At 38.7% G+C, this 123,336-nt stretch overlaps 2 protein-coding genes across 6 annotated transcripts; one reads left to right on the top strand and one right to left on the bottom strand.

Moving 5' to 3' along the window:
* The first annotated feature begins 1,145 nt into the window (after positions 1-1,145).
* Positions 1,146-107,912, top strand: si:dkey-172j4.3 (diacylglycerol kinase eta). 5 transcript variants are annotated; one of them, XM_036596110.1, is made up of 30 exons: positions 1,147-1,297; positions 2,227-2,436; positions 77,500-77,610; positions 78,882-78,962; positions 79,095-79,199; positions 79,555-79,687; positions 81,019-81,125; positions 81,240-81,365; positions 82,985-83,087; positions 83,910-84,069; positions 84,348-84,456; positions 84,571-84,710; positions 86,390-86,474; positions 86,616-86,701; positions 89,377-89,476; positions 92,091-92,316; positions 92,626-92,724; positions 93,110-93,203; positions 93,490-93,597; positions 94,059-94,155; positions 95,359-95,466; positions 97,252-97,365; positions 97,472-97,606; positions 98,324-98,487; positions 99,007-99,121; positions 100,410-100,499; positions 100,781-100,897; positions 102,853-102,961; positions 104,384-104,514; positions 105,948-107,911. In XM_036596110.1, the coding sequence occupies exons 2-30, from the start codon at positions 2,269-2,271 to the stop codon at positions 106,020-106,022; spliced, it is 3,396 nt and encodes a 1,131-aa protein (XP_036452003.1). In that variant the 5' UTR covers positions 1,147-1,297; positions 2,227-2,268; the 3' UTR covers positions 106,023-107,911. The 5 variants fall into 5 exon arrangements, with proteins under 5 accessions (XP_036452005.1, XP_036452003.1, XP_036452002.1 ...); XM_036596109.1 differs by having other exon boundaries at positions 1,147-1,291; XM_036596112.1 differs by lacking the exon at positions 104,384-104,514 and having other exon boundaries at positions 1,146-1,291; positions 105,948-107,912.
* An 83-nt stretch (positions 107,913-107,995) lies between these two features.
* Positions 107,996-121,132, bottom strand: zgc:92429 (uncharacterized protein LOC445063 homolog). Its single transcript, XM_036596113.1, has 11 exons — positions 120,868-121,132; positions 120,065-120,114; positions 119,743-119,799; positions 119,406-119,560; positions 118,015-118,118; positions 116,723-116,775; positions 113,816-113,886; positions 112,178-112,280; positions 111,587-111,706; positions 110,632-110,694; positions 107,996-109,285 (listed from the first exon to the last, which is right to left on the bottom strand). The coding sequence occupies exons 1-11, from the start codon at positions 120,929-120,931 to the stop codon at positions 108,956-108,958; spliced, it is 1,170 nt and encodes a 389-aa protein (XP_036452006.1). The 5' UTR covers positions 120,932-121,132; the 3' UTR covers positions 107,996-108,955.
* Between the last annotated feature and the right edge of the window lie 2,204 nt (positions 121,133-123,336).

The following is a 123,336-nucleotide window of genomic DNA, read 5'->3' on the forward strand; positions in this document are numbered from 1 at the left end:
GCAGAAAACAAATAAAATTTTGCTATCTTAAAAAATGCAGCTTAATAAATATCCTTTCCCTGTTTGATTAAGTGGGCCTGTGATCAATCATCGCAGTGTCACAGTGGTCCTTGCAGCTGTGAAGATGATCAGGCTGCAATAAACTCACATGTACTGAAGCAGTGCTGTAACTGACTCAAAGTGGGAGCAGTTGGTACTTTCACTGTTTAGTTCTGACCTTTGTTGTTGTCTTTCAGAAGGAATAAGATGTGATCCATGTTTAAATGGCTCACCAAAAAAAAAAAGTTTTCTGTGAGAGTCTCACAATAGCAGTGAATATATATTTAGTGACTAACTGAAGATCAAAGTTTTAATTAAGAGTACTCTAAAATGACCAATCCTGTATCAGCACTCTACTGTGCACTCGTAGTTAATGTGTGTACCTCGTACACAAATTAATTATGCACATATCTTGTGGGAGGTAGAAAAGATTTATGAACTGGTACTCAAATTAGATGCAAAATACATACAAAATAAATTTGTATTTTAAAAAAGGCCAAAAGGACATTTTCAAGGGGTGCTAATGGGGTGCTAAATGATTTTAAGTGGGTGCTTAAGCAGTCTGAAGTTATAGAGTGATGGTACTCAAAATATTCTGAAGTTATAGAGTGGTGATACTACAAAATATTCTGAAGTTCCAGAGTGGTGGTGCTACAAGATATCCTGTAGTGATAGGGGTAATGTACCACTAAATGTATAGTTATATATAGTTTTATATAGATGTTTATTAGTGTACCCCAGAGTAATCTGCAGCCTAGGTGCAGAGTGAAGTTTAATCTACCAGCTGTGCTCAATATATTGCAAATATTGTGGAGTTACACATTTTGTTTACTCAAAATATTCATCATTCTGGTGTTAATTCTTATAGTTAAATAGGTGATGCATGTAAAAGAGTAGGGTTATTTCACGCTATACCATGTTATATATAGCATATATGTAAATATTACTCAGTGTAACATAAATATGCTGCTAACTAAATACTCTCTCTCTCTCCCTCTCTCTCTCTTTACCCCTCCCATTAGTTTCAAATCCGATCCGACGCTATGCGTGTGAGTGTGTGTGCACCGTGTGTGTGTGTGTAAGAGAGTGAGAGAGATAGAGAGAGAGAGAGAGAGAGAGGGAGAGAGAGAGAGAGAGAGAGAGAGAGAGCGCCTCTCAGCTTTTCCTCCCGTCCAGCCGTGCAGGAGCTCAGCGCGCGAGCGGCGGATAAACAAGCGCGGTCAGCACGAGCGAGACACGGCGCCGTACAGAGGTAAAGGTAACCTGACCTCCCTCCGCCTTCAGCTTCAGCCTCAGCCTCTCAGCGGCGCTCCGCTGTTTTGGCCGGACACAGCGCGCGCGCTCGCTGCTGTGAATCCGCGGGCGAAAGCAAAAGCACGGGCGCGAGGGCTTGATGGGCTGAACGTGAGCTGCATGTGTGAGGGCTTTCTTAGCCGTCATATCTGCACGCTCACTAGCCCGTGCCGCGCGCGATAACTCGCAGTATGTGTTGTAGGATAGCGCTGGGTATGAAACGAACAGTGTGTGTGTGTGTGTTTTGTGTGTGTATGCTGCTTGACCGGCTGCTGAGTCAGAGATGCTTTAGCAAAATAATCCGGACTCCCAAACCAAAAAAAGGCTCGCGGGCTTCACCGGGCGAGGTGCATTTCTGGACATGAACGCTTTGCAAAAAAAGCACGCGCGTTTAATACAAGCACCGTGCAGGTCATTAACAGGTAGTTACTGAACATTTCTAACCGCGTGCATTAGGATTCTTTCACAGCCTCGTGCGTCCAGTATTTGTCAGTGTGCAGTCGCCATGCTGTGAGAGATGTTATTATAATAGCGACTACAAAGCAGAGCGGCAGTGAGCGCGTGCTTGTGGCTCGAGCCTGTCTGTGTCCGCGCGCAGCCCCGCTCTGTGTGCAGACTGGAGCTGCCGGCGCTGAAGGACAGACAGCAGAGCAACGCGAGCGCTCGGATCACACCGCCGCTGTAAAGCCTGTTGCTGTATTAGCTTCACAACAGGGCCGCCGTCTCTGTAACTGCACGCGCCCCACGGTGGATACTAAAGCGAGCCCATAGCTACAAAATAGAGGAACAAACTGAGTCAGCAGCACGAGACCAACTCAGCGAGCAGTAAAGCGAAAGCTGGTCCGCGTGTGTGTCTCTGCTGGGCTTGTAAGCGGGTGTGTTTATTTTCTGCAGAAGGCTCGTGCCCGTGAGGAGGAGACGGCGCTGAAGCCCTCCATGGCCTCCAAGCTGAACCCCAACGTGCTGTACGTGCGCGAACCCCAAGGCGGCGGCGGCGGCGGTGGGGACGCGGGAGATGAGTCCTCAGACAGCGACGGCGAGCAGGAGGAGACCTGCCACAAACTCATCAGGAAGGTGTCCACTTCCGGTCAGATCCGCGCCAAGGTGAGGAGGAGAGAGGTTGGGAGGGGGGGCACAGGGGAGGTCTTAAACTCTAAACTGATGGTTCTCAGCTCTGGTCTTAGAGTAGCCCTGCCATGCCTGTGTTTTACAGCGAACAACATAGACCAGCCTATGTTGTGTTTTGGACGCTGTTGTGCTGGTCAGCAGCATGACCACGCTGGGAGACCAGCTAAACCATTCAAATCTCTGTCTACTGCACCTGTATTGTGCTACAGTACGAAGTAAAAGAACATATTCAAAACCCACTTGTAACAGAAGACAGTAGTTGCAGGTGGTTGACTGTATGCTGCACATCCAGCAGATAGAAATCAGGTTTAAACACACTAGAATGTTCCTTGAAGACCAACAAAACCTAAAAGTGTTCACTTGGACATGTTTCTGTTTTTAACTGTAACTTGTAGGGGTGTCACGATTCACAAAATGATTCAGTTCGATATGGTTCAGTGGTGCCTCTATTCTCTACGTTGTTTAATACTAGGGATGGACTGATATGGGAATTGTGGGCAAATTTTATGTGCAAACCTCTAAATACTGATACATAAACATTTATATAATGTTAAAACTGGGACTAGATCCACCTGGATTCGTATTATAGAGAAACATTACATTTGCTTATGTGTAATTCTAATACAGTTTACAAATGCAGTAAAGTAAACAAGAAATATATATTTTAGCATAGCGACTCAGTAAAAAGTCTTGCTTTTCTGGAGTACAATAATATGTCGTAATTTAATATCGGTTTGAAGTATTGGTTAAACCTAAACATCTGTGCGATGCTGATATTTAAAGCAAATATCTGCAGTTTCTGAAATGATTTGTCACTTTTTAATAAAGCAAATTAAGGTGTGCCTGAAAATAGGCCTTATGTTCATATATTGTGATTTAGTTTATTAGTATTCAGCATTACTTAAGTATAATTTTTGAGGCTTTATAATGGCATAGTGGAGTTCTGCTTGATCCAGTTAGACTGCTTTCTTATAAACAGGGCAGCATAGAAGCTATACTCTACAGTGCCCCAATATAATGTGTGTGCCATGAGCTAATATGGTAGCCCCGAGCTAACATACTAGCCACAAGCTAATGTGCTAATCACAATACAACCATACAATACAATACGCTACAATTAAGCCTGTTAATAAAAGCACTTATAGCATGTTAACGTGAGGAATTGTTAACGTCACACATTTTCTTTAAAGCTGTTAACACATTTTCCTAGTTTGATCTTTCTAACTAGCCATAGTAGTGCAAGCTGAAGCTCAGCTGCTCACTCACTGTATGTTGCCATGGCAGAATCTGCAATTGTTGCCCACAAAGTTGAAATACACCCTTTAAATGGCTTTTAATGCAGTGCCTTTAGCTTTTTGCACAGACTATGCTGGACAGTGCTTTCAGTAAAGTAACAAAAGCAACAGCAACCGTTGCTACAGTTACATTCGAGGAGATTTATTCTTAATTATATACATAAAATAATAATCATTTCACAGCCCTAATAACGATAAGTTGTATTTGTACACCCTATAAACTAGGTAATGTATTTTACTGTCATCAAGTGGTTCATGATTCTGCACAAACTCTGCACAAGGAGGCTAACACTCAATGCTTTGATAAGATTTACTGGATGGTATATATTTAATACTCTGATTAGCTGCTTAGCATTGACAGCATTAAAAAAGATGTGGAAAGAATGTCATCTAATGGTTTATCTGACATGTAGACAATACAAATGACTGTAGTGTAGATACTGTGCTGTAGTGTAGGGGCTGTGTTTTCACAGCATATCGTCAGAAAGCTCAATTTCTCTTGTTTAACATGATCACAAAGGGTTAAGCTCTTCTGCTAATTAAGCCTTTCCTGAGTTGGACTGGGTATGTTAGAACTCATACAAAATACATGCGAGGCAGTGATACTCCAGAACCAGGACTGAATTGAAAACCATTGCTCTAAACTTTAGCTTTTTCACGTCGGCTTATGTGCCATTGTTGCAACACTCCTATCATAAAGTCCTGTGTTTCGAGAGCAGGCCTGCACTTGCAAAACTGACTTGTGTAAGACTCCTTGCAACACTGAGTTTGAGGAAAAGAGGCACTGCAACTGAACACAGTGCAGTCTTCTCTGAACACAACACAGTCCACAGATACATTACAGAGGAAGCATCCACATCGTAGTGATGGCTGCAATGTGATACGTATTGATCTAAGCAAAGCTGGCTTACATGCCCGTCAATATCTGGCATGGCGATAGCAGCAGTTTGTGTGCACTGTGCTGTTATCACTGCGGGGTCGATGTTTGCTTGGGAAAGGGCAGTGCGTATAAATGGGTCATTAGATGAGCTGTTAAGCTACACATGACATCAAATATGAAGTGAGGTTAGTGCAGATTGTAAACATTAGTGTCATGTTCATCAAGGAGGTGGTCCACATGCAGCTCTGATAGAGTTCTTTCGGTCATTTCCTCTTCGGGATGTGTTTTACAGTGAAGGTGACCAGGTGTTTCTGACAAGCTGAGGGCCAAAACCACCTGGTGATAACCTTTAAAGCTTGTAGGGATATGAAAATTCTGTCCTGTTACCGATAAGCAGCATTTTCATCTTTGTGTTTCCAGCACAGATACTAATATGATGTTTAAGATTTATTGTGTTTGAGTATAAATTATCAAATTAAATAAGTTTAATGTGTGAAAATCCCCATTATTTGTGCAGCTACATGGCTTTGTCTCAGTGAAAATGCCTGACAATTAATATTAATTAATATTAATTAATAGTGGTACTAAACTAGCAAAGCTAGTCTCTATTAAATATGCCTTCCAAACATTGCATCCCTGTCAATATGCTGAATAAATTATCTGTCAATATCAGGGGTGCTCATATTGACAGTTTTTTTTTTATTATTATTATGCATTTCAGATAGCTTGTGCTACATACTGTAAGATCCATCATGTGTTACAAACTTCCGTTTATATTAAATCTGATAGTATGTCTAAGTATGTATGACTTTACAGTCTATTACAGCACTGTGTTAATTCTATGTATTTCTACCTATGACCCTTTCCTAATATTTGCTATTAAAAATATTGGTACTAGGCATGTCACAGTATTTTAGATGACAATTAATTGCTATGTATTAACTATATTTAATTAACTATAATTAACTATAATCAATGCATTTGTCTCTTGTTGAATTGGCTGATCAGCTATTTTGCTTCCTAGCTGCCAATACTTAATAGCTCTGGTGACAGACACAGCTCGAGCTCAAATAAGCAAACATTACTCACTGATGCTCTCTATAGGTGTTATATTTATACATTTCTAACCAATGTTGAAAATGTGAGATGCTCCACACATAATAACAGATTCCATTGATTTTTTGTCTTATGTCATCCTGCAGTCATCAAAGCTCCCACACTACTGGATGTTGCGCTGTAAATATTGAACATGTTTAATATTTACATTTTAAAATAGGGGTGGTCACGACTGGGCTGTGAGTAGATTGGAGGGGTAAAGATTGGATCATACACCCCACGCTGCAGGATAATCTTGGAAGAGTATCAATTAAGAGCTGCCTGAAATCAGGACGCCTTTTGCAGCTGTCAGGAGGAGCGAATCCGCCTCAAAATCGTCCTGATTATCCTGTAGTGCAAGGCCAGGCCTATTTGATGCGACAGACCTAGTTGATGCTAAATATTGGTCACATTGATATATTAAGTCCACCACAGCATGGTAATTTTAAGCACTTGACTATAAGCAGTTGTATTTAAGCGTCTAGATGGTGTTACTATTATTGTTCCAGATAGCTCGGCTGTATACAGTTATGTGTTACACACTTCTGTTTACTTTGAATGTGATAGTATAGCTGGCCTCATGGTGTCAGTTCTACTGCTACATATTTCCTGTTGTGACTCAGATATTTCCTATTGAAATGTTGTAAAAGGTGAGAGTTAGCCTGGTTGCATGATCTAGGACTGGATCACCCACTCCAGATCCTACACATACTGATATACACAGCAAAACTGGCCTCAGATCAGCATAAAGAACGAACCTCTTTCAACACATATACTGCAGTTCAGCACTTACTTAACTACATCTGTTCCATGTTTAGCCAACACAAAGCTGGAAAAGAAGGGTAAACACACGGAACAGACCTCTGTATTGAGGACAGCGTGTCTATCTTTAGTTTTCCTTTTATCTGTTCTGGCATTCCTCTCCTATATGTCATCTGACCTTTCACCTTTGACCCTTGAGAGAGCCTGAGGATGGAGGGCTGCTGCGAAACTGCATGAATTCCATTGCTGAGTTCTGTAATGTATGATGCGTTCAATACGCCGAATGTTAAGGAAGGAATTTGTAGGATATTCAACATTAATATGTACACTGAAAAAAAGCAATGGATTTAATTAATTCAGTGTGTGCCTCATTCATACATATATCCTGCCTTTCAGTTTACTTATTTTTTACCAAGAATAGTGTTGATTGTAAAATCATTTTATTTGTAAATGATTTACACATTTGAAGCGAGTAAATTCAAGGCATCATTCTTCATCAGTGTAATAGCGGAGTGGAGGATTGCATGGAATTTTGATGCGAAATGGTGCATAGTAGTTGTTTACTCTTGACTTTTTTAATAATGAAGAAATTAAAAAAATGGAATTCTCTTTAATACAGTCAGTCAAGCTGGGAACAGCTTGCATGTTACTGTCCACGTGTTCCTTCTGGTTACAGCAGTGTATGGTGAACCATGCAACATGCTTAGAACCGGTAAAGTGTGGCTATGGAATGACTGACATTTCTGGAGTGGCTGGCCTTTCATTTGCATAAGAGAGCACTGTGTCGTATTAGTACAGAGTAAAGGTTTATAGCCATGTAGAAATATACATCATATTCTGTTGTACTTTTGTTGACATACTCATATCCAAATGTCTGGCAGGTCAGGCAGGTCAGTTTTGTTTTGATCTCGGGCCTTAGCGATAGAAGTGCTAGTAGAGGAATGCTGACCTGTACATGCCTCACAGTGCTTTTACTTTCTCTTTTGCTAAAATCTTTTATAGCAGATCTCAAACCAGCCTGTGCCACCTGTCTGTAATGACTGTTAGTAAATGGTGGTCATATTGTAACACTGACCCGTCTCTGTATTCAGTGTGATGAGATTAGCTGGATATTAATCAGTATCAGCAGACTAATGAAGCTGAACTTATTAAATCAGACCATTACACAGATGGCAATTACATGAACACTTTGGTCCCTGACAAGCACGCTTCCATCACATTCATTAACACTTCAGAGCGTTTAGTGACGGTAAAGCAGTTGGAGGTTTTTTGCTCTTCTAAGAAGCAGCAGCTGAAAGTGGAGAGTAATTTACAGAATGACTGTAGTGGGGCTGAGGAGCCTCAGAGAAAAAGTGGTAGCTTCTACTAAGTAACAGTACTGCTAGCGTAGAGATCATTCATACGAGTACAAGTAAATTAACATGAAGTGAAGTGTGTGTAACATATTTTTTGAGTAAATACATTTTGTATTGAAAGACTGCTGGTTTTCTTGGGACAACAACATATAATCAGCAAGAGTCACCAGGACCACATGATTACTTTGATGTAACTGTATTCTACTGTGCACTTACAGTAACAAGCTGTAAGTAAAACATAGGAATCTCCTGTATTTTTACGTAACTACTGTAAAAGTAGTGCAACTCAGTAGCCATTAATTTACTATAAATGACCATATTTACAAGAGCTTTGAATATCAATAAACACATTTATTCACCACTTTTATCCACTGTATATGCACAGGATATCTCAAATATGCACTTCAAAAATGCAAATAAACGTTTAACAGACATTTGATATGACTTTTTATTTAGTTGTTTGTTTGTTTACTTATTTATTTATTTAAGGCTTATAATTTGCACAAACATGACCATTAGCTTATTTCTTGCAATACTAATAAACAGTTTGTTGTCAACACCTTAGTGTTTCAGCATTAAAACATTTAAAACAAATCTTTACACTTTTGGTGGTTTATAGACTTCTGTGTAAGTGTAAAGATTTGTTTTAAATGTTTTAATATCCCATAATGCTGTGTGGCACAGCTCAATGTCAACCTCACTGGGTTATTTCAGAAAACTATCTTAAGATGAGTTGATCTCAGAATAAAACGATGAATACAGTATTTTACTTTAAAAAATTAATGCTTAATATTGTGAAATCCTGTCAGTAATTAACAGTGTAAGTTTATTTAGCCAGATGGCTGATTGCTTCCTTAGCTTGGAGGGTGAATTTTGAAAAGTGGTGTATTTTTGTTCTCTGTTATGGTTGTTGGAAATGAAAAACAGCCAAGTTGAATGCTACAAGTTAACTCAGGTAGCTATGATTTAAACTCCAAAGGGAAGAATGCATTCAAGGTCTGTACAAACAGTGATTGTAATTCACTGTTCCCCACTTAACAGACAGCACGGGGTTAGCTCAGCACACATACAGTGGCTCTCTGTCATAATGTCTGCTTACTCATAAACTTCAGAAAAACTGAATCTTGAGCAAGCGCATGATGTTTTGTAGATGTGAAGTTTGTAACGCTTCTTGATGTTAATGTGTGCTGTCTGTAGTGGAGATGCATCCTTTTCTGTGTGTGTTTGTGTGCACAGATCTGTATGACAACAAACACACATTTGCACCTACTGCTCATTAGTGATTTCCCCTTCATTAGCATTCTCGTTAAGACCGTGCTAAATGTTATCAAGCGTGACATGTTGCCGAAGCGTGATTTCATTAATTCATTCATTATTTAATTAATTAGAATTGCACAGGGTAGTCGCATTTCTGTTCCACACACAAACACACACACACACACGGACAGGCAGGTCTCTGAAGACTGTATAAGTGCATGTCAGATGGTGCTGTATGGTGACAGGATTGGTCCGTGTGGTTTATAGCTTACTGGGAAGAGATGGTGCACATGAAGACGTATGTTATGTGTTTATGTACATATGTGCTTTAGAACATGCTTTATCCGTGATGTGAATGTTGTGCGTTTTTATTAGGCCCTGAACAATATATTAGCCAATATTAAATATATAAATTACTGATAATGTTCCTTTTAAGTCAGCTTGAAATTAAAGGTGACCTTTAATGTTGTCTTCATGTCTCTGGTCAAATTAAGTATGATTCATCATATCATTCCCAAATCATATCAATATTTGATCTTGTTTTCCCATCTTTGAAGTGTAGTGACTTTACGCCCCCTCGAAAATGATTTTTGATGACATCCCCATGCACCAGTGAAAACGCTGATGTTTCAGTTGGAAATGCGTCACAGTATGAAAGGAAAGTGTGTTTTGATTTCTGATTCATTGACTTTAAAAATTATGAAAGACAAACACATAAAGGAAGACTTCCTGCTGATTGAGTTTTAAGTAATTTGACATTCTCACAATCTAAAACATACATATCATCATTGATATATATCTATATATGTTGGAAACATACAGTCGTATGCAAATTTTGAACACCACTAAACAATTTACATGTTTTGTTGATTTTCTAAGTGAAAAAAAAGTTATCATGTCCTCTGCAGAGAACATACTCAAATACTATTTTTTCTGTAAATTTTAGCACAGGATTTCTATTTTCTTGCTTAGTTTAAAGAATTGGAAAAAATTAAACTTAAAATAAAACATGTGCCATAACTTTTGCACAGGCCACATTTAATTTTTTTTTCAGTGTGTTAAATTCAGCAAATAAACAGTATTTTTGTTCAGCAACTAAACAGTGTTCTCTCCAGAGGGTGTATTAACTTATTTTCATTTCATATTTACAGCAGAAACATTACAGTAATTTACTGCATTCCAGACTGTCAAAGAAGTTGAAATGTTGAATTGTACAGTAATTAGCTGTTATTTTTAAAAAATATTACAAAAGTGACTTTAATTTGTGCAGTCTTTAGCAGCTTGTCCCTCAGTTTTGTTCCCAGTATTCCTTACAGTTTTCTTAGTTTCTGTTAATAAGCTTGTTAATTTCTTCATCTACAATTCATTTCACAAGTTTTTTTTTATTATTCCTACCGCAAACATCCATTTGAAAGTATTTTGCATATTTTGTTATTCTAACTTAAAGACGGGCATAAGTGCTTGTAACTGCTTTAATGTCTTGTGTATAAGGTGCACTTGATAAGCAGATTAACACTGTTGCAATTAATAGCACGATCATGCTGTTGTCTTTGAAGAGCTATAATTAACTGCACTTCATATAATCAACAGCATTAGGTGTAATAAAGAGCTGTCCTGCTTATTATTCCAAAATGACAAAAGTAACAAGAAAACAGTAAAATAACTTTGTTTACTTAACCAGCCTGCTAATTACATTGTCTGGTTGGAAGGAGTGGCTATAAGTACAGTTATGAAATATTACGCTTATATGTGATATTTCACTAAAACCTGATTCAGTAGTGAGGTATCTACAGTAGACAACTGGATTATGTAATTACAGTATAATTCTGTAAATAGGAATTACAGTACAGTGCAGTAATAAAATACCTTACTGTAAAAACTGCGCAGCTAACTTGTATAAAGTACAAAAAACATAGTAATAAATAGGACGGGGTATCGTTTGAAACTTTATGATATGGATAACAATCTGATATCTTAAATTCACTGTCAATACCAAAATGATACTTTTTGTGATACTTTTTCTTCCTAAATTGTGACAATAAATGAGATTTCAAAAGAAGACTAACTTATGAGGAAAATTTATTTAACAAACGTAAGTAGTCACAGTCTACTCACATGTCTTGTGGCCACCTTCAGAGCCTACAACCTTATTATTTGGAATTGACTGGGCCAAACAAACAGTGTGTGTGTTACTGCAGCTTCACGAACAATCAAGGCTATTTTAGCATTTTGTGTTTGAATTATAGCAGCTGTTTTGCAGTCCTTTAACGATACTTGGCAACCGCAGTAGCTCGAGAAGAAGAACTGGCTCTAGCGCTGTCACACCTCTCACTAATGACATGAAAGTGAAACATAGTAGTCATCAAGTCTCGCTTATGAAATGTGCAGAGAATAAATTAGTCTAACTTGTCTGGCTTAAAACAGCTACTGAATGATGAAGCAGAAATAGGTTTCTTGTAGTTGTAACTGCAGCACCATTTAAAGTACAAAGGAAAATTTGAATAAGCTGCAAGCCAAATTTAACCTTGTGGCTGAACAGAGTCATTCAGTTAGCATGTACTAGCTTTCTATTAAGTGCTAGTTTTGATGCTAGCAGAATCCTTATAGCCTATTAGCTACATAACAGCCAACTTTCTCTCACAAAAGTAAGAAGGCTGCTTGATACACTGTTAACTTATCTGCTGATATGTCCATACTTTTGATGTGTGTTGCATCTGTTGCTGTGTTTGGTTGTGGTGTGCTTCAGCCAGGTTTTCCCATCTGCAGTGGCAGCAGAGTAACGTAGTGCTGTTCTTCATGCATTGAAAATTCTGTGGTTTTCTTGAAGGAGATTAATTCCATGTTTAACCAAATGTTTCTTCAGATTTGACCTGTTGACGATTTTAGCAACTGTTTTTGGCATTTAATGCAATGTGAACTGTTCTCATGAATTTCACTAAGTATAGCCAGACTCGGGACGTCTGTGACATCTTTACATGCTCTTTGTGGTCTCCATGCAGGAGAGCCAGTCAGACGTGGCTGCCATGGTCTTAGTTTTCTTGTTTTAATAGTTTTGATGATTCTTCATCTGGTTTTGTTCAAAGTATTGAAAACAGGCACCAAATATTTTTTGACTTTTCAATACTCAGTAGTACTGAACTACTTTGGTTGGTGCCTTTTGGGTAGTGATTTTCGGGACCCAGCCCTAGTAATAACCCCTATATTAGGACTGAAGCAATGCTCTGTAATTGCAAATTACAGCATAAAACAGCGCTGTAAAAACAGCTGTATACTGGAGAAACTACTGCAGCAATTTTTTACAATGTGTTTTGTTTTAGAGATTGAGGAAGGAATGTATGTGTATGTGTGTGTGTGTGTGTGTGTGTGTGTGTGTGTGTGTGTGTCCTCAGTGTATCCAGTAACAGGTTTTCTCTGAGGGCGCCATTCATTAGTGTGTGTATCAACGCTCTCTCTTTGTTCCGCGACCTTTTTTGTGTCCTATCTTAGGGGAAAAGTTGTATAAGGTCAGTGTGCTCTCTCTCTCTCTCTCTCTCTCTCTCTCTCTCTGTGTCACGTACCCTCATTCATTTACGCTGTGGAAATAAGGAACAGGGTTGAAGTGGAAGTAAAGAGGGAGAGGCCATGTTTGTACATTTAGACCGAAAGTGAACCTTTTCTCCGTCAGCATGGGCACGAGGAGGAGGAGAGGAAGAGAAAAGGCAGAGGAACTCCTGAAGCCTAATTAGCCACCTCTCAGCCAAGAACAGCGAGAATGAGAAAGTAACCCTGCTAACAGTTGTGACAGGAAGCAAGAAAAGCTGCATATTCCTGCTATCAACACCTTGGCAAAATGAGCATCACGCAGGAAGAGAGGAACAAGTAGGCCTGGCAACAGCTGCCTGCTGATGATAGCCACCTATAAACAACAGCGTGGCAAAGAATACTACTAAGAGATTTCATAATAATGACCATCCCACCTCAGATGAGTTTATATGTAATATGTATGCCATCCTCCAACTCTAGTTCCAATTTTTTTACAAATAAATTGGCGGATGGCAGATTTTTTGGCAGAACATTTTATTGCCCAAAGTTCTCTCTTTAATGGGCATAACTGACATTTCAAGTTCAATCAAAAATCAAAAAATCAGTTGCCTATTTAATTAACATGAATCAATATATAACTTTTACGATATAATCTTTTCAATATAGAACTATTAGATTGGTCCAGTGGGCCAAAGATTTAACACATTGGCTCATGCATAATTATTATAGTTGCATAATGTGCATGATGTGGTGCATAAAATGCACCATGCATTTGCATAGCTTAGGTAGGTCACATAGCTTACGTCATAAAATTGCAACACAGATACGCCAAGTTGCATATTTGATGCAAAAATTGTCCAATTCCGCACAGGCACCCTTAATGTGTATATATATAGAAATAGATAGATAGATAGACAAACAAAGTATTATATTAGATGATAATTATAAATAATACCAGGTTTCATCGAGGGAGGACAGGTTTGGAAATGGTTAAACAAATTCATTAATATATATATATATATATAGTCATTTTGTCATTTTGGGCCATTTCTTTTGGTCAGTTCATCATGAAATTTACATACAATGTAAAGAGCAACAGGCATTTTCACATTATGACAAAAACTGAAAAACGACAAAAATGGAGATGGTTTTTTCCCGACAACAGCGATATGCTTACTGACGAGGCAAACAACTTCTTAAATATATTTTCTTTTTTTATTTTTTCAGAATGACTACTTAATGTAGGGTTAAACGATTGGAGTTGAACAAGATCGGAAAGACCAAAATACTCCCAACGTGTGATTGGAAATTGACCAATTTATTTTTGGGGGTTTTAGCCAGTCATGCATGATTAATTGTGCAAACTCCAGTTGCCTCTTTTGATATAGCACTTTATTTTATTCATATTATTTAAATATGCAACTAATTTTTCATATAACAATTTAAAATGCCGGTTTGGTACATTAAAGAGAAAATTGTGTCATTTATATCGAACCTTTGCTTAGTAGAAAGTGCAATAAAAAATGCTAATGTGTTTCATGTGCCCACACAGTGTAAGTTCAAAAAAGGCTAATAAAAAAAAATAACACAAATTTGGTGTATTGGAGAATTTAACTCTAAAACAAGTGAGTGATAAGTGCATCCATAATTTTGCACATGTAAAGAGTGTGTAATTCATTTAGCTATTGAGCTTATGCCTAAAATATTTTTGCCACCTAGATGTTAATTACCATCATGGAATTTTATACGTAACTATTTAATATAAATCAGTTGTATAAATGCATTCTAGGGTTGTGTAGTGAGAACAATCCTCTGTAATATCAGTAAGTAAAGAATAACATAAGTAGAAACAGCCTCTCAGAAAGGGAAGCACGCCGTAACATAGACATAAAAAAAGAGAAGTCGAGGGAAGAAAGGTGCAATAGAGGGACATGTTAAAACAGCTTCCCTGAGATTTATGGCTGATTTGGTTTCACATGAGAATACATTCAGCAGCTTCGGAGGTTCAGGTTCATTTCACACTCTGTTTTATAATGTACTGAACATGATTCTTATTAAGACAGACATATTACGACAGGTTCCTAGAGAGGGGTCTACCCCGTAATAGTACAAATTTACATTGGAAATGAGATGATAATGCTCGTTTTGCCATGCCGCAGCAGATTAAATACGGGCTGTGCTAATTGAGGATCCAGTGGGAGCAGTCAGAAGAAGTGTTATGGTGTAGATTATTTGTAGAGAGAGATAGTGAAGTAGATTAGTGTTGCTAAAGAGACTTCATCAGTGTGGTCCAGAAGAAGAGGTCAAAGGTCAAGGGAACTGCTTGTTTGTTGTGATTGATAACAAAAGCTTAACAGCAGAACTACAGGTCAGCTTAGATCAGCATGGAAGAGAGAGAGCGAGAGAGAGAGTGGAGGGTGGTTAACTCGCTGATTTATGCTTAGAGATGAAAGTCGTCCTCCCTCAGAAACATTGCATCCCCAGTTTTCCTGTTTTACATACTGTCAAAGCCCTTATCTGTCTCTGCTCCAGATCAGCATTTAAAAGACTGGATATAATTAATAGCATTTGGTCATATGCATGTAAAGCAGTATGTGGTCTTTCTCATTTCCATCAAAATAAAAAGGGAAGTACATTTTAAATTAAATTGCATGTTTATATTTTGCAAAAGTTGTCCCAAACACCAGTAATAAACTGTAGGAAAATATACATTTACATATACGTTTCAATTTAATTATACATTTCTCTGCGTAATTCTAAGTGATAAATGAAAATGCATAAAAGATTTTTTGCACTTTTGCTGCCCAGCAGCTTGTTTCCAACAGACTGGCTATTAGCAACAAAGATGCTTTATTTAATGATGTCATTTCCTGCAAAAGACTGTTGTCGCATACGTTTTGGTTTGTTGATTAAAAATGGTATTCGACATGTTACTTCTGTGTGTACATTTGGCTTTTTTATAATCTACTGATAATGAAAATTTATTTTTATTCTTTATTTTATTATTATTAACATTGGTTTTTCTCTGCTAAGTAGAGCTTTGTGAGCTCTTTACATTTAAAAAGGTTGTAGCCTGAACATCTCTGTATTCCTTGTGTTTGTTGTAAGAAGCACATGTGGGACTTCTGTCACATGACTCAATATATATAAACGTGTATCCGCCCAAAATATTTATATTATATATGCACAGAATATTTCCATTTCCATAAATAATTTTGCATGGAAACACAGCTACTGATATTTCCAAATGAGTACTCAAACACTCATCTTCAAAACTCCCCCTTTAGAAACAACATTTGAAGCATGTTTTCTGTCTAGTATTACAGATAAGCTTTTGTTTTAATGAATGTTTCAGTCCACAGCAGCTGTGCTACGAGGGCTGCCACTAACAACTATATTTCTATCGATTAATCTATCGACTGTTTTACGGATTAGTCAATTAATCTAAGCAATTAATTTCCCTCCAAAAATATCAAATTGTGGCATTCGCTACACAAAGAAATGTGCTTACAATAATGACAGAAATGAAACAGATAAAGTACATGTCCCATCAAGCTCAGTGTGCATGATCACACATACTGCATCTGTCAGTCAGCATAGAATAAGCCCAGATTCCAGCCTAAACATGTGCTCAAACAATTTTATTCAATAGACGTTCTCAGGTAGCAGGCAGACGACTTCATGACTTTAATAATGAGTGTATTTAGCAGCTTCAAGGACGACAGATTTTAAAAAGCTGTCCCTACTAATGGTAATTTAAAAAACATGAATAGACAAACACTTCTGGTGGTTTTGCTGGTCCGTCATCCAGAATAGCGCCTATGTGTTTTCTTTTCGGGTGCTCCTGCATCACACTTCCTATTCGCCAGCTTCTTGTTCGAATTTTCCTGTTCCACCCAAAACGGTGCAGTACTTCTTATAACACCTCAGACGCCAGAATGTAACTGCTGCACCATTTAAGGTGGAGTGGTAAAATTCAAACAAGAAGCAGGTGAATAAGAAGCTGACTTAGCTACATGCCATCGAAACTTTGCACAGTGTACAAAGCAACTATTTGTTTTGTGCTAATTTGAAATACTCGGACACTTTCTACGCCTTGGACTTTTGGAAACTATTTGAAACCTCTTTGGCAACCCAGTGAGACTCTGCTGCAGCATGAGTTTTTCTAAAGAGCCAAAAACAATTGAATTGGTGAAGTGAATGTGAATGTCATTATCTTGGTGTGGTATCCTGTGCTGTACTAACAACATATGGAGGACCTGCTTCTCTGACACAGCAGTAAAATGATTTGCTTTGTGCTGTCAACCCCCTAAATAACTGTGCTCTTGTAGCTTCAGTGGTCATGTAGATAGTAATGCAGTTTGATGCGCTCTGAGGTGAGCTGACATAGATGACTGTGTTTCCTCCCACTTCCTCTTCAGTTTATTTTAGGTTACTATTTTCATGGTTTAAAAAAGAGACGGTCTTATGAATACTAAGCATAGAAACCAATACTAATATAATAAACAGATACTGAAGTGTTCAAATTATTGGGGCCAGCCTTGTATTTGTGTTATATAACACACTGCATTAGTGTGTAAAAGGGTAAACACCCCCATTAGCTTACATGTTTTTTTACTTTCTAAGTAAAAGTAAGTTCAATCATCCTCTACAGGAAACTTAAACATGGAATTTTTCTGCAAATATTGGTGCATAATTTATGTTTATCTGCTAAGTTACATATTGGAAGAAAATAAAACATAAACTGTAAAATATCCCATAACTTTTGCATGTGCTACATTTAATGTTTTGTTTTTTTCCCAATATTTTAAACTCAGCAGATAAACAGTAATTGTGTATTAAAATGTGCAGAAGTGTGTCTCAGTAGAGGATCTGTTGATGTATTTTCACTTGCTTTATTTGCATATGACTGTATGTAGGACTAAATGCTCATATTTCCAACTAAATTTGGGGAAAAAAAATCAATACAAGAACTTGTGCTATCAATACACAAAATCTATGGCTGTGTACTTATTTATTTATTTATTGTCTGTTTGTCTGTCTGTCTGCCAGTAGAATATAGTTGTCTTTGTAAAGCTCCAGCTGGGGACTTCAACCACAATTGTACAGTTTCTTTAGTCTGTAGTTTCTCTGTAGTCTATTTCTGTCTCTCTCTCTCTCTCTCTCTCTCTCTCTCTCTCTCTCTCTCTCTCTCTCTCTAACCTGGTTTCTATTGACCTGGTTGTGTGTGAGTGGAGTCTGCTCGAATGTAGCTGAGCTGTTCTGACACACTGCAGAGCAATCAGGGTGCTGATGGATAAAGAGGGGCTGGGGGCTGATCTTGGTCCTTTCCATGCATTTCATGGTAAATTAGTAAAATTAGTACACCACTGTTTTTCTGAACTTTTGAGCTGGGATGAACTCTCAGGGTCTTCTAGGCCTTCAGAGAAAGCCTAATGATTTCTAGGAACTAAAAAATACATGTCTGTAATTTTTAGATCATTTTTATTCAGTAGAATCATGCTTGTATTTAAATTCAAGTATTACAGTACTACTCATTTCATTGTTAGGTTTTGATGGAAATAAAGGGCTTAAATTATTTATTTTTTTTTGTTTTTCCCTCTGGTATCTAGGCAGATATAGCTAAGCAAGCTCTCCTGTTGGTTAAGACTTCAGGAACTGAAGAGAAGGTCTAACATGTTAATCATCAGCATAATCATCAGCATAAGTACAAAGAGGCAGAGGAATCCACCAGTCACATTTTTGATTTAGAATGGGTGGGACCAATTTCATGAAAAACATCACTCTAGGTCTACTGGAAGCTCACTACTGAAATAGTCACTGTGAAGCTGCTACAAGGTAAAGTATGTGCTAAAATATTTGTTAAACTTTAAGTAAAGCATGGAATGTTGTTAGAAGCTTGAAATTTCTGGGTTTTAACTAGAACTGCAGGAAAATGTTAATGCAAATTGTCGTTAGATTAGCGCTAACAAACTACTAAAATCCCATAGGGAGGCTAGCAGATGTTAGCATTATCATAGAGGTGATAACGTTTTCCTTGTTTTTTAACGAAGTTTTGACATTTATGGCCCAAATTGAAGGCCTAGCTCCAATAGTCATGGATTGCCACTGGTTTTGAACACACACAGAGGGACCTCTTTTCATCGCTGTGGAAAAAAAACTTCAGATAACTATAAAAGAATTATAACTATATAACTATAAAAGTATAGAAGGCATCTATATAAGAGAAAGAAATAACATTTTTAACTTTTAATATAAGCTAATATAATGAGATTTTGGATCACGTATGTCTGTGCTTCATGACACTTTCAAACAATGTTGAGAGAAGCTGGCAAATTGTGTAAAAAATAAAAAGCAACAGAAATAGTGATACAAAGTTCCAACAGCGACACATTGTTTGATGTTCTTTGAATGCAATTTTCTTTCTTTCATTGTTTTCTTTGGTCATTTAGCTGGTCTTGGTCTTTTTCATGGTTAATGAGTACATCACTGTTTTACATGATTATTCTTCTATACTCAGTTTTACTCTTCTCCACTGCCCTCTTTTCTCTCTCCTTCTGCTTCTCCTTCACCCCCAGCTCCTCTCTCACCTCATTTCTCTCTCATTCTTTCTCTTTTCCTCTCCCTCTTATCCCTCACTTTCTTTCTCTCTCTCTTGGGCTGAACTTGAAAACCTAATTAGAGGAGCATCGTCCATCATTGCAGTGGCAGTCCATTAAGGCAATGGAGTGTAGCGCAGAAGAAGCGGGAGGGAGAGGAGAGAGGGATGAGTTTGCGGACGTGTGTCAGGCTGTCACCCTCGTGCGAGTGGACGGTCTGGTCAGTGGCCGCTGAGCCTTAGGGTGGCTCAGACAAAGCTGTGGGCGACAAAGAGAGGCATTTAAAGAACAGGATAAACTGTCAGGATCATTCTTAATCACTGAGCAAGAGGCAGGAGATAGTGCTGTCAGGGATGGTGCGATTAGGGCTTTAATGATGTACCACAGTACAAAATCCAGTGATAATCATACTGTAGCAAAAGCGAATAGTCCTACTAGTCATGCATGATTAGCGATACATAAATGCCATTCATATTCCATACATAGCGCCGCTGTCATATCAAGACTGTGTAATTAATTTTTTTCTGTTTTATTTATTTGCTTATTTACTTACCTTTTTGCACCATATTACAACAGTAGCTTCTCTTTACATAATAGAAATGGCCCAGAATTGCTTAAAATAAAGTCTCATTACATCAACTTTACACATTTTTTTGTAAAGGTACCATTTCGGAGAAACAAGGTTTTGTTACAACAGTGCCAATATATTGTGGACATTATTCCTCTATTTCGTGTTTATGCAGTTATAATATGAACAGTAAACAGTGGTGGTCCTGGGCCTCATGAAATATGTCAGTTTAGACAGGGTAGTCCACTTTTCACATGAACCAAACCAAAAAATACACAGTTGCTGTTACATTATTTTTGCAGTTAATAACTTTCTCTTTTAATCCAGGTTGAGATACTAAATTTCCATTCATTCCCATGTGAAAGCATGACGTTTACAACCGACAGTCAGTTGCTTGAAACATAAGAAGTCGAGTGCCTTATTTTTCTAAGAAGGAAAAAGAAAACCGTACCACGTAAACATGTAGAAAGCAGAATATTTATAACTGTAAAAAGCAACACCATCACCACTGCCGCCATTTTAGAGCTCATTGGAGCAAGAATTATTTGATATGTATAATTCCTGTGCTAAAACAGCATTTTTATGCCATTCATGCCACAGATGTCATGAAGAAAAAGGACTGGAGGAGTCTACTTCCGCAGGAAGGGCCCTGATTGGTCCAAGAGAGCTGTTTATGAGACATAGAGACATCCAGGGCTATCAGGGCAACTAAGGTTAAAGTTAGCTGGCTAAGCAGGAGACTGACCCCTGATGATTGCTTCATATTTACTTAAATTGTGCATAAATGATACTTTGTGTTTTTATACATTTTTATAACATCTTGTGTTTTTTATTTTATTTAAATAAGCCACGCACTACACACACACACACATATCATCTAAACCATCTTATCCTTCTGGGTTGCGTGAGCCATACACTAATACAGCTAATACAATATACCATGAAAGATAAAAAAAATGCTCAAGATTTGTAAACAGAAACAATAATAATAGTAAAAAAACAAAACAAGAAGATACATTAGAATAAGTACATTAAGCTTGAACACATGCAGCATTCCTTACAAAGGAATAGAGTCTTTCTGCCTCTAAAATTGGTCCTGTCTGTTCTTGTTCACTGGCTTTTGGGCCTGTAGCTTCACCTCCCCCTCATTACTAGAGCTACAGAGCAGATCAGTCCCATTAGAATCTCTCTCAGTGAACAGATTACCCTGAAAGACTGGGTGCTAGGACTCTTTTCTGCTATGTTTATGAGTCATATTGAAATGAACTGAGCCATATAGACACTGTAGCTATAAACCACATTGAGCAGAGATCAGCCTCAGCCTGACCTCAGTGAGCCTGCTATATTTCCATTCACTTGCTATTGAGCTTATGCTTAGCTCTTTCTGGAGTAACGTATTGCTTTCTTTAAGTGGTCTCTAGTAGAACTCGCTACATGACAGCACATGATATGACACACATTTGATCCTGCACACACCCTTCTGAGAATTTCCCCATTCTTTTTCCATTCAGCTGATTTTGCCAGCCTCAGTAGGTAGAGATAGAACAACCTCAGCCAACTATGTGCTCATAATAAAAAATGATAGAGGCCTATTCACAGTCTCACACACAAAAGCTGTAACAACTTGTTATGCACCAGAGACAAGCTTCCATTAGTAAGGATACAACCCAAGACCACCTGAGAAGAGAGAGATTAGCATGATTAGCATGATTCTGAACATTTAACATGTCTGATACACCTCAGTACTCCGCAACGAGCCTCAGATCATTGGTTAGACTAACTGAACTGCGAGGAGACATTTTGTATGAGTGTGTATGTGCGTGTAAGTGTGTACGGATGACAGAGAGAATCTTGGGTGTGTGCTAAGATATATGGCAGCGTGTGTAGGTCAGCCTCAGTCTCATCTCTTTGCTAATGGAGATAGATAGCACATGTCAAAGCACAGCATGCTTCACTATAGTGACGCATACACATACGTAGAACCCAGCTCTTTCTCTCTCTGTATCCGCTCTTGGTTTAACTCAGCAGTACTTCACTAACATTACTATTAAGAAAGAAATCAGCATTTCTCTTTTAGGGGAATAACTCCTGTAATGGGTAGTAAGTGTAAATTAAGAGTGCTATCACAATTACTTTATTTGATGCAGACCAATCACACTTTTTCTTTAGTTCAGTCCATTTTGACAGGTGTGAATACTCCCGTGTACTTGGTTGCGCACCAAACAACGGAGCCGTGAGATTCCAAGCAAACTGCAGTTCACTGCCCTGTTTGTAGGACATTTTAGAGGTGGTCCACGCCAAACAGAGGAATTCAACACCAGAACATGCTTTTCTCATTGCACACTAGTTATCTATCTATCACACTATCTGCATAATCTGCCTGGTGTGACTTTTTACGGATGGGCTGTGACAAAAAGTATAGGAAAGTATTTTTGGTAAGTTGGGTCACATATCAGCACATCACTAGAGGAAACTCACCTCTTTTAATTCTCAAGAAGTTCATCCACCTCAAGCAAGCATACAACGTTAATTTGCGTTTTCATCAAGCCTTTTTTATGCCAAGTATGTCAAAATGCGCATACATATTTGTAGACCTACACTCTCATAAAAGGTGGTTCTTTAGTAAAGACAGTAGTTCTATATAGTACCAAAAAATATTCTACTATTGTTATGATGTCAAGCTTATAACAATAGAAAAACCCTGTTTGGTGCTATGTAGAACCCTTTTCAGAAAGGTTCTGTGTAGAACCATGTACAGCACACTCTCCATCAGTCTGACGAACAGTTTCACCATACAAAGAACCATTTAAGCGTGCAAATGGTGGTTTGAGGGTTCAAAGACTGAGTGAATATCAAGAGGCTTTACCCCTTGAATTGAAAAGTACAAAAGTAACAAGTTGAATGTTCTTGATTCGAATCTGTACATCAATTCGACATTAATAAAATATATTACTTCAATACAGTTTTCCCTTTCAGTTTACTTCTGCCGTAATTGTGTTGTTGTGAGATATTTTATTCATGTAGACATGATGTACACATTTGAACCACGTAAATTCAATACTTTCAGTGTTGGTTTATTATGCAGGTTCTGTTATAAACTACTGGGTGAATACTGCTGAACTAATATGTAAGTGATGAGAGAAGGAGCGATGGAGAGTCAGTTTTCTCTGTAGAATGGAGAGATGTCAGCTCAGTAAGCCACAAACGGCTAAAGCAGCAGCCTGTGCAGCAGCAGGTGATGATCCTAAACAGCAGAACTTCAAAGAGCTCAACCAGGAGGGACTCTGAGTCCATAGATGTTCACTGTAGGAGAATGAACGTCACACACCCTGTGCTGCCTTTCTGCTCGCTCACTTGACGTTAGTAGACATCTAACCTCTACCTCTGCTATTTCTGTTTCTATTTCTCAGCCCAGTTTAAAAGAAGAAAACAGAAACAGGAAGCAGCTCTTGTTCTGAATTTCCTCTTTTTGCGCCTGCTTTATTTCTCAGTATATTGTGTGACACCAAAAATATCCCCTGTGGGTTTTTCTTTCTTTTTTTTCTTTTTCGTGACGCGCACCCACCCGCAAAACAGGAAGTCCCCGAGGTGCTGCTTCGGTGCATACCCAAGAAAAGCACAACACTGGTTAAGAGTGTCGTGTAGCTGCCGTGCCTGCCATGACAGCTAGACACAGCCCTTTGTATAATACAGTCCACTTTGTTTGTTTGTTTTTTGTTTTTTTTCTTCTTTATTCTCAACACTTTTTCTCCTTTTTTAATTTTTAAATACATAGATTTTCCTACAGTGACTCATATAAAAAGAGCAGCATTGATTCCGTTTCTGATATTGTGATATTAGTGCTGCTGTAAGTTGTACAGTGTGACACACCAGTCTTAATCTCTGTAGCCTGATATTAGTGGGGTCTGATTAACTGGTCTGATAAGGCGTTGGACATTTATTGGTTAATTAATCGTATACCACAGCCGTTTCGCAAGTTAGTTCTGACTATCTCCAACAGTTCACAGTGAGCAAGTTCTTGTTGCTGCAGAATTTAAATATGGGGAATCAACATGCTAAATTGCATGCAAACAAGGTCAGATGATGGATCCTGTGTTTTGATACAAAAAATGTCATTAACATTCTCCCCAGCCTAATTGATTTATTCACTCATTATAACATTATTACTGTATTTGAGGCTCCGTTTCTGCTTGTTGCTTCTCTCATTAAAAAAGGAGTTCATTAGCAACAGAAGCTAAAAGTTTACAGGTCTTCATGAGCATGAACAGACTAGGATGCACCAAAAGATAAACCAAAAAAAGGTCTTTATATAGTTGCTGTATTCTCATGGTCATTCTTCTGCCTTTCACCTATCGTCTGACACGTTTTCTTTAACCTCTGCATTTTTATAAACAGCATGTTGCTTGTCGTGTAAGCTTTTGTGCTCTGCTACAAGTGCTACTGTCACTGTTCTGCCAGCATATTTGTATGGGCCGTAACCATGTCAACAGAGCTCTGATCAATAATCAACCTAATTTTTAACATATCTGTGCTAGAGATGGAAGGATCGATCGCTATCGGTACCGGCCGATTTTCAGCCCTAATATGTGATCAGCTGATATTTCTCAATATTTCTCAGGCCAATAAGAGCTGATCAGTGACATAAAACATATAAGCCTTATTTCTCCTGAGGTGCCAGAATGTACCTGCTGCACTATTTAAGGTGAAATGGGAAAATTTGAACAAGACACTGGCAAATAGGAGGCCAACCTAAGCCTAATTAAATTTATTTCACTAATAAAAAACATTTTTCCTGAAGTATATTACGTTTTTGGCTCCTATTACACTTGCTGTGTGAACGTGTAGAGCTGTAATTAACATGGTTTGTTGTCAAAGCTTTGTGGATTCATTTCTGTTAGCATGCTAGCATCTGAGCACTAATCTTAGCTTAGCTTACACTGCATAGCTTCATGACCTACGGCTTTAGTAGGGACTGAAAATAAAAATAAGATGCAGAACTACATTGTGTGTCGGCCCTTTTAGGCTTCTCAGTACATTTAAAAACCGTCCATGAAGCAGGAGGGCTGTTTTGTCCTGTTAGCTGCGCTGGTTGTGTAGGCTCTGGTTATTTCAGTGGCTTGAGGCGCCAGAACGTAAGTGTTGAACCATTTAAGGTGGAACGGGAACATTTAAACAAGAAGCTGGCAAAAAAGAAGGTGACTGCAGCTTTCGAGAGTCGAAAGAAATGGAAAGCGATGAGTTTGATGCTCTTTTTCTGCTTGACGTGGGTAACTTATTTTTGCTGTTTCACAGAATCAGTAGGGCTGTATTGTTTTGCTAATGTTTATGGTGGCAACTGGTTAGCTTTGTCGCAGCAATTATATCAGCAGTTTGGTAACCCACACTGGCTAACATTAGTTACATTACTTACTGTGTTGTTCCTCTCTGTAGCATTATATCATGACATTTGTCCGTACAACTTGTGCGAAGGGTTTTATGGCCACGAAGATCTAAAAAAGTGCCGTTTGCCTTGGCAGTGCATGTCCATGATTTTGGGGACAGAGCTTCTCAAGGCGTCCAGCCCCACCCTTGATCGGTATCGGCTGTTGACACCAAAAACACTGGTTAGTCCAACATCTGTAATCCGTACAACACAGAAAACCAAGTAGAATCTGTTTAATTAAGAAATTTCCGAAGTGTTTCAGCCTGACTCGATGTGAAAGACAGCAGTAATATACCTTGTTCGTTTTTAAAACTAGACGTGTTTTTTTGTCCATATAAATGGACTCAGTGTGAATAGGCCTGTATACTTGATTTTAACCACCAAGTATGGGTGCATACACAGTGAGCAGCATTGTTTGTACTCGTCGCTGTTACCTTTTGCCCATCTAGTGGATTTAGAGCTCTGTTCACAAGGGGGCAGGTCAGAGCTAAAACACCTCCTGCCAGCACAAGAATACCTTCCTTGCTTACTTCTGATTTAGCAAAACAAGCCTGACCATGAGCATGATAGCTGCTGACCAGACGTGTTTGTTGCTTATCATGAAAATTCTGCAGAAACAGACAGCAGAAGTGGTTTTTGTCATGGTTTATGTCTGCTGCTCATAGCACATCACAATGTGGCTATACAAGTTGGTACTATGTGTTGCTGAAGTGTCACGCTAATTCCTGGGGTCGTGCACAACCTACGCTTCAAACAAATCTTCAAACAGTGAAGTATACCACAGCCTTAAGTGGTAATCATTAATATATATGTAAATTATAGTTGTTTTCAGTGCTGTATAGAAATACGACACTCAATAATGTAATTAATCTATCACTAAAATACATACGTTGAAATTATTTCACTGTGTGTTGATGCTTAAACATTTTCAGTATATCAATACAGTAATGCAGTGATGTCAAAAAATGTGATTATTTTGGTCACTCATATCAGGATAGGACATTTTCATGCCGTCCCCTCCCTAGATCTTATAATATGGGGAAAGTGGAGGATCTAGATAAGAAATTGATGCATAGTAGCTCAGTATGGAAAGGACTGTGGATGGTTTTAAAAACAAGTGGAGAAAGAGAGAGAGAGAGAGAGAGAGAGAGAGAGATGTCACATCTGTCAGTGACAGTTTGAGTGCAGTGAGAGAGGGAAAGGCGGGCAGAGAGAAAGAGAGAGTGACTCATGCTGCTTGACACATGTGTCTCCCCTTCATTCCACCAGCTTTAGAGGAGAGCGTTGAAAGAGTAGAAGGAAGGATAGATGCAGAAAGAAGGATAAATTCAGAAAGAGGCCTCCCTCTCATGAGAGTTTTTAATCAAAGCCTGTTGTTCTGTGTGCAGCTCCTTTGGAAGCAGGAAAAAGCCAATATCACACTTTACACAGGTTACCACTCACCTCAGCGTCATACATGCGCAAACCAACAGGCACACACGGCGTGTGTTTACTGGTAAGGCCGGGCATCAGTGCATCAGCCACCACACACATACCATGCAGAATCAGTGGTGGTTTTACAGTGCTTCATTGTTGTGTTTCATAGCAGTCACTCATTGCGGCATACATTCCTATCAAAAAGACACACAACGCAGACCAGCAGCCTGATTGCTCACATGCTTGCTTGCATGCCGCAGACGTCTCTTGAGATTTTCTGGCTTTCTGACTCAAAAAACACCTTCTGATGATGTAACTTGAAATTGGGAAGAACCACAATTGCTTCACTGAGGATTTTTGAGGACAGGCTGTCTTTTAATATTTTTTTTTTTTTACTGATAGGAAGTTGAACGTCTTATTAAAGCTCTATAACTTTAGTAACTACTCTTTAAAACATCATTACAATGGAGACAAGGATTACTCATATGATGGAAATTACTAGTCAGATGAAGGTAAAAGCTAAAGTTAGCAAAGTAGCTACATGGCTAACTAGATTTGTTTCCTCGCCTTACACTTATCTTTGGCTTCTTGCTTCTGGCTGACAGCACAAAAAATTGTCTCTGGCTTCCATTTTGTGTTGTGTGATTTTGTTTTGACTACCGAGGAAAGAGTCACAGTAGGTCACTGGCTAGGCTAGCAATGACGACTGGTTGACACCACTGGGATTCCCAATGGTTGTATGATGTATTTGCATAATGCATGCTGGATATTGTGGTGAGAGAACACTGACAAATGAGAACATGATAACAATATAAGACACTGGATTCTATCAAACTGATGAGGCTGATGGATATAACAGTGTGTAAAAGAATACTGCAAAATGCAACAACTAACAAAATTCTAGATTTAGGCTGAAATGCCCCTTTAAGAGTTTCTTTTTTATGGGACAAATGAGTAAGATAATAAATTCATGATCCACCATCCAAATAGTACCTGCTCTGTGAGGGTCCAGGGGGGTACTGACCACTAAAGGACATGGTAAAAGGGACAAAGTATGCAGAGAAACAGATGGACTACAGTCTGTAATTGTAGAACTACAAAGTGCACCTATATAGTAAGTGAAACTGCTAAAATGGACAATGAGCGTAGAAACAAGGAGGTGGTCATAATGTTATGCCTGATCGGTGTACATGGTATGTGTAAACGTATCCAGACACCCCTTCTAATTCATGAATTCAGCTACTTTAAGGTGAGCCCAACATCTAGTGTAAAGCCTTCCGGAAGAGTAGAGGCTGTTACTACAGCAAAAGAAGACAAAGTCCCTATTAATACCCTTGATTTCAGAAGAAATGCTGAGTGAGCAGGTTTCTACAAACTTTGGGCTGTACTCTGTTTTTGCACAGTAGGATTTTATACAGTGAAACGTCTTTGCCCCATATAAACAAAACAGGTCATGGCCAGGGTGGCTACCACCGCAGTCAGGGGACACATTCTCATGCAACAGGAGGCCCATTACTGCTGAATGAGTACTGTACTCCGTCCACATTATAGAATCTAATATTATGGGTTTTGAATTCTAATTGTAGGCCTGTTCAGATTAATGTGGTTATTTGTGTACTGAAGTGTAAACCAGTAGTCCAGAACTTGCACTCGTACATGCACAGACTCACACAGTACATGCAATATCAAATCAGTAATGGGGCTTTTCCTTGTAGCATCAACATCGTAGTTGATGCTATAAGCCAAAGTTTTAGTGAGTGAATGTGCCTGCATGATCAGTGGCGTATCTAAACTTTTAGGGGCTCTAAGCAATCCCCCTTGTTTGAAACACCCAACAAACATCCTCCTCTTCTCAGTGATGGATGTGTTTGATGCTTCCTGACAGAGGGGGCGTAGTCTACAGCAATAGCTGTAAGTCAGAGTGGACCTGTGAGTACAGGTGGCTAATGTTTATTCTGACTGACCTGCTGCTGCTTTGCTGAATATATCAGAACATTTTGAGCACTTTCACCATTTTCCCCAAGGGCTTATCCTTTTTCTCACAGCTCCACATTTTCTCCTCAAATCTTCATTGTGAAGGTGCTTGGATCGCTTTGGACTTGAGACCTCAAATGATTACTTGATTTGCATTCCTCTTTGTGTTTACCAGTTTCTGTTCACTTATGGTTATACAGTTGCAGTGTTAAAAATAAAGGTGCCAAAGTGTTCTTAGGTGTGACATACAAGAACCATTTATAGGTCCCTAATGAACCGCTTAGTGGAACCATTTTGTAAATGAGGTCTGCAAGTGTGAAAAAGCCTTGTAAAGTTTGAAAAACCTTAACATAAAGGTACTGGTTCTGTACCAGTAAAGGGTTTTCACAGAATCACAGGTGGATAGAGTAGCCTAAGCCCATACTCAAGTTTAAATTCCTACTTAAGTACTGAGTAGAACTGCAGTGGAACTTTTAGCATCCGTTAGCACACAGTGTAAAATGATGGTTGGTCAGTTCACTGTAATGTATGAACTGAAATGACACAAATGAACTGTTTTAGTTCAACTCAAATAAATACTGTGGTGTCAGCATAGAGTAAGACTCGGGAGACATTGAGCATGCGGGCAAGTGCTCTTTTATTATACATGCAGTACGGAGAAACCACCGCCCAGCACTACTCAAACGGCTGGGATAGCAGGCAGGTCACTTCTGGCCATGCAGTTTCCCTTTATGATGGACACACAGACCCGAACTAACCCATAGTCCAACACAATAAAGCACATTAACACATCTTAAACCCAGTAACAACAATAACATTAAATGTCTCTTTCTTACATGTCTCTTTCTAGCATGGCGGCTCCTAAGAGCATCTTCGCATGGCCACGCCTCCCGAGTTCCCAAGGCAGCCACAATACTTTAAATGAAACAATGCAAAGCAAAAATTTAGTTGATCAGTTCAAGCCTCAAAAACATGTTAAACATTTTACTGTGCAGGAACTGAAGGTTGTTAGGCTTTATCCTCTATTCTCTTAATGCACTTTTGGTCTAAAATAAAGTCAGAAGTGTGACCAAAGCAGTACATAACCCAAAGAAAATAAAAACATTAAGAATTAGTAAATAAAAAATAGACTGCTTTCCTCACAAATACACTTTATTAGGAATAAAAGTATTGCCATTTGAAAATACTCAGGATTACAAACCCATCTAAACTGCACTTGAATGCATGTAACTGAGTAAACATAACTAGTTGCTTCTGACTTCTGCTTAGCAAGTGAAATCAAGATCCACATCAATCATGAAAGATTTTGCATTAGAAATTGGTTTGGCTTAATTTAGAAACATCAAGATGAGATATAGTGAAAGACCTTAGCGTGCACTTCTGGTGGAAGTATTGAGGATCATTGTGTGAAATGAAACCGGAAAGGTCTTATAAGGACGGACCTCCTTCAGACCTTTCTCACTTCTCAAGCACGTCTTCATCGCCATGTTGACTAGTTAAGGAAGTGGCTTTTTAGTTCACTTTCAGATCAGTCTCCACCTCTCTCTCTCTCCCTCCCCTTGCAGTGTCGGTAAACCTCAGTGGCAGTTTGTCCATTTTTAGGTCACTGCAGTTCTATTTCTGGCTGTGGTTAGATGTACAGGAAGGTACTGATGTGTATATGAAAGCACTCACTATTTCCTGCTGCCTCTATGATGAGAAAAAAAAAAACAAATCAGCAGCGAGTGTAACATTATTGAATCCTGCCGTCCGTCACGCCGAGAGCGGCTCTAGAGAGACGGATTAAAAATAAATGACATTTGCTTGTCTGGCAGCGGTGGTGTTTGCCAAAGTGTGTCTTTATTGGGAAGTGCTACAAAGTGGCTTAGAGTTCTCAACCTGCAGGAGGGCTGGGGGGGAGAGAGAGAGACAGAAAACAGAGAGAGAGAGGGAGAGAGGAAAGTTTAGAGAGAGAGAGAGAGAGGTGGTAAGAAAGATGTGGGAAGAAAGGGAGAGAGAGACAGAGAGAAAGAGAGGGAGGAAAGGTCAGAGACAGAAGAAAAACAGAGAGAGATAGACAGAGAGGTGGGAAGTAAATGTGGAAGGAGAGTGAGAGAGAGACAGATAGTAAGAAAGAAGTAGAAAGAAAGTTGAACAGAGAGTGAGAGAGGGAGAAAGAACAGAGAAAGGGGGAGAGGGACAGAAGAGAGGGACAGACAGAAAACAGAGAGAGAGAGAAAGGGAAGTGTAGAGAGAGAGAGGTGGTAAGTAAGAAATATGTGAGAAGAGAGGGAGAGAGAGAAGGAGGGAAAATGAGTGAGGAAAGGTCAGAGAGGGAGAGAAAAAGACAGAAAAGAGAAAGGAAAGGTCAGAGAGAGACAGAAAAACAGATAAACAGAGAGGTGGGAAGTAAGAAATGTGGAAAGAGTGAGAGATAGAGAGTGAGAAGGATGGACAGGTAGAGACAGGGGTGGTAAGTAAGAAAGATGTGGAAAGAGAGCAAGAGAAAGACAGATAGTAAGAAAGAAGTAGAAAGAAAGAGTTGAACAGAGGGGGAGAAAGAGAATGAGAGAGAGGGAGAGAGGAAAGTTTAGAGAGAGAGAGGTGGTAAGTAAGAAAGATTTGGGAAGAGAGGGAGAGAGAGAGTGGGAGTGAAAATATGTGAGGAAAGGTCAGAGAGAGAGAGATAGAGAGAAAAAGACCGAAAAGAAAGTAAGGAAAGGTCAGAGAGAGACAGAAAAACAGAGAGATAGATAGAAAAAGAGGTGATACATAAATGTGGGAAGAGAGAGAGATATAGAGAGATGTGAGTGAGAAGGATGGACAAGTAGAGAGAGGGGGTGGTAAGTAAGAAAGATGTGGAAAGAGAGTGAGAGAGAGACAGAGATAGTAAGACAGAAGTAGAAAGAGAGAGTTGAACAGAGAGTGAGCGGTGATTAGTAATAAAGAGTGGAAAAAGAGAGAGATAGCTAATAAAGAAGTGGAGAGAGAGAGAGAGGGTGTGTGTGTGTGTATGTTCGTGTGATGGGGCGTTAGCTCCTTTGCTCGGCTCTCTCTCACACAGAGCAGACTCAGAGACGTTGCACAAACATACTGTGAGACCATCTGCCCTCTGTACATATATATTTACACACACACACACACAGTATTAGGCGAAAGTCTTTCAGGAAGACATAATAAAAATTCGATTTAAAAATCCATTTATCTGGACAGTAAGCATTAATTTGCTCAGAAGAAAACACTAATATTATAATAAATACAAATAATATTAATGACTTAGTGACTTCATGTATGCCAGTGTTTTTTAACCATTTACAAACCTTTTCTCAAGGCAGCTCAGTATTATTTGCAGTTTTCATCCAGTACCTGATTTGACAATGCTTACAAAGTAGGTGTGCTGCTGATGGATTTTACCAAATCTATGCGATATGTTGGGTTCACTGAGGAGAGATCTGTGACCAAACCTGTGTTCTTCTAACCAGATCTTACTTTTTCATGTATTAATGCTTGTTTGCATTCATTGCACTGGCTTCCCCTCACACTGTAACTAAACCCATATTAACTATATTGGCTCTCACAGGCCTGTACAACACTGGTAGGAATCCCAGTCCTCTCCAGGGCTGTGAAGAGGGATTAGCTTGTGCTCATTTTAATTGTGGATTTTGTTGCTTATGTTGGCCCACATTTATGAAGCATGTCAGAATAAGATCAGGTATATCAGTTGATGTAATGCTCTCTGGTGATATATAAATGGCATAACCCGATCCCAGATCTGCATTCTCGCTCTGAGAGGTTTGATAAATTGCTGTTGTTTTTATTGATTGTTGGGCTCGCATTGCAGTTGTTCCTGCATAGCTCAGTAGCTCCATCGTCTCCATAGCCATCATCCATTTGGAGTTCTGATTCATCAGCTTTCTCTGACACAGCAACACAAAGCAGAAAAGGGTGAGTAAGACGCAGCTGTCCTTAATGCACCAGCCAGAGAGAGAGAGACTCTATCATCAGTAGATGGAGTTGTACACAGTATGGGTAAGTAAACAGATTGCCTTGTCTTTCAGACAGTTTGGCACATGTGCAACATGAAGATGAAAGTAATCCAATCTCTTCTTTCAATCTTATTAGGACAAGATACACACACATACACCTACAACAATGCCACCATTCTCCCTCAAGCTTTCGCTCTTTCTTTTCTCCTTCTTCCCCTATGGTGCCTACTGTCAGCTGTAATGGAGACTAAAGCGAAGCCTCCAGAGCGATGCATCATATTTCAATTTTAAGCACTGGCAGGTATTCTATTAGAGAGAGCCACCTGAACCTCCACGTTTCATTGCCACTTATATAAGCTATGTTTGAGTGAAGTGCTCAGGATCTCTCTGTCTTTTTGTCTCTCCCTCCCTCTCCTCTTCCACCTCTTTCTCCCTCTACCACACACCCACACGCATGTATAAATACACAGTGTACAGTTGATAGCCAGGCATCATCATCATCCTGTGTCCAGCAACGTTCACATTACCAGCATGACTCACTCTGTTATTTAGATGGGCTTCCCCTGTTAAAAAAACAATACAGTTGCAGGTACACTGAAACTTGCATGTGAGTTTTTTTTACTGTCGTGACAAAATCTCAGCTCTCTTAAATGGGAATTTAATAGGAGAATATTTCTTTGTAATGTACAATAATGTAACAGGATTTTGTTCCAGTTGACCTGCCCACAGGCTGAGCACCAGAGCTAAATCATGAGAACGTCTGAAAACCATGAGGAGCCTGAGAGTGGGGTATAGCACATCCTAGCAGCAGAAAAAAAACAGTTAAGAAAAAAATATGGGGTGAGAAATCAGTTGATCTATATACACATTCAGGAGAACATCAACAGGAAAGCCACATTTGCAGCAGATCTCCAAAATCTGCTTATTTTCTCCCAGCATGCAGTGCATACCAACAAAGTGATGCAAAACTATTGTGTGCTTATCGATATAGCCTTTTATACTGGGCATGCGGCAAGTGTTTTTTGCCACTTGCTATCATAGAAGCATAATAAAAAGCAACAAAGTGGGTTTAGTGGGGCATGATGATTGGTTGCTATGGTTCCACTAAATGACCCCCTTGAGGCTGGGTCTGCCTTTCCATAGCCCATGCACAAGTTGTTCTTTTGAAACAAATGTTGCTGCGATGGACCAGCATCACAGAATGTTAGCAAAAGTTCATTTCAACCTAATGAATGTAGTATTTAGTTAATGTAACATTGAGTTTCCGGTTTAAAACACTACAATGCTGGACATCCAAACTAGGCAGGCTGAGAACAGCAACAATGAGTTTGTTACCATTTATAGGAAAAAATACAGTTCATTTCTAAAATGCAACCAATACAAATTAAAGCAAACCCCTTCTGTGTTAATCAGTGTAGTGTTTTTTATACCAGTTGCATGGCAAGTGGCAAATGTTAGATCATTTACAGGGCAAAAAAACTACACCTGATCTCACACACATATCAGATAAACCTTTGAAACAAATAATGAACTCCACATTGAAGGATTTTGCATATATGTGCAATATGCAGATATGTGCTGCAAATTCTCATTATGTTGAATGAGATTTTTGTGAGTGTTCTGAGAATTTCCCAGTTGTGGGACTAATAAAGGATTATCTTATCTAAAGTTTGTCCAACAGTTACTATGAAAGGTCGCACTTGTTGGGAGAGCATAGATGGTTCAGTTATTTTGGGCTGTTTTTATTGGTCCATTCATCGTTATATGTTCACGCAGTGAAGTACAGCTTGCATTTTCAACTAATGTAAAGAAAAGGAAAATAGAAGAAAGTAAATGCACATTCAAAACAGGACACGAAGATGAGTACTGACAGGATGTTTGACTGTACATGCTGTGTAATGCGACACTCTAGTGAGCTGTTTTTTTCTGCCATGGTCATCAGGTTTCACTACCCATGGTTAAGGGTCGTGTTCTGTTGCACATGACTATTGTTTCACTTGTGGCTCATCTTATGTAAACAGAAATTTGGTGGTTCGATAGGGAGAAATGCTGGGAGTTTTTACTTGGGGTGGAGGTGGGTAGGATCTGTCTGAGCTGAGAGATGTAGTAGTTTTCGTTAATTCGTTACTAAGGGCAACAGAAAGCTAAATGTGTGTGTGTGTGTGTGTGTGTGTGTGTGTGTGTGTGTGAGTGAGTGAGTGAGTGAAGGGGTAGCTCAGGTGTTGTAATCTGCTGAGTACACGGAGGTAGGTCTTTTTTTAGAACAGATAAGCGCTTGTTCCAAAACAATAGAGGTGTGGAATAACACTGTACATGGAGCTTGATGAGAGAGAAAGAGAAAGAGAGGGATTGAAGGAGATAGGAGGAACTTGCGGAGTGCAGTATTTCGTTGAGTCATTGGCCGTGTTGTAAGAAGTGTGTGTGTGTATGTGTGTGTGTGTTTTGTGTGTGTGTGTGTGTGTGTGTGTTTTGTGTGTTTTGTGTGTGTGTGTGTGTGTGTGTGTGTGTGTGTGTGTTTATTGGGCTGATGGGAGTTCAGTGAAATGGAAATAAAACACATTGTATCTTGTATGAGGATATGCGCCAGTGTTTTGTCATGTTGAACATGTTCCTCCACAGTTATAAGCCTCTTTCTAGTACACTAGATACAGATGCACTCAGGGCCCATTTTCAGAGCTTTAAAGGAATTAAGGAATTAGTTCAGTAAAACATCACATCAAGTGTACATGATTTTTCTCCTTGTCACAAATGTAGTCGGTTAGCCCAAGCATCTTTGGCTTGTTTAGTTCTGCACTGATCCCATGAGTCCAGTGTAGCTAACAAGTAATGAAATAAAGAAAACTTATACCTCATCATTTAGTATCAATGCAGAATGCAGGCCTTACCTCAGAAATTGTGTTGAGCTGTTACATAATCTCAGACTTGCTCGTGTGGTTTCTGACACTGTATATTATGTTATACTTTATTGATCCTACAAGAGAAAATTGTCGTTTTGCTGACTAGCAATGTCCAGTCTGCAGGGTCAAAAGCACAGCACATTTTAAAGTTTTTCTCACTCTAGCACATTTGATTAAGCTTACTCTTTAGTCCCTAAGTCAAATTAGATGTGGTAGAGCTGGGATGTATTGCAGTGTTTGGGTGTGGCTAAGATTTCGTTTTGAGATTGGTCCATTGCTTTTCCCACACTCTGTTTATAGCAGCTTGATTGGCCTGCTTGCTTCTTTGCATGTTGTGTTTTAGAGAGAATTACTTGTAGTGCACTGTTGTGTCAGGAACCTTCAGTTCTTTTATATAGTGCATATGAATTGAATTATTAGTTTAAACAAAGGTACTTTTCCCCACCAAAAAAATATTAGCTTATAGATCTTCAAGTCTGTTGGAAAGGCACCCTTGCTTAGAGAATGCCAAGCAACCCTCAGTGCTCTTTAGGCCTTTAGAGAATGATTTCTAGGAACCAAAAAATACATCTGAAATTTTTAGTTCACTTTTATTAAATGCAGCCATCATGCTTGTATTTAAATTCTGCATATATTATAGATATATTTCATTGTTCAGTTTTGGCTGGAAACAGAAGGGTTAAGATCTTGATGCCAATAGGAAAATTGTTTAGGATTTTTTTCCATGATATCTAACTGGATGCAGCCAAGAGAGCTCTTTTACTGCTTAGGCCTTCAGAAGCAGACAAGCTTCAGATATTCATGTTTAATTTAGAACAGCTAAATGATAACGTATTATTAGAAATCCCGTAGTGGTGCTAGCGTAAATTAGCATTATGATAGAAGTGTTTTTCCTGAAATTTGACATTTCAAGCCAAGAATGAAGGCTTAGCTCTAATAGGCACAGTGCACCACTGATTTTAAGAGTGTCCAAAGGCAATGTGAGGCTACTTTGTGTTATTTCATAGTTTTGGTGTTCTCACTATTATTAAAAAACATGGAAAATAGTAAGGAAAGACCTTCTATGAACTTCTGTACATTTTTGTCTCATTTTGTATGTATTGTTATTCTTGTAAGCTGCAGACATACTGTTATTAGTCCTCCATACTGCTTTGCTGGCAGGTGAAAGTTCAGCTGAACCAAAGTATTTGTGTTTGTGTTAGTTGTGTTTGTGTTATCTGTGTTTGTGTTATTTGTGTCTGTGTTTGTGGACATGTATGTATGTAGACTTTGAATGTGTATCAGCTTTGAATGCTGTCAGTGTGAATGGACAAATTTCGAGTTAAACCTCGTTTAGAGTGGAGAGAAGTAGTGATGTCTTTTCTTCAGCTGCTACCTCTCCTCTGAATGCTGAATGGTTTTCTCTATTGGTATCAGAAATGTAGTTCAAGGCCTCACTCGCCACACACTTCCGCCTCTCAACAGCAACAAAAAAGTGTGTCATGGTGAGCAAGAATTATCAGAGAACTGTTCATCTTAAGCACTATTCGAGCTGGATTCATATAACCTGGAGAGGTACCGTAATCTTGCTTTTTAATCCAGTATGAATCTAAATGTTTTCCAGTGTGAATGACCTTCTGTAAGTAGCTGAACATGGAGCTTCCTCAGTAAAATTACTTTGAATTGACCACACGCTAATAATAAAACCTGCTAATAGACGCAGCTGTGCGCTATTGTTATTGACACTGAGTAGGGCTGCGGCTCGAAATGTGTTGCTTTCATGATATTGATGACTTTCTTCAGTACCATTGAATATCGAAAAAATGTTTTCGTTCAAAACCAAATGTCAGAGTAGTCGGTCTTATCGGTGTCAGGGAGCCAATGAGCGTGTTGATGAACATGTTATAACATTAGCAATCTGATAAAAGTTCACGTACAAACAGCATCAACAGAAATGATCCAAAATAACCTACAATCTTTACATTAACATAACTAACTAACATTAACTAACATTAAAAGTTAAAAATGGTTTTGCTTTCTCTTAGAGTTAATATTTTGGAGTAACACAAATTGTTTTTGGACAGCGATGATACTCCACCATGTCCAGGCATATGTATGGTATTTCAGTCTTGGCTACTATTGGTTATTTGAAAAAAATACACTTATACATCATCCCATACAAACTGATGTGAATAAATTTGTAATGTAGTTTTGTAGTTTTTTAATTTTTACTTTTTTTAACTTAGTTATATGTTATGGCCTACCTTCCTGCATTTATAACATTGTACATTTTTATTATTTAAATTACTGTTATTATTGAGAAAAACAATGATATATTTCTTAGTAATGCTAAACCAGATAGATTTACTCTCAATTTCTACAGTTAATTAAATGTTGCAGTGACAGATATGCCTTAAAAAAATATCAGAAATGTATGACTTTCTGTATGTAAGAAATACATTATACCAGTTCAGGTACTGCTTACATGTTTCACTGAGTTCATCACAGAGCCTCCCCTGGTTAATCCAACTGGTGTAGTGCTTTACAGTGCCTCGAAGGCTTTGAGCTGGTTCATTAGAGAAGGCTCAGCAGGATTGGTGTTTGTTTGCCAGTGAACTGCAGGAGAGATCACGAACTTTTTCACTTTGCTTTTGGAGGAGAGCTCTGAGGGTGGAGAGAGCAGCCGGAGCCACGGTGGACCACCTCACGGACTGCTTTTTTTAGACACCTTTTGTACATTTCAAGAGGTTTGAGAGAGGGAGCCTACATACACACACATCACAAACACACAATTCACACAGTGCAGGTGCAGGTGCAGACAAGAGTGGGGTGGGATTTTGTGTCACCCTGAGATGAAAGGCCAAATCACCTTCTCCTCCCACACACACACACACATACACACACACACCACACACATATATTTATATATATCCATCTCCTAAGTCAGTGTGCGCGTGTGTGAGGATTGTGGAGGAAACAGAATAGAGACCATACAGAGATGACAAGAGAGATAGAGAAAGAAAAAGAAAGAAAGAAAGAGAAAAGAAAGAAAGACAGCAGAAGTGTTAACCCCACAGATGTGAGATAAGAGTTTTGTTTTTCAAAGTACGATTGTGTGTGTGTTGCCCTACATTGTCTAACCACATCCGTGCTTCCTTCTCTTAAATTACACACCTTGTTCTTTGTCTTTAAAGCAATCTGAGCTGGGTTAGTCTCATTTAAGTACTGTCTCTTAGATTACTCTAAGCTCAGGAAAAGTCATTTTATGCACATTTTTGTAGTTTATATATTGTGTTTTTAAAAAATAATATGCGCATATGTGATATATAAATGCTACACACACTTACTGAGCAATTTATGAGTATTATCTAACCAGCCAATCGTGTGGCAGCAGTGCAGTGCATAAAATGTCGCCCATCAGAATGGGGAAAAAATATGATCTCAGTGATTTTGACCGTGACATGATTGTTGGTGCCAGACAGCTTGGTTTGAGTATTTCTAAAACTGCTGATCTCCTGGGATTTTCACTCACCACAGTCTCTAGAGTTTACTCAGAATGGTGCAATAACGAAAACACATCCAGTGGGTGGCAGTTCTGCAGATGGAAATGCCTTGTTGATGTATGAGGTCAACGCAGAATGGCCAGACTGGTTTGAGCTGACAGAAAAGTTACAGTAGCTCAGATAACGACTCTACACAACTGGTGATCAGATCTTGTGGTGTTGTGCGTCTCAGAATGCTCAAAACCACAAGCCTTGAGTTGGATGAGCTACAACAGCAGAAGACCACATAAGGTTCCTCTTCTGTCAGTCAAGAACAGAAAACTGGGGCAGTAGTCAGCACAGGTTCACCAAAACTGGACAGTTGAAGACTGGAAAAATGTAGCCTGGTCTGATGAATCTTGATTTCTGCTGAGGCAGACTGATGGTAGGGTCAGAATTTGGCACCAACAGTATGAATCCCTGAAACCATCCAGCCTTGTGTCAACAGTCCAGGCTGGTGGAGGTGGTGTAATAGTGTGGGGAATGTTTTCTTGGCACACTTTGAACCTGTTAATTCCAATAAATTATCGCTTGAATGCCACAGCTTATGTGAGCATTGTTGCTGATGATGTGCATCCCCTCATGGCAGTGACCTTCCCCGTGACCGGATCCGAAGCCAATAGAACATCTTAGGGATGTGGTAGAAATGGAGATTTGCAGCAAATTCTGCAGGAATTGCGTGATGCAGTCATGTCAACATGGACCAGAATCTCAAAGGAATATTTTCAACATCTTGTAGGATCCGTGCCATGAAAATTGTGGCTTTGAGAGCAAAGAGAGGCCCTACCCAGTATTAGTATAGTGTTCCTAATAAAGTGCTCAGTGAGTGTATATATGCACAGAACGGCCACTTCATTAAGTACACCTACTTGTATCTACACTCATTGTCCATTTTATTAGCTCCACTTACCATATAGTTGCACTTTGTAGCTCTACAGTTGCGGACTGTAGTCCATCTGTTTCTCTGCATAATTTGTTACCCCCTTTTACCCTGTTCTTCACTGGTCTGGACCACCACAAGTCCAGCACAAAGAAGGCATTTTTTGGGTGGTGGATCATTCTCAGCACTGCAGTGACACACTAACACACCACCTTCTTGTCAGTGTGTCACTGCTGGGCTGAGAGTAGTCCACCAACCTAAAATGTCCAGCCAAAAGTGTCCTGTGGGCAGCCTTAGTGTCACTGCAGTGCTGAGAATAATCCACCATCATAATGGAATCATTTTATGCACATATCTACAAGAAATTGGTTTTATGTAAATAAAAACAGTGATTCCAAACTTTTAAACAGTAGTGTACATGCATATCTTTTTTGAAAGGCCATTTAGCCGTGTGCCTTCTTCAGTCCAGGCCTGATATTGCAGCCTCCCAAAACACACATGTTTGCTTAAAACATACTGCGTGAAACAGATTGCATTATGTCCATGGCCCATGGGGAACCTGTTGCAGCAAGTATTTCCCCACACTTCACTGAAGGACACTTCAGACTGTTCAGACTGTAAGTGCAGTTATTGACTTTTTCTCTCATTAAGGGGTGCTTTTCTTTAAAATTGCTATGCTGAAAAAAGTGCTGCATTTAATTTGTTTGTTACAGATGTGTACATCATGTTCATGTTCCACATAAAAAAATATGTATACAGTATCACAATTACTGCCAAATGATGTTGTGTGTTTGTGCAAAACTGTATTGATGTAATATATCTTATTGATGTGGAAAGGATATACACATTTGAATGAAGTAAAGTCAATTTAATTTTAGATTTAGGTTATAATTGTTATTCTTGTGGTTAACTTTATCCTGAATGTTCACTGACCTTATTCTTAATCTGACAGTGACATGTTCCTTACCTAATCGTATATTTTGTGTGTGTGTGTGTGTGTTGTGTATGTGAACTTGTTTTCATCTCTTGTAAATGCTCATTGTGTAGCATGCAACACACTGTTGTCACGGTAGCAGGTTCCTATGGTAACCTTGTGTGGTCACTAGGAAGTGGTCCTGAGGATTCTGATCGTCACAGGGATGGGTGGGGTTTTGCCTGGCTGATCCCGTTAATGGCCCTTTCACTGCTGTCTTAATCCTGTGTGTGTGTGTGTTTGACAGCAGACAGAGTGCTGTTTTAATTCTGATTCAAATGACTTATCAGGATGAATTCAGGGATGATTCTACGATTTTAGGTGGAGTGATAATGGGACCACAGTTTCTGCTCAGGGGCCAAAAATGCCTTCAAAATCAGTGAGCTACATAGTTATCTCATAATATCTTTAATACTCTTGCATATATTATTCACATTATACAAATACCTTATTTAGATTGATTTACATTCAGCACTAGACATGGTAAAATATCTAATCGCGGTGCCAATAATTTAATAACTACCACATATAGACATGCAGTTTTGTAAGCAGTGAAAAAACTAAAAAAGTTCAGGTCTAGAGGCTTGGACCCCCAGAGAATTGTGATTTAAAATGAAAATTAAGCATTATGGTGCACTTTGAGACTAAAATACAGGCAAACAACTATTTGCTATACAACAGGGGTGCACACATGGCTCTAGAATTCAGATGCCCTTTAAGGCCTTGAGGTACTGTTTGGACCCCAATGATTAATACACACATACACACACACACACACACACCATCTAAACTGCTCATCCTTCTGGGTCGCGGTGGGGTGCTGGAGCCTATCCCAGCTGTCATTGGGCAGAAGGCAGGATACACCCTGGACAGGTCGCCAGCCCATCGCAGGGCAGACAGACAGACATACACATTCACACCTAGGGGCAATTTTAGCATGTCCGATTGTCCTGACTGCATGTCTTTGGACTGTGGGAGGAAACCCACACAGACACGGGGAGAACATGCAGACTCCACACAGAGATGACCCTGGTCGCCCAGCCGGGAACCGAACCCAGGCCGTTCTTGCTGTGAAGCGACAGCGCTATCCACTGTGCCACTGTGCTGCCCAGTGGTTAACACATGATATATATATATCAATCACGTGTTAATCATTCATTCTTTTTTCCTCCAATATCCGATCCAGCATTTTCAGCCCATCAGTACTGATATGGCATGTCTAGTCTTTATGTGTTCACAGGCACTTACAAAAATATTTACATATTATTGACTAAATACAGTGTTTCCCAGCCCTGGTCCCGGAGGCCCCCTGCTCTGGACAGTGTTTTCCCTGCTCGCAACATGCCTGATACAGCAGATTAGCTGTTAACAGTGCTTTACTGAGTTAAGGTTAGTGTACTAAAGCGAGGAAAGCACTAAAATGTGCAGGGCAGGGAGCCTCCAGGATCAGGGTTAGGAAACACTGGCTTAGGATATTATTATTTTCTCTAAGAGTATGTAGTGAAAAAAAGTGATGTATTAAATTTAATTGAAATGTGTGCATCATTCTTAAACTCTAAAGGATATTACACCAATATAGTTCTTACCAACAGTAAGTCAATTACAAGACAAAGTTGTGTTAGTAACATATTTTGTTCATGTAATGTAAAGATGTACACGTTAAAACCAAATTCAGTGTCACTTTTTTCAGTGTACGTTTTGATGATAGTATCATATGCATATCACTGCTGTCAGAACAAAATCTCATATCTCCTAAAGAATAACTTTACTGGAGAAGGAAAAAACATTCTTAACTTTGAATGGGAGTTAATAATAAAACTGATGTTTTTTCCAAGCACTTTTGGAGCATTTCTGTTGGTCCTTTCATCATGAAATTTTGCCACATTGTAAATGTCAGGTGGAGTTTTTAAATTCCGGAAAGAAAGGACAAAATGACAAAAATGGAGATACATTTTTTTAAGACTGACAGGATGTCTATGTGTTATGTTTAGCACGTGACCTTGTATCTTTCTATTTAGTTGACAGTGTCAATAAAGTCTGATATAGTATGTAAACATTGTTTCAAGTTTCAAAACATAACATTCACTCCAAAGTTCATATGGTCCATATGTGTAAATTAAACTGCAAAACCAACCTGCTTTGAATTTACTACATTTTTTAGTGATGTCACAAAACAGCATATATGTTGCAGTGTATAGCAGTTTAGCCCTACCTATTCACAGTGAAGTTATAAGGAGTGTTTCACTGCTTTTAGATTGAGGTACAATACAGAGCAGCCAGAGCTCATTTCCGTCTATCAGTCTTACAGTAACAAAATCAGCCTGTTTAATTCTAAATAATAAAGAGAGGTCATGCAAAAATTATCTTGGCTGTTTTTTGTGTATTAACTTAAACAGACAACACGAGTGGACCTTGACCTTAAGAATAAATTAATTAAATGAACAAAATACGAGAAAAATTTTGGATATGGCCACTTTCTCTATTTTCTTCACTATATTGTTGTGTGCAGGCATAGGTTTCAAGCGGACTGCATTCAGCTCCAGTCTGCTGCTCAGTGGCTGATACACAGAGACATTAAACCACCCTCAGCAGCTCCTCTATCTGTTCTCCTCCTTCCCCCCCCCCTCTCTCTCTCCCTCTCTCTCTTAGGCTGTGTTCCACAGGAGGAACACAGGACCGGTTTGGTGTGGGAGGTAAACCAGTGCTGGATTTACACCCACCCAAACGCGCCCACCTGCCCAAACACAATCTTTTACAGCCCACAGATTGGATGCTCTGTGGTCAATGTGTGTGAGCGCTTGTGCATATATGCATACGCTTAAGTGAGTGTATTTGGTGTGTGTTGCTACAGTTTAGCGGTTACACAACAGTTAGGTCTGAGGGGGCGGCCAACAAGAGCATTACACACACAAGAGCCGCTCACACTGACCCCAGCAATCTGTGGAGGAGAGAATACACACACACATGCCGTGTGCTCTATCTGTTCTCCTCTCTGATTCTGTCTTGGCAGCGTGGCTGCAGGCTGCGTTTATTTTTACTCGCTTTCTAGAAAGATGCTCGCAGTGAGAGGACGCCTTTCCACTTCCCCGTCCACTTTCATCAGCGTTAATGTGGAAGTCTCTCCAGAACCGTAGTCCCTGTTCTCTCCAGAACTGTCTCAGTGTGCAGGGTGATCTATCATTTATACCAATATCCTGGTGTAGATGTTACACACCAGTACATCCAAACTGAATTTTAGGCCTCGTCCACATGTGTCTGGATATTTTTCCCTCCATTTTTTAAAAAACTTTGCCCATGCTGGCAGTGTTTTTGGAATTCTTTACATCCACACAAGAACGCAGAAACGATCCGAAGGCACTTGCATGAACATCCAAGTCCAATATGGGGAGATAAAACCCCGTAAAATTTGACATCATACACTTCAATAGGAGCATTTTGAGAATGTGCACTGCGCAAAATATAGGCCGCAAAGCTAAAGCACAGATTTACTAACACAGTGATGGCAGCACATTTCAGACACTGTAGACTTTGACCTGCAGGCCATCAGAATTTGTTTTTTTACATAGATTCAAGGTCCAATTTTTGCTCCAAAAATGCTTAAAAAGCAAAAGAAGACCTACCACTTGTTTACGTTGCCTTGGATACCCCACTATCTCTGAAATGCTTGCACAGTCCTAATCAGGCAGAGAGGCAGTGTTTTTTTCTAGCTTTTCAACTCATTTTAATTGTAGAGTTAGTGTTTATGTCAAATCTGACTTTGGTTAATGATCATCAAGTCAGATACCTTTCGAATCATCTGACTCCTCCACATGTTTAATGAAAAAGTAAAGCCTAATTCAATAAGAAATATGATTATAAGAATTCTGCATGCTAAATAAATGAAAAAAGCTATAGAAATGCGTAAATTAACAGCGTGATGTCAGTGTTTTAAGAAAGCTAATGAAAAACACTAAAGCTGAGCTTTCAAAAATCTGTGCCCTTGAGAGAGTGAAAGATACATTAGTCAAAATTACATTACAAACTAGATAAATAATATGTTTATGTGGGTTCTAACAAAACTGTCCTGTCAGCACAGAATAGACAACACTGTTTTTTTAAAATATGTTCAAGACGGGGAGGCACATGTTGTAAGGCAAAATATGACCGAAAGAAAATACACTTTTTTTTAGACTTGCTACTATTTTACAATCTTCAACAATGAACATAAAAAATTGGAAGGATTTAGGTTCACTGGTCATCTTAGAATAAAACTGTTATATTTGCGTTGTAAACATCACAACAGCTGGTTCCCATCACCACCACTGTAAAGAAATCAGATTCTGTGAATTTCTCTACAATGAACCATTTCAAATCAGACCACTCTGAATGACTTTGTTTACATCTCAATGATTGACTTTAATTTTGAAATTTAAAAAAATGGTGCAGACAGGTTTTTGCGCTGGACTTAAAGAGTTAAACGCTTCTGTTTTAACCCCTTGAACCCAGTGTTTTTTATTCAGTTATTAACCCTAAAGTGTCTAAAAACTACTGTTAATCTCTGACCTCAACCTTTGATTTACTTGAAATTCTCTAGGGGTACATCATGAAGTAACAAATTTTCACTCAAATATTTCGGTACAGTTTAGAATTATTTGTAAAAATATACTAAATACACAAATGTGAATGAAGAAATTATTTATACAGTAGTGAAATACAGACAAATATATTTCAAATATATTTGTTTTTTAGATAAATAGCTTGAAATTTTTGTTTTGACCAGAAGAATGAGTACATGTAATGAAATATTATTATAAATTAATGTAATTGATTGAATCATTACATTGCATTACGTTGAATGAACATTCCCAGATGAATGCATTTGAATCACCACATTCAGAACGATGCATCACGAAGCATCAGTGCATTTTTACATCCCTATAGTAATCCCTGCTATGATATGTAAATGATGTAGGCCTGCATACAGGCCCTCAGGGTTTAAGGGGTTAAACAGTGATTTTGAGTCGTAAATTTCTGCAGGAAAGTACAGAGTTTGAGGGAAGTTTTTATTTTTATTGTGAACTAACATGGACAGCGAGACAGTCTTTGTTGCACACTGTATGTCTCCTGTTGCACCTTGTGGCCCCTCCGCTGCCCCGGCTCTTCACTGAAAAATTTGACTTGCAAATGGTCCCCTTTTGCATGTGAAGATACGGCTGTAATAAACAAACAAAAGAAATTGCCTGCCATTTGACGTTATTACATCACACATGCAGATAGAGGGGTATATTTGGAAATCTGGCCTTTTTTTAGTCACACATCAGTGCGCACGAATATTCAAATGGGTCACACACAAGTTAAATAGCGCCAGGATTGATGATTGGAGCTTTGCGTTTGTTTAAAAGGCTGCGTTTGGACCACCCAACCAAGTGCCAAGTCAAAAACTGACAGAAAGGAGGGAAGAAGAAATGACCTACATGAAAATATCTGATGTTTAACAGTGCATGTCCTTATATTTGTCAGTGGTAAATATACAAATCCTATATTTTTACTTTCATGTGGGAGTTAATTACTTACATGTCTGAATGAACAGGAAAATACATATTCGTGATGCACACATGGAGATCCTATATTCTTATGTTAAACAATAGTAACATTGTTCAGGGGTCACAATGTCTACAATGCAAATACATCTGCATTTCATTTACTATGCAAAACAGCCACTGAATCTACACGTTTATATGTAATGTTGATGATGATAAAATAGTGGAATCTCTAAAAGGAAAACTTTTCTTTGGGTATTATTTTCAATAAATGTGTTTAAAAATATGTTTTAGGCCAACATCTTACCTCAAAACTTCTATAAAACAGTGTCTCAGCCATCAGGCAACATATTTGTTACGATTTTTAATGTAATAACTTTCTGTGAGGGAGTCTTTAGAGACATTTCACACTTCAGAGATTTTGGGCCGTATTATAGAAACTTCTAAAGTCTGAAATCTTATCTGTTTAATCACCATGACAACTTCAGTTAGGACTGAATTTAGGACAAAAGCTATTACAGAAAAACAGTTCTTCACTCCAGATAAAAACACAGTATTACAGAAACATCCTAACTAGACAAAATGTCCTAAATACTGGCCTAACATTAAAACAACTCCAGAAGTATCTCAACTTCTGTTTTAACTGTCTGTACCTATCATTTTAAGCAGTGTCAGGTGGCATAGTTCATTATAACTAGCATAATGATACTACATTTATCTGCATTGAAAACGGTGCTTTGACTTGTGAGATTTTTTTCGAACAGTGTTTTAAAATCCCAGACACTGCAGACACGATCTCTCCCCCTTAGCACCTTCGTGGGGTAATGTTGATAAAAACTAATCAGATAAAATATTACAGTGATGGTGAGTAATGAGGAGACAGAGCTGAATGTGTGTCTGTTTATTAGGAGGAATAACGTCAGTGCGGTTGACTAAAGCATTTGGAAAACAAACTGGAGAGTGGCACCACTGATAAACAGCACAAAGCACTATCACAATGTTCATAACTTCAAGTTTATCATGCGTTAGTTTTATCTGACCTTTTTTTACATCACTAGCAGTAGCTATTTCGCTAACTAACTTGATTATATTGATTATGTGTCTATGTTTCAGCTATACGCGTATGGTTAGTTGCTAGGTAACAGACATGACAGCCGATTGAAGATTTCCTAACTTGAGATAAAATGCTGTAAGATACGATTCCTAAATTGAGATAGAATTGAGACTTCCTTGTGTAATACGAATTTGTGAAAAAAATTATCTCGACCTTTCAGATCTTAACACAGGATTCTGTAACACAGCCCCTGGTTCCTATCACCACCGCTGTGAACCATTCTGAGTCTGTAAGAATGTTGCATTTCTCATCAGATCGCTCTGAAAGACTGTATTTACGTCTAAAAATGTAATTATACGTGCATTTTCAAAAATCAGAGGAATTCCACTTTAAGATATGGGTGATTCCCATGTATTCACTTCGGTATCTTATATGAAGAACCAATATATTGACATATGTCATTTTTCTGTTGGAAGAGGAGGAGAGAGAGAAAGAGGGGGTGAAGGAAAATTAGCAGATCACAATTCTGAGCACGTCACTTTCCTTTTCTGAGACACAATAACAACTATGCACACACACACACACACACACACACACACACACACACCCTGTGTATCGGATCCTTAATATATCACTTAGCGTGTGCATGGACCACTGAGTAGCCGTCTGAGTGAAGGAGGAGAAGATGCAGAAACGTTTCTCTGAGCTCCTCAGTGACTCTTCAGACCTAACTCTTACCTCATGTCATTGCTTTGTATCTCTCTCTTTCTTTCTCCCTTTCTCTCTGCACTTCTGCGCTCCACTGTTTAAAATGCATCTCAGTGGGCAGATGCTAAAGAGGAGTGCGCAGAGCAGAGCACAGTGGACTGGAAAGAAGAGGCAATGGAAAATGAGAAAAAGAGAGGGAGTAATAAAGACATGCACCTGAGCAGATGAAAAGAAAAGCACAATTAGACCTGCTATGTAGAACAGAATTGGATGGTATGCATATGCTGATGAGAGAACAGCAATGACGAGAGAGAGCATGAGGGAGAGAGAGGGAGAGAGAGGGAGAGTGGGAGGACAGTGAGACGGCAGAGAGGTGCTGTTGGAGTGTGTAGGGCCGTATGCGAGTGCTGTAGAGGGTTGTGCGTGTAGGACTGATTTGCATAGATGATGGGAGAGAACCTCTCACACCCACGCTGGAGCACCTCCTCACTGGGCAAAGAGGGCCGCCAACACCCCCCCCCTTCCACGGGACACAACTTCCATGCACTTTATTGCGACCACAAAACCACATACGTATTCTTTTACTGGGATTAAAGGTATATTGTTTATGGATTGTGTGCACACATGCTTTCAGTTAGAGCAGTAGACTGTAATAAAGGAAAGAAAAGGGAAACCATTATAACTTTTAGTTCTGTAATGTTACAAATGCAGTACAGTGAGTAAATTACAGATATTTTCGTACAGTAATTCAGCATCACCTAAATGTTCTGCACTTCCCTATTAAATAAATGTCATCAAATATTACATCCCAGCATCCATCCCATGCCGATTTATTATTTCAAGCAGATTTATGCCAATGCATGATTGTAATATCATTGTGTATCCCTAGTAATTACATAATCACATATTTAACTACACATTTACATTAGAAGTTCAGCTCATTTTACATTGACGGGCTTAAATCTGCACTTTGTTTCAATGTCAACAAGTGACAAAACATTGCACCAATCATGTTTTATAACGCTTTCAGCGGTATTAGGCTGTATGCATGACTCTAAATCATAGTAAAACATTTTTATTCCACTTATAAACACAATTGCGGCATCGATGCAAGGTTTAGAATCTGCATTTTTAAAAGCATTACTCTGTTTCAATGACTCTGATTCAATGTGATAGAAATAATTGATATAAAGGTAAACCTTGCTTTTGTTTTTGTTAGCTAGGCCTGTGCACAGACCTTTTGAAAGGGGCTCAAGAGGGAAAAAGGCCAACATGAATGTGAATTAAATTTTAATTAATCCACAGCATATTGCATGCACTCTTATGAGGAGAGACAGTGTAATCATGTAATCAGAGGTAACCATTATGTTTTTGCTAAGAAATACAAAAAATGTAGTGTTATTGTCTGACCAGAGACCTCGCATAATCCCTGTTTTTACAATAACAACAACTTGGTTTAGCAAGCTATTAGCACGCCTTACTGCCTATGTTTTGTTGGATGTGGATCAGAATTGACACATATTCTGTAATATACTTCTTTCTAAAAGAGACTATTAGCGTCTGTCACGTGGATCTGAGGTGTACATCAATGGCAGGTCAGAGTTGCTGAGGGGAAATCTTCATATTGTTGCTGTCAGAACAAAACCTTGTATCTCCAAAATGGTAACTTTACAGGAAAAGGAAAAACCCTTCCTGTAAACGGGAGTTAATGGAACAAGATTTTTTTCCAAGCATTTTTGGAGCATTTATAGTGGACCATTCATCATGAAATTTTATTTTACTACATAAAGGCACTCTGCTATGTACAAATGATGTCAAAAAATGACAAATGTCGATATGGCGATATGTGGCTGGTATTCGTGAAGCCCAAGCTGACCCACGAGCTCTGTACCTGGGGCGAGGCTGAGCTTCATCTTGCTGAAACAGATCTTGAGGAATGGCCACATAAAATACAAGTATTATACATATCAGCCAAAAGGGTACTTCTGAATCTGAGAGCAAAAGGGGCATCTGGGATCTGTCTGCCCACATGCCTGCCCCTGGCAATAATGGCAATTTGTACGAATTCAAGAGGTCATTTATAAACCATCAAGGGCAGCAGTGATGTTCCCTGATGCCTGTCCTGTTTTAGGACATACATTATTTTACACAAAGCAAGTTTTAGGTAGAAATATAAAAATTAGGCTGAGGAAACATCCACATATTGTGACAGTGTAATGTTACACTCTGGAACACTTTCAGTCTGTCATTAATTTACAGCAGTAAACTCAAACACACACATACACACACGTTTAGAACGCCCTTTGTTAAGAATGACACTCTCTCATTAGCAGCTATTAGCATGAATTTGACCTTGTGTGACCTGTGCATTCATGCAAATCAGGATGCAAATGTTGTCTATTTTGTGTGTGTGTGAGAGCCCCAGAGACTAAATTAAGACATCATGCCCTGTTTACTGCAGAGAAAATGCATACTATGCATTCTAATGCAAATTCAAAGAAGTTATGATACAGATGCATGGCTAATGCCTGCTTCCTGTTTAACATATGGGAGTTATTACCTATACACACTGTTTTAATGACCTTGAAAGCTTGGCTGCATGTATCTGTACTTAGACTCCATCTTTAGAATTCTCAACAAGGGTACAAGTTGTATGAGGTATTTTTCATGAGCGCTTCCATGCAACTTAACATCTAGACAGAAAAATTAAAAAGTAATCAAAGCCTCATGGAACACATTCGACTATTCTGCTAATAGGCCTGTCACAGTTAGTACAGAATCACCTGGTCACTGATATTCAAGCTGACCACTGTGGTAGCAAAGTACTTAAATTTAAGTCAATTGAAATAGAGAAGTTTCCTTCACTATTTAAATCTCATTATTTGCATAGGAGGCCTTCAGGGAGACCACCGGTGCTCTATCCAGAACATAAACATTCATAGGTCACCAAGGTCACACGTAATGGAGCACACAACATCAGCCTCACACGATACCAGTGGATACATACACCACACCACAGTTATTTTTCACAGTTCTTAGCTTTATGCATGTCATATTTTTACGTCTCAGTAAACACCTTTTTTGACGTGCGTCATGGGTTTTATGAAAACAACTAAATTTCTAAATTTCTAAAGTATGTCAAACTGGGGACCTTTCAGGCCAAAAAGCTGCAGAGATTAGTGTTTACCCTCATCTAACGCTCTTAATTCAGTTCATGATGACTATGCTAATAGCTGAGCTGAATCAGTTGTGTTTAATGAGGCAGTGTGCTAAGGTTTGCAGTGTTTTGGCCTGCGAGGACTGGAGCCTGACACATGTTCTACCTGGTGATACAACACCTTTAGAGGGCAGCAGTGAGTAAATGTTTGTTTACATGAGCTTGAGCTGTGTCTCTCTTCAGTAAATGGCTACTAAGTGTTGAGAGCTATGAACCAAGATAGCTTATTAGCCAGTTTAGCAACTTTAGCTTGCACTTTAATCCCATACAAACAATTAAATTATAATTGCACTTATATATAAGGCAATAAAGCATTCTCATAATTTTCAAAAATTAAGTAATTGTGACAGGCCTGTCCACTATTTTGCACGATTACTAGCTAGAATTTTTCATTTTTCTGGCAATATGAAATAATCTGTGACATGTTTACATTTATATTTTTGTTACATCTTCTATGATCGCAGGAATTTACACTCAGTGTAATATAAGGGGTATCAAAAGAGAAGGAAATGAATAACTAGATCTGAATGTAGGCGTTAACAGCAAAGTAACAAAGCAGAACAGATACTGGAAAAGCAAAAGTTCAAACAAATGTCATGCTAACAATAGTTAAGCTAACTTCTTATGAGCAAATAAGCAACATTATTTGTTAAACATGATGAGGCTTATGTTTGTCATCATGGCTCAGGTGATTAACACAATGAAACAACCCTTTCTAACCCTGTATGAAGTCACTGTGAAGTATTTCCTCAGCTGTCTAAGGGACGGTCCTCGGTTTTAAGTGTTTGATGTGATCATGTGTTGTGGTACAAAAATAGGAGTTAAGATTGTTGTAACTGATGTAGCTTCAAACAAGTTGAAATGCACATCTGAAGCGAAATTCATTTTTAAGCAGCTAAATTTGTTTGGCCAGCGCAAGTGGACCTACGTTATGGCACTATATTATTAACTATATTGATGTTATAATTACATTATAAATCAGGGTTTTGTCGCTGTCTGATAGGTATAGCAAATGGATGTAGTTATGAATTACCGTTCAACAGAACTTCGAAACTTGAAATGAAAAAAGTTTGGTGGTGCCTCAGGTCCAGCCCTTACTTATTATGGGCTGCCAGGGCAGGGGGCAGTGAGGGAACCACCCACTCTATCCATCACACTGTAAAAGCCACCGACGTGAAGAGACAGAGACGGTGGAGGAGGAATTCGATCGTTTTTCAGCGGGGAAGAAGCTCTAATGGCAGGACAAGCAGGTCCACCTTCATCATAATCGTTAGTTCTGATGGTACCTAAGACACAAACACAGGTTTGTTTTTATACAGTGCCAGGTTGTGAGGCCATGTAATGTCCCATACTCATTATATACACTTACTTACCACTTCAGCAGTTTATCTAAGCACATTTAGAAAAGTGCAGTGCTGTATCTGATGGCTGTAATAACTAGTATGTTACAGTCTGACAAATCAGTTTTAGGATCCATTATTGATTATATTCTCTCGTTCCTTAATTCTTTTGATAAATATTACATTTTCACACTTTGCCCTTTTGTAAAATTACTCAGTTGTATATGCATAGTGATATGGGCTGAAGTGTCTTTAAATAAGTTGACATTAATACTTCTTTACACAACACGACCAGCTTGTAGATCCTTTAATTATAGAGCTTACTGAGTTGGGGATACCCACCTATGCAGACACCACTACACCACTGGACACAGCCAAGTCCTACTGAAGTCAGAAGCAGTTGAATAGAAGGGTAGTGTAATTGGATTGGAGCAGGTTATATGAGCCTGCATGTCTACAGGTAGCTGATTATACTCAATAAAATAAAGCGGGGATGGGTTTCACTTCAGGGAGTCTAAAAAAGGATGGTGATGTAATGGATACTCAGCTGGTAACTCTGCATGTGGGTGTGGTATATAGGCATAGAGGGTCTCCATCTGCTCAGGAACACATGCATATGTAATACACTTCTGACTGCATACATTATCTGTCTCTGGCTCTATGCCTCTGTAACTGCAGTTAAATCTGGTATCAGAACCTGTTTATTACATCCGTGATGTAGTGAACTGCAGTCAAAACACTGTGCTCTATAACCACCAGCCATACAGTCACACAGGCCTTTAGGAAAATCCTTGAGGACAAAAAGAAGACAAGTTGCCAATGATAAAGCTACAAAACATAATTTGTCTTGCCCTCTTACAATGCAGAATGAACCTCAAGGTCCTGAGTTCTTTATTTTCAGCTTAAACATATAAGTGACCTCCAAAGTTCTCCTTTGATCATCACCAGTTTTCAGCGGCCGCTGTCGCTGTGACAATGTTTACGCGCCTGCACTCTGCCATCGGTTGCATAATATCACAGTTTTAAACCAACTGTGTAATAAGGCACAGAATAAGGCTTTTTTAATGACAACATGTAAACACAGCATTACCCTGACTGGCTGTGGCAGTTTAGCTGAACTATGCTCGATCCTAGTGTAGCCTCATACTCACCTGCTTACAACGGAAAGTAGTAAAGTTGACCAAAATTTAATAACACATAAAAAAGTGTTAAGAAAGCCACAGTCTTCAAGCATTTGCCCCACACATCTATGCGTCATGCTGTAAAATGGAGGTCTCTGGCTAATTAGCCTTTTTTTACTGGTATGCTTTCAGCTGTTATAGTAATGAGGCAGTTAATTATGATGTCAGCAATCATGTCTTTTGTTTAAAATTTCATTTGCAATGAGGTAGGCCAGTTGGTGATTGTCAGCCTCACTATCCGGATGTCCTAGCTGGCCGCTCAGCTGTAACCTTCTGAGAAAGGTGTCGATTTATAGTCTTTAAAAGGTGCATATTCAACATTTTCCTTGGATTTTATTTTTTTGCTTGAGGTCCACTTACATACTACTACTATATTTATATAAACTACTATATAAACTACACTATATTTGTGTAGTTTTATATACCAAAAATGATTGTAATTCATTTTTACCCGACTATTTTCCAGTCTCTCTTTATCACCAAGAATTAAACAGGCTGTTTTTGTTGCTGTGCCTTTTTGACTGATGTTTGTAAATGAGCTCAGTTTTGATTGGCTGTTCGGCATTGTGCGTGTATTGTGCCTCATTCAGTAAGCATGACTGATCATAAAACTTGAATGTTCTGTCTATGTTGGCAACAACCAATGAAGTTTTAAAAGATTTGGCCACTGGGGGCACTATTCATGAAAATCAAGTACATATTACATGTTATGCATATAATTTTTTTTGCATAACTGGTTTTAGATAATGTACCATGTACAGTGTTCCAAACAAATTTACAATTGTAAGTATATTTAAAAAAATGCACTTTTTTTTGCAATCGTTTTCTGTTTGGGAACCACACTTTTCAAACTAGTCTCTGGATTTTGATTCTAATCTTTTGGAATTGATATTGAAATACTCTGCAGCCTCAAAATGTTGACTTTCTCAGGTATGGTCTCCCTCTATCAAATTATCATTGCAGCCATGGCATTTATGACTTAAATTGCTGTAACTCGTCAGTACTGAACTGAAACACACTTTAGAACTTCTGTATAAATGGCCAGGGCTCAAATGCTGTAGACTGAATAGGGGAATATAAGTAAATAAATTCTTGCGACATCACAGAAACAATGAAATTATGAAACAAGAAGCTGTTTTTGCAACTATGTGGACTGAGTAGTGAATGGTACATTTTGAAACTTTAACAGTGTTTACATATTGCTTCAAATTCCTTTATTTAAAAAAAGTGAGAGAATATTCTTTCAGCTCTATGTGTGATATAAGGGAAGTTGTACAATAGGTCTTCTTTCTGGTCTTCTTTCTTTAGTGTAGGGGTGTAAACTAACCTCTTCCAGTCTGCTGGCCATTGAGCAGTTTTCCGGATGTTCAATATCTGGTTAAATAGAGAAAGAAAAAGACAAAAGACAAAAAAGAAAAGGTAAAGCAACACAATGAGGGTACAAATGTTTGTGAAATAAAGAGTGAAGTGAAAATATGTAAAGTGAGATGGTGTGTGTGTGTGTGTGTGTGTGAGGGAGAGAGTAAAGAACAGAAAAAAGTAAACCCTGATGTGTGTGTGTGTGTGTGTGTTTGTATCTAATTGGCATTGTGATCAATGACAGTGCTGTAGCCGGCTCTCTGTAATGAGGGGTCTGTAGTGTGAGCAGGCAGTGGGGGTCTCAGTGGACACTGATTGATCCTGCAGTCCAGAGGGTCACAGGAGGGCTTTTTCTGAAGCAAAGCGGCGTCCTGCAGCTCAGCGCAAACAGCGCACAGTAAATCAACACAGCTTTACCTGGCTTACAGCACACACCTCCACGCAGGGCAGCCTCCATTAACACTGTCCACTACACCACACTGCACTAAGCCCTGTCCACTGAGACACAGCGGAGGAGGATTCACACACGAGCCTGTCACTTCCAGCCAAGCGCACTTAAAACACCAGCCCAACAGCAGCTGACTCACTGTGCAGCACAAGACTGACACAGAATGTGTGACTTAGTGTCTCAGAGAAAGACAGAAGAGAAATATCTGAATTTCTCATTCCATAGAAAATGGACTTCTGAAGAATATCTCAGCTTCTCAGGAGAGGTATTTTGAGGAATATCTTGTCATCTCACAATAGACAATTTGAGGAACCTCTTAAGTTCTCAGAAAAGGAATTTTGAGAAATTTCTCAATCAAAAGGAAATAAATTTGAGGAGTTTTAACCGTTTCTCAAATAGTCCTCAAATGTCTTACTGTTACAGCATAATTAACATAATTAGGAAAAAACATGCATATGTCACAGTTTTTATTTTGTATAACTACAACAAATTAATTAAACTTTTAAACACGGTGAGTCACTAAATTGTCTGAAAATGTAGAAAAAAATTGGTGATTCTGAGGTGGAAGCAGAATGTGTGGGAGTGTGTGTATACACACTCTCACGCTTAGCAGCTGTTTCTGCTCTCTAATGGATCTTCTCTGTTAAAACCTGCAGAGAGAGAAAGAACTGACTGTCTGTCAGTCTTAGAGAGAGAGAGATGTTTCATGTGTTCTACAGGTTACAGCTTCTTCTGATGTGAGTCTGCTATTATTTTGCCAGCTGTTTCAGAGACAGTTATTCTGATGATGGGTGAGATCGCCTAAAGTTCAGGCATGTAAGTGTTCAGTGAGCGGAGATTGTTTGCTCTTCTTTTCTCTTATCTTTTCTTTTTATCTGCTTAATTCCTTTTTTTCCTTATCTTCTTTTTCCTTCTGTTCAGCTCTTCTTTTTTCTTCTGTTCGGTTCTCTACTGTTCTTTTATCTTCTCTTCTTCTTGGTTCTTTTATTTACTCTACTCTTTTTACTTTTGTTCAGCTCTGTTCTTTTCTTTTTTTCTTCTCTTCTGTTTGGTTCTCTACTGTTCTTTCCTCTTTTCCTCTACTTGGTTCTTTTATTTACTCTTCTTTTTCCTTCTGTTCAGCTCTGTTCTTTTCTCTTCTTTTTCTTTTTCTTCTGTTCGGTTCTGTTTTTCCCTTATCTTTTTTTTCCTGTTTAGTTCTGTTTGTTATTCTTTTATCTTTCCTTCTGTTTGGTTATCTAAACTCCCATTTGCATATTCACTCATTTTCATGCCTAATCAGGGTATGCACCAGTGCATACTTCTCTTGACCTTCTGTGTGAGTGTGGGTTAGGCGTGACCTCAGAGCTCTTCATTTCAATCTTAGGCCAAGTGTAGAAAAGGCAAAGAGACCATCAGTTGAAATCGCCACATATGTGTTCATTTATATATTTTCATGCATCAAGATCATCAGCTTTAGCTGATGTCGGTTTGTATCAGATTCATGCAAAAAACAGAATATTTAATGATCTTAAACTATGTGATTGGCCTGAAATTCTGGAAGGATCCCCTCATGTTCTAGTTCAGAAAGCACCTCAGCGACTGCACTACTACCTTCAAGGTCTTTCCTCTTCATGCCTGGCTGAATACATGCCGATGCCTCTGCGCCGTGATTTGATTTTCGGTCATTAGAAAAGGCCGACGTGGGCTAGTGGAGTGGTGATTTAGAGAGCGGGTCTCAGGTGAAGTTCAGGAAGAGGCTGCTGGGGCTTGTTCCCGTGGCGACAGCACGACTGACAGCTCACTCATGGTCGAGGAGGAAGTCGTGACTGAGCTTCATGCCAATGAGTGTACAAGCACGCGTGCGTGTCCCTGTACAAGACCCTTTTTGTTCAGACCAGACTTCTCTTACTCAGACAGGTGTTCAGAGTGTGTTTCATCGCTCAGCATTCATCCTGTGCCTCAGCGTCATGCTGTGCTCTGTCTGTCTTCTTTGTCCTCATTCTCTCTCTACTCTAAATAGGAGTGGTCAGTATGGCAGTATGTTGTAATGTTATCATGATAAATAGCTAAGGGAGTAATGAAATACAGTATGTAGTATAAAAAAAATCTGAAAAATGAACATTTGAAACATTAAAATGATCAAACTTTAAAAATTCCATTTTGATAATGTAACATTATGGAAATAAAATTTTTACATTATTGAAATTTTTAAAATACCAGTACAGGGTTTTCCATTGGTCTGTGTTCACCTGTCTATTTTTATAATGTTTATACCTCTAAAAGTGGAAGACGGCAGAAGTTGAATATTTTTTGAGGATTGAAATGATGCAAAATATAACCTTTTTCATCTACACTCATCTTTAATTTTACGTTATTTCAACCATAGTGTTTATTCCAACTTGTTTGCAAACCTCAGAAAAACTACACATTTCTATAAATATTCATGTATTATGAAACATTTTTTCAGTGAGCTATAGTGATGTTATATGTTTGCCTTGTCACAATCCTTTAATCCTGTATTTTGTCACAGTCAGAATCTCTATAGCTCTCTGTGCTGTGGATATTTCCGTTGATCATCTGTACAGAATACTGAAGATAGGACATTACACATTAGAGCTGATTTCGTAGATGAGCATCAATTTACATCTAATCAACCAATTTGGACAAATGTGGTCTCAGTGTAGCTGCACTCTCAGTGCTTACATTTCAGCTCACATAATTAAGAGGTTAGAACTGTTTAATGTAATTTGTGTGCGTGTGTGTGCGCGCGTGTGTGTGTGTGTGTGTGTGTGTGTGCGCGCGCAGATCCTCCGCTCCTGCTTCAATCACAGGCTGAGCTTTGAAAGGGCAGAGAGATCAACAGTCAGAATGTCATCTTCCCCCCTTCCATTCCTCTTTCTGCTCCTCTATTCATCTCTCCCTCCATCTCCTCTCTTCCCTCCATCTTTACTCTTCAGAGGAGTTGAAGTTATGAAATGTAAACCCTGGAGACCAACCCTACAGACTGGAGTCTCTCAGACTAGACTCTAGAGTCTCTCTCCCCTCTTCTCTCTCTCTCTCTCTCTCTCTCTCTCTCTCTCTCTTGCTCTCTCCCTCTTCTCCCCCCTCTCTCTTTCTCTCCCCTCTTCTCTCTCCCCACTTCTCTTTCCCTTCTTCTCTCTCTCTCACTTTTTCTCTCTCTCTCCCGTCTGCTCTCACTCTGTCTCTCTCTCTCCTTCTTCTTTATCTCTCCTCTCCTTTCTCTCTCACCTTCTTCTTTATCTCCCTCTCCCTTTTCTCTCTCTCCTCTCTCTCTTTCTCTCTGTCTCTTTCTCTCTCCCTCTTCTCTCTCTCCTCTCTCTCTCTCTCTCTCTCTCCTCTCTCTCTCTCTCTCTGTCTCTCTCTCTCTCCCTCTTCTCTCTCTCCTCTCTGCTCTCTCCCTCTCCCTCTTCTCTCTTTCCCCTCTGCTCTCTCTCTCTCTCTCTCTCAGTATGGCTGAGGGATTATGTGGAATCAGAGGCAGATTTGGGGACAGCTCTGCACAATGAGATTAGAAACCTCTGCTGTAGCAGCACTATCACTGCGACCACTGCATCTCTGTCTGTGTGTGTGTCTCTGTGTTTGTTTTTGTCTGTCTGCATTGATAAGGTGGATTATTTTTCTTCTTCCCATATTGTCATCACGCTTTACTTTCAGATCTTCTCTGTCAGACTCTTTTCAGACAGCCGTGATTAAACAATTTCCAGGGTTTTGTATTATTTTTCAAATTTTATAAATAAATAGACACAAGGACATGGAATACAGGCAAAGCTCAAACAGACTATTTTAGCATGAACATCTGGTTCACGTCTTGAAAGATTCCTTTGAGTTTCAAAAGAGCCCACAGTGACCGTTCCCAGCCCTGGTCCTGTGGTAGCCCCTGTCCTGCACATTTTAGTGTTTTCCCTGCTCTAAGAACTCAGCAGTGGCTTATTAGTTAGATCAGGTATTATTTAGACCAGGTAGGTGGGGAGCAGGTAGAGCACCATAATGTGCTGGGTAGACGGTATTTCAGAACCAGCGCTGGGAACAACTGCTGTAGAAACTGCAAATTAAGACTGTCCCCTGGGTTTTCTCATTTGACAAAAAGTATGATTTTCACTTAAAAGTTGAATAATAACCCCAACAATCACATGAGAGAAGACTAATAAATAACATAGTATTGCAAAATATTAGAATATTCCCTTTAGTCATCAATACCCAATGCGTTGCATGACTGTTGGACACTAGGGCTGCACAATAAATAATATTTTTATCAATATCACAATTTGAGTTTCCATGAAAATCCCATTGTTAAGGGCTGAGATAACAGAACAGATCAAATAACCTTGAATGCCCAGCACCAATTAGATTGGCATACTTAGATTGGTGGAGTGCAGTGTTAGCAGTCCAACAAGTGCTTCCCTGCACCAGAATGTGTAATTTAACCATTTGGCTAAATGTCCAGTTTCAAAATACACACATGAACAAATTAAAAACTACTCTATCCTGAACCAGTAGCCTGGTTAAATGCTTAAAATGTGATGAGTATTTTCACTCTCAGTGTAGTGTGTAAAATATACTAGACTGTAGCATAGACTGTATGGTGAAATATATGCAGTAATAATGACTGCTGTCTAAACCCCTTAAATGGCCAGGGCCCATTTTACTGCAGCCGTGAATAGAAAAGACTATTTTGAGAATTCTGACTGTTTTTAGATTGTAGCACCTCATGGAACTCTCTCACCTTTCGCAGGCTACAAATTCTCCACACGGGGTGTCGTTAGCAATCAAATATAACAGCGAATGGTGATTTTTCTAATTTTATATTTTTTACTATTTGTTTTTAAAGCAACATGATGTGAGAATTGATCACTTTGCTCTTGGGCTCCCCCTACAGTCACTACATTGTATAGCTAGCTGCGTGTTAAAGTGGTGCTGTAAAGCATTACGTAGTTCTTGTGAGAGGTATCGAGCCTGTTCCTCCAAAGTTACATAGCACTATAGAAGGCATTCCAGGCCCGGAGTGGCAGTGACAGAGATCCCATTCTCCCTATTGAAAGTCAGTGAACCATCAAAATGATGTTGAAGCTGTTATTTTAAGGTAAATTGTTACATAATGTTGCTTTAATGTTCTTAAAGGAAAGGTAAAAAAGTATGTACTTGCAGCACCTCCAGTCAGAGGAACACTATGTTAATAACAATTTATCGTTTCTCATAACGTCACCGTAATATCTACAGCTTTATTGAACATCATGTTCTGGTCATATTGTGCAGCTCTAATGGACCCAGTGTGTTAAGGAAAATAGAAGGGGGAGGAAGATATGAACACTCTTTAAGCTACACCAGAGAAATAAGAATAAACCTTGTGTGTCCTGTATATATAATAACATAAGACAGTAATGATAAAAAAACAGTACCGATTTAGTAATGATGCAGAATTTTCCACTTCTGGGTTAGAGAAGCTTGTAGTGCCGTGTAGAACTGATTGATTGTTCTTAATGGGTTGCCTTTGAAAGTGTCATACTTTGTACTTGTTTTGCGTTGTTTTTTGTTTTTTAACGGACCATTTAATTCACTACTCATATGGCTGATTTAGCTCACAGTGAGAGCATTCTGTAGATGTGCTGGAATGTGTTAGTGTGCTGGAACGGCTCCCTGCTGAAACTGTTTCTCTGAAAGAGGAGTTTCTCAGTGAGTTTTCGCACTCTGAGATGTGAATGTGGAGTTTTGCTTTATGAACGGCAGTGAGCTAGTCTGAGTCTGACCTGGCACACCTCCACTGAGGAGGTGACGATCACTGGCTTCTCTGGAATAAAGGAAATAGAGGTTTGCTTACACTTCATAAAATATATGGTTGCATTAACTTAATTAATTGTGCTACACATTCTATTGAGGGCATACAGACTTCGTTACCTCAGCACAAAAGACAGTTGATCCATGCTGCCAACATAAACGTCCTTTTGTGGTGAATGTTGCGTAACTGGACAACCTTTATAGAACATTGGTAAAGATTTAGCCTAATGGAATGAGAAGGTAACTTCGAAATGTTGAGCTGTACTGTACACTTGTGTATATGTAACATGACAATAAACCTGAATTACATTTTATTAAGCTAAAATGATACGCTAACAAGCTAGACTATGTTGTTGTAGCTAAATTAAATCAGGCTGGTTCTTAGTAAATGGTTGCAAACATTATCTTGATTACACAACAGAACAAGCTCAGAGTGTCCTAACAGTGAGACATACATACAAAATGATATGACATTTCTGATTGTAATTTTAATTAAGCCTTCTAAGCACACATTACAAATCTTCTGGATACAAAAGCAGTATTGTGCCGTTGGCATAGAAGAAGACATGGAAAACATTGCTCATACAGGCAAATACTATGTAATAAAACTTTGGGCCCACTGACAGGCCCTGGCCATGTAAGGGGTTAAACTAACAACAGCAATGTTATTAACATAGCAACAGCAGAAACAGTACCTTTTTAACTGGAAGAGAGGCGCACTCTGTGAGTTACTTTGCATGACCACCGGACGGAGCCCGTGGTGGATGCCACAATGTGGTGAACCTGAATAAGAGAATTCTGTTTTCATATCTTGGAATATAAGCCTTCACTGCTGCTGCTGCTGAACCTATCTTTTAAAACCAAGAGGGTTCCATCTAATAACAGATAGGAATTGTTCCATACTGACAGTAACCAGAGAGTCCACCCACTGCCTTCTCCGCTTTTACTCAGCATGGAACAAACAGTACTGCCTATTAAAACCTATTTAAATTCTTTCACCCTTGTTGTAGAACATTTACTTGCTGTTACAGATTGCAAAATGGGAAGTGGAGTTGTTAATCACTTAAATGTAAGGCTCAATGTTTTTAAAAATGTGACTTTTAGCTTAATCTGTTCATTCTCGACAAGCTAAAGATATGCAAAATTAGTAGGTGCAGCATGTGGGGACTCATGTTCTGTCTCCAAAGTGGTTGGTGTAGTGTAGTGAGTAACACTTCTGTCTTCTATGCTGTAGACTGGGGTTCAATCCCCCATCTGGGCAAGCGCTCTACACTATACCTGTAAGAGTCCTTGGGCAAGACTCCTAACACTACCTTTGCCTACCTGTGTAAAATGAGCAAACTGTAAGTCACTCTGGATAAGAGTGTCTGCCAAGTGTAAAATGCAAGGACATTTTTGGACTGGCTAACTGTTTTCAGCAGCTAATCAGTAAAGTCCTGAATCATAGCTGGCTTTACTTAACAGCCCCAAACTAAAAAACTTCTGTGCACTTTGTATTTTGTAAGGTCCTTAGTTTACAGAGGGTTCATTTAAGAGTGTTTGGACTACCTGAATGCAGTTAGAGCTTGACTATGCTGAGGCTGATTCCACATGCCATGGTGAGAATAGATCACAAACTGTATGATTGACTACAATTTACCAGGAGCACTAAGACTTAATTAAAAGTTTGAATATATATATGTACACTACACAAAGTTCTTTCGGACAGTCTTTTTTGAATTTGCAAAGGATTCATTTCTCCCAGCACCTGCGACACTCTTGTCATATTGTACAGCCTGTATAAAACCCACCAGAACTTTCATTTTAAACTCCATTTCCTCTTTGCTAATGCAAGCTATCTTTAGTTCTGAAGGATTTAGAGCAGATGGAGTGTGGACTTTTATCTGACACATTACAGCTCAAATAGGAATCCTATTGTTGGTAATAAGCGTGCTCAAGCTGTCACACTCTTTTGGGACACACAGTTGATGTGTACTGATTGTGAGTGTGTGTGTCCGTATGTGCAGACTCAGGGCTCTGTAGAAAGAGATTAACCCACTAAGCCCCATATGTTTCCGGGCGTTGCCATGTTGCCGCTGCTCTGAGTACACACATTTCACACTCTCTCAGGAAGTGACATGCCGCCTCGTTACCACCGGGCAGCTCTTTACCGCCGGGCAGCGTGCCCTGAGTGCACCATGCAAGAACTCTGTTTGTGTGAGAGGTGGCCTTATCTTCGTCAGTCTCAGTGCCCATTCAGGGGGCCAGTGTAGAACTTGGCCTGTTGCTATGACAACACTGCGTGCCATCAGGCTGTCATGGACCTTTTACGTGGTGTCAGTGGTGGCCGCGTGTAGATGTACATGCGTATGTGCGTGCGTGTGTGTGTGTCTGTGTGTGTTTGTGCATGTGTATGTGATCCATGGCCTCATATGCATGATTGTGTGTTTGTGTGTCTGTACGTGTGTGCATGTGTATCATGTATTTATGTGTGTGTGTGTGTGTGTGTGTGTGTGTAGCTTGTATTTACGTGGGCGTGTGTGTTCTGTATGTGTATGCATGAGTAGCAGAGCTGATACTGAGCAGGCAGTTATAAATGACTGCGGTATTCTCCGTCTCTCAGTGCCTGACACTGCTGCCCTCTAGTGTCTGACATGGACATTGCAACTTTAATTACCAACACTGTTTCACTGCTTCTGAGATGGAGAAATAGTGATGCGAAGTTCGATTCAGTCAACAGAATCAATTCCTTTTAACCGTTTGTCTCATTGAACTAGATATCCGATTCAATTCCTGTTTGGGTGATTGAGCGTTTATTGTTAATATGATACAATGTGGTATTAAGTGCTTCCAGTTGATGTGGTTCAATTTTAAAGATTCCTGTTTGAATTTTAGTCTATAGACCTCTGAAGCCATGCATCATGATGTCACACCCATGTTAGGAACTCAGGGTCTTAGCTGGTTTTCCCATTGTGAAAATCAAATGACATTTTCTACACTCACTGCTGTCACGTCCTGCTCCAAACCTGATACATTTTGTCTTATATATGTATTCCCCAGATGCCACTGGGTGCCCTGAATTACAAGGTCTTAACTCCTACACTCTGTAAAGCTTGCTGGTTTGTGTGGGGTATTTTGGTGAGGTTAATCCTATAATGTTATTTCGATGCTCAGCAGTGTTAGCCTGGATGTAGCAATGCACATATTTTGATTCTTTATTGACTTCATAATTCAGAGTATCCAGTGGCATTCTAAGTATAAATGTACCTACTGGAGATAACATATCGGGTTTGGAACATTTTTGTTCACCACAGGGCTCTAGCAGCTGTTTTGAAGAACGTCATTAATATTTCTCATAGAGAAAAACAGCTCAGATTGTGAGTTTATGGGCATAACTGCAACAACTGGTGACAGCACTTCAGAAGCCTATAACACAAACATAACTATTATTACAGCTTATTTAGATTATTTTTTCACTTAGACCAATTACAGAGAACTGATTCAAAGCAACAATTCGTTCATGGGTTGGACTACATGCGAGTGCATGCAGTGATTCTGAGAATGTATCAGCTTATTAGGTGAAAGAAAAGTGAAGCAAGGTATACTTTTTGAAGTATATAGTGGAAGCAGTAGGTTTTGTCAGTACTTCTAAAACAACAACAACCAGAGTAAAATAACTGCATAAATAGCATGGTAACAAGGAGGTGATTGGATTTCAGTCTAGTATGACATCATCTTAATTTATTAATTCATTGTACCAAATGTTTGATTTTCTCTGTTCTGTCTTAAGTAGTTTCTTTTTGCAAATATCAAATAAACAACATTGTATTCATAGTTCTTCATAGACTTTTTTAAATGTAGCACTGCTGTTTGTCAGTTCCAGCTTGCTCACAAACCGCAGGGTATTGTATTGTTATATGTGTTCAAGCTATGAAAACGTTTTTAAGTATTGTGGGGTTATAGTTTTGCTATATTGCCCAATCTTAGATGGATAGATTGTTTCTTTCTGTTTCTGAATTCAGTCAGAGATGAACATGGTGTTTCGTCTCATTAAACTCAGTCGTAGGCTGACGGGAGCAGACAAGACCAAACAGACAGCCGCCTCAGCACGCCTGCGTGTGTGTCTGTCTGGGTGAATTTGTGTTTGTGTGTGTGTGTGTGTGTGTGTGTGTGTGTGTGTATGTGTGTCCTTGAGCTCACTACTTTCTGATTTCTGATCTGTTTGCTGTCTCTTATTATTGCTGCCACATAACCTTTACAGAGCACATTCATGTTGCTTTCATAAGACTTCCATATCAAGCATCAGATTAATGAATATTCTTACTGTGTAAATGTTGAATAGTGTGCAAATGACAGCTGTTGTGTTTCAGTTGTGAACAGCAGCAGAGTCAAACAAAGGTACGAAGTAAATATTTCAGGTTGTGTCTGCGAAGTGCGGGTGTAATGATTCATTGATTCTAAAGGCTATGATTTTAATCTGAATCAGTCCGTTGCACATACATCAATCTATATCATGAAACTATTGTGTTGTTTTGTTTAAATGAGTTTAAATATGATCATCTTAGGGTTTTCATTTAAGCAGAACATAATAAATATCTACTATCAGTCTACTTCTTTTAGATTTTCTTTGTAAGGTGATATATAAATAATAAATTTGCTATCTTCATGTAGTCAAACTGGCAGTTTAATGACAGTCTTCAGCTACATGAAAGAGTACAGCTGATTCTACAATTGTATTGTAATTTTGAGATACAAGTGCAATCCTGCAGTTCTAAAATTCTGTTCAGTTAATTCCAAGATACTGAAACATGCTGTAATGCTGCAACAGTACTGTAATTCAGAAATACCAAAACAGTACTGTCATTCAGAGATTTTAGAACAGTACTGTCATTTAGAGATTCTAGAACAGTACTGTCATTCAGAGATTCTAGAACAGTACTGTCATTTAGAGATTCTAGAACAGTACTGTCATTTAGAGATTCTAGAACAGTACTGGAATTCCAAGATACAAGAACGGTACTGTAATTCAGAGATACTAGAATGGTATTGTAATTCAGAAATACCAAAATGGTACTGTAATTCAGAGATACTATAACAGTACTGGAATTTAGAGATACTAGAACAGTACTGTAATTCAGAAATACCTGAACTGTACTGTCATTCAGAGATGCTAAAACAATACTGTAATTCAGAGATACTGGAACAGTACTGCAATTCAGAGATACTGGAACAATAGTATCATTCAGAGATACTCGAACAGTATTGTAATTCACAGATTATGGAAGAGTACTGTAATTCAGAGATACTGGAACAGTAGTGTAATTCAGAGATAATGAAACGGTACTGTAATTCACAGATAATGGAACAGTACTGTAATTCAGAGATAATGAAACAGTACTGTAATTCAGAGATAATGAAACGGTACTGTAATTCACAGATAATGGAACGGTACTGTAATTCACAGATAATGGAACAGTACTGTAATTCAGAGATACTGAAATAATACTAAAATTTAGTACTAGAATGCTTGTTACATGCAACATGGCCTCAGAAATTAGCCAGAGTATAAATTTAATTGTGCATAATTGTGACGTGTGTGTAGAACCATGAAAAGTTTCTGAAGAGCCCTGGTAGTCTACACTTTTCCTTTCAGAATGGCTTATTGTCCTAACATCATTAGCATACCTATGCGCTCATTCTATCCTGCTTCATGGTCTTTTGATTGGCAGTTGTCATTGGCCAATCAGAGAGTCTCTCTCCTCCTATATCATTTTGTTCTCTGTGCTAAGAAGCTTGCTCAACCGGTTTACCCACATCTATTTATAGCCTTTCCTTTCGTGCACCTGTGTCTGAGTGAGTGTGTCTCAGTGGGCGGTCCCAGGTTTCAGGAAGATCCTTAATCTTACCTGCTTACCTGTAGGAGGGGAGGAAGTGCTGGTCTTAAGAGGGTGTGTGTTGTACGGAGGAGGAAGTCAGCGTGAAGTGTGTTCATGGTTAGCGCAGCTGGCTGGACGACTGTGTGTGTGCCATGGCCAGGCTATGTCCGGGCGGTGTGTGTTGTCTGCCGCTGCGTTTCGGCTGTGGCAAAGGGGTCCCAAGTGACCGGGGCAGGCTGAGTGAGGAGGACTTTTTGGAGCGCTGCTCTGGCAACACTGTTAACTTTACTACAGAAAGAGACGCTGGAGAGAGCACACAGGTTAGACTTGCACTTCACACACCGCAGCATGCCTTATCACGCTTTAAAGGTCTACCTCTTCATTCATGTTTATGTGTCCTGACTTTGTAGGAAAAGCAAAGGAAATCAGGGTTAACCTGTGGTATCGACACCAGCTACAAAATGCTTTTTTACAAAAGCTCCACATCTTATTGTTTAAAACTGAAAGGGTAAAACCATTTCTCTTTGGTTACTAAGGTTAATATTAGGTCTAGGTTTAGGATTAGAAAAGTTAGCTTAGAAAAGTCATATTACTTATATATTATGTATATGGGACATTGTTATTACACATAGGTACTTACAGGTATATAACATGTGGGACATATTGATATTACATATGGGTTACATATATATAATACAACTTGGACGCATTATTACACATAAATGCTTATATATGGTTGCTTCAGAACAAAAAACTTCCCAAAAAGTAACTTTACAGGAGAAGAAAACATTCTTAACTTTCAATGTAAGTTAATGTAGAGAGATTCTGTTTTCAAATTATGTCAAAAAAGGAAAACTGAAAAATGAAAAAAATGGACATACAAGATTTGCAATAGAATGCATAATACATATAGAACAGATTGTGCTTGCACATATATATATACACACACACACACACATATGAGACTGACAATGTGCTTTGTGAAGAATGGACATTCTGTTATTCATGCTAGTTAATACAGTTGCAAGTTTGAACACTAAAGTTTGCAAATGATTAGCGCCAAACAACATCTCACTACAACACTCCTCCTGCCTCCCAGATCTAGTGTTGTTGGCAATTTGTGCCACATGATTATAACCTCATTCCCCTTCTTCTAAATTTTTGTTCAAAACACTGTTAGCGTTTTAAGTCGTGAACTCATAATCGAGAACCTAATTGTGAGGAATTGCTACACCCATAATATGTAACACATAAAGAAAATATGCACATCTCAACACTGTCTGAAAACAAGTATGAAAGTGTGTGTAGAGGGGTTGTGTTCTGTAACAGTAAGTTTATCACTGCCTCTTCCTCATATAGTGTGCATAAAAGTATAAACTTATTTCAGTTTTTTTTCTTCTCTTCTGCTCTTGTGTGATATTTACAGTAGCTTGTGGGTGTGTTATTTGACTTGTGTGTGTCTGTGCTTGTGTTTAAGTGTTTATCTGAGTTGGCAGGACTCTCTCAGTGCTGATCTGATTACTGCAGCATTAATGAAAAGCCTGCAGAAACTGACCTCCCTCTCTCTCGCTCTCTCACTCTCTCTATCTAGCTCCTCTCTCTTTCTGACACACATTGCTTCATAAATGAACACACACATGCACAGTTTTTGTGAAAGTCTTGTCATAACCTTGTAATGAGAGTTTCTTTTTCAATTTTTGTAATGTACTGCTGCTGTGGTCAGCTGCTCTATACAGAGCCGCTTGTTCACTCGACTGGCAGCAGGTCAAGCATCCTGCAATCCTAATAAATAGTGTTTTAGTTAACAGCACTGTAGCATCACTCTGATTATGTGGCTACACAGTGATCTCAGTGGTGGCTTGCAGGAAGGAGAATTCACTGAGATGAGTGATCCCTGAGCTGGTTTCATTCACTGTTATTGACACATTGTCACATTCTGTGTTTTGTTTAGTGAGAGTAAGTTAACACACCAACTACAAAGAACACACTTCAGCACAGGTTAATGCACAATTACTGCTCATTTCATTTCATTGCTGAATTTGACATATTGGGGGAAAAATAAAACATGAAAGTTATGGCAAAATGTATAATTTGTTTTTTTTTTCATTGTGTTAAAAATGGAAAATATGCTCTACATTTGCAGAAAAAATATTTATGTTTGCTGTTAAGGGTGTGTTAGCATATTTTCACATAGAAGATCAACAAAATATGAAATTCGACTAGGGTTATGGGTTATGATATGGTGTGAATTGTTGTCGACTAGGGTTAAGGGTTATGATATGGTGTGAATTGTTGTTCGCTCTGCTGAATTTTACAGTGGATTAATGATCTAATAAATTCTCATTATTCACATTAAAAACCTTCCAATTGAGTCTCATGATGTGGTACAAATTAAGAAAGCTACGTTGAATTCCTCAGGAGTTTGTCTTGCATTGAAAGAAATTAATCAAAGGAGTTGTTTGACTGAACATTTTATTAAACTATTTATGTATTGTACCGTATCAATGTATATAAACAGGAAAAGTTAACAGACTTGTCTTTAAAAAGCAGAAAGCATGACTCTGACCAACTCTGACTGCTGGATTACTGGATTTGCATAGGATTAGGATTAACATTGATTAGTTATTGTTTCATCAGCTGGCCAAGTTATTGGGCTGTGAGAATTATAACTGCACTCCTAGCTGTGCATGTGTGTGTGGGAATGTGATTGATGTTTTAGGGCTCAAGAAATGTAAAAAGAAAAACAGTGCAGTCAACCGTGTTTAGATAAATGATATCAATTTTATAGCATTAAACGCAGTCATGTATCACACCTCAGCCAGACTGCACAAACCTGCGTGCTGGTGTGCAGGACAGCCCTCCAGGATGAGTTCAGCTGCTGGTGGCTCGTTTAGCTTTTCAAAGGCTTCACTGTCTTTTTTATCCTCTAGTCTCAAGAGCCCCCGGCTAGACCCCCGAACCCATTTACAACTTGAAAGCATTTCTCTCCCCTTTAGTTCACACACACACTTCTGTGTGAGTCAGATGTCCATCACATGGGGTTCTGGTATGAGGTTGTGAAGAGCACGTGATGGTTCTTGACTTGGAAGACAGGAAGCGCCTGCATCACTGTTACATCTGTTATATTGCTAGATAATCTACAGTCATATGCAAAATTCAGAACACCCTGTCAAATGACATGTTCATTTTCTAAATGAAAATAAGTTAATACATCCTCTACAAAGAACACACTTATATATGGCATTTTTCTGCAAATTGTAGTGCACAATTTCTATTTATTTGAAAACAATAAATATGTTAAATTCAACAAATAAACAGTAATTGTGCATTAAAATGTGCAGAAATGTGTTCTATGTTATGAGGTTAGCTATATGAGTGCATGAACGCATGGCTGTGTGCTTTTGTCTATGTGTATGTTTCAGTTATATACTGCTGTGTTGTGAAATTGTAGAGGTTGTTTTGGGTTGTTGCAGGATTCATATCCATGATAGTAAATTCTCTCACTCTCCAAACTAGCTCAGACATGTATCAGTATTCATCCCCTTTCAAGCCCCCTTTCTTCAACACACACACACACAAACACAGAGTTGCAGCTGGGGATGTAATCACTTCATTAGGTTAATTACTAGCTGAGGAAGAGAGTGTAGCTGTGGGCGCTGGGTCTAATTGCTCAGGCTAATTCAGATTAAGCTGCAAAAAATATACTCCACCAAAAAATACACATCCATCACAAAATATACTGCGTCTGAAAAGTACAATGCATTAAAAGTATACTGTATCAAGAAAGTATACAGCATTACAAGTGAATTGCATCAAAGCTATACTGTATCAAAACATACACTGCACTGAAAGTGTAGTGCGTCAAAGATGGACACAAATACGTAGCAGAATCTTTAAATGTTCTTACATAGTGATAAAATGTTCAGTATAACTGATAAGTTAAACTAGCCAAACAGAGCAAGAATAAACAGTTCAGGTGTGTGCTTTCTTCAGTGCTGCTCCAGTAAGGACTTTGTCCTTTTTTTGGCCCATGACCCACATTCATGCTCTGCTTTTATCCATTCTTATGCGTACACTAACAGGTGGAGTCCAAATCTAGTCCAGTTCCTTTGTGAATATTGACGTATGCAACTCTGTGACTTTCCAGGGCTGATATGGAATACATGGAATATAAAATTGAAAACAGTAATCTTTATTAATTAATTTGGCAGTGACTTTTTTTGTAATTTGACTGTGGTTTTGTGAAAGACCAAAAATACCAAAAGGCCAGAAATGTCAAAAACCTTTGCATTTTGTGGTGTTTTGATTTGTAGACTTGCGCATGCCTGAAATGCAGTGAATTTGTTGTAATCTGGGGCTTTATTATGGAAATGTAATTAGATTGTTTAAAATGTCCTTCGCCTGCATTCCCTCCCATACTTGCGCTGTATAATGTAGCCACACCTTTCCTTGGTACACTGATTAGATGACTGACAGCTGTGTTTGCAGACAGCTCATTGGTGTTTCCATGGTGACAGAAAGATAAGAGTGATTGGCTGACATTGGGCTATCAGAGAGAAATTGTCAGGTGATTGTTTTCTGCTGACCTGTGATCAGAACGGGTGTGACGACCCTGTCGGTCTTTTGTAATCACCAGCAGACAATGAGTGGTGTTTGCAAGTAGCGCTGTGCTGTGATTGGTTTGTTGGGTTGCATGAGGCCTGTGGTTAATGAGCCACTCCAGCCATTCTATAGGTGATGTACATATTCATCAGTTCTGTGAGGAGCAGACTTTTTGGAAGTCTGTGGAATGTATTGAAGAATACTTACAACTAGTTTGTGTACTATTAGTACTGTGATATTTAGGGTAAAAAGTGGTGTCAAAGTTATACAGTAATAACATGTAAATTCAATTTTAACACTATTTTTCTTTTTATTAAAACCATTAATGCATTTTTCTAGTGTAAACCTTTAAATCATTGGTAGTTCTCTCCTGAAGCCCATCTGTGTGCATGTTGTGTTGACTCTGTGACTGTAGTACTCTCGTTGCAATACAGCTTTTAAATAGCTCTCTTGGTAAAACCAGTGCCAACAATTCGGCAGACAGACAGACAGACAGACTGTGCTGGTCAGCGCTTGCCGGAGAACTATAGATAAAACAACAAGCAGCAGTTCCCTTCTATAAAAGACATAACACAACAGTACGGAATGTGCAGCTGTTGCTTTCACAGGACGTCAGTGATGAAAATCAGAAACTGCATTCACTCTAATTTCATGTTCATCCTGTGTTGACATGATAAAAACAATGTTAGTGGATTACTGAAAGTAATAAACACATTCTGATTAAGCTTATTTTCTCCACTCATATATCTGTAATAAAATGCTCAGGTTTTTAAATAAAAAATCTCTCTTTAGGGTCAAATTTCAGCAAAAAGACAAATCTGATTAATCACAATTTTAATCATTTCACAGTCAACATTGATGCATGAAGATTAGTGTATCAGTTTTAAAAAAAAAAATGAATTATTGTTTTTAATGTGTATTAAACCCATTGGTAGAATAATAGGATACCAAAATCCATTGATTTCTCCATCATGGCTGGGCCAATCAATGAAAAACAAAATGTACAAAATTTGTAGAAAAAATTGTCATATGATTTTATTTTCATAAAACTGTAGCGACGGAAATCTCATTTTTTTTTAATATAATTCTTTTTTTTTTAAAGTATTGCTCAAGAATAGGTATTGAAATCAGGGTATTAGTACTGGTATATGTATCGAAAAACCTTAAACAATACTATGAATGTGCAACTAATTTTTATGTTTAAGTATCAAAAAGAGTTAAAGAATGGAAGACTGGTTAACTGAAGAAGAAGAAAAAAAGCATGAAAAATGACCAACAAAAGGATCTTACCATAGGGCTGGAGCTGGAGGCGAGTCTTTTAGGTGATAGCACTGGTGTTGCACAAAAATTTAGCAGTAAGCAAAGGAAAATATCTGAAAACACATCTGAAGGGAATTGGTAGTGTATGTGTTGGATGGAATGGAGGCTGCCTCTGCAGATGTGACCTAAACCAAAAGCTAACTGGTACAACATTGGATGCTGAGGAGGATCTTACACAAGGTGTTTTCTCCTCAGTGGATGATGTGCCAACATGATAGTTTGGCAGTGAACTATATTTCCACTGTTTCTAGACCTTGCTAACATCAGCTAAAGTAATTAGCCTAATTAGCAGTAAAGTTGAGCTACATCTGCCTTCTCAGTCACATAAGTCGAATACTGACACATCAACGAGTTAATTCATCGCTGTCTGAACAAAAGCTTCTATCTCTAAAAAGGTAAGTTTTTAGGAGAAGATAAAAAAAACCTTCTTAACTTACAGTTTAGGTAAATGTAACAAGAACTGCCGACACTTTTGACAGTGTCAGTGGCAGCTGACACTGTCATAAAATGAAAAATGAAAAAAGTGGAGAATGTTTTCTGTAAAAAAATTGTAAAAATGTTCATAAAAAAGTAGAGATTTTGTTCCAACAGTATTGATATAGAATTGTTTTCTTTTTCGTGAGATTTTGTCTGGTGAGACTGGTAGAATCTAGCTAGCTGTGGCAAAACAAAAAAGAAAAATTAGAGATTCATTGGCCTCAACATTAAATTGCAATTTATCAGAATGTGTTATACCACAATTTAGAGCATATCACAGATCTTTAATTGCACTGTCCCTGTTGTGTCTCCTGTACTGTATCACATAACCTGGTCTCTCGCAACTACCTCTAGTAGCCTACTAGTGATCTAACTACGGGTTCTTTCCTCTTTTTATCTTCCTCTCAGTCCTGTTCCATCTGATGACGCATGTCTGCGAGAGGGTTTCCCAGGTGGATGCTAGATTGGGTTTTCTCTGTGTGTGATTAGTCCTGCCTGCAGTGGGGCTGTTATTGTGCTTTCATGTTATAATAATTTCTTACTGCTTGATTGCCTCAGAACCTCTTCTCTGTATGATCTCTGCTTAGGGAGCAAAATTACAGTTTTCTTCTTCGTTTTTTTCTCTCTCCCATTCTGTCAGCCTCTCTTACTCATTAACCTTCATGCCTCTTCCATTCCTCTGAATCTCATTTCTGAGGGATCTTTGCCTCAGGAACCATCAAAGGTGGATAAAGCATGTTTCACAGTCTCTTGCTCCTCAGTATAATTGGTCATGGTGATGCTGGAGCACCTTCCCATTGGCTTCTATTTTAAGAGATTCTGATGAACAGGTTTTCTGTTGTTTTCTAAGCGCAGGGAAATTTTTGTAGAGTGTATGATACAGATGCTGCACATAGATGTTAAAAAAGGAAAAAAAGACGCTGGAGTGTTCATTTAGAGGGCCCATATCATGGAAAAACAATTTTCAACAAGAACGTTTGATGGGGATATGTAGAAACTGTTAAAGTTTCAAAGCATAATATTTACTGCTTAGTCCACATGATCCATATATGTAAACAAAACTGCAAAAACAGTCTGTTTTGAAATCATTGTTTTGCCACGTCACGAAAAACCAACACATTTACATATATCTGCTTATTCAGCCTACAGCAGTTTAGTCAACCTGGAGTGATTCGACTTGGACTGCTTTTTGATTAAGGCATAATGCAGGAGAGACAATTAGAGCAGAGGTCATTTACATATATCAGTCTTAAGGAGTTATAATTGGTCATAGTAACAACAACAGCCTGTTTAATTCTGAGGGGTAAAGACAGGTTAGAAAGTGGTCATGTAAAAATGAATTATATGTTTTGGTACATAAATTCAAAAGTGGGCCTCTGTAGAAAAAAAACAAATAAAATACAAGAAAAGTGTAGGATAAGGGTCCACTGTTATGGTCACATTGCACCATGTTCACAGTGACAGCCTAAGATGACAGTCTTCACTTGCAGAGACTGGATTAAATTCTCAGACCAAATCATCAGTATGCACAGACTTGCATCACGACAACCCTTCATTACCCACAACTTCCCAAAGGAACGACAGATAAATAGGAACTAATCGGCTTTGGAGAATGGCATTGTGGGATTTGTAGTTTTAGCTCAGTGAAGGACACTGTGAATGCTGTACTTTGTCAGAGGAGATATGGAGGGCAAGGAGTATGAGGAGAGAAAGAGAGAGATGGAGGAAGCAAAGAGGGAAAGGGGAGAGGTAATGGAAGTTAGAAAAGGGGAGGAAGTGCAAAGATTAAAGGAGTTTAGTGCGTCATCCTTAAAACGAACTCTGAGTCATCATCTGACGTCATTTTGAGTGTCTGTGTGTGTGTGTGGGTGTGTGTGTTGCTACACTGCTAAGAATACAAAATGAGAGAGATCAAAGATTTCTGAGGGCCGGCTTTCATGGATTCTGTACAGGCTCTCCAAACCTATTACATTTGAGAGAGACAGCTCTGTCAGCTTATCTAGACCAACTCAGCCTTACAGTAGAATTTCTTCCTGTTGTTCTACCTTTAGTTTACTGATCATGCTGTTAATCCAGTTCCACATTTTCATTGCGTCACTGCTTAGTCATCCAGACAATGTACTGCATTTTGTGTTGCATACATTACTGTGCAAAAGTCAGAGACCACCCTTTTGTTTAATTTGCCCGTCAAAATGGCCATTAACTACAAGTTATTCATTTCTCAGCTTCAGGAAAAAAGGAGAAAACATTTAAGAGAAAATCACACATAGGCCTCAGCAACTGTAAAAGATCTGCAGGGATATTTTTCCACATCTTCAAAGTTCAGTCTTAGAAATTGGTTGTATTTTCTGTTTCTCATGATCCAATTAATCCTAAACACATTCAGTGATGTTGAGGTCTGGATTTGTGGTCAGTCTGTTGTTCTGAGAATGAGCAGCTTCTTTCTTAGATTTTCAAATGTTCTTCTTTTTTATCTGTTTCCTAATGGCTTATTGAGAACTACACATCATTGTAGACTCATAGAGTTGTCCTCTCACAGTGGAAGGATGGACAGGAACACCTGTGGATTTTTTTAGATCTGAAGCAAGAGTGGAGCTTGATTTTCTTCTCTATCAAAGATTAAAGCTTTGAGCACTGTTCATGTGACGGTGTCAGTTTTGGTGGTGTACCAGGTCTCGCACGGTTATTAGGAATCTCATTTTCTCTCTTTTAGTCATTTTTTTTAAACTTCAGTTTTGGAGAGTGCAGTTGAATTATATTTCAGAAATATCTCTTGAAAAATTAATAACTTGACTGACTTGAAGTAGTGATAAACACAATTATAAGCCGTAATAAGAGTACACACACACACACACACAGACACACACACACACACACACACACATCTTCTAAACCGCTTATGCTTCTGGGTCGTGGGGGGCACTGGAGCCTATCCCAGCAGTCACTGGGTGGAAGACAGGATACACCCCTGGACAGGTCACCAGTCCATTGCAGGGCCATAATAAGAATAATTATTTTTATTTGTATACTGTCATTTCACACTCAGTCATTTTTCAGAAAAGAGGCTAGGAGGAAAAAGGTAAACATATCGGGGAAAAAGATTTGAAGATTTATGTGACAGAGCCCAGTTGTGTTGCATGCTGTCTGTCGGTGTGCATCCTGGAGGAGGCCACAGTCAATCAAGATGGTCCAGATGTCAGTGTGGTATTACTAACCAAACAAGAAATCTGCTGGCACTGACAATCTGGCGCTTCACGGAAAAAGTTTGAAAAAATTTACAGTTGAAGGTGGTTTTAAGGAAGTTGTTGCGCCTTCCGGAAAAGTGAAAACTCTCAGTCTGAGGAATGTAGCTGGGTCACTCTGGACGGGTTTCTCCCCATCTCAGATATGTGAAACAGATGATAATGTGAAAGAAAGTGCACACAAGGAACTTCCTCTTTTGCCGCTTGGTGGAGGTCATGCTGAGGGTACTAGAAACTGTATTTCTCATCAAGAGCTTCTGTTTGACTTTGTGCTGCTGCCTGGCAGTTGAAGTTTACTTTCCATCCCATAACTAAGTGCTTTACTGGGGCTGGTGGAATAAATGACCTCTCCAGACAGAATATATTGACAAAACCAACATTTGAGCAGAAGAATCTAAAAACATGCTGTCGCTAAATGAAATGTTAGTTTATTGTGACTCATGCACTCACAATCATGTCCTATACCCACTTACAGATTAATCTAGCAGCACTAACTGTATCCTCTCTCTCTCTCCCTCTCTCTCTCTCTCCCTCTCTCTATCTTTGTCCCTCTCTCTGTAGAAGAGTGTAAAGGAGGGTCTCCTGTTGAAGCAGACCAGCTCCTTTCAGAGATGGAAGAGAAGATATTTCAAGTTAAGGGGCAGAACTCTCTACTATGCCAAAGATTCAAAGGTAAGACCCACTCTACTCTTATTGGCTAGCTGGAACTAGGAAACCACTAAGATTTGCATGTGCTGTTTTAAAGGCTGTTACACACTGAATACTGTGCCAATAGATGACATGAAAATCTGAAATGCAGACATGATTTTTTCACATTAAAGCTATACACACCATACACAGTGCTCTTTGTTTTGGAATGGGAGGTTGAGAGTCGGGAGATTTCACCATGCTGTTTGAGCCAGCAACAGGCAGAATGTCTTCAAGTACAAAAATATATCTTTGCACCTCACAAAAAGTGAAAACAGTGACATTTAGTGACACAACTGTCTAAGCGTTGGCCCCATCATCAGGAATCCCTGGTGATGCCACAGCCGTCCGTGACCGGGAGTCCAAGAGAGCACAATTGGCCTCGCGCTCTCTGGGTGGGTAGGATGGCGCCCCCTTCTCCCCCACCACTCAGCGTGATACTAGTCATCACAGCCGTCCGTTAGCTGATGTAACAGAACCGCCGGTTGGCGCTTTCCTCCGAGAGCGTTCGGCTGTCCAATGTCAGGTCTCGGAGGAAGGCTTTGCTAGCCTACACCCTCCTAGCGCTGGTGGTGTTGTGTGATTAGGGGGAGTCTAGTTGCTGGAACACATCAGATTGGTCAGCTTGGTTGTGGTCATGCTGTTGTGATATATCAACTGTGAAAGTTGGTAGACATTTTATGGGGAAATAAAATAATGCAATGTTTTCACCTACTGTAAAATCACATTTGGTGTGCATGATAACAGTTGCACAAGACCTGTAATTAATTCATTGTTGTCTGAATAAATCACACAAATAAATTGCACTTGTTTTGCAAAGGCCTGCAGAATGATATATTAGAGATTCTTACATATGTTTTTACAGAATGTGTTGCTGCAACTGTATGTGAAACCGAATGAATTAACACTAAAACCTAATTCATTTACTTAAATCTTGGCTGAGAAAATGCTCTTCCCCAAGGCTCCCACTCTGCTGCTACTGCCCTTAATAAATATTAATAGAAAATATAAAAACCTCCATGTAATAACACTATTTCTGTGACATTGCTGGGTATTTATGTGCTTACCTGAGTGATTTAATTATCTTGCTATGTGCTAGCAAGGCTAGTTATCCTAACCATAGGTCAGCAACTCACAGGATATCCACTACTTCAGCCTAGACCGCCACTACCTAGAACCCTTTCCAACACTCCAGCTGTGTGTGTGTGTGCGTGGGTTTGTAAGCGTATTGATTTTGATTTGTTGTGTTTTTACAGTCTCTTATATTCGACGAGGTGGACCTTTCAGATGCCAGTGTTGCAGAGACCAGCACCAAGAACATCAACAACAGCTTTACAGTGAGTACATACAGCCATTGCATTCGTACATCCATGGACTGCTACTAATACTATTTCACTCTTTAATTGACCACATTCTCACTCACTCTCATGTTCTTCCTCTCTCTTTGTGTCTCTCTCTCTTCCTCTCAGGTGATCACTCCATTCCGTAAGCTGATGCTATGTGCAGAGAGCAGAAAAGAGATGGAGGACTGGATCAGCGCTTTGAAGTCTGTACAGAAATGGGAGACGTATGAGGTCAGCTTTTGACCCTTGACCATTTATCCTGACAAATACACTGCAGGTAGCAGTGAACATTAGCCCAGTGCTTGTGGTTTACTACAGGCTAGAGTTCAGTCATTGAACTCAGCTCCTGTCCTTAAACCTCATTAACTTTTAATGACATAGTTTATTTGTTCTTTGTGGTGGTGAAGCTATAGTGATGTGTTTTATTGTGATGTATTTTGAGTCATTGAGTGTTGTAAGTATAGTGCTGTGTGTAAGAGCTGAGGCCAGCGTATATAGAGCGTATATAAATGTGGTTTGTGATTTTATTGAAGAGAATAATGATGTTACTGACAGCGAGTTTATACTGATGTGTTTCTGATCTCAGGCGAGTCAGTTTAACATGGAGCATTTCTCCGGGATGCATAATTGGTACGCCTGTTCCCACGCTCGCCCCGCCTTCTGTAACGTCTGCAGGGAGGCACTGCCCGGGGTCACTTCACACGGCCTGTCATGTGAAGGTAAACACTCACAAACAAATTTGTCAGTGCCCATTGGACGATCTTACAGTTTTATGCATTCCATTTTTAATGGTTGAAGAAAAAAGTCGATATGGGTGGCAAAAATTGATGCTTAAATATTGACATTTATTATTTAATTATTAACATTTAAATGTGTATTAATTAAAGCTTGACTGATATATATCAGCCAATATTCACAACTCATGGTTTTAACTACATATCCTATATGAAAATATTGGTGCCAGTAATGCACCAATAATTAGTGACCGTTTCGGTTTTGGTATCGCCAGGATATCAAGGCAAAGGCTTAGTTGATTGTGCCACTGGAGAGCCCAGTATGAATCCTGCTCTGATTAACTACATCACAACTGGGGAATTTCAGCATCATCATGGTTAAAATAACAAAAAACTATGCATCCACATGTCCCCTTAGCATGAAAATGACATGTTGTAATACAAAAAAATAAAACAAAAACAAAACTGCAATGAATTCTGGGTAGCTCTGCTCCCAGTGCTACAGTATTTATATTGTTTAAGTCATCATTATGAGTTTTTGCTGTTTATCTACATGAAAGAAACCTGACAGTTCTCAGTTCTCATCTATCAGTAAAGCACTTTTCAATTAAAACTGTTGGAGTATAAAATTAAAAGGCCTATTGATAGACTTGGACCGGGGTGATCCTGCTCCTGCTTGTTTGGAGTGAAAACCTGCAGCCACACCAGCCATATGTGGATAAGACTGGACATCCTGGACTAGAACATTTTTGGAATGTTGCTTTGACAATTGCTGTTTTTCTTCACTTAAACATGATGGAAATATTATACGCTTCTTTGGATACAACATCTGCATCATTTACATACATGAAACACATTCTAATATATCACAGTGTCATTTCATGATACTTAACGCAAATCTTATTTTTTTTTAAGGTAGAATCATATGGTGGCTTAAGTATGAGGATAATATGTGGTGGAGACTCTGTTGGTTCCCCCATTTTTTATTCTGGAACGTCTGTCTTCCTTCATCTGTTTCTGATTTTGAGATTGACCAAGTTAAAGTCGTTTCCTTGCCTCTATGATTTCTGTTTCTGTGTTGTCTTTTGCACATCGATCTCTTTTTCTATCTAACCTCTCTGTATTCCTCCATCATTCTCTCCCCATCATTTGCTCTCTATCAGCGTGTAACCCATCATTTTAAACTCTCAGACAGTCAGACATAATCAAGGAGAATTCTCCATTTGCTTGTTATAGCTGTGAATTGATGTGGCTGACAGATTGTAATCCTTCCCCATCTCTCTCTCTTTGTGTGTGTGTGTGTGTGTGTGTTACAGTGTGTAAATTTAAAGCTCATAAACGCTGTGCCGTCCGATCCACGAACAACTGTAAGTGGACCACTTTGGCATCCATAGGAAATGACATCATCGAGGATGAAGATGGGGTGAGTTTGTTTCATATTTGTTTTGTTTCCTTTTGTTATTGTGCAATATGAGCTCATTAGTGAATACGTTGCTTAACTATGTGTGTGTCTTAACTATGTTGTGCATGTGTGCAGGTGTCCATGCCTCATCAGTGGCTGGAGGGGAACCTCCCGGTCAGTGCGAAGTGTGTGGTGTGTGATCGGACCTGTGGCAGCGTGCGCAGACTGCAGGACTGGCGCTGTCTCTGGTGCAAAGCCATTGTAAGTGCTCAGGATTCAGCACCTTACACAGAGCAAAATAGTGAACACAAAAACTCTGTGAACTACACATTCAATTTGATGAACTCTTTCAGTGCTGCGTTATGGAACCTTTACATGAATCAAATTACCTCTATATTACTGTTTAAAAGTTTGAAATCACTGCTCATATTCATGATTGCTGATTAATGTATGGAGTCAATATAGAATGCTAATAGCTAAACACTAGAAGGTATTTTAGTACATTTTATGCAATATTTTAAGTTTTTGGGAACAGCAAAAAGTTATTAAATGATGAGTAATATCTTGTTATTGTATTTACTTTGTACTTATATGTAATTATATTTACATTATATCTGTGTCTAATATTATATGTAGAGTAGTTACTTGATACGGTTTCTGCCTGAGATTTCTTTTTAAACATTAGCTTTTCTAGATATTAACTTCATTCTTGATGTTATACAACTTTCAACAACAGCGATTCAAAACTTTTCAAAGATGTATAATTTCATGCAACTAGTTGCATGTTGTGAGTTGCATGCAACATAATTTGTTAACTTGTTAAGCCAGCTGCTTACAGAAACGTTAGCTTTGAGAAGCTCACTTGTTTGTCGTCATGGCCCAATCATTTGAAATTATTTCCTCTAACATGATCACTTGATGCATCCTTGGTGTTTAATTGGCTGTTTCACAAGCTGAGGCGGTTGCAGTTGAGTTTCGGCTGAGTTTCATAAGTTGCATGACACTTTACATTATGCAAATTAAGTTACCTTTGGTTTCATGTAGGTTTCAAGCAACTAAAGTTGCATGTACATTTCACTGTGTAAAGCCAGGATAGATACAGTATGTTTGTTGTGTAATCAGGGTTTTTAGGAGCAAATATTATTTATAGGCTAAAAAGGAAGTTCACTGACTTCTGCTGTTTTTGCTGGCCAGCTATGTTAACATCACAGCCTAGACCACTGCACTGTAGCATGGCTGAAGTTAACTGAAATATTCCCCTTCGTACTTGCTTATATTCCAACATTATGGCAAAAGCCCCACATTTGCCTCTAGCTAAATCAAGAAGGTCTATTGGTAAAATGTGTAGATCCAAATAAAACATGATTAGCCACCCAAAGTCTCTATATGATTAGATAAGATGGACGCTGCCTGAAGCTCTAGAACAGAGGTCACTAGCTGTTTCTGAAGATTTACTTTCCTGTAGAAACCACTGACTGACTCGAACACACCTGATACAAATAAGCAGATTGATGATCTGGATTAAACATGTTCAATCAGGGTTGGAAGTGAATTTTTCAGGGAGGCAGATATCCAGGAGCAGTGTTGTTGACCATTGATTTAAGCAAGATGAGATTACAAATAAGCCACTGTAAGTGTAGGTATACAAAAATGTGCTCTCTACAGTTTCTCATTAGGTTGAATGGTAGTTTTGCTGAAGTTCATTAAAGCTTGTCTAACCTAGCAACAGTAACTATGAAAGAATGCATTTGTAGGTGGAGCTTGAGGTCAGTTAAACAATTAGTCCTGAAAATATTCACTACAAAACATTAAGAAAATGTAGTTCATGTTTATCACAGTGTGGTGTGTGTGTGTGTGTGTGTGTGTGTGTGTGTGTGCAGGTGCACAGTAGCTGCAGGGAGCAGTTGGGGAAAACTTGTCCACTGGGTCAGTGTAAAGTGTCCATCATCCCTCCCACTGCTCTCAACAGCATTGACTCTGATGGTAAGGGTTGCCGAGGCAACCGCGTCAGCACCTCACGTGCTATCTAAGTGTCTCCAAGCAGATAAGAAATACCGAACGTGAATGCCATACATTCCAGCCACTAAAAGCAATACACTTTAATGGGAAGAAATATGAATAGACTCTGCTTCCTTTTCCTCTCATGCGTATGTTTTCTCGTATGTGACGTTGGACAATAACATTTACACTCAGATATTCATTCCTGAGCTATCTGACCAAACATACAGTGAAGTGACAAGACTGATTAGATTCCAGACGTGCCTGAAAGTAGTCCGTTATAGACACACAGCAAAAGAGTTCTGTAAACAATGGTCAGATTTTTGTGGGCCCAGTTCCTCTTCTGTGGCCTTTATGTAGTAAAATCATGTAGAATTGTGACATAACAATCTAAACCTTGACAAAACATCCACCATCCTTTTTTTACCGTTATTTTCACATTTGAGAATACCTTTTATATTGTGTGAACACTTTATGACCAAACCTAAAAAAAAGTATATTAATTTTTAAAAAGTGAACCTGAAAATTTTTTCTATGTAACTTATTTCTTTGTCACTTTTTTAATGTCTCTCTCTCTCACTCTGTGTTTCTCTCTCTGTGTCTTCTGTCTGTCTTTCTCTCTCTGTCGCTATCGCTCTCTTCTCTCTCTCTCTCCTCTCTCTCTCCTCTCTTTGTTGCTGTCTTTCCCTCTCTCTTCTCTCTTTCTCGCTCTTTCTTTGTCTGTCTGTCTTTCTGTCTCTCTCCCCTTTCTTTCTCTCTCTCTCTCTCTCTCTCTGTCCCTCTCTCTCTTACTCTCTATCTCTGCAGGTTTCTGGAAGGCTACTAGTCCGTCCTGTTCCAGTCCTCTGCTGGTGTTGGTGAACAGTAAGAGTGGAGATAATCAGGGAGTGAAATTTCTCCGCAAGTTCAAACAGCTACTCAACCCAGCGCAGGTCTTTGACCTCATGAACGGAGGACCGCAGCTGGGGTGAGACTGACATACACATTAGTTACATAGTAGTTACATAGTAACTACATAGTAGTTACTGAATAACAAGTCCTAATGCAGCATATTAGCTACTAACATAAATAAGAACTGACAGTGAAATTAACCAATCTTGTTTAGATGTACAGTTCACCACCGTATCCATATAATATATATCTATTATATATGTAGGAAAAGCTGAGTCTAATGTGTGTGTGTGTGTGTTTGTGTGTGTTTGTGTGTGTGTGTGTATGTGTGTGTTTGTGTGTGTGTGTGTGTAGACTGCGACTGTTCCAGAAGTTTGAGACGTTCCGTATCCTGGTGTGTGGGGGTGATGGCAGTGTGGGCTGGGTGCTGTCAGAACTGGATAAACTAGGACTGCACAAACAGGTCTGGAGTCACGCGTGAGATTAAGGAAACAGAGGATTGAGAAATAAATAAACAAGACTGAGCTGTGGATGAGAACTGCAAGCGTCTTTTTAACTGTGTTTGTGTGTGTTGCAGTGTCAGTTGGGCGTGTTGCCCCTCGGTACGGGTAATGACCTTGCGCGGGTGCTGGGCTGGGGTGGGCTGTGTGATGATGATGCTCAGCTGCTGCAGATCCTGGAGAAACTGGAGAGAGCTACCACCAAGATGCTGGACAGGTAAACAGAAACACTCACAGTTAAAGAAAGAAGCAGAATGAGTGTCTGAGGTTAGTCATTTTTGAGCTGGTGTTTCTGATCAGGATGTAAAAACGTGTACTTTGTGATTAGTGCTGAGTATTGAAATTCAATACTTTTTCGCCTACAGGCTGAAATATTTTAATACCACAGAGTATCAAAATATTCAGGGTCAATCAGTAACAGATTTCAAAACCTAAGTAGTCAGTTTCATCAGCAGCCAATAATCATGCTTGTTCCAAAATCTAGTTGAGTGATTGGCCATCTAGTTTACATTCTGCATTCTGTATTGAAAAAAAAATCAATTCAAAAATTCAAAAAAGATAGAGAGTACCCTCTGAATTACTTCAGTACTACTGTATATCTAAAAATGTTGTCATTCATACCCTATGACCAGAAGTATGTGGACACCTCAAAATTATGTGGACGTCACACCTATTTGAGCTTGTTGGACATCCTGTTCCAAAACCATGGGCATCAATATTGAGTTGTACCCAACCCACTCCCCCCAGGCCGCTCCTTTTGTGGCTATAACAGCCTTTACTTTTCTGGGAAACTTCTCATGAGATTTTGGAGTGTGTCTGTGGGAATTTGTGTCCAGTCAAAAGAGTGTTAGTGAGATCAGGTACTCATGTTAGACGAGAAGGCCTGACTTGCAATCAACATTCCAGTTCATCCCAAAGGTGTTCAGTGGAGTTGAGGTCAGGGCTCTGTGCAGGCCACTGGAGTTCCTCCACACCAAACTCATCAAACCATGTCTTTTTGGAGCTCACTTTGTACACAGGGGCCCAGTCTTGCTGGAAGAGGAAAAGGGTCTTTCCTAAACTGTTGCCACAAATTTGGAAGCATATAATTGTCTGTAATGTCTCTATATGCTGTAGCATTAACGTGACATCTTTGCTGGAACTGAGGGCCTGAGCCCAAACCATGAACAACAGCCACAGCCCATTATCCCTCCTCCACTAAACTTTACTGCTGGCTCTGACGCATGGCTATGTGCTTGATTTTATACACCTGTTATCAATGGATGTGGCTAAAACACCTAAACTCAATATTAGGAGGAGTGTCCACATACTTTTGACCATATGGTGTATGCTTTCTTATCAGCATTAGTGAGCCAATGTTTGCTCCAAAGTCAAAACTAATGATTGGTTGTGTAAATTATGTTATTAATTTCAGTGTTTCTTAATTCATATTTTAAAAGGTTTCAAAAAGTATTGTTTAAGAATCTGTATCAAAGTCTAAGTGTTGAATCAGTATTAAAAAAATACCCAGTCTTAACAATAGCCAGCCCTAAACTGCATACACCGATCTAAAGATGGCCAATCAACCAATCTTTTTTCTTCAGATTAGCTCACAAGATATCAACTACTTTTTTTGAAAATGAGAACTTCTTGATACTTTTTACTGTATTGTTGTTTATGTAAATTTATTCTACTGTGTTTTTCTTACTTTTTAAGTCATGTGCTCAGGTGCCTAAGACTTTGTGTGCTGTTATTATCCCCAAAAGCCTGAGATGTTATTTGTACCATCTGTATTTTACTGTGTAAATGGTTACGATCACATTTCTGTGTTCAAAATGTTTTTGAACCATTTAGTCATACCAAAGGAATCAATTTCTCACTCTTTATTCTCATGTGTATGTATTGTGTTGTGATTAGATGGAGTATAATGACATATGAAGTTCCCACAAAGAACACTCCTGCTATTGTTAAGGAGGATGATCCGCTAGATTCTCCACTCCAGGTACACTTCCTGTTCCTGAGGCTGCTCACATTAGCGTGTGGCTAGCTTTTAAAACCTGTTCCTTAGATTAAACATGAATTTCTTAAGTCAGTCCCATCTGGTTTAGCTTGGATGTGTTGTGTTATTCTGTCATTATTCCAGATTACTCACTATGCTGATTCTGTTGCCACCCATCTGACAAAAATCCTGGACTCAGACAAGCACAGTGATGTCATATCCTCTGCTAGGTGAGTATGGGAGTAAGCTCAGCGACATTACATCGTCTGTGTGTGTTTCACTCTGCTGGGTGCTGGTGTTTTAGTGAGTGGTGTGCTGGACTCTTAGCAGTGACTCCTTTTTAGGCATGTTTGGTCTCGTTTGACGGGAGTGTCACCAGCAGCTGTGACGTCTTTCAGATTTATTATGCAATTACAGACGTCTGTGGGATAATTTCTTAGTAATTGCTCAATTTTTGCTGAAACAAATTATATCAAAGAACGTTTTTTGGTATGATACTTCTTGCGCGATACCTGTTTTATTACATTGCAGGTGTGGACAGGTATTTACAGCTTTAGCAGTAATAAACTCACAAATGCTTGACTGGAGCTGTCCCAGCATGCATTGCTCTGAGGAGGTCTGGGTGACCATAAATAAGTATAAATAAGTAACACACCTCCAATACATGGCCTTTTAGCTAATGTCAGCCTGTTAAGCATTTAAGTTATTATTATTATTGTTATCTTTATCTCCATAATTAATTGCTGGTAAAAAAAGTAACAAAAACAAGTTTCTTTTTAGCTTCAAAGGATGAACAAGACTTATTCCTAAAATAAAATCCCAATTTCATCTTTAATTTCTTTACCAAATGCAAAATATGATGCTTAAATGTCAAAGAACTATATTATAGTACACCTAGATAATAGTATGACACCTTTTCAACCTCATTTTCCTTTAAAGTGGTGACAGACCGAAGGTTTGAATTTGTAAACAATACTGTTTTGGTTTTGTCAACATTTAAAACAAGTTTAAGACTATAAAATCTGTGTTGTACAGTATTGAAAGCATCTTGTGAGGTGCACAAAGCATGATTCTGAGTATGTGCTGAACATTATCATCAGCATAATAATGAAAATCTGCATTTGGCACACTATGAAAAAGACTGTTAATATATACAGTAAAAAGCAGAGGTCCCAGAATTGATCATTGAGGTACACCCTAGCATTGAAATTAAGTATAACCATCAGTGTCTCCCTATACTGTTGTTGTACTTGATTGATTTGTAAAGAACATTTTTGACCAAAGCCCAAACTTAATAGATGTCTTTTTTTGTTTGTACCACAAACTAGCATTTTGAGCACACCAACACCTGAAGAGGAGTATACTTTATACTTCAATCATCTTTCATTGTTATTGTGATTAAACAGCTCAGTAATAAGCATTAAGGCCGCTGCACACCACACATGCTGTGCCACGTTGTACAGCATCTAAAAATTCAAACTCATTGTTTTTAATGAAGGTACGTTTAATGAAGAGACATTTTGCCATTACTAAATTAAATTAAACCCAGAACCAGACCACGCAAAGCCTTAGTAAATCACATAAAGCCTGACATTTAAATCAAGAAAGACAGTCATTCTAAAATCTTTTAATAAACAGATGGGATGTGCATGGGTACTCGAGTATCCATTCGAGGTGGCAATATTCGAATATAGAAATCACTGTTTGGGCATTTGTTCCATTTCAGCACAGAAAGACAGTAAATATACAGACTAACAATTCAGTGAAACTCTAATGTTCTAACAGAACTGTAAAATGTAAGAGGTTTTGCTCATAATTGCAAGTAAGTATGTTATGCTATACATTGCTACCATGAAACACAAGTGCCTTAACGTGGGGGCGTTACCAAGAACGTGTTGTTAAGGACATGACTGAGAAGGCAGAGATAACTCAGTATTTATTGTTAAATAGACTAGGCTGATATCAGGTCCTAATGCAGTTAAAATATACTTCTCTGATCAACTAACCTGTTGACATCATCTACATCATCCAGTGTAGAGGGGAAATGACCACGTGTAGAAGACGACACCAGCAACTAGTGTTGTACTGGTTAGCTCATTAGCTCATCTGATGCCCCTTGGCTATGTTTGGATAATAAACCATGTTTTGAAATGTATACGTCCTCATGATGCTAATGTTGTTGTGCAAGACCAATGCAGTCACCTAAAAAAATAGCTTTACATTCATTTCAAATAAAAAATCAATTTTTTGCCTCTCTGCAGTAATCAGATATTCGTTCATGAACTCTTAAGGTTACTTGAACATAAAATTAGTCAGAATGTACGTACCTAAAACAAACTCATGTTAATGTTTCTCCTCAAAAACAGTAAGTATGTAAAGAGTAACTGAACGGAGAAGTTCATAAATCATGTAAATTTATTTTTTTGCGTGAAGTTTATACGAGTTGAGTGTAAATGCACTCCATGTAGTAGAGCTGTGCTGTACTGTATCTGCTACACAACTCTGCATGTCCAGTTTTATGATTTTAACTTCAACAATTCAACAGTGCATTCAACAATAAAGACAGTATGGAACTTCCTTTATATATTGATAGAAAACATGGTGGCACATGGAACACTCCAGTTCCTCATGCTGATCCATTTTACTACAATCAGCTATCCTGTGGTCAGATTTGACCAAGTCTGTGTAAATAACTGATGAGGTTTGGTAGCATTACATAATTAAATAATGCCTTGTCCTAAACTTTCAGGAATGGATATTTAATTGTTTCATTAAATATTACCTGTATTTTTCCACTTTTAACCCCTTAAACACTAAAGGACCTTAAATAGACACACACTTCAGTTCCTCATTGTCCCTCATCCTAATCTTTCTTACACCTCGCGCTCTCTCTCTCTCTCTGTAGGTTTCTGTGTGGGACAGTGAATGATTTTGTGGCTGAGGTTGGTAAAGCCTATGAGCGAGCCACAGAGAATAAGGAGGAGGCAGACACGATGGCTAAAAAGGTACAATTGTGTAAAGTGCGTGAGGGTGTGTGTGTGTGTCTGTGTGTGTGTGTGTGTGTGGGTTGCTTATAGAGGACTCGAGTGTGCATACACGTGTGTGTATGTGTGTAGGTTGTTTAAAGAGTGTGTGGTACGTATGCGTGTGGCATATTTGGAGTAAGGTTGTATAAGTGCTTGTGTAATAGGTATAGTGGGCATTAGTAGGCTGAAGCTCAATAGGCAGTATGATGCAGCCTACTGAGCACATTCAGATACTCTGTTTATTCCTCTATAATACCTGTACTTTGTAGTCTGTAATATTAAAACCACAGGCCAAGAAAGCTTTTTCTTTTTGATTAGAGGCCTGTTGTGTACATCCCTCTCAATACCATATACATCCAACCATAACCCTTTAGGCCAGTAACATACTTCACACCTACACATTTACTTTACAATCAAGCTACACAATCACAGTTTTGCACATTGTTGCATTCTAAAATACGCTGCGATGCAATTCATAATGCAATGCAAGTGCAAACTGCATTCTGAGCATTGCAGCAGGGGGCACTACAGTGGCAGCCTAGCCGGGGTCATGCCATCTTGTACCAACAGTGTTCTTTCCTCTGGTCAGCGAGTCTGACAAGTCTCTGTCAGAGCTGTTTGCATGGATAAACATATATATGATCTTCCCCTCATCATTCCATATAAATAAAACAAGCAGAACACCTCCTGTACTGCAGACATGTTTTGTCAGGGATGTGGGAAGTGAGGGTGATAAGGGGATTGCAGCATCCCTAGATTTCAGAATTGTTCAACCTCAACTGCTTAAAATTAAAAAAGGACTGAACATTAAATGGTTTGAGCCTAGTGCACAAGCAGATTTAGGGATCTGGGGTAACAGCGTACACAGCGTTGTATGATATTTCTGAGCCCTATTATATGTAATGCCAGAGAATGTGTAGTGAGGAGAACAGCCACTCAGTAATATCCTCTGGGTTTGTTAAACACCAAGGGCTGCTCCTGAGTCCAAAATGAATGTGCTGTTAATGAGATTCATGTGCAAAATAATAGTTTGTGAATGCTAAATCATTTTATATATATAAAATGCACTTATTTTCAGACGATAGAACAGCATAGAATATTACAATAATGCTGTCATATTCACATCAGCGGATCCAGTCCAAGTTTTGGGTGTTATTTTTTTGCACACTATATTTGTCTTTTTTTATTGATTATTTTTGCTCAGTAACTGACCTAACTGAAAAACTGAGTTATGTATCACAATATATCACAGAGTTAGAGTTGTAAGCTCAGGCCTTAATGGGTTAAAGCTTTTGCAGTAGGTCACATCTCACACAGTCTGTGTGGTCCTTATGACTCTGTAAACAACCATCTAATTCCTGAGAGGGATTATTGAGGGCGGTACTTGAATCCACTGCTGAAGTTGACATGGTAACCTTCTTCTCTCACATGTTGTGCTGTATAGAAAAGAAATACCAAGCCTGGCTCTTTCATAAACACAAATAGCTTTTTGAGAGTGCATCAGTGAAGGGAATGCATAACTGTGGTACACACTTACTGGTTGAACCCAGCTCTTGTCCATGAAACCCTCTCATCCTCCCCCATTAGTAAGGGTGGGCGATGTGGTCAAAATATGATATTATTTTTCACAATACACAGTATATATACACCGATCAGACATAACATTATGACCACCTCCTTGTTTCTACGCTCATTGTCCATTTTATCAGCTCCACTTACTATATAGGTGCACTTTGTAGTTCTACAATTACAGACTGTAGTCCATCTGTTTCTCTGAATACTTTGTTAGCCCCCTTTTACCCTGTTCTTCAGTGGTCAGGACCCCCATGGACCCTCACAGACCAGGTACTATTTGGGTGGTGGATCATTCTCAGCACTGCAGTAACACTGACGTGGTGGTGGTGTGTTAGTGTGCGTTGCACTGGTCTGAGTGAATCAGACACAGCAGTGCTACTGGAGTTTTTAAACACTGTGTCCACTCACTGTCCACTCTATTAGACACTCCTACCTTGTCAGTCCACCTTGTAGATGTAAAGTCAGAGACGAAAGCTCATCTGCTGCTACAGTTTGTGTTGGTCATCCTCTAGTCCTTCATCAGTGGTCACAGAACGCTGCCCACAGGACGCTGTTGGCTGGATATTTTTGGCTGGTGGACTATTCTCAGTCCAGCAGTGACACTGAGGTGTTTAAAAACTCCAGCAGCACTGCTGTGTCTGATCCACTCAGACCAGTGCAACACACACTAACACACCACCACCACATCAGTGTTACTGCAGTGCTGAGAATGATCCTACTAAATAAATAAATTAAGATAATGGCATAATGGGCTGACATACAGTAAGCTACTTGTTACTACGTGATATATGTTGTTACTGTGCACTGATTGTTGTTGTTTCCAGGCTCTCTATAATTGGTCTAAATCTGTTTTATGCTACGTGAAGTGGTTCAGTGTTCTATAAGTACTGGTGATACCAATGATATACTCAGAAAATCGTACTGTAATGTAATTTATCACAATAACGATAAAATATCATCATACTGCCCCCCCCTACCAGCTACATACCTTTTTTCTTACCCGTTTTGTCCTCTGCAGTGTGCAATGCTGAATGAAAAGCTGGACTCTTTGGTGCGGGCACTAAGTGAGGAGGCCGATGCTCAACTAGTGCCTGCCGGTTCCCAGTCGCCTGAGCAGGAGGGTGAGGGGAGCGGCTCGGACACTCCAGGGGTCCCCAGACCCTTCAGATCCAGAGAGCAGCTGATGCTGAGAGCAAACAGCCTGAAGAAAGCCCTCCGGCAGATCATAGAGCAAGCAGAGAAAGGTCAGAGAAAGCTCCGCTCACACTTAAAACAGGCCTGCATTATTTAAATGCATGACTAGCTTATTGATTGGGATTCTGAAGTGGAGCAGTTAGGATTATTCATTCAGCGCTGAACTGTGAATATATTAAGTTTATTGGGCAGAATTATTAAGATGGCCTGTATTACCAGTTCTCTTCATGTGCACTAGCATGTATAATGAATGAATGTATTAATTTAATCTTTAAAGTATCTTTAAAGTATCTTTAAAATGAATATATATTACAATAATGCTGATATTGATTCCTCCCTTTACCCCCCTGTCTCGTCAGTGGTGGATGAGCAGAACAGACACACACAGGTGCAGAGGATGTCTTCCTTGTCATCAATCAAAAGAGGCAGCAGCGAGGACCTCAAGGAGGCAGAGCCACGTGAGTGACAAACTACACTATGAACATGTTTAATGAGATTACATATATTTCTGAAAACATAATGTCTCTGAAACAGTAATATTATACAACATGGAAAAAAAACATTGAATACCTGTTGATCGAATTAAAATCAAAACTTCTATTCATCCATGTATCATGACATGTCCACTCAAAGCCATTTCATGATGCATGGATCACTAAGAACAGCAGCTATTCATATTTGCTGTTAAACAAATGAAGACTTTTTAACGACAGTGAGAATAATCTAAACAAATTCTGACTAGAAGTGTTCTTTTGAAAAACTGGTTAAAGTGGGTTCATAAGCATAAAGCCGTTTATATAAAGACATATTAGCATTTTTACAGATTTTCTCTGTCTTGTACAGGTCAAAGTGCAATCAGTCCCACCTCCACTGCCCCCATAGTGCTGGAGAAACCAGACAGCTGCAACAGCGCAATGCCTTTCACTGAGGAGTCTGTGTAAGAGCATACACACACGCAGTCGTTATGTGTGAGAGATTAGTGGTCTTACAGATGTTCAAAGTGGATAAGAGGAGATGAAACACGATGTTCTGCAACACAGATATAGCCCCCAGCTCAGCAGCAGGCCATAAAACTGTGTACTGAATCACACAGATTTATCCTATTCAGCTACACTATTCATATCCACAACATAAAACATTTAAATGTACATCTATCTGTCTGTCTGTCTTTTGTAATAACGATGTTAACCATTCTGTCTCTGTTTCTCTCTGCACACACACAGGCAGTGCACAGAGAAGTGTGTGATGAATAACTACTTTGGGATTGGCCTGGATGCCAAGATCTCTCTGGAGTTCAACAACAAGAGGGATGAACACCCTAAGAAGTGCAGGTGCAGTGGGATTATCTGCTAACTCAGCTGCACTCACACAACCCTGCCTGCTGCATGAGCTTTACAGCAGATTTTACATAACTATGTCATGCTCTTTCTGAGAGTATACAGTCTTACATGTGATTCTTTTGAATTCTAAGAGTTTGTGATCTTTGGTACTGACCAGTGCTTTAACATTCACATTGGGCTAACAGTGAGAAATTATTGGGCAGATTGTTGGTACCTTGGTACATAAACATCTGACCGATAAGTAGTGGTGTTGCTGCATGATCCAGTGGTCTGTACACCACTACGTGTGTGTTGCAGAGTTGATAGTAGTGTTCTGTGTGTAATACACAGTAAGTAATTGTGTGTTGTGCTTGTTTCCGGTATGAAAATATGTGATTTGAGTGTACTGTGTGGTGTGGTGTGTGTAATGTTGTGTACTGATAGTGTGATGTTGGTCTCTTTACTGTCTACAGCAGCCGCACGAAGAACATGATGTGGTACGGTGTACTGGGGACTAAAGAGCTGGTCCAGAAAACCTACAAGAACCTGGAGCAGAGAGTGCAACTAGAGGTGTGTTTCTGAGAGAGAAAGAGAAAGAGAGGTAGAGAGGCAGAGACAGAGAAAGAGCTCATTGGTCACTTTAATAGGTACATCTACCCTGTGTCTACACTATATTGCAGTTCTGCAATAAAAAAATTGTAGTTTATCTGTTTCTATGAATAATTTGTCAGGCCCCCCTACAACATTCATCAAACTGATATTGACTGATAAAATCATCAAATGCTGGAGTTTTTAAACACTGCATTTCTGTCCACTCACCATCTACTCTAGAACTTGTCGGTCCACCTCGTACAAGTCAGAGACAATAGCTTGTGTTTGTCATTCTCTAGTCCTTCGTCAGTGGTCAGTTTCTTGCTACAGGACCACTCTTAGCTGGATATTTTTGGTTGGTGGGCTGTTCTCAGTCCAGCAGTGACACTGGGGTGTTTAAAAACTCCAGCAGCACTGCTGTGTCTGATCCACTCGTACCAGCACAACACTAACACACCACCATGTCACTGCAGTGCTATGAATGATACACCACCCAAATAATACCTGCTCTGTGGTGGTCCTGTGGGGGCCCTGACCATTGTATGAATGATTAAAAGGAGGCTAACAGACTACAAAGTACACCTACAGTCACACACAAAAGTTTAGGCTCCCCTGGTCAAACCACATTTTGTTGTTTTTGGAAGTGAAAATAAGTTAACACGCCCTCCACAGAAAACACACTTATTTATGGCATTTTTCTGCTAATTGTAGTGCACAATTTATACTTTCCAAAAGTTCAAAATATTAAATGTGCCATAAGCTTTGCACTGGCCACATTTAATGTTTGTTTTATGTAAATTCAAAATATATATTTTGACCAGGGGCACCCAAACCTTTGCATGCAACTACATATGGTAAGTGGACCTGATAAAATGGACAATGAGTGTAGATACAAGGTGAATGTACCTGATAAAATGGCCAGTGAGTGTAAGTCTGGATATCCATGCAACCTTACTGAAGAATGAAGAAATGCATTATGGATAATTTACTCCACTTCCCAGATTAGACACCATGATCTGTTTATGTTTATCCATGATTGTTCATTTTGTTTTGTGGGAGTTGCTTGATTCTGCTCTCCTTGTTCACATAATTCTCCAGTTATTGTTCACGGCATAATGTCTCTTTCTCTTTCTTTCTCTCTCTCTCTCTCTCTCTCTCTCTCTCTCTCTCTCTCTCTCCCAGTGTGATGGAGTACCCATGTCATTGCCTAGTCTTCAGGGTCTGGCTGTGCTGAACATCCCCAGCTATGCAGGAGGCATCAACTTCTGGGGAGGAACCAAAGAGGATAATGTGAGTCTCTGGTCAAATTAAATGTTTTATTAATTTTCTAATTTAAAATAACACATCCTCTACACAGTTTGCACATCTTAATATACAATTACTGTTTATTTTCTGAATTTAACATATTGGAAAAAAATAAAACAGAAAATGTGTCCCGTGCAAAACTAATGGCACATTTTAGAATTTATGTTTCATTTTCTTCCAATATGTTAAATTTAACACATGAACAGAAATTTTGCAGAAATTTAAGTTTGTTTCCTGTGGAGGATGTGACCAACAATACACGTAATTTCAGGGGTGTACAAACTTTTGCATACAACTGCATGTATGTAGTCACTGTCAGAACAACTTTTAATGGAGGTTCACCCTTTAAATGGAGAGCTTTATTACAAACATATCTAGAACCTAAAAATAGCTCAAATAGCTTGCGTTGAAGTCCCTGTAGTTACTAAATAATAAGTCTAAGCATGTAATAAGTCTGGAGTTTTAAGGCGTTCCTTTAGTTAGTCCATATCCATAGTTCACATGAGCACTGTCGAGCGTAGTCTGCTGAATGTGCTGAATGCATTGCTTTAAAAACAGTTTAAAAGCTGTTTAAGAATTTAAATGCGAATTCGTTGAATGAGATTTGCAACATGAGCAGCTGAGCTTCAGCCTGCACTAATACAGATGTTTGGAAGGGTCAAACTAGGATAGTGCATTACCAGTCTTCATTTGTGGTGTTAATAATTTAGCGTGTTAATGCGTTTTTGACGTTTTTTTACATTATTAACATGTGAACTACACACGTGTACATACACATATAAAGTGAGTGTAGTGGGAGTAGCTGTGAGGATTAGTATAAATCTTGTGGAGGCTGGAATGTTTGACCTTTACTTTGTCTGTGCTGAACATGTGCTCCGGGCCATTTATCTCAGCGGATTTGTTGAGAAGAGATGCAGAAAGAAAGATTATGAAAAGTGCATGTGAGCAGAGCAGAACTGAGGAACATGATGCAGCTTTACTGTAACTGACAGTGTAGACTCACTGATCACACACTGATAAACACACTTTCACATAGATCCTAACAGCCGTATTCAGTTTGAAGGCTTAGATAAGACCTGTTCTCTTCCTCCTGCAGCTACAAATAGAAAGTCATTTGTCAGCTTACAGGAAGAGGGCAGAGTGGTATTTATTGCTTTGTAAAGACCTGAAGCCAGGAAGTATTTCTCTGAGTGACTGACAGCTGCGCTGAAAGACAAATTGAAAGGCAATATATGGCAGAGCTATAGAGAATTACACCAACAGCCTATATTAAATTGTGTGGTCAACTCATAACTGCACTTCAGTAACCGCTGGTGACTGCAGCAAATTATTGGTTCTTTCATTTATACTCAAATACGGAAACGCTGCAAAAACAGCTCATTTTCAATTCATTGTTTTCATGATGTCACAAAAACAAATGCATTTACATCTAACAGCCCATTCAGCCTATAGCAGTTTCGCCCTGCATAATCACATAGAAGTTATAAGGAGTGTTTTAGCCTGAACTGCTGTTAAAATGAGGGCATCCAATCAAAACAGAGATCATTTACATATATCAGTCTTAAAGGCACAATAACAAATACAGCCTGTTTAATTTTGAGGGATAGAGAAGTTGTAAAGTGGTCCGGTAAAAATTAATTGGCTGTTGTGGTACACTAAACACACAATAAGTGAAGATTTTGGAAGAAAATAAATGCAAGAAATGTAGAAATGAAGGATGTTAGAGAATCTTACATCACTTGTGTTTTTTCCTCCTTGTTGTTGGTGTAGAATTTTGGAGCTCCGTCGTTTGATGATAAGAAGCTGGAGGTGGTGGCGGTGTTTGGAAGCATGCAGATGGCCATGTCTCGCGTCATTAACCTACAACATCACCGCATCGCACAGGTGTGAACACACACACACTCGTTCATTACTAAAGCATCTGCACATGCACAAACACACACATAACTCAGACACTAAGCGGTGTGTGTGTGTGTGTGTGTGTGCGCAGTGTCGGCAGGTTAAGATTACCATTAAAGGTGATGAGGGAGTTCCTGTGCAGGTGGATGGAGAAGCCTGGATCCAACCACCCGGCATCGTCCAGATCATCCATAAAAACCGCGCCCAAATGCTGACCAGAGACCGGGTCAGTGATTCTGTGTGTTTAAGTGTGCGGGTCTTTTTTTTTTTTCATCATGGTTTTGTCCTCAACAGCGACAATGTTTATTGTCATTTTTATAGAAGTAGTTTGTAGATCAATTTGTTTCAGATCAGGGGTTCCCAGTCCCACTTCTGGAGACCCCATGCTCTGCACATTTTTGAGTTTTCTCTACCTAACACATCTGACTCAGCCCACAAAATGCTTGTTAAGTAGTCTAATCAGGCATGCTTGATGAAACAAACACAAGAATGGGCATAGTGTTGGGTTAGTAGGCTAGGACTGGGAAGGAAATCCTGTGCTAGATATTAGAGTCACTCAAGACGCTAGATATTCACCAGAACTGATGATCCCCCTAAAGCAGGAATAGTGTCAGTCACCGGCTCATTCCCTGAAGGTGCTAATTAGTATTAGGTGTATTTCTGTGTGTATAATGTCCCACATTCTTCAGCTACAGTTGCACCTAAATTTTCCCATGGGGATCAATAAAGTACTATGTACTATAATAAGTACTATCATTTCTGGTAAAACACCCATTCATTTTAAAGTTATCCCTTAATTAAAGGCTTTGTATGTGGGTCCTCACTCTCATAACTACTCATATTGTGTGAAGCCATAGTTATTTAGAAATGAAAGTGCTATCAGGTGAGGTAATCTGTCAGGTTCAGCACTGCCGTGTGCTCAGCGTGTGCGTGTATGTCGTAGGCGTTTGAGAGCACGCTGAAGTCGTGGGAGGATAAGAGGAAGTATGACAGCTGCCGCTCCACCCGGCCACGCCTCAACTCCCAGCAGTCCATGGAGTATCTGACTGAGGAGGAATGTGCTCAGGTCCAACAGCTCGGCCTGGTGGCCGATTCACTCATCAACAGGTACGGCCATCTGTGTGCTGTGTTTATATAACGTATAATGAAAAGCATATTTTACAGTTTTAAATATCTGTTTTTGTTTAGTGGCAAGTTGACTTTCTAGTTTTTGATTATTTTATAACAAGTACAGTAAGTACTTGAATACGATGTATTTGTCTGTTGCCAGTAATGTTTTGTTGAGATTTTGTTTCCAAGTGTGAGGCATTCTGAATAGTTTTATTGTAACTTCTTCAGTTTTCAAAGTTATACAGCTTCAGTGAGTCAGTTTAGAATTATCTCCAGCTCTGTTCATCATTCTGGACACATCCTGAATTTTTTAGCAGTGTCCTCTTGTTTATTTGAAACCTGTGCAATAGCTCAGCGCTGTCATATTAGTCAGTTTACACATTGATCTTAAATCAAATTGTTTTCACGTCATTAAAAATATTGATTGCAAACTTTTCAACAGCCTTTCTGATAACATCAGTAAAAGAATTACTGAATGATGCATGTGTGTGTGTGTGTGTGTGTGTGTGTGTACAGGATACGGGACGTCGCAAAGACACATAAGGTGGTGGAGCAGGAGTTGGCTCATGCAGTGAATGCGAGTGCTGCCGTCCTGTCTGAGGCGTTCCCCTCCAAACCCTCCAGCCCTGAGGTACCACACACTACCCTCTAACACACAGTGTGTGTGTGTGTGTGTGTGTGTGTGTGTTTCCCTCACAGCTACTGCTCTCAAAACCAGCCGTACTGTTGCTGAACTTGTGGAGGTTGTCCATTTATGTAGCGTCAGATTGTGCAGTAAAGTTTTAATGAGATTTTTCAGGCTCTCTCACTGCAGAGTGTGTATGTGTGTGTGTGTGTGTGTGTGTGTGTGCGCATGCGCAGGTGTACTGTAGATAACCTGCCACCCACACACACTCACATATGCAGCCCTTTTGAAATGGAAGCTGTTCTTGATGGCAGCAGGAAACAGAGGAGATGTTTTTGTCAATTTCTCGTCAAGAAAACATCTAAAATGCCATTTAGCATCTAGTTTATTGTATTTGAATCTAAGGCTAGAAGTCGTAATTGTACATAAAATAATAATGAAAAAGCTTTATCTGTTAATTTTGTAAATATATACATTTAATTTAAATTATTTTTTTTTTACTATTTACTATTTAATAACTTCAATAAAACATCTAAAAACACGTTTTGGTGCCTATTTTATAATATTAGAATCTACAGTATATATGTTATTTGTTTGTAAAATAAGCACTATTAAGCCTTTTTCTTTTTTAATTTGATTTGGTTCTTCTTCTTCTTTAATATTAGAATGTTTAAATGTACAGTGCATAAGTTATCATTGTTGGTGAAATAACATTAATTGAGCCTTTAGTTTTTACAATTATTGTTCTTCTATTTTATTATTTACCATTTTATATATTTGCCATTTATGTATCATCATTATTTACCATTACCATTATTTTATTATTCACTGTTTAATAACTTTTTAGTATTCCCAAAATAATGTACATTTTGAATAAAACATACAAACACACTTTAGTTCCTAGTTTATAATATTTAAACTTACAGTGAACACATTATTATTGTCAGTAAAAAAAAAATTAAGTTTTTACTTTTTATATTTATTTTTGTTTTTTATAATTTAACATTAACTTTTAATCATTAACTTTTGATATCAACAAAATAATTAAAACATGGAATAAAACACAAAACACAATTTGGTGTCTAGTTTGTTATGTTTAAATCTACAGTATGTAAGTTATTATTATTTTTTAAATAACAGATATTAAGCTGTTTTTGTCAGTTTCTGTGGCTTTATTCACGGAGAAAAGAGTGAAGATTTATCTGCTGTAATTACTGTGATATTCAGCAGTACGAGTTGTAAAGAGGGTCAAACTAAGTGTTTTTGACTGTGTGTGTGTGTTTTGTCCGTGCAGTGTCTGAGTCGCAGCACGGCTGTAGAGATTGTAAACAGCAGTAAAGTGCTGCAGCTGGAGACTCGGATGCTTTTAGAAGGAAAGCTGCTGGTGAGAGGCTTTTTTCACTTCTTCCTCATCTTGTCGAAACACATTCATACATTTACACACACTCCAGTGAAAGGAAATGTCAGACGTTTTGTGCCCGATCAGTTCATTTCTGTCTGACCTGCTGTCAGAACTGCTGTGTGAGTTGTACATCTTACTGGAATGTTTGTTTGTTGGCTGTTGGCTGTTTACTGTTTATTTTCTTCACTCATCTCACTGCAGCATGAATAATGCTGTTTTAGAATATCTGAAACGTACTGTGTGTCTGTGTGTGTGTTGTGTAGCAGTTGGAGGCTCCTCAGGAGGAAGAGCTGCTCTCCACACTCAACTCTCTCAGTGCTGAATTAATCAAACTGGAGGACATCCACTGGATCTGTCCCAGCATGCACTGCTCTGAGGAGGTTTGATATTAATAAGGAGCACATTAGCATAAATAAATAAACACACATTCAACACATGACCTTTTGATTTATGTCTTTTGAGTGGCGTACAGCTCAGGACAGGACTTCCCAAGCATTAAAATTCAGTCAGACATAATAAATTAACCCAATCATGTCCAGCAACTACATGTAGTCTGATAATGAAAAAAGTTGTTTTAATTGCGCTAAAGTGATGAAATTTCATATAATTATACCTGGGACAAACATCTTACAGTGCCTATTTGAATTTTTGGTAAGACTTCAGTATAGACAGATGTAACAGTGCCTTTGTAACACGCTTCTTAGGCCTAATCAAGCCAGTAGCTGATAAATAACTTGCCACTAATTGCCTCTTTATTATGCAACAACTAGGGTGAACTAGGGTAATAAGAGGCCTAGGATCAATGAAGCACTTTCCAGACCATGTGGTCAGCGGCGGAACAAACCCTCATATATACAAAATGGTAACTTTTCAGGAGAAGAAAAAAAACATCCCTAAAGGAGCTCTATATGATTCTGGAGGACGATTGTTGATATTTGAAGTCAGCAGCAAAACAAATACACCCTTCCCTTAGTGCTCCTTCAGAAACTCGGCCCCCCAGATTCATGGATGCGCACTGTCGGGGCCAACACGCCTTTTTAGATCTTTGTGGCCATAAAACCCTTTACAAACTTTATACACACAAATACCATGATATAACATTTGAGTGAACAACAACACAGCATGTAATGTAGCTAATGTTAGCTCGGTACTGGTTAACAATCTGTCACTACAGTTGCTGTTGTGAAGCCAACCAGTTGCTATCACAAACATTCGCAAACAAGACAAAACAGTACTGACCTATTGATTCTATGAAACAGCAAAAATGAGTTAATGTTACCCACCTATCAAGCAGGAGCAACCTCATCATCCCTTTCCATGCATTTCAACTGTCAATGATTCTTAATTCAGCTTCTTTTTTGCCAGCTTCTTTTTCAAATGTTCCCGTTCCACCTTAAAGGTGCAGCAGTTAAGATTACAATCCAGCGCCTCAGCTTCTTGTTTGAATTTTCCCGTTCCACCTTAAACTGTGCCCTTCATGCTATGTGGGCGGTCACTGTTTGGGGAGGGCAAAACAAAATGTGGAGAGGGCCAACGTATTTTTATTGATATGTTCATAATGAAATTTGAACACAATGTAAAGGGCAGCAGAAATACTACAGAAATGGAGATACAAGGTTTTTTTGACAATGTGTAACTGTTAATAAGTGCTAATTTACTTGGCTGTTCATTACTACTTTATTTTGCAATAACTGGGTTGAAATGGTGTAATAGGAAGTAAATTACTGACTGGTTGATAAGGCTTAATAAGAGCATAATAATGGACAACTAAACTATTGTGCAAAAGATTATGATGTATAATGCACGAAATAAAAGTGCTTTGAAAATGCAGTAATTGCTTAATAAAGTGGTAATGAGCAATGAGTTAATGAGCAGTTACTGGCTTGATAAGACTTAATATTTTCAAACTTTTATCCACAGTGAAATTTGCACTTCGATCGTTTGGTTAAACATCAATATTCCATGTGACCAGGACTGAATTGAACATAAATGCAGTGATAAAACTCACTTTTTAGCTGTGCAGGATGATCAATTTGAAGACGTTCTGCAGATTTTGTGCTCAGGCAAGCTTAGAGAACATACTGACCAAAATAAATGTAAAATTTCAGCTATGGACATGAATGGGTCAAACAGTGTGGTGTAATTGCTTCTAATATTGTAAGCTGTCATTTCATTACAATCACTGATAGTAGATTTTTTGTAATGTTTTATTGACAGTAGATTTTGTTGTTTGTTGTTTAACTAATGTGCAATACAGTAACACTATACACAAGTTCATATCTTCAGTCCTCGTTCCCTCGTTCCTTCATTCCCTCTCTCTCTGCGCTGTCTATAGGACTCATCCCGGACCAGTACTAAGAGCAGTATGAAGCTGAAGATCATGCCCAAAGTGAAGAAGGAGAGGGAGAAGCTGCATAAGCAGCGCTCCAACAGCTCTCTCTCAGGTCAGACTCACAGGACAGGCTGAAAAATGCTTGACTTGCATTGTACTTTGACCTTGTGGTATGTGTTAAGCTTCCCTTGTTTATTGCTGTGTTCTTCATGTGTTTAGCATCTCAGAGTAAGAGTGCTGTTTTAATTGTCCTCCATCCGTATTATTGTGTTCTTTAAAGGAATAATTCAGCATTTTTTACCAGTTTTCCCCTTCACACCATATACTGCAGAGTTCATCTGCTATGACATTGTTTCGTGTTTGCTTCTTTAGTTTTACACTGGAGCTACAAGGCTTATGTTGCTACAACTAATGGAAGCTTATAATCACCAATGAGCATCATGCAAACAGCATGGCTGTTTTTTGGAACATTGTCATATACTGTGAGAATAGTCTAATTTCTACATAATTCAATCTTTGAGATGTAAACAAAGTCATTTGGAGTGGTTTGTGAAATGGTTCATTGTAGAAAAAAGTACCAACTTAGATTAGTTTATAGTGGTGGTCATAGGAACCAGGGGTCGCTATGTCTACAGTGTAAAAATAGCCATTTAATTTACCAAAAATTATTCTTCCAAAATGACCAGTGAGTCTACATGTTTAAATTTAACATGATTATGGGAAAGTAAATAGTGGCACATGTTTTCTCTGGGCACTTTCTTGCGTTGTGTGTACCTCTGTCATGAATATATTTAAAAAAATATATGTTTTAGGCCAAAGAATAATTTACAAAACTCCTGTAAAACAATATTTCAGGCATCAGTCAACATATAGGCACTAAACACCTAAAAACAGACGTCTGGTTCTTGTCACCACCATGGTGAACATTTCTGAGTCAGACAATTTAATTATGCAAATACTTTGAAAAATCTGTGAAATTACCCTTCAACAGCTCAACACAATTTCGGGATGCAGCTTGCATAGTGCTGATTGGTCAACATAAGCTTCCATTGTTACTTAGCCGCTTAGCTTCATAGATCCAGTGCAAAACTAAAGAAGCAAACTTCAGACACGTGACTCAGCTGGTTATCTACAGACTGAGTAAGTGAATTAGTGCTTTAAGATCAGAGTGAAAAGTTGATTGTTGATCAGCAGTCTTACTCTGACAGACAGTCTCCCCTACAGTTCTCATGTTTGTTCTGTGGCTTGTTATGGTTTCTGTGACATTTGGTTGTACAGTTGTGCATCAGGCTGCCATTTAATGGAGTGAAGGCTGTTTTATGGTGAAATCCGGTCCAAAGATCAGTTTCTCTTTAGACTGAATGACTGAATAATAATTAAAGTTTTTCCCTCTAAATCTAAGTTAAACACTTAATGAAGCCTCAGCTTCACTCCAGAAAGTGCCAGTCAGTCTTTGTGGAAGCTTGTGTGCTATTGGGTCTATTTTATGTTTTTGTTGTGTATGTGTATGTATGTGTGTCTTCTCGGGGGCTAGTGGAGAGATGGGGTGTGGAGGAAGTGGGCACGTGGCTGGATTCGTTGGGGTTAGGGGAGTACAGGGAGAGGTTTGTGGCCCGAGACATCCAGGGCTGGCAGCTGACTCAGCTCCAGAGACACGACCTGAAGGTACAGCAGGACAGTGGCCACAGGGTGGTCATTTTCTGTTTGCTGCCCTTTCATCAACATGCATTCAAATACAGGAGAATCAGTTTCTTTATACACAAGGTTTGACATTATGAGAACTGTATTAAAAGAATAGTTTGCCCAAAAAAAATCGTCTTATCGTACATGTAGTTAACCAGCCAGTTTTTCAGTTTTTACAGTGGCTTCAGAGAGTATTTGGACATTTGTGCCAAACCTAAAAATGTATGAAGTTGTGCCAATAAACAACTCATCAAAGCAAGTTTATTAGCAAGTTATTTTAAACAGATAATTCCAAGACTGTCATTTTCTTCTTTCTGTTCTTTCAAAAGACAGCATATGCATTACTGATTATCAGTTAAGCAGTTTCTTTGCAGACATCTGCAGGTTTGCATCCTAAATGCTTTTTACACTTCTGAGTTCATGATCCCAGCAATGAAAACAAACTCAGCAACACCATTATAAAAAAACAGCCCCAGACTTTGATATTTCCACCTCCATGCAGTCTGACTGGAGTTCTTCTCCAGACTTTCTCCACACAAAGAATCTACCTTCTGACTTCATTTTATTGATCCAAAAAATATTTGTTGTTATTTTGGCTATCTACCACAGCGTTTTAGCATATTGTTGACATTAAATAATGAATATGGACTTTATACTGAGAATGAACTGCAACAGTATCCAAATGAAATCAACTCTAGACCTTTTATCTGCTTACTTGTAAGTGAAATAATGTGGGACCAACACACATCTGGTCATGGCTGCTCAAAAACTTGAGCAGCCAACTGTCCAATTATTTTTGAGCCCCTAAAAATGATGGGCTGTGCATGGAAATGTTTGTAATTCACAGTTCCACTGTTCATTTCATGTATTATGTAAATAGCTTCAAATTAAAGCTGAAAGGTCTGCACTTTGAGCTCATATTCATTAGTTATTCTATTCATCCGTCTTAGACAGCTAAATAACAGTAATATTTGTGGACTATTTATGGAAATTTTGAAAAATCAGTGGAATCTCCTGCATATGTGCTCAAATAGCCTTGCATATGCGGTTTGTCACACTGTGTAAAATTAATATTTATGAAAAACAAGCATGTCGTTTTCACAATGCTAATTGGTGGGGTATATGCTAACATTGCATTAACATAGCTACATTAGCCTTGAAGCTCTGATGCAAAACTAAAGAAGTAAACCTAAGACACCAGACACCAAACTTTGCTGATCAACTACATTTGAAGTAAGACGAACATCGTCTTAATCTGATGTTTTTGCTAAACAGTTCTTTTAATCCTAAAAAAGTAGCAGTTCATAGAAACTATTGTCAGACACTCTAGATGAGCTTTTAACAGCTGTAATCAGCTGCCTTTGAGATATACACTTAAGTATATTGTGTAAATCATTGTTTGTTTACTCTCTCAGGATCTTGGGATATCAAAGGTGGGGCATGTGAAACGGATCCTGCAGGCAATTGAAGAGCTGGAGGGTCTGCTGTAGTGTCCCAGTGCTGTCGGACACTCTTCGCCACGGGAAGCTGCCTTTCACTGAGGAACAGGCGTTTAGTCGACTCTAAACGTGTGAGTGAGCAGCTTTGAGAGGCATAGCTTCACATCACGTTGCATCGACGTTCTGGTCCTGTTCTCTCTTCGTTCTCTGCCTGTTGGTGGTTTCGGTGATGCTGATCAACAGATGTTGGGCATAGACTACAACTCCCAGAATCCTTTTCTTTTCTCTCGCTTTCCTTATTGGTTCCTATTACGAGTGTGGTTTCTTGTTGTCCATCTTCCATGCATGAGATGATTGTTTTCTTTATCTTAGTCATATTCTTATGTTTTCCTCCTTTCTTTTTATCTATATTGACACGTTCAAAGCCATGAGACACAAACTGGAAATCCATTCTTTTAAAAAGGGGAAAAAAAGTACTGTCTTCTCCTTTTGCCGGCATCTGAACAATGTAAAACGAACAAGAACCACAGAGGACATTCTAAATGAAGTGCAAAAAAAACCAAAACAAAACAAAACAACAAAAAAAAGCATCTTGAATGTATTGTGGACTTGTATTATCTGTCTAAATCAGCAGAACTGCATAGTAGCTACTTCTGTCTATATCTATTCAAAGACAGTTGATGTTCTCTGCATGCCTTTCAAGCCCACAATCCTTGAGCAGAAAAACAAAAGCCGCAAGACGTTTTTTTACTTTTTACTTTTCTCTTCAGTCGTCGCCGAAGTTGTGCTGTTGTACCACTCGTGTGCCAGGTGAGCTGTTGTTCTAGAAGCTTTCAGTGACGTAAACTTGTGCCAAGTTTTTTTTTATTATTATTATTCAGAGGAATCTCGTGGGGGAAAGAATAATCATGCAGTGTCGTACATTTCAAAATGTATTTTATCTTATTGCCTTGCACTTTAAAGAGGAAAACAGTTTTTCGGAAGCAAACTTGAATGTTGTGTGTTAAAAATTTTCCTCTGTTTTTAAGCATATTATGAAAAGTGTATCCCTATTTATGGCAAATCTAACACAAGACTAATATATTGTCAGATTTAATGAACGTTAGACCCATGTCTCTATTTACAGGGCTGGATCTCATAATCTCCCAGAAGGTTTCAATATATCCATATTATATAATGTTATATAAACTATGTGGAATTCGGTCACTTTCTTAGAGTAAATGGAGACAAACTTTGATTTTGAAGTTGATTAATGTACGGCTCGTGATCAGCCTTTACAAAATGACTGGAAAATTCTCTTTAGGGTGAAATATATGCGGTACAATGTAAGTTTTCTCCCAGAACTGAGGAAAAAAGGGAAGCATAAATAACATACTCTTTCAGTGATATTTGTGAGCCAAAGTGTAACAGTATTTCTTGAATGGAAGGGGAAAAAAGAAAAAAAAACATAAAAATGGTCTTGATGCAAACTTTTGATGGACAATTAAGTGCAAATGCTGGACTGTAATATTTATGTGTTTGTATGAAGATTCTCGCTGTGTGTGATCAAAGTCCACTGTTTGGAGAAAAATGTTCCCGTTGTCTCCTAAAAGTGTCAAACTATTACAATAGTGTTAGCAAAGCAAGGTTCATGGAAATGGCTGTGGTTCTGTGACCCACAAGAAAAACTGATTTCTCTTTTTTTCTTCTAAAAGGGGCACCGAAAGAGACCTCTCGCACCTTTTTTTGGTTATCCATAATTACAGCTAATAGCAAGACTACTGCTTACTGTTTATTGTTTACTCTTGAAGTTTATTATTTATCTTTTTGAATTATTTAAAATTATGTTTCCGTGCCATATGGGTAGCTTCCATGGCTCTAGGTCCGTCCCTTGGCTGCGAACACCTCTACTCCAGGATTGTTGCTGTTAATTTGAAGCAAAAATAAAGTGTGGCCATTGCTCTTTGTGTGGCATTTTCTCATCACTGTATTTAGCCTAACTCATATTTTATGCTTATTCTGCTGAAATTTCACATCAGTAGGCATTAAAGATGACTCTTGTTCCTTTATTTCATTTTTCAACAATGGTTGATTTAAGACTTATCTGTACTCTTCAAACACAAAAGCATTAATCATAAAGAAGATTGATGGATAAAAAAAAGAAAAAGTAGAGCCTTTAATGTAAAGCCTGTTTTTAAATTTCCCCCTTGAGGTCTATTTATAACAATTGTGTGGCTTTATGTATGAAAAATGGTCATTATTCATTTTTATAAGGCCATTTTCCAACCTCTTCATCCTTTACCATTAAACAGCCTGTTTTTTGTTACTGCGCCTTTAAGACTTAAGATAAATTATCTCTCTTCTGATTGGCTGTACTGTTGTGGCCCTCATTCAAAAAGCTCAGAGCTGAAACACTCCTTAAACGTTCAGCATAAACAGGCGAGGCTGCACTGCTGTAGGATGAATAGGTGGGTTTATGTAAATGAGTTGCTACTCAGACAGAAACAATTCAAAACAGGCAGTTTTAGCAGCTTAGTTTCCATATATGGACTGTATGGATTTTGTAGTGAATAATACTTTTTGAAACTTTAATCATGTTTACATACTGATTTAAACTCATTTATTAAAAAAAAAAAGTGAGGAAAATTCAATTTTCAATGATATTGGCCCTTTAACATTTACACGCATCAGCAATTGTACTGATGCATTACATTTTGGTTGTCACAGCCTTATCATAGCCCACCTTATTATAGCCCATCTTCTACAAGGTAACTTCATGAGAAAAGGAAAAACATTACTAACTTTACTTTTAAACGAATGCTCAAGAAGTCATTTTGGACAATTTCCATTCATCATGAACTGTTCACGCAATGTGAGTGGTAGCTGAATTCAAATGGTGTTTAAAAAAAGTTTTTGTACAGGATTTTGTTTTGATCATCAATGATCTAATGTGTTATATAAAAGAGGAACCACAGTCCCATCACTATGTGAACAATAACTGGCCTCTACTTCTCTGGAGGAACATCCTTGGCCTCCTCCAGCACTGGGAGACTGTTGTCTTCTTCCTCCTTATCCTCGTCCTCCTTATTTTCCTTGTTCTCCTTCTTTTCTTCGTCATCTGATTCGTCCCAGTCCGACTCGCTGATGTCATCGTCTGAGATGTCCCAGTCTGGTTTGGTGTCTTCCAGTTCTGTGGTGATGTTGTCCGTCACCTCTGGCTCAGGTTTGTGTTTGGGGTCCTCCAGCTTGCCCCAGGCCACAGGGTCTGCCTTCTTCAGCGTCACCTCTACTTTAGATGGTACCATACTCACAAAACTGCTCTTCACATCAACTACCTGAAAGACAAACAGCAGCCAAGGTCACATGTACAGCTCACAGTCAGTCACCACCACCAAGTTTCCCTCTTAAAAAAAATAAATAAAAATAACAAAACTTGTATTCTCAAGTTAATAGAATTATTCAGGCTTCAGACATGAATTTGCACTTCTCTGAGTATTATAAAATGATAAAAGTTTTACTTCTACTCAATTGCTTATCCCTCATTCACTTTTCATTTTAGATCAAAATGATTCCAAAAAGAAAAGTGGCCAACAAACTTCAGTTCCTGCGGATAGATCTGGATGGACTAAGTTCCACTGCAGTTCTCTAATACTCAGTACTTAACTCCTGCTCCAGCTGCTTGTTTTTAGGCTACTTTTACTTCTACTTTAGTTATTATTTCACTGAAGTAACAGTATTATTACTTAGAAATGCATGATCAGAATTGGATGATTTTTGTGATTTTATTTTGATTTTGAGTCTGTAATTTTGTTGCTAAGCTAAAAAAGTGAAGTGATCGCACTCGCACTGAAGTTGAATGATGCTGCTATACCAAAACGTCTTAGCATAATTATGCACGACTCATTTGCCAATTGCTGTACTTTGAGTGTTGCCCTTTGTTCTTTGTTTCATATATATATATATATATATATATATATATATATATATATATATATATATATATATAAACCAAAAAAAAAATAGCCAGTCAGGTTTGGCTTTATTCATAAAAAATGATGATTGGAGCAGCTCTACTTTTATTCCATTCTTTAAAGCAGCTCTATGTAACATTTGGGAATTTGGAGACATCTCTTATACAACATGTGGAGGAGCATTGTGTATCATTTGCTTGTGGACCTCCATGAGTGGATGAATCTGATGATTGCGAGTGTGTTGAAGTATTCAAAGAAAACAGTCAAATCTTGCATGACGTTTCTTCTGAGGATGTAAGTGAATTAACTATTGTCATCACATCTTTATCAGCTTAATGCTGATTTTGCATTTGAGACCAAAACATCAAGCTGGACCTTCCTTTTGAGCCTGTGTGTGATATTAACACAAAGATTTGAAATTTAGATAAAAGTCTTTAAAATGATTATTTCAGCCTTTACTGGTCGACTCACAGCAGCACACACTATATTGTAACGATTTGTCTGCTGACTCAGTAACGCTACTTTTTCAGTTTTAATAACTAAAAATACCTTAAATAATGCTGCTTTAATTTGAATCCACATTAGATTAGTTAGCAGGGTTTACAGAGGACTGGTATATGGTTTTCAGTTTATTTTACAAGCATTCTGTTACTGTTTGGTGAACTGAACAGCATGTGTTTTGGAGAATGAATGAAAGAGGTAACTCTTACCCCCCACAGGTGGATGTCTTTGTGAAACTCCTTGTCATTTTCAAACTGAATATGGCATGTCAGCTGTAGCAAAACAGAAGGAGAGATATTCATTACTGCCATAGTCTTCTAAGATGTCATATTCTCCAGCATTTTTAAAATGTATCACTGTGAAACTGGCCTCAAAATATGCTTAGGCGCTTGCTACAACACTGAAATCACAGTGAAATTTGAGTAGCTTGAAAGGCTCAACAAGACACGACACACATTCCTAAATATTTCCATACCTATTATTTATTAACTATGTAATAAACTGGGCTCTAAAGTGGCGCAACTGTCTAAGCGTTTGGTCCTATCATTGGGAGATAATGAGTTCGATGTCTTGTGATGCCACAGACATCTGTAGCAGAGAGTCTAGGAAAGCATGACTGGCCTTGCTCTCTCAATGTGCAGGATGGCCCTACGTCTCCTCAGTTGGTCAATGTGTGCATGCAGGCATTAGTTTCTTAAATGCGGGCATTTGTTACTTAAATCCAATGTTTAGACCACATTGCGAGTTACGAATGTTCGAATCTGATCTGGATCCACACTTGTTGTTATAGTAACAATGTAGTGTAATTTTATCTCACATTCTGACGTCAAGAACTTCTGGCCACTGAATGATGAAAAAACATGTGATGACACATGAAATCTGACTGGTTAAACTGACTAACATCTCCAGATACCCAGTTTTAATTGGATTTGAAACTACATACAAATGAGCCTTGAATCTGATCGGAAAAAAAAGACTTCATGTGGATTTCAGCAAAAAAAACATTTCCTGCTCAAATCAAATATTCCCAAACATTTGATTAGAGCTGCCTGTCTCAACGAAGCCAAGGAACTCTCAGTAGTCAGATTGAACTGAAAGAGTAGCTTCTGCCAACATCACAGAGAGGGGGAAGTGTTAGCGGAAATTTAAAAGTCATCAACTTACCACTGTGCGGTTGGCCTCCACATACGAATGCTCAGGGTTGGCGTTCTTGGCATAGATGGTGACCACCACCTGGTTGGCAGTCTGGTGCCAATCATGTCGACATGCCACCTTCTTCTTATCCTGTCAACCAAGGGCAACCAAACAGTGGCTCATACACAGGGCTGGAAACTCTGTCTGAGCTTATTTTCCTTTAAGGGAATACTCTCATAATTAAAGCAAATGTCACTTTGCTGACAAACACGTTTTACTTTTTATTTACTGTTAGCTACGTTAGCAATCTTGGCTAAAGCCTTCTTTTAAAAGACAAACAAGGCTTTACAGCTAAAAGGCTGTACTAAATTTCCATAGCAAAGTTGATTCTCCATCTGCGTCTGGAAAACCAGAAAACCAAATATAAAAACTTAATAGACTTGGAATTCTTGCTAATTATGCTAGCAAATAACTGAACAGTAAGAAATAAGTATGCTAAGTGTTTCTCCAAAATATCACGACTGTGACAGCTTGCTACTCCTATTAAGTAGGTACACAGAGTATATTATGAAATCCAGTAAGCTATGTTGTACATATAAAAGGAACAAAGAAATGCTTTACCTGTTTGTGTGTCCAGCAATGTTTGCCTGTACAACAGCCCTTCTGATCCAGAAAAGCATTGAAGTCAATAGTCTTTATGCAGCAGCAGCTCCAGTATTTGTATCTGAATGTTGTATGAAACACATATTTAATTAAATCTTCTGTTTCAGCACAGACTATTGTGCAAGAGACAAGAGACTGTTCTGGGTTACACATGCTCTTTATGATATTTAGAATTAGTTAGTACTTTAGAATTTCTATAGTAAATATAGAAAATAATCAATATATAAAAACATCTCAATATGACCAAAATAAACATCCATTAATAACATACACTACATTCAATACTGACTTTTCATGTAAAGCATGTATAACGGTCCCCGATCCTGTTCTTGGACATCTACCTTCCTGCAGAATTCAGCTCCATCCCAAATCACACCTGATCCAATTAATTAAGTGGATTGATGATCTGGATGTGCTCAGCCAGGGCTGGAAGTGAACTCTTTAGTAAGGTAGACCTCCAGAAGTTGCTTAGTTGGTGATCACTGGTATAATGAGTGCAGGCAGCCATACAAACACGAGAGTGATCATGTTATTGTGAATAACGTCATGGCTGTGATTTGGTCGCAGGCACGAGCCAAAAGTGAGATGCCCCTATTATTATTGTTCTATTCATAGATCTATTGTTCTATTACTTTTATACAACAGTTCTGCAAAATAAAGAAAAAATAAAGCAAAGCCCAGAAGATTATATCAAATGTGCTTTAATACTGGCAATTCCTTCCACTAAAAAAGTAGCAGCCTTTTGCGTTCTGGATAGAACAATTACACTGCCGCAATATCAGGTTCAGCTCAGTTTTTTTAAACTTGCCAGATGAACCTAAATGTTGTTATGTTATAGCATGTCTGTAAAGCAAGGGTGTCCAATCTCATCCGCAGGGTGTCTGTAGGGCTACAGGTTTTCATTCCAACAAAGTAGGAGCATAAAAGATTCCACTTGTTTTATCAGCGGATATCACTCTTAAACAATCAACTGTTTTGCTGGATTGAAAACCTGTAACCAGAACGGCCCTTTGTGGATAAGACAGGACATAAATGGTGAAAAGCATTTCACAGTCCGTCTTGTTTGCTTATTGTTTATTTGTTCTGCATTACAACTGCAGACTGAAAAGTTCGCTTACGAGCAGCGACGGATTTAGAATTTGATGTAATCCTGCTGTCAGAGTCTTCTTCAGAATCTGACCAAAGAGTCTGCAGGTCAAATATTACCTTATAGAAGTTCTCATGTATCCATTTCCTGTTTAATATACACTAAAGTAGAACCTTAGTAACAGCTAACTGCAGCAACACATGAGTCACTACTTAGCAACTGGTGCTAAGCAACCACCCAGTTAACGTGAAAACACATGTATTTATAACAAATAACAACATGGATAGAATGCTTCTCAACTGAACAGACTGTGCTGAACAGATTGTGAACTAACTGTTATATACACAGGCTATATAACATTATTATATGCATCATAGGGATTCAAATATTAGAGTATTTAGAATGATTTTTAATTTCTAACTGCATTTTAATGTTAATTTCATTTATTTTTAATTTAGGACTTAGAGAGAAACTGACAATAACAAATATATCAAAGAATGGAATCTCACCCCTCGTGAAAGACTGGTGCTCCAGGGTGATATGTGCAGGTCTCGGCATTTGTCTCTGGGCCCTGGTAAAGCTACAAACACACCATAGCAAATCAGTCATTTTCTTAAGTCACCCACTATCTGCCTCCACCTACACCTGCACATACACTGCATAGCGAATCAGCGATTTTCAAAAGCATCAGCTCTCTGCCTCTGCACCTCAGAGAACACAATACAGTGACTCAGCAGTTTTACACAGATGAAAAGGATGAGACACTGGTGCACCTAAAAATGCTCAACTGTGATATTTTCAACTTGTCAGTTCACAGCCTTTACGGACAGCAATTTCCTTATTATAGCTTCTAAAGATATGAACATACACAAAAGTGGACAAAAAACACAATTATCAGGGCTAAATTGTATAATTCAATCAATAAATTGTAAACAAACTCATTCAGAGTGGTCTGATGTGAAACACTATTCTAGAGTAACATAACGAGTCAGAAATGTTCAGTGCAGTGGTGAGAGGAAGCAGACATCCAAACATTAAACATATATCATAGAAAGTGATTATATGAATTCATGAATTTGAATGTCTGAGACATTGTCTTACGATAGTTTATAAAAGGTTTTGGCCTAGAGATTCATGCAGGGCAGTATAAGGCAAAACAGCCCCCAAGAAAACATTTTTTCAGATGTACCACTCTTTTACCATTATTAACATTACATCTAAAAATGTAGAAGACAAGTGTAGATTCACTGGTCGTTTTGGATAGTAAATAAAATGACTACATGATTTGTGTTGCTGACATTGTGATCTCTCATTCCTAATAACCACCACTGTAGAATCTAGAGAGAGTTCTCTTTAATGCGCCATTTCATATTAATCTAATCTGAGTGCCTCTGTTATTTGGTTCACAATGTATCACAATGATTAAATTATATATATAGAAATGTTGAAAAATAGGTGGAATTTCCCTTTAACCCATTTTAATTTTATATTTTTCTTCAGAACGTCTGTCTTTTGGTAACAATAGTAAAAATGTGACTGTGAATAAAAGTATGTAAGTTACATGTAATAAAAAATAATGAGAAACACTGTAACTATACACAATTTCAGAAGTTTAGACCAATCAGAACAAGTCCTTTGTCATTTCTCATCACACTAACTGTAGCTGTTGGACTTGAATGGGTTAAGGTGGAGTGAGAAAGAACACAAGCCTAATGCAATTAACCTGTGACAGGTGTAAGCTAATGGACACGTTCATAAAGTAATCAGAGCTTCTTCACTCTGACCTTTCAGACTTACAACCAATTACTTTCAGGCTATTAACCATCAGCCTGCACTTCCACATAATCTAACAGCAGGAGGAGTTGAGATCAGCTCCCATTAGAGGATATGAACCTGCAGCCTTAATGATAATGAGACTAATTCTCTCTAATCCTGCTGCAGGGCCTCTCCAGAGGCTGCAAGGTCAGAGGCTGTAGTGTACGTAAGTAACAGAACAGGGCTGCAGGGCGGGCTGTGGATCAGGGTTTGTTCATTAGCTCTTAAAGAGTGAGGCGAGCACAGGTACGAATGACTCTGAGGTGAGGAAATGTAGAAAGGAGTCTGAAAGCAGACACCATTCTGATTGTCTTCTAGTCCTGAGTGGTATTAGTACAATTCAGTATCACAATATTTCCACAAACAATTCCATTGATATTTCAAAATGTCTACATAATTCAATCATTAGGATATCACTCAGAGAGAGTCACTCAGAGTGGTTTGAGTTGAAAGCCTCCATTCTAGAGAAACATACTGAGTTAGGATTGCTGTGGTGGTGATAAGAAACCAGACACCTGAAGAGTTTAATGCCTCTAAAGATACATCACAGGAAGCTGTTACATGAAATAATTACAAAGACATTGTCTGATTCCTTCAACATTATGACAGTTTTGAGACAGGGCCTAGAATGTATGTTTAAACATCAATTCATGGTTGAGAGGTACTTGCAGTGCCCTGTAAGACAAGTTATTTCGCAAAGAAAATGATACAATTGTGGAAAATAAGTTATCAACATAACATAAAACTCAAGACATGTGTAGGTTCACTGGTGGTTTGGCTATATTTGTGTTGTAGGTACTAAGAACCCCAGTACCTTTAAACTGTGTGAAAATCTGAGTCATTTGGATTCTTTACAATTAATAATTTCAAATCAAACCACTCTGTATGACTTTTTGAATTACATTTATGAAAAAAAAAAAACAGAAATTTTGCAGAATAATCAATGAAATAATAATAATAATATTAATAACAATAATAAAAAGTTTGGCAACAGAACCAGCACTATTTTGTGGAATAGAAAGCTGTCACTCATATAATGCTCTTTATCTATAAATTCCTCTAAAACTGAAAATCAGTATCATCATGTAACATCAATACCAGTATACTGGTATAGACGATCTATATCTTCTAGCACTAATGTGTTTTTTTGGACAGGCAGTCAAATCTGTTTGCTCCCCACCCTTATTCATTAAGAACCTGATGCTTTTCTTGAAGTCATCAATCACATCTAACCAGATCCTTTTAAATCCACATTCATGGCCTACAGTTACTAAACAAAACATCACTTCTGTTTTGTCTAATTCACGTCTAAAGCTAATCTGCTGCATCCACTTTCACCACTAGAGGGCATAAACGCTCAATTTTTCACACTTCCAGTGAAGTAAGTATAAATAATGCATCAATGATCAGGCAGGGGATTCTGCTGATGCCTGACTCTGGGGATGTGCATGAGCTTTAAGCATGTGGATGGTTTATTAATTAAAGGGCTCATTATGAGAGTTTAAATAAGGTCAAATTCTGAGGAAAGCTACAGAAATGATATTTAATTTCTCCTGGACACATGCACCGGCCTGCACACAAGCATTGCCAGAAACACTCACCATTTTGCAACCTGCGTTCTTGCACTTTGTGCCGACGATGACGTCTTCTCTCTCTGCGGGGCAGAAAAGGGAGAGCAGAGGGACTGGTCACATGACAGGAAGTAGTGAACAAAGTGTGCTGAGAAAAGGGGAAGAACGTGTGTCTCCACCTTAGATTGCAATCTTTGCAATCTTCACATCTTCACAATGGTGTCGCAATGGATAAAACCGCAAATAAACAATGCAGAGGAGCACTGCAGAAGGCGAGCATAAAACTGGGTGACAGTTATTCACAGAGGTTTACAGATACAGCACGCTGTATTTTCTACTCAAACTGGAACAAAAGCCAAGACATCGAATAGTGAATGGAGTGCCATGGAGATTCACGGTCTGGGCATGATTGTGAACCTCATTGAACAGAGCACCTTCACTATAAATGTTTATACCCTAAATAGTAACGATCTTTATGTTTTGATATTTGTTCATCTTCAAATGCTAAAAGGGGACAGTAAAGCTTTTGTGCTAATATCATGCTAATTAAGCATTGGATTTACTTACTGCTTGACAACTTAGTATTTAGGGTGTGCCACTGCTGCAATTCCATATCTCTCAGTGGATGAGTGAACCATATAAGCCTTTATGGTGCTACTGAAAGCTATCAGTGAAGATTCACTCTCATAGATTTCATTTACATCTGTAATTCCAATTCCAGTCATGAGGAACACCACCCTGAACAGTTGTCTTGCTCTAGCTAATTACCCAGCCCTCAATGAGTTACACAAGGGGTCAGGGGTGTTGTGAACACTGGAACTGACTACCCAGTGCCTCCTGTTGGAGGGGAGCCTGAAGGGCTTATTTACCCTGTTTCCAGTTTACTAAGTACACCTCCCTTTAGATATATTGGCTAATTTATTAGAAACACCTACCATATAGGTGCACTTTGTAAGTCTATAATTACTGACTGTAGCCCAGCACAATTTGTCAGCCCCACTCTACCCGGTCCTTCACTGGAAATGGGCCACCATAGGACCAGACAATATTTGGGTGGTGTATAGTTCAATTATTTTCAAATGTTTTTAAGAGATGGGAAGGTCACCCACACAAACTACATTAACCAGAAATGTATGGGACAACATGAAATGATTCAGGACAATGAAGTCACACAAGGAGGACTGGGAAACAATGGGTTAAAAAGATAGTAAAAGCCTTCTAGAGATTATCAGGCGATAGGTTACAGTAAGAGCTTTCACACTGTCCTTTATGAGACCATTAATGTGTCTATAATGGCTGTGTGGTGGGAGCAGGCAGCTCACCTATCTTCTCCTTCTTTTCTCTCTCAACGATTTCCATTTTCTCCAGGATCTGTGCCAGAGAAGGTGCCACCTTCACCTTCAGCTTGGTCTTGGGCTCATCTGAGCTGGAGGAACACACACACACAAAATACACATTTCCTACCTTAAAAAAATTCAGAGAAGCAGTATATTTTTCTACTGTCTTGACAGATGTCATCAAATCAAAATCCATTTTATAAGTCTTGTTCTTTTCTCTCTATACCTGTAAGAACCTCTCAGAGAAGAACAGACACAGACAGGGAGAGTGTATGTGACAGGAATAGAGAGAGAGATACCTAGAGGCAGAGGTATAGTGCATGTCTTGACTTAAGTGTTTTATTATTTTTTACATGTTCCATTTGTTTAAAACTGAAAGAGCAAAACTATTTTTTGGTACTGTGTTTAAGGTTAGAGTAGTGGTCGACAACTCATTACAGATAGATATCAACATATATATGGGACACATCATTATTACATTTACTTATTTCCATTACATTATTTCCATTTATTTAATTTTGAGTGAAAACAGACAGGTTTTTTTATTTTTATTTTTCAGTGTCAGGAAAAAACACTAACAACTAAACATCATATTAAATTTTTCAGTAGTTAGTGTGTACATATTTTGTCTTTATTACATCTTCCATTCTTTTCAGATCTGCTTCAGTTTTTCAAAGAAATCTGCAGAGATAGTTTTCCACACCTCCAAAGTTCAGTCTTGGACGTTGGTTGCATTTTCTGCTTCTCACAATCATAGTTACAAATTAAGACTCTCGGTTGTTTAGTTTTGGTGTTCAACTGCTCTTTTTATAAATTTTCTTTTCTCAGTAACAGCTTCTTGACAGCTACACATCCTTTCAGACTCATAGTGTTGAGTTCTACTCACAGTGAAAGGATGGACAGAAACACCTGTGGATTAGATCTGAAGAAAGAGTGGAGCCTGACTTTCTCCTCTCTCTGTCAGTTTTGGTGGTTTTGAACCCTGATTTTGGAAAGCCCTGCTTTTTTCCCACCTTTTTTCCTTCGAAGGGAAACATAATGTCAGTGACCTCTTTTGGCTTTTGGAGGACACAGCTAAAACTCACTGGTTTTAAGATCAGAATGATGAAAGAGTTAAAGTGGCTAAAATTAATCACTAAGAACTGATATACTTAGGAAGCTTTTGTGTGATTCTCTGTTAAACTTATGCTTCATAATTTTTTAACTGAAAAATTAATGGCTTGTACATAAAGAGTACATAAACGGCTGTTTTGACTGAAAATTTAATGAAAGGCTCTCTGACTGCGCAGTATTATATATAATACATATGGGACATGATTTTCCCTATTAGTTCTTACATATACTGACACTGTATAGAAACAAATCTGTGTAGGTACCTGGGTCTCTCTCTCTCCAGTGCTTCAGCAGATTTAGGGCCCTGGTAGATGATCTCTTCATTGCTCTGGTGTTTCTGCTCGCCTTTATCAGACGTCACCTCCGGCCTCAGCGGCTCCTCTGGCTTTATATTACTATGGCGGCCACGAACACAACCCTGATAATCACAAGACGTAAAGCGTGAATCAAATGTGAAAAGGCATAAAGATGCGTCACTACATTCATCATTGTATGTCTCTCACTGAAGGATGCTTATTTGAATGACTGACAGAAACATGTGGAGATACTTCTACATTGACGTGTGGAAAACGTGCTTTGTATCAGAGATGGATCCTTTACCTTGATTGAGAGAAACTCCGAGAAGTCTGTAGTTCTCTTCTTACAGCAGGACCAGCCCTGAGGAGAAGCAGAGAGAGCATAAAGAAACTACACTACAAACTACTTACACCAATAAAGGCTGTAATGTCACAGTAATAAAAAAAAAAAATTCACTAAACTAATGGTTACAAATCAATGTCCAAGTCTAAAGACTAAGATATGTAGAGCAGGGCTGAGAAGCACTGGCCTTAACGATAATGAGGAAGAAAAAGCGTTGATAATGTGAGTCATGTATTAAGACTAGGCTCAGTGTGTGATGTGCGCTGGTCCACTGCAAGCTTACCTTTAGTGCATCATGGAAGATGGGCACTCCAGGGTGATAACGACAGGCATCTACAGTGACAAAGAACAGACAGACGTTTAACAATGTTTCAGAAGGGTCACATCCTGTCTCACTGTGCCTAAATGGGTGTGTGTCATATGACATCACACATGTTGCAGTACGCCCCAGCTGACCCCACAGACGAGACACTCTAGGGACATTTATGGCTGTTGGTAACAGCTGTGGGCAAGAGCAAGACCACAAGACCACCAAAAAACTCCCTCCACAAACACGTGGCTCAGTCACAGCTGATCTATACCTCTTATTTATTGTCACTATCAGAACAAAACCTTGTACCTCTATTTTTTTTATATTCTTCACATAATTTGAAAATGCCTACTGCCTTTTACAATGTGTCAATGTTTCATTACAGAAGGACCAAACCAATTTACATTATGCCCAAATGTTACATTAACTTACACTGAAAGTTCTTTATCCCATTAGATAATTTTTTTTTAAATACAAGGTTTTGCAATGACAGCAACAATGTTATGTACACTAACAATTTGTTTTAGTTACAGGAACATACAGTAGTTTTTACAAATGATACATGGTACAGAGCCCAATGGTACAGAGCCCACTGCAAAGAAAAGCAGAACAGCTACGTTTCCTCTACAAGAAAAGTAAAAAATGTGTATCCGAAAGGCTTCATTCAGCCTCCCGTGCAACTGGGAAATGGTTGAGCTTCTAGAGAACTAGTAAGAATTCAAACTATCAACAATGCTGGCAAGTAAGGTAAATAAGGCAGTAAAAATAAGTCTTACCGTCCGAGTTTTTGTCCTCATCATACCTGTCCCCACAGCCTCTGTTATAACACAGTAAAGCCATGTCACTCTGATCTGCTCTTAATCACTATTCCTTTTTATTTTGGGTGCTCTTTCATTCAGCAGCAGCTACCGTTCAGCTTGCCCTCTCCTGGTTAGTCACAGCAACTTAAAGACTCCTTAACGCTCCAGAACTTTCAGCTGTGGAGAAGGAGAGATCCAGAAAGAGCGATGGTATTCAGGGAGGTACAGAGTGGACTAGAGAGTGGGGGGAGTAAGAGAGGAGAGAGAGAGAGAGAGAGAGGTGCCTGAATGAAAACTAAAAATAGTCAAACCCCCCACTCTACCACCTCACAGCTGTTGAGTTTTATCTGAAGTTTGACATTCCTGATATCCACTACAGACAGAGATCCTGATAGTCGCTCAGAGCAACTACCTAAAATAAAAGAATGGTAAAAGCAATAATAAGGAATAACTACTCCACTAAGCCTGTTACAGTTCTTAAAGAGAAATTCCATCAATATTTTTTATATATGTAATACTACCTTCTGATAAAGGAAACAGCTATGGGGGCAGGTCTCCCACCATGCCTGTTTGGACAAGGTGGCCAAAAGGTTTTCCTTTTGTGATGCTCAGAGATCATTACTCTATTGTAATGATTAGGACTCAGCTGAAAGAAACTGCTAACTGCTTCTGTACTATTGTAAAAGGACACATAATAAATAAATAAATAGACAAACAAACCAGTAAATAAAACTACCTTTTTTGTAGAGAAACTTTAAATCAGTAAAACTAACTATCAATGGTTATTTCTAAAAATGAAAATGAGGGAAACGAAATGAAAATGTTAAGGTGAGAAGATTTTTACATATTAAATGATATAATTTAAAATTCAATGCTAAAATGTTCAGGACAAAGCAAAAACAAACAAGCACGCTGCAATAGTTGCTACAATATCTGGGACAAAAAATAAAACAATTCATTAAATTCCAAATGTTAAAACCTTTTAATAGAAACAAAAAGAAAACCTAATTTAAAATCACTTAAAATAAAATAAAAAACCCACAGGAGTACCCAAATGTTACAAATGCGTTCTTTATTAAGAAATTGGTGAGCGCGAGCGATAAATCGATATATTCACAAGGCATTCATTCATGGTTCATGGTAGGAGCTTGCATCACAGATACGGACAACATAACCAACTGAAAACCAAACATACGAAAGAAACGACTCGAGCAAAAACGCACAAAAAATTAAAACCTATCAGACTAGCACAGCCAACCACTGATAAACCAGTAAAAACAGGAAAATACACAGAAGAGCCCATTACACCCACAACAACAGTTTGCTTATTCAACAAAAAAGCACCATATTTAATAGATCTTTGCAAACAATACATGGAATTCTGAAACTTTGATTCCTCAAGCATGTCAGATAGAAAAAAAAAAACATGCAGGAAAAAAAACAAACAAAAACTTCAACAGAACCAACAAACTCAAAATGGAATCACATCACACCTCTTGGTCCTGAATCAAGCATCTCATTGCAGGCATAGAAAAGAAGATTAAGTTTAAACTGAACCAGGATCGTTAGATCATTGGTTTCAACCAGTGCTTTATACCCCATTTATCTCAGAAAGGCAGTTTCAGATGCAACGTTAGAGGAGAGACTCTCAGGCTTCAGTAATAGGTGAAAGGATGTATTAACTCCCACCACACCAAGCATTCAACTGTTCTCAGCAACATTCACCACACTGGATCCCAAACATCTTCCACACTTTAAGATGGGAGTTAAAAAATGGTGAAATACAGAAAAGCCTGAAACATGTTGAGGTATGAGGAGCTTATGAAGAATGATGTTATGAGATGGTCACTGTGAGCCAAAAAACCCTGTGTTAACTTCTTTCCACCCAACTGTACTCTGGGAAAGTATGAGCAAGTTTTATTTATTTATTTGTTTGTTTGCTATCTAACACGGACTAAGGACTGTATTCACAGTTTGGCTTCTTGAGCTAAGCGTCCAGCAGAAACCACTATGGCCTTTGTCTGGCTTGACCTGAGGCAGGGTAAAAAGTAGACGTTGCAACTGGTATCTGAGGTACTGCAAATCTGGAATTACAAACTGATGTGACCTTATAATAATAACCGAATAAGGTTCCAACACCAGGGAACTGCTGATATGTTGCTCTAGCTAAAATCATTTTGATCATTTTCTCTAAAGGGCAAATGGGAATTGTACTTCGACATGGCAGCACTGAGTAGTGTCCAGCTCCATCTCTGATAACTCTAGAAAATTCCTGAAGTCACAAAAATACCACGCTAAGTGCACACTGGCTGGGGCTCCAAGTGCAATTTTTATTGGGGGGGGAGGTTAGACCCACTGAACTACATTTCCCATGATCACCAATTTAAGTGCAACTACATTTTGCCTTTTTGTAGTTCGGTGGATGAAGGTGTTTCACTGACAGGA

The sequence above is a fragment of the Colossoma macropomum genome, unplaced genomic scaffold (genome assembly GCF_904425465.1).
Source record: "Colossoma macropomum unplaced genomic scaffold, Colossoma_macropomum, whole genome shotgun sequence".
Lineage (NCBI taxonomy): Eukaryota > Metazoa > Chordata > Actinopteri > Characiformes > Serrasalmidae > Colossoma > Colossoma macropomum.

Excerpts from the sequence above, each read along its gene's own strand:
- si:dkey-172j4.3 (XM_036596110.1), top strand. The coding sequence starts at position 2,269 with ATGGCCTCCAAGCTGAACCCCAACGTGCTGTACGTGCGCGAACCCCAA. Across the intron at positions 93,204-93,489 it reads CCTTTCACTGAGGAGTCTGT|GCAGTGCACAGAGAAGTGTG; the intron begins GTAAGAGCATAC and ends GCACACACACAG. Across the intron at positions 102,962-104,383 it reads CTCCAACAGCTCTCTCTCAG|TGGAGAGATGGGGTGTGGAG; the intron begins GTCAGACTCACA and ends CTCGGGGGCTAG.
- zgc:92429 (XM_036596113.1), bottom strand. The coding sequence starts at position 120,931 with ATGGCTTTACTGTGTTATAACAGAGGCTGTGGGGACAGGTATGATGAG. Across the intron at positions 113,887-116,722 it reads AGAACGCAGGTTGCAAAATG|CTTTACCAGGGCCCAGAGAC; the intron begins GTGAGTGTTTCT and ends GTGTGTTTGTAG. Across the intron at positions 110,695-111,586 it reads TGGAGGCCAACCGCACAGTG|CTGACATGCCATATTCAGTT; the intron begins GTAAGTTGATGA and ends GTTTTGCTACAG.